The sequence below is a fragment of the Lipophrys pholis genome (assembly GCF_963383615.2).
Source record: "Lipophrys pholis genome assembly, chromosome: 11".
Classification (NCBI taxonomy): domain Eukaryota; kingdom Metazoa; phylum Chordata; class Actinopteri; order Blenniiformes; family Blenniidae; genus Lipophrys; species Lipophrys pholis.
Window position 1 is genome coordinate 9,801,077 of NC_137631.1, and position 142,232 is coordinate 9,943,308.

The 142,232-nt window shown below is 42.0% G+C and overlaps 8 protein-coding genes across 20 annotated transcripts; 6 read left to right on the forward strand and 2 right to left on the reverse strand.

Moving 5' to 3' along the window:
- The first annotated feature begins 2,787 nt into the window (after positions 1–2,787).
- Positions 2,788–5,414, forward strand: LOC308116739 (troponin I, slow skeletal muscle-like). The gene is made up of 5 exons (XM_080475096.1): positions 2,788–2,823; positions 3,073–3,204; positions 3,293–3,382; positions 4,642–4,815; positions 4,897–5,414. The coding sequence occupies exons 2-5, from the start codon at positions 3,100–3,102 to the stop codon at positions 4,984–4,986; spliced, it is 459 nt and encodes a 152-aa protein (XP_080331222.1). The 5' UTR covers positions 2,788–2,823; positions 3,073–3,099; the 3' UTR covers positions 4,987–5,414.
- Positions 5,415–5,515: 101 nt separating this feature from the next.
- Positions 5,516–9,191, forward strand: LOC308116738 (troponin I, slow skeletal muscle-like). 2 transcript variants are annotated; one of them, XM_080475094.1, is made up of 7 exons: positions 5,516–5,813; positions 6,352–6,396; positions 6,819–6,863; positions 7,011–7,142; positions 7,479–7,568; positions 7,680–7,853; positions 8,058–9,191. In XM_080475094.1, the coding sequence occupies exons 4-7, from the start codon at positions 7,032–7,034 to the stop codon at positions 8,142–8,144; spliced, it is 462 nt and encodes a 153-aa protein (XP_080331220.1). In that variant the 5' UTR covers positions 5,516–5,813; positions 6,352–6,396; positions 6,819–6,863; positions 7,011–7,031; the 3' UTR covers positions 8,145–9,191. The 2 variants fall into 2 exon arrangements, with proteins under 2 accessions (XP_080331220.1, XP_080331221.1); XM_080475095.1 differs by having other exon boundaries at positions 5,768–5,813; positions 6,496–6,863; positions 8,058–8,687.
- Positions 9,192–10,456: 1,265 nt separating this feature from the next.
- On the forward strand, positions 10,457–14,220 carry bpgm (2,3-bisphosphoglycerate mutase). 2 transcript variants are annotated; one of them, XM_080474443.1, is made up of 3 exons: positions 10,457–10,561; positions 11,018–11,641; positions 12,137–14,220. In XM_080474443.1, the coding sequence occupies exons 2-3, from the start codon at positions 11,041–11,043 to the stop codon at positions 12,310–12,312; spliced, it is 777 nt and encodes a 258-aa protein (XP_080330569.1). In that variant the 5' UTR covers positions 10,457–10,561; positions 11,018–11,040; the 3' UTR covers positions 12,313–14,220. The 2 variants fall into 2 exon arrangements, with proteins under 2 accessions (XP_080330569.1, XP_080330568.1); XM_080474442.1 differs by having other exon boundaries at positions 10,471–10,931.
- Positions 14,221–14,875: 655 nt separating this feature from the next.
- cald1b (caldesmon 1b) lies at positions 14,876–43,497 on the forward strand. Of its 5 annotated transcripts, none has more exons than XR_013935796.1 (17): positions 26,504–26,698; positions 26,862–26,965; positions 30,440–30,565; positions 31,367–31,682; positions 31,757–32,539; positions 32,877–32,912; positions 33,275–33,342; positions 34,019–34,265; positions 34,392–34,517; positions 35,699–35,742; positions 35,829–35,907; positions 36,403–36,534; positions 36,632–36,772; positions 38,601–38,672; positions 38,765–38,789; positions 39,653–39,689; positions 41,702–41,757. XR_013935796.1 is itself a non-coding variant. In XM_080475350.1 (16 exons), exons 2-16 carry the CDS (start codon positions 26,892–26,894, stop codon positions 41,713–41,715), a joined length of 2,298 nt encoding a protein of 765 aa, XP_080331476.1. In that variant the 5' UTR covers positions 14,876–14,918; positions 26,862–26,891; the 3' UTR covers positions 41,716–43,497. The 5 variants fall into 5 exon arrangements, 3 of the variants coding, with proteins under 3 accessions (XP_080331476.1, XP_080331475.1, XP_080331477.1); XR_013935797.1 differs by having other exon boundaries at positions 41,699–41,755; XM_080475350.1 differs by lacking the exons at positions 26,504–26,698; positions 38,765–38,789 and adding an exon at positions 14,876–14,918 and having other exon boundaries at positions 41,699–43,497.
- A 161-nt stretch (positions 43,498–43,658) lies between these two features.
- On the forward strand, positions 43,659–50,002 carry tnnt2d (troponin T2d, cardiac). 2 transcript variants are annotated; one of them, XM_080475356.1, is made up of 13 exons: positions 43,950–43,990; positions 45,030–45,084; positions 45,251–45,261; positions 45,339–45,356; positions 45,464–45,485; positions 46,416–46,473; positions 46,572–46,688; positions 46,767–46,844; positions 46,937–47,047; positions 47,427–47,539; positions 47,627–47,717; positions 47,909–47,946; positions 49,820–50,001. In XM_080475356.1, the coding sequence occupies exons 2-13, from the start codon at positions 45,047–45,049 to the stop codon at positions 49,863–49,865; spliced, it is 741 nt and encodes a 246-aa protein (XP_080331482.1). In that variant the 5' UTR covers positions 43,950–43,990; positions 45,030–45,046; the 3' UTR covers positions 49,866–50,001. The 2 variants fall into 2 exon arrangements, with proteins under 2 accessions (XP_080331483.1, XP_080331482.1); XM_080475357.1 differs by lacking the exon at positions 45,251–45,261 and having other exon boundaries at positions 43,659–43,990; positions 45,030–45,088; positions 49,820–50,002.
- On the reverse strand, positions 49,359–60,475 carry dnm1l (dynamin 1-like). Of its 4 annotated transcripts, XM_080475352.1 has the most exons (20): positions 60,260–60,475; positions 58,870–59,014; positions 57,859–57,888; positions 56,474–56,520; positions 55,900–55,971; positions 55,721–55,807; positions 55,307–55,469; positions 55,103–55,223; positions 54,595–54,726; positions 54,247–54,453; positions 54,031–54,151; positions 53,783–53,938; positions 53,610–53,699; positions 53,342–53,434; positions 53,138–53,191; positions 52,937–53,011; positions 52,055–52,207; positions 51,792–51,901; positions 51,544–51,703; positions 49,507–50,702 (listed from the first exon to the last, which is right to left on the reverse strand). In XM_080475352.1, exons 1-20 carry the CDS (start codon positions 60,359–60,361, stop codon positions 50,646–50,648), a joined length of 2,175 nt encoding a protein of 724 aa, XP_080331478.1. In that variant the 5' UTR covers positions 60,362–60,475; the 3' UTR covers positions 49,507–50,645. The 4 variants fall into 4 exon arrangements, with proteins under 4 accessions (XP_080331479.1, XP_080331481.1, XP_080331478.1 ...); XM_080475353.1 differs by lacking the exon at positions 57,859–57,888 and having other exon boundaries at positions 49,359–50,702; XM_080475354.1 differs by lacking the exon at positions 52,937–53,011.
- A 682-nt stretch (positions 60,476–61,157) lies between these two features.
- On the reverse strand, positions 61,158–64,064 carry dnajb9a (DnaJ heat shock protein family (Hsp40) member B9a). The gene is made up of 3 exons (XM_080475358.1): positions 63,931–64,064; positions 63,317–63,544; positions 61,158–63,092 (listed from the first exon to the last, which is right to left on the reverse strand). The coding sequence occupies exons 2-3, from the start codon at positions 63,528–63,530 to the stop codon at positions 62,653–62,655; spliced, it is 654 nt and encodes a 217-aa protein (XP_080331484.1). The 5' UTR covers positions 63,531–63,544; positions 63,931–64,064; the 3' UTR covers positions 61,158–62,652.
- A 1,724-nt stretch (positions 64,065–65,788) lies between these two features.
- Positions 65,789–91,871, forward strand: LOC308116863 (calcium-independent phospholipase A2-gamma-like). 3 transcript variants are annotated; one of them, XM_080475313.1, is made up of 11 exons: positions 65,802–65,949; positions 66,247–66,347; positions 66,428–67,550; positions 70,055–70,204; positions 72,079–72,230; positions 72,486–72,580; positions 73,648–73,819; positions 74,682–74,739; positions 75,095–75,289; positions 86,853–87,048; positions 90,717–91,641. In XM_080475313.1, exons 3-11 carry the CDS (start codon positions 66,525–66,527, stop codon positions 90,992–90,994), a joined length of 2,322 nt encoding a protein of 773 aa, XP_080331439.1. In that variant the 5' UTR covers positions 65,802–65,949; positions 66,247–66,347; positions 66,428–66,524; the 3' UTR covers positions 90,995–91,641. The 3 variants fall into 3 exon arrangements, with proteins under 3 accessions (XP_080331440.1, XP_080331439.1, XP_080331441.1); XM_080475314.1 differs by having other exon boundaries at positions 65,789–65,949; positions 66,247–67,550; positions 90,717–91,871; XM_080475315.1 differs by lacking the exon at positions 66,247–66,347.
- Positions 91,872–142,232: the final 50,361 nt, after the last annotated feature.

Genomic DNA, 142,232 nt, shown 5'->3' on the forward strand with positions numbered 1-142,232 from the left:
TACTGCATGCAATTTGACAACCATGCTATTCTTAACCATGTCTTGCTTTCAGATTTATACAAACATGCAAAGAATGGCTCAGATTTAAATGCTACCTTCCTATCAGTGAGGTATATTGAGATATCCTGAATGATCTCATGCTCACGTCTCTTACTTTATTTATTTTAGTTCAAGTTTATAAGGCCCGATTATGTAGATTACAGAAACTAGAAAACATTTATGGTGTATATATATGTATATATAAAAAATAATAATAATAAAAAAAATAATTTTATATATATATATATATATATATTTATATATGCTGTCTTTTTTTCCAAGGAGACAAACATCTGATGGCTTACAACTGTGCAAATCGAATACAGACATTAAAAAGTATAAATAACAAAAGCCAATGAAAAAACATAAGTCAAGCAGAGCAGAAAAATCAGAGAACTACAATAAGTAAAAGAATGGGGATTATTCCACCTCAGCCTGTGGTAGAGATGAGGAGGGGGTTCATAAAGAGGGGCATAAGGGAAGGAAATGCCAAATGTAATGTACTTGTTAGTAAGTACAGGTTGATCTGATCCTGATTGTGGTTTTGTGGGACACAGAGGATCCATCTGACCTTATAGCTTAATTTTAATTTCACAGATTTTACAGTTTACATTATTTTAGGATCTACTGGAGATGATCGGTTTAGATTCTGACAGCTCTCTACATAATCATGTCATATATACTGGCTGAAACCACAACGCTACTGCTTCAAAACGTTTGACCCACAATGGACACTTGACTATTCTTGTTTAATTGTTTCTGGCTCTGATACCTACAAGGGCACGAGTCACAGCCTTTTGAGTGAACATTTGACTCCCTGCTACAACACTGCCGCAGACTGAACTCTGTGCTGGCTCAGTTTACAAAGGGCCGTGTCCCGACAGGCACCTGTCCTTTTCCCTCTGCTCCCCTAAATAAAGTCTTTGTTCTTACCTCCAAGGTGGTCCTGTAATGTGTTTGGGCTCCAGTAATCCTTTATCTTTCATATAATACAATTGAAGTGCACATACAGGAATGTGTCAAAAAATAAATAAAAAATTCCAACTGTTGAAAATTATTTGTATTGTGTATTTGCAAAAACAAAGCAATGAAAATGTTGCTCACTTTAAATATTCACAGTTCTGAGCTCGAGCAACCACAGACATAAAAACCTATATGAGAAAATCAGTCTCAGGTGGTGACATGAGCAGATGTCTATAGATGGACCTCTTGGGCATCTCCTTGTGCCGCGTGTCCTATAAATAAATGTACATAACTTGTGGATGCTGAGACTAAGGGCTGATTTCTCCCTACTCTCCCACTCCTTAGCAAGTTGATGCAAACATGAAGAGGCAGGACCTGGTCAAATGTGTGACACTGACCCAGCCGTGAGGTTAGTGACCTCTTTGAGAGCTGACTGACACTTCTACTAACAGGTGGAGCAGAAACCTCGTAAGATGCGTAAATGCCTAAGCCCATAAATGAACTTTTATTGCCTCCTTTCCTGTTTGAATATTGTGCTGATGCTATTTGCAACGGTAAATGCCACTGCTGTTGGACGTGGCGTGGCGGGAGCACAGACAGGACTCTATTTTAGTGAGCCATTCACATTTAGCACAGACACTATAAATCTGATTGATATTTCTCCATCGCCTTTCACAAAGTCCCCGGTGGCTCGCTCACACACTTTTCTTCAGTTCTGAGGTGCGTTTGAAGGAGCTGCCGGTCCTCCACTCGGTACGGAATTGTAAGATCTTTGGTATGGTGATAATGATGCTGTTGAATTCTGTGAATGCTTGTTGGTATGCGCTAACATCCACTAAGACAATGTCTGATTAAGAATATTGTTTTGTCCTTTGCTGTTTTACGGCGATATTGTTATTGTTAACATTAACAACCGGCTGAACATCGCCGTGTTACATGCCTGTGGATTATCTGGTCAGTCACCTTTTTGTCACCTCTGCAGAAACTCCCATCAGTTACATTAACACATGCACGTTCTCAGCACACTCAAACTTTTGCTGTATTCAAACTCTCTATCATCGTCGCTATTCTTTCATTAGATGTGTTTTTTTTTAAGTTTTGCTATAATAACCTGCATTTAAATCTATAAAAGCATTTGTCTGCTCATACTCCTTGAATTCCCTGTATGTGAGATTAAACAAAAATCCTTCTCTGTGATGTGCAGAGATGTGATTGAAGAGCTAATGAACCTCCTCTGATTCACGCCGAGGACAGAAGTGAATAACAAATAACATTGCGCACCCAGCTTGTCTGTACATGTTTGGAGTGGTTAAAATACTTTGTGCAGCGTGCAGCTCGACTGAACAGCTCCTGAAGGAGCTGAGAATTTATTTCATGCATATACATGGCGCAGGAAGTGCACAGTGATTAACTTTTTTTTTTTTTTTTATTATCTTGTGTTACTTTTCTAACTTCAGTGCAGGAATTAAGGACCATCATGGGAGATGCGTAAGTACCGGTATTTTCATTTTTGTATTAACTCCACTGGTCCATTTAGAAATAATACAAAATATATTCTGAAACTGTGACTTTGTATTTATTGGAAATCTTTCTATGTATTTTCTCTCTTTTTGAACGTCTCAACAGACCTGTGAGTATCTCCCAAACAAAATATTTAATAGCATAGCTTTTTTGTTTTTTTCCACAATCATGCTTGTTAAGGTTATTAACATAGAAATGTACCACACACTGTATATCACGACTGGAGAATATATAAAGTGTCTTGTGTTTGAATTTCAGAAAAAATCAAAGATCTCCTCCTCTCGAAGGCTGGGGCTAAAAGTAAGTCCAATTTCATTTAGTTTATAATAATGACATTGTGAGCAATTTGTGTTGATAACAACTCTGATGCAAAAAAACAAACAAAAACAGCTTTCAAATACATTTTGAAATTGAAGTGACAGTTATTTCTTCGGTTACAGCAATGTGATATTCCTTTAGATTTTTTTTTTCTTGATTTAAAAAGAAAAAGTACTATAATTAGAACAAGTACAGGTTTTTCTCCTCCTGATCTTGAGGTTTCTTGTTTAGATTCGACTGCTGGCAGTCGCTGCTCAGATGCTGCATGAGGAGGAGGAGCAGAAGATTAAGGAGAGAGAAGCGGCTCTGGTGGAAAGAGTTCCTCCTCTCGATCTGTCTGGATTATCTCTACAAGATATGATGGTATTTCACTCTCATCATTTGTCTCTCATCAGTGGCACCTTCTTTGAAAACTGTTCCGAGATTTGTCTTTTTTTTTTTTTATCTTCAGGACATATGCAAAGACTTGTACCACAAGATTGATGTTGTGGATGAGGAACGGTATGATATTGGCCTTAAAGTTTCCAAAAATGATCAGGAGGTGAGCAGCTCAAGAATGAAAAGAGAAAAAAAAAAAACGTTTCAGCGATGCCTGTGCTTCAGGGTGAACATATGTATGAAGAAATGCTGCCCCCCAGTGGCAATACAGTTAAAACACATGCATGAAGACACAAAACGATCCTGTGTGTGACGCTGATGTTATTTTTTAACCAAAGTATCTTTTGTGGGTAGAAAGGTATATAAGATAGCGTAGTGTAGTATTGACAGTACTGTATAGTTTTGTCTCCACTCTGCAACTAACAGAATATATCTGACACTTTTTTATCTCACAGTATTTTTTTCACTGACAGAAAGCAAAAAAGCAATGACCAGAAAGATAAGATAGATAAGAAAGAGATCAGACTGACCAATAACGGTGCAGTTATGATCTGCAACTTATTAAGCAGCTTTGTGAAGCTGAGGGCCGGTGCAACTCGTCTAACACTGCTGCAACGTTTTCTATTTATATTTGATGCATCACTATAAAATATTGGTGACAGCCAGATCCTGCAAGTAACAAAGTGTTTGTATTTATTATTTGTACATTTGTAGATGTTTGACCTAAGTTTACTTTTTCGTCAGATGACTTTACTTCCCACATTTCAACACAAAATATACAAGCCTAGTTTTACAATAGCAACAGTGATAATATTCATGTGTACACATGCATGTGCATTTCAGCCTCTACCACTGAAGAAGGTTTAGAATACTTTTGAAACAGCATAATATATCACAGAGTTAAAACTTAATCTTGACTTTTGTGATGGAGAAACTTTACTGATGCATTTAATTGGTGCTTTTTGTTATTTACACAAGTATTGGTGCTTCTGTATAGAAAAAGAGAGCACTTCTGCCAATTATGGATTTATCTGTTTTGTAGAATGACCCACTTAATCTGACATAAGACCAAATGTTGCCTCTCACTTGCATCTGATCACACTTCACAGTTTTAGTTTCATTCTTGTGTAACATGAGTTGTGTAACATCAATACACAAGTGAGAGGCCGTCATCAGTCCCTTTGTAGACCTTCACTTACTTTCATAATTTTAAAGTTAAATTAGAATTCCAACGATAAATCTAGAGGGAAATCCTGTTTATTAAAAGTACACACTGGCTATTTGAAGACCAGAAAGTGTTACACATAAGAGAGAAATAACCCCCCCCCCCCAAAAAAAAACAGTGACTTTATTGTGTTGTTACATGTCTACTTGCCTTATAAAGACAATAGAAACAGTAATACTTTCTAATCTAACGGCCAGATTGACAACATGAACCTGAAGATCATTGAGATTCAGAGTAAGTTCAAGAAGCCGAACCTGAAGAGAGTGAAGATCTCCGCTGAGGCCATGCTGAACGTCCTGCTGGGCTCCAAACACAAGGAGTCCGTCGACTTCAAGGCTAACCTCAAAACAGTCAAGAAGGAGGAAGAAAAGGTGAGCTTGGTTTCATTTCAAGGTCTCCTGAAACTACCGTTGGTTGATATTTCTGATGTGTGTTATGACTTTCTCCAACAGAAAGAGGAGGTCACTGACTGGCGTAAAAATGTGGAGGCCATGTCTGGTATGGAGGGCAGGAAGAAGCTTTTTGACGCCTCTGGAAATTAAAGAAACTTTGATCTTCACCTGAAATATATATTTGTCAATACTGTCAATAATGCATAAATACAAGGGAAGACAATCATGTTTAAAAGTAGATTCCTCTTGAACAAGAAGCAGCTCATTGACTTATTAAAGGTGGAAATGATTCACATGCAACAGATTCTACAGGATGAGCTGACAGATAAAGGATTTATGACCACTTTAAGAACTGTGTGTATAATAAAACATGGTCATTGTTGTAAGCAGTTCATCAGCCACCAGAGGGCAGCAGAGTTCTGTCTAATGTCTCAGTTTGTGTGTTGATGGTGGAGACATACTGTTTGTCCCTCACTGATCAACAACTGCTACTTTGTCATCTGGTCAGCTCCCTTATGTTTTTATTTTGCATATTTATGACGTATAAAATGAAATACACATTAAAAATATTACTGAACAAGCCTGTGGTTGCTGTTTGTGCTGAAGTAAATATGCCCTAAACTAGTTGATGAAATCTACAACGATGCTGTCGTGTTTGTTTTTTTGAATAATCAGCTTTGACTGTACAAAGCATTGAGTTTAACACATGCGACCTGAAGCTCCTTCAGATCTTCACCTTCACCTCCTTCACAAGGGGAAGGAGGCGCCAAGGAGACACCACAGGTGGACAGTCCAGTAAGAACTTTGACGCCGCATGCATGTGGGTTATAGGAGACGCCGTGCGAAGAATGGCGAGGACAGAGGGTCTATTTTAGTGAACCACTCACATGAGCACCGGAATCTATATATCCACCCTCTTTCTTCTCTTTGCGTCTCAGAAAAAGACGACTGTGAGTAATTGTCACCTACTGTATAAGGTAAGAACTTCTTCTTTTGAGAACAGCGAAGCAAGAACTGATGAGAGATTTTTACTGAAATATGCATGATGGATGTTTCTTTGTTAGTTTACATCCATTAGTATTTTAAAAACTACACACTTTTTTTGTGTGTAAAATACAGTTTTCATTTAATAAAAAAAAAGTAAATTTTGTAGTAAAAATTAAGCATGTCACTTCACTACAAGTGAAAATACACTGGCGTTAAGTTAAAGTTCTAAGTGCTGCACAAGAGTGTGTATTTGATTTATTTGTGTCACAAATGTTGACTTCTTTGGTCTATATGAATTTTATTTGGACTAATAATTTCTTATATTATTATAGTGACTTTTAAAAACAGGTTTGACCTTTGCACAATGTCAAACATTTGTATGTAATTTGCTAAGTAATCTATAAAGCAGTGAAAGTCAAATAAAGCCTAAATCAGGGACAAAGTAAAGATCAGTGAGTAACAGCAAAGAAACTCAAATAAAAAGATATTTAAAAAAAAAATCTGTTCTTTAATTCTTTCGATGTATAGATTTGATAAGCAGCAGGGACACAGAACTGCAGCCATGTCTGAAGCGTAAGTTTACACAAACATTTATTACATTATAATTCAGATTCAGTGTGTCAGATTCCACTCCTCTAACTCTTTTTCTGTCTTGTCTCTATTTTCTTATAGACCTTCGGTAAGTTACCTTGCTTTTATCCCTTTTTATAATTTTTTTATATCTAAAATGTAGATGCTACAAAATACAAATTTACAGGAATGATGTGGTTAAACTACTTACATCGCTGTAAAAAATAACGATACGGGAAAAAGCAACAACGAAAGCATCTGATTCTGTTTCTATCAAACATCATCTAACTCGATGTGTTTATTTGTGTTTACACTGTCTCTTGTTCAACACTAACCAGAGTTTTTAACACGTTGCTCACATTGGACAATGTGTTGCTTCACTGCAAAGGTTTTAAATGACGTCTCTGTTGTCTATTTCTTTCTAGAAACCAAAGCCCAAAATCTCTGCATCTCGCAGACTGTTCTTGAAGGTAGTCTATATGAAATGATATGTTCATTTATGAATGCAGCAAAAAAAAAAAAAAATTATAAAAAACTTGCTCAGGAATGGACTGTCTGAGTGACGTAAATCAAACACTGACAGCTTGACTGAGAGATAATTCTGTGTGTGTTGCCAGACCAAACTGCTAAAGAAGGCCATGGTCATGCTGGAGAATGCAAAGCAAACGATAAAAGACGAACGAGAGAGAATCCTTGCTGAGAAGGTGCCTTCCCTTCAGCTGTCCGGCCTGTCTGTGCAGGATCTACAGGTACACGTACCTCTAAAGAATTTCAATTGTCATGCTACTGAAGGAAAGTCAACACAAGTCTTATACATACATATGGATACGGAAGAACGTGCAGAGATTTTACTGTGACTGTAAATACTATTTCAAACTTTAATCATTCAGAAGTTGTTTTTGTTGTAGCGTGTTGCAATGTGTTGTATATATTAACTAGCGCTCAGTTTAAAATTTGCTGATGACCTCTGGTTTAGACTGATTAATCACATTATTCATAAAGAAATCCTGGAGATTAATCTCTATAGGCGACTGGAATAAGTGGCACCTGAGGGAAGCTGACACACGAAAGGTTTCGGTCCACAGAGTCTTTGCAAAGAGCTCCACCAGAAAATTGATGTGGTTGATGAAGAGCGGTATGACATCGCCTCTAAAGTGTCGAAAAATGGCACAGAGGTAAGTCGTTGTTCAAGTTATACCAAGCACAGATCGATGCGCGTGTATCCCACAATGCGATGTGCAAATGCAAAGTTCATATTTGGATTTATTGCTTCGCCCTGGGAAAAGATACAAGACCTGAGCCAGAAGGTCTTTGAGCTGAAGGGCAAGATGAAGAGACCAAACCTGAAGAGGGTGCGTGTGTCCGCTGACGCCATGCTGGGCGCTCTGCTGGGTGCAAAGGTCAAAGAGTCCGTGGACTTCAAGGCCAACCTCAAGACTGTGAAGAAAGAGGAGGAGAAGGTAAGACCTTCACGTTATGTGTGGCCACTTCTTCTAATCCTTCGCTCCTTTGCAGTCTCAGGTACGTGCATGCATTGACCTCGCGTCCAAATCTGACAAACATAGACACTTAAATGTTCATTTAAAAACTGGATAATTATTCTCAAGTACCTGCGTTGGAATTGGAGTGAACTGATTCAGGTCTTTTCTTCTTTCACCCCACAGAAAGAAGAAGTGACTGACTGGCGTAAGAACGTGGACGCCATGTCTGGAATGGAGGGAAGGAAGAAATTGTTTGATGCCGGCCAGTAGATGTATCGTAAATGTGGACGCTCTGAAACACCAATTCATGACAGAATAAATGACGACCATTTTAAGTGTTGACTTTGGCGCAAGTTCATGTTACAAGTGTTTGTGTAGCTGGTTACAGTGAACATGCAGTACCGACTTTAGGCGCATAATACATCATGAAAGCATATCTATGCTTTGCTTTTGTAATTATTACAATCTAATGCGTGCGACAGCACTTCACATTGCATTGATCCATAATATTCATGGGAAATTCAGATGGATTTATGATTTTTTTAATCATATTTGTCCATTTTGCATTTTGCCAATATGCTCCTTTGTTACATAAAAGAATGAATAGACATTCCAGGGGCAGCTAAAGATAAAAATTAACAGTTCGATATCAGACATCTGCATTGAGGCGTAGTGGTTGGTGCCCTCATGTCACGGTGAGCATACCACGGTTCAGGTGTGGGCTTGGGGAACATTCTGTCTGGAAGTTGTATCTCCTGTATGTGCACGGCTTTTCTCCGGGAACCAATTAAACTCAAACATGTGTTGAAGTTGACTGGTGACTCGACCAGTGTGCATCCACTGTCAACACCACATTGTCCAAGTCAATGTCAAGGGGAGCTGGAGCCGATCCCAGCTGACTGTGGGTGAAGGCAGGACGCATCCAGAGAAGACAGACAGTCACACACTCACAGTCACACCGCAGGGAAATTTTAAAGTCACATTTTTTTGAATATTGGAAGGATAAAACCGATGCACACACCGGAAGAACAGGCAAACTCTGCAAAGAAGGGACACCAGCTCTGAACCTGGGACATCCTCCTCCAAGAAGCAAGAGTGCTATCGAGTGCTCAATGGAAGCAAAACATCTTAAACAAGAGCTAATTTATTGGTAAATTCTCCAGAGGTTTTCCATAAAATACGATTTATGTCATCACATTGTGATTTAAAATTTTATTATAGTAGAAACTGGTTAAGAAAACTTACAAATCTGTCATTTGGAGTTAAAGTTAAGTCAATGTTTTCTTCTGTGACATTAAATATGAAAAAGTCAGGTTATAACATGGCTGCACTGATTTGTTAAGTAAACTTTCCGTACAACCAGGACCATGAAGGCTCACAACAGTTTCTTGTGGTCACACAGGCCAACACGAGTTTTTGTGCAGCTGAGAATGGTGGATGTGAAAAGTGCAGCGATGATTAATGGTCAACATCTGAACAATCAGCACAGAGGGGGCTGATACGATAACCAAGTCAAACACAATTTTTCAGTAATTAAAAATGTAATTAAACAATAACAATAATAATAATAATAGTAAAAGTAATGATAATAATAATAACACCAATAATAATAACACCAATAATAATAACACCAATAATAACAATAATAATAATAATAATAATAATAATAATAATAATAATAATAATAATAATAAAAGTATTTTTTTAAAGCAGGGGAAACAGAAATGGGTAAAATTACTAAAAAAAAAAGAAGAAGAAAAAGCGAAAACCAGCACAAACAAATATAAGGGAAACAAAAATCGAATTAAACATTTTAATGGGAAAAACAAGTAACATAGTTAAATCGGTGAAAATCCACAAAACTGGCAATACAACGAAATAGTTAAACCTGCTATACAAGCAATAAAGTCAAGCGAGTAGGCCTATTAACATGTCTACCATTCTGAATTGTAGTTCTGACGTTTCATAAATGCAACCTAAGCTGTAAGATTTTGGATAACTCCTACTGCCAAACGTGAACTGAACATAACTGACCCGTGCTATCCTCGTTTTAAAGATTCAGCATGTTGTGTGGCTCCAGAAAAAAAATTAAATGGTGGTTAAAACAATCATCTATCATGCAGACCTGATTTAGGTCCTCCATTTGGCCTGTGCACTCTTACAACATTTTAATACATTATAAACGTCAACTGGTTGAACTAAGCGTTTTTATTATTTAGAAAGTTTAGTTATTAAAATCACTTGAGCTGAACTGACGTTTCTCTCTATTTATCCACAAAACAGTAAATCGCACATAAACTCTATATCCTCAGTCAGCATGTAAATACAGTTGTTTGTGGCACTGGCAGCTATAATTTGTCCAACAAACAACATAAAAATAAAGTATTACTAAAACTACTGTGACTGACTGTACCGCTCCTCCACATGTAAAGCAGCCTTCCTCTTCCTCCTCTTCCTCCTCTTCCTCCTTTAACCAGGGGGACGTGCCCCAACGTTAACGTTACTCCTAATATGGGTATAACATCACAGAGGTTACCGCCCACATTTGATCTGAAGCTTTCCGGTTGGACGAGCCGCCTTTCAATCACAAACGTGACGGGGGAAGCTGCTCTGCTCGATGTGAGCGGTACTGTCAACATTAAATAGTGCACCAGCTTCATTTAGGCCGGATTTTATACCTACGCGGGGTAAGACGACATTTTAACGACATCTTGTTTATTTTGGGATGAGTCACCACATGCTGCAAATGCTGTTTTGTTGTTTTATTTTGTTATTTCACAAATCGCTCGTGTCTGCCTGCATCATCCAGTGACATTTCTCCATCACGTTAGCTAAAAAGCTTTCCAGCAACCTCCCTCAACATCCCATAAAACATGTCCGTGCCCTGCCGGTCTGCTGTTTCGTGTCTAGCCTCTTAATAGTGAAGTGAACCGCCGTCAGTCAGGCACTTTTTTTTTTTTTTTTAAGACAACCTTTAACCTTTAGCTGGCTCTGCCTCCCACAAGTCCTGATCCTCAAGTCACATCAGAGCTGACACCAAGCCAGGAGACACACACTGTAAGTCTGTTCACATCTAATGTCTAAAGGATCCCTTCTGCTGTCACTAACTACATCAACGTGCTTTGTCTTCTGAATGTGCACAGGTTTCTGCTGCCAAGTGCTGCTGATGTCCAAGTATAAACTGTTTCTGCTGAGGCATGGGGAGGGAGCCTGGAACAAGGAGAACCGCTTCTGCAGCTGGGTCGACCAGAAACTGAGCGAGGATGGGGTGAAGGAGGCGCAGGAGTGTGGCCGCCTCCTGAAGGAGCAGGGCTACGAGTTTGACTTGGTGTTCACCTCCATCCTCAGCCGATCCATCCAGACGGCGTGGCTGGTGCTCGAGGCTATGGGCCTGGAGTGGATCCCTGTGGTCAAGTCCTGGAGGCTTAATGAGCGTCACTATGGAGCCCTGATCGGACTGAACCGGGCGGAGATGGCTCTACAGCACGGGGAGGAGAAGGTGAAGTTGTGGAGAAGGAGCTATGACGTCACGCCTCCAACTATCGACGAAGCCCACCCATATTTCACGGAGATTTACAATGACCGCAGATACTCCACTTGTGACGTGCCGATAGAGAGCCTTCCTCGAGCTGAAAGCCTGAAGGAGGTGTTGGACAGGTTGCTGCCATACTGGGACAGTACTGTGGTCCCAGAGATAAGGAAAGGCAGGACTGTGCTCATTTCTGCTCATGGAAACAGCTGCAGGGCCCTACTGAAATACCTGGAAGGTATGTCGCTGGACGCACTGGCGCCCCCATGAACAACACAGTCTGAGCTTTTGTCTCTGTAGTGTGAATACATTCAGTTGTAATCAGCAGTCGTGCCTAAACTCTACAGGCTGCTCTCTCTACACATTGCAGCCACTGAATTAGGAAGGACATGTTTCAGTTCCAGAAATGGAAGGTTGAACTTGTGTAAAAAGGCCAGTGAGTTTATGTTACATTTGGCTGCAGCCATGAAACCAATGCTGACCTTTCATCGTAATCATAAGACTGAGAGCGTCCATGTGAAACACCCCACTCAGCAACCGTGCACACAGTGCAGAAAGTAATTCATATCACAGATTGTAGACTCTGCAACAGGCTTCAATGAAAGAATTCCTGAATACGATGGCACTTTGCTGTATTGCCCCAGTGCTGAATGAAAGACTGCAAATTGTCTAATTGATGCGGTTGTAAATAGATTCAAATGAATGATTGTTATTATTCGCTCTTTTTCTACAGGTATATCAGACCAGGAAATTGCCGCCGTGACGTTACCTACAGGCGTACCCGTGCTGCTCGAGCTCGATGAAAACCTCCGGCCAGTGAAACCTCGACAGCTGCTGGGAGACCAGGCAAAGATTCAGGCAGCCATTAAAAAGGTGGAGGATCAGGGAAAAGCCAAACCTTCAACCTGAATAGAGATAAATGACCTTAAAAGCTAACATGTGGGGTGTGATCAAAAAGTTTCAAGCAAAAATCAAAGATTTACACTTTGAATGCAATCCCCTGAAAGCCGTCACGATTCTGCAACAATCCTTAGCCACCTGCTGTGCTTGCAATGCCGCCTCCAAGTGTCATTCCTCGACCCTGTGGGGGTCATGCACCACTCCTACTTCCACTCGGGAAAGAGGATGAACTCAAAGTGAGACAAATGCAGCAAGTCTAGGCGATGAGGAGAGAAAAACACCTGAGCTGAACCTATGTAGTTGTTAGATAATTGAGATATTGGATTACCATAATGAATGTTAACCTGACTGATGACTATGTGTTTACGGTCCGATCCTCGTGGACAGATTCACAATATGCAGCGGTTTATATCGCATAGAGAAAGATGAGCTTCCTCTGGGTCCCACTCCTTACCTGCCTCCCTTTGCTGGAATTGATCGACGCTGGTTGATCCTGTAGACTCCGGACTCGTCTTTAATTACTCACATGAATGACCAGTCAGTTCTGTAAGAGCATGAAGGCCCAGACACCCAATGCTGCAGAGTCAACGCACTAAGTCCCAAATCTTCTGCACATGTTGGCCAGAAGCCATAAAATGTATCCCGGTGACGGCACACCACTCTGTGTCAATTCCTACCAGGGGCAGCCAAGAAACTTATTGATCGCACCTTGCAGCTCTGTTCTTGTTCTGTGTGCCCTTTTTTTAAGCAAGCAGGTCACAAGCCCAATATTCTGCAAACATGAATAACTCCTAAATCATTAGACTGTAACAACAACATGCTGGTGTTGGTGAGGATTAAACAACGGGTGTACGCCTCACAGTGAATTTTCTGTATGTTTGATAATGAGGTGACGAGGGCAAAGGATGTGTGTATTTCAGGTCAGACCGGTCCTACCACTAAAGCTGGAGAAAAGTGTACTGTATATGTTTTAGCACTGGGCTGAGTTTTGTTTTGTGTAAGCTCTGAGGAAGTGTCTGGTGTTTTACTTCTGCCTGTACGGTCACTACGGTGGCTAATAACTTGTCGACTCACTGATTTATTTATTTATGTTTTTCAAAATGTAACTTTTTTTAACCTCTAAGATGGTTTTCTGGTATTTGAAGCTTTAGAAATAGTCCCATTACAGATGTGCCTTCAGTACCTCATATCTCCTGTGTTTCAGAACAAAAGTCCTCCGATAACAAAAGTTACTCCGTGAAAACTTCCTGCCGGGCTCGCCATTCCAAAAATGGTTGATTGTGAGCTCTCGAAAAGCTGTGAATATTCAAAGCCACTGGATCATGCGTATGTTAGACATGCTCTTAAGCAGCATAGTCGGCGAGTAAAACAGCTGCTTCTGTTTCTCTGTGTGGGTTATACAGCACATGAACAGTGACACAGAATAGGTCAAGTGAGTGGAAATCGCTGTAGCTTGCAGCTACGGGCATGTTGGTATGATAACTGCTTTATGCTTTGCACTTTTTTTTTTTCTTTTTTTTTTTTTTCAAACATCCCCTTTGTTAAATAAAATGCAAGCACTATTTTGGATTTCTTATTTTAATTATTAGTGTACAAGCCCTATTTGATGTTCCTTATAAGATGTCAATAATGCAGGATGGAAATGTTCCAAAGTGTCTGATTTTAATTATTTAACTTGTCTTTTACTGTTTGTTTCAAGTGTCTTCGTCTCTTGTGGTTAGATGTGAATTACTGCATCGCATCGTCTCTCTGTTGTGTTCCTGCACCACTGTCATCTTCTACACTGGTTCATTAGGTCAGTCAAGGGAAGGAGAGTGTTTATGACATGCATTTAGACTTTTCTGTGAATTTTACCAGGTGTTCTGACATTTCATTTTTAAGAGTGTGCGTTAGGAAATAAAAGTGATTGTGAATTTGGTTTTGTTTTTATTTGTGAGAATGTTTTGAGAGTAGTAATGCTTCTCACACTCATACAGTGATAAATGGTAAATTTTATAATGAAGCAACACAAAAGAAATCAGCAAACTGTGTTGTTTGTTTGGGAAGTAAGAGGCATTCCTGCAGTGTGGATTCCGGTCGCCTTGAGCTTACTGGAAACAATAAACAACTGGAGTTTGGCTACCACACATGAATGCAGAGGAGTGGCTTCTCGTTTCTCAACCATTTCTGTAATTTGGCCAAACCAGTGGGGTTCAGCCAGGGAGAAGCCCTCTAATTGGATGGAAATGCTTTTAAATGGACAACAGAGGAAAAACATGATCATTATCATTCCTATCTGTGGGCATCAAGTGATCCCACATTTCAAGGATGATACAGTGTTTACATGTGGACTTTGTCATAGAAGTTCACCATTTCAGAGTTAATTCACTGTGTTAAGACGTGTGAGACTAACTGATGCACCATTATCAAGGTTTCACTTTGGAAATAACAAGCATATATACCTCTAAAGTTAAAGTGAACAATCACGCACACATGAGTTCTTTGTGAACATCACTAGTTCAGAGGCTGAGCAGGCGGGGCCGTGCACACTGCGGGTTGCACTTATAAGCCACTGGGTGGGTGCTCTGTGCATGCTGATTTCCAGCAGGAACAGTCAATCCAGTCTGCAGATCCTGGTAAGTGTGATGATCATGGTGTGTGATGCAACTTTATAACTTGATGCAGATGGGATGATGTTTTGTCATGACAGGTGTGACTTTGATCGAAACATTTAACATTTCTTTTCAGAGCTCCAGTAGACAATTTGAACTGTCAATAATACCTGTGTATATGCTGATTCTCCAGCCTCCATTTGTGAAGTAACTATATATATAATTATTTCATTATAAAAAAATTGTTTTGCTTCTACAGATAATTTGTTTCTAACTCTTCCAAATCTCTATTTAATTCTCCCTTTCCTGGCGGCTCGGTGTTTGCCCCAGCTCCGTCCAGCCCAGGAGAAAGAACTGTAATTTGCCTTCAGTCTCTGTTACTCATACATTGAGCAGGCGTCTGGCTGTGGACGCACTGTTTGTCGTGGTGGACATGCCAAGTCCGACTCCTATTCCTTAGATGGTATTGAAGATAACCTACAACCACATAGGGGTGCAGTGTGTTGAGTTTTATGACCACAAGCTCATCTCCTTCGGGACTGGAGATGTGTTTGGATTTCCAGAACATCATCACTCATAGAGTGATGATTTCATTACTGAAATCAGGATAACTTTGCGTCGTGAAGGTGGAAACGGCTGTGTGTGCGTGAGGTGTAAATGTTGTTTCAAACAGTTTGGACTTCTGTAAACTACCACTGTGCAGCTTGCTTCATTGGTAGCCTGTAATCTGCATTGGATTAGTATGATGCATACTCTATTGCCTGTATTGTTCCTTTGACAGCAGTAAGTGGGTGATAAATGTGTTTTCAACATAGAAAAAAAAAGAAAGCTAAAAACTTGGCTTCAAAAAGAAAAAGAAATAATAAAATGTTATCAAAAAAGAAAGTGATACAGGAAGAAATGAGCTGCTGGTGTTTTTTTTTTTGTTTTGTTTGAGCATGAACGAGGCATTGTACCTGAGAAATGACGTGACTTGGCTGTCAGCTCTCTGGTTGTACAGGTGGGAAACTCCAAATGGGAGAGGAAATGGTTTTCTGCACGAGCAATTTGCAGGAGCGGCAGAGGTGAGCGTTAGTGACTCCGACATTAATGGAGTCATTCATCAGCACTCTGCCATGCCTGAGATGTAAGGAGAAATGCAATTCTTATGTCACTGCACCAGTGTGGTGCAACTGATGAAAACTTTTCCAGTTACTGAAAAGTCATTGAGGCTCCTATCAGTTATCAAAATTTCAATAAAGAAAAGCAAAATCACTTGAAAGAACAACTCACTTGGTGTATTATTGGTTGATGAACTAAAAAAGAAGCAATATAAGAAAGCTGTGATAAAGTTCCAGCATACAGGCATCAGCAGGAAGCTCTTATAAAGGGAAGCCAACTTTCATTCAGGGTTTTTATCACATATTAGTACAGTGACGTGAGCTAATATTTATGGTACTGTTGCAGATCGTTCATGATACTGTCAGTAAGACCGAGTTCGATCAAGATTGAGAAGGAACTAATTCGCTGGTAAACAGGAGTTGAGTTTCATAGTAACCATTAAGACAAGATCTTTGGCTTACACTGAGACGAACTTCGAGCACGGGGAGCAGGTCAGAGAGATAGCAGCTCTGCAGCTCTTTGGTTGTTTTTTTTTATGCGTGACAAAAAGTATGTAACACCCCAAAATTTTGCGTGTCAGCAGAAGTAGCGGTTCAACACTGGTCAATGAAAGAAGGATATCAAGGTTTCAGTCCCACTATCCAGCGCCGCCAAGTTTAAAACTTTTTATCAGCTTCAAAATACATTTTTCTTTTATCCTGAGTAACAATGACAATCAGCCTCCCATCAGCAGCATTATGGAAAGGCGCTTGACTGACTTCAGAATGGAAACAAGTTATTCTTGGTTTGCCACTTTGTAAAACAGCAGGTATTTCCTAGAGTAAACCATGCTCTCTGTCCACGGCTTTCCACCTCGCCAAGCTGGGACACTACAACTAACATTGCCTGTGTACTTCCTTAAAAGGCGGCCGAGCTGATGGGATGTGGAACAGGGAGTGCACATAGCTGCGTCTGTTTCCATTGAGTCCCCAGTTGAGGAGAAATCTGTGACATAGCTTTAAAATTGGAGTTGCTTAAAATTCGGTGTGATCCCGTTTTTCTTGCGATCATCAAGGGTGAAAGATTCTCATAATGGACTTGTGTCTTTTTACCTGAAGCTGAAGTACAAGAGCACTGAGCAGAGAGATTAAAAGGCAGAGAAACAAATCTTTGCTGCTCGATTGTTATCAGCCTCAGAACTCACTCCTTCTCAGCCAAACTGTACACAAACACTTTAATGAGCCACAGAGAAGGTCAGCACTACAGCATGTCAAGGGCTTCTAAACTGCATGGAATTTGTATCCCGGTCATGGACTTTTTTCTATGTGACCATGTTTGGTCATGCAGAGTAAGCAGCTGTGGCTTCTTGATTGATTGCAAACGCCTCTCTGGCAACTGTTTATCTATAAGTGTGTGAAGCACCTTCTTTATGCCTTCAGGAAAACTTTGTCTGGCGGAGGTATGTGGTGTGAGCGGAGGTCATTCTTTAGGTTTACGGGACTGAGTTGATCATGCTATCAGTGCAAATTACACTAAAAGCCCCTCAATATGAAATAACGTCCTGTATCACTGGATAAAACGCATATTCGTATTCAGTACTCTTGTTATCTATTTGCACGCGCACCAAAAAGCTCAAAGCCTGGCGCTGGCAGCCGGCTCCCAAATGTCTCTAAAATAATCCCGATGGGAAAATTTACACCATGCAGAACAGTTTATACTCTGTTTTCAGTCTGTTGTTGTATTCACAAGTGGTACTGGGCTGATTACACGTGAGGGAGTTGTTAATATTCAGCTGTCTGCATGACTTTCCTGAACATTTTCTGAGCGAGGATGTGAGGTCTGCTGTAATGGGCCAAATGTCGATCATGGTTTGAGAACCGTCTTATACAGAACAGAGCCCTTTTCTCTGCCTCCTTTTGATGTCTGATTAAGACGTTTGCAGGCATCTGTACAGGCACCATCATCAAGCCGGTAATTACAAAACCAGACAATACACACATACCACATGGCGCGTACACAAAGCTGGGACGAATAGAGACAACGAAGGAGGGCTGTGCAGTGTCTGCAATAACAAGGCTTTCAGCTTTTCTATTGATTATTAAGCATAAAGGTCTTATGGGACTTAGGATCTTTCATTGGACCATTTTTGATGAATTAGATGAACTCCTGGATGGGTTTAGAAACAAAGGACTCAAATACGAGCCTCCTGTGATTTAATTCCTTTTTGATGTGGTAGTGGACATTCCAGAAAGCCATTTATCAAATGGGATAAATCGCATCAATCAGTTGAATTAATATGATTATTACTCATAAATCAATCCATGTCTCTATTATTGGTCACAGTCTTAAGTCATTCTTTTTTTTTTTCTAAATATAAAGAAACCATAAAGCTGAGTGCATTTAGTACGTTCGTCTCAACCTGCTTGAGCTGAATACGGTCTTTCACTTCATTTCTAATCTTGAACATTCTCCCAGAGCAACTTTTAATCAAAACCATTTGAAATATATTTTACATTCACCAAAAAGGATGTAGATTTAAATTTTTTTATTTTTGAATAGCTGCAGCTGGTTTCATTTGGCTTTGCGTTTGACTGTAACACTCTATTCATCCTTACTGGCCTTGAATCCTTTCAGGGGCTTTGTGCATATACAGCACAGTGGCGCAATGATAACAGATGCTCCCTTCAAAACCAGCCTGCAGTGCAGAGTCAATTAAGAGAAATGCTTGTTCAGACACAATCATTTTCAGGGCTGTGAAAATAATAGAGCTGCTCTGCTAGTTACTTCTCTTTTGTTTATTAATTTTAATTACATGCATGAGGCCTTTGATACATTACTGTAGTGCTGCTCTGACACTTTAGCTGAGCTTTCATTCAATATATTCAACTGAAATCCCATCAAACATAAAGGACGATGCTCTATGGTTTGGATGTGAGTTACTTTAAAAAAGAACAAAAGAGTTTTATGTAGAAATATTGAAGAGAATAAGCAGCAACAAAACAACTGAGATGAACTACAAAGCAGAAACATAATCTAAAGGTGACGTCGGACTCCCTTCATGTTTAGCGATATAGATTCTTGATGAGCAGTAAAGACAGATTTAAGAGCAGCGGTGGCCCAGAGTTCAGAGATGTGCATTTGGGATCAGGAGTTTGCAGGTTCAAATCCCACAGCTGGGTCAACACTGTGGGACCCTGAGCAACACCTTTGACCCCCATCAGCACCCCAATGTGTCTACACCTCCATGTCCGAGAAATAGGATCCCAAGGGGACTAGTAAAGTATGAACAGTTAGTTTATGAGAGTGATGGCAGCTTTCTAATTGATGAGGTCAGGGGAACTTCAGCATTACTCATTTCAGAATAGTATGATCAGGTACTTGTGTACAAATTAGATAAAAAACACAGTAGACAGGTAATTAAGATAGCAAATCTTTAAAGTTCCACATGCTTGATTTACTGGTTGAAAATTGCCAAATTGCATGCCCACCCAAACCCCTCCCAGTATTTTACATAACCTGGAACCCAACATCCCATATTCATGAAGGCAAATGTTTTATGATAAAACCAGATGAGCTGCTTCTCACTGATTGAACACGTTATGCTAAGCTTCACTAACTGTCTGCAAAGTTTTCTGAGCTCCTCCTAGATCTCCAGTTGTACCTGTATAAATGTAAACTAATCTTGTTTTATTTAGACGTTCAACAGACGACTTATTTTGCCGGGCAACATTTCACATGCACACCTGACAATTAAATGAAGCCGTTAACAACTCTGTTGTTTGGACTTTTCAGACAAACAGCGATCCAGAGCTGCACGCTTGTCAGTGCCTCTTTCCACATGTGACAGTTGATTTGTTGCACAAACACACAGACATGAATATTCATGAGCGTCAACTGTTGAGTGTTTAGTTGCATGAGAGCAGACTCATGCAGGGGTAGGTGGGTACAGGAATAAGTCGTGCAGACCACTGAGAGGAGAGCCAAGTTGAGACAAATCAGTTACAGATGTACGAATTACAATCCGTCCAGGGGAACATTTCATGTGCAAGTGATTTGCTTACTTGATTCCACCTTTTGACAGAAGTCTAGCTTGCACAGAGGGGGCCTGTATTCAGCAATGATGTTTAAGGAACTATTTCCATGTCACAACTTGGTCCCAACAGACAATTCTGTCTGAAATTAAAGTGCCAGTATGATGGATGTATTCATCTGAGGAGACTTTTTTTTTTCTTCTTTCATTTGGATCATTTCAGCATTAGAGCTGGAATTATTCATGCCAACAGCATTCCTCTAATCTATACAAATCATCTGTGCAGTGACGGATGTGACAGCTGTTGTGCAGAGCTCTCAGGAAAGTGTCTGGGCTTAGTGTGCATGTCTCAGACCTACATTTTTGCACGAATTAAAAGCATTTAGAGTATCAAGTTTTAAACTGTGGAAAGGCAGAGCTTTGCCAGTCTTGCTGGATTCAGGCCAGTTCAAACAGGGCCAGATCACCTCTGACAAATCAGTGAGCTTTCAGGTCATTCAGTCTAGTCGGTCCACTTTGAACCAGCTCGAGGTCCAACTTCAGAAATACAGTACTGATCGGCTTTTGTCACCCCTGTTGAGAGAAGAAGAGCCGTGCGGGGAGTGATGGACGGCAGTTTGTCTTATCTACTGCTGGAAGATTTAGATCAACAAAAACTGTGACAACCTCACCTTCACAGAACTGGAAAACAGATTTTTCACTGTTATATATTCAGAAACTTTCAAATGATGCTGGTTGAGCTCATAATAACGAAACAAGTGATAACATAGTGAATGCTGGAAGTGTTCAAGATATAACTTATACTGTCATGCTATTATCCCAAATCATTTTATTTTGTATTGTTTGTAGCTTGTCATTATCAATAAAACTGTATAATATTTTTGATTACAATATCTTAAAATGACAAAATGTGTGATTGACTAAAACAAATCAGTAGCTTTGTCCTTCACTAATTTTTTTGTATGTTGCTGGTGAAAGCCCAGAGTGTCCTGCATCTGCTCCTCTCCTGAGGCTCTCTGGCACCCCCCAGGGGGGGGGAGACCCACCCCTCGTTCTTAAAACCACTGTTTTAAATCATCACATGCGTAGTTCTCCAGATCTCTTCATTCAATATGAATCCTAACAAGGATGTGTCCGCAAAACTAATAGTTCCATTTGTCTGTAGGTGCTCTTCAATAAACTTCTCAGAAGTAAATAAAAACCAATCTTTTTTCTGGACTCTGCAGATAATATTATATCTTATATATATATTATATAGATATCTCTTAGAAAATCTCACCACGTTAAGTTAAAAAAGCACAGCGGATGTAATAAATCACTTTCCTGTTTACTGGGAAGGTGAAGTATTCAATAACGTGCACCTTCTCCTGGAAACCTCTAGAATAGCGTAGTCTCTTTCAGCCCATTGTGTTTGTAAGCCTGGATGACTGTATATGGCGTTGGCCATAGTGAAAACTAAACAGCTCCCTGCTTGTATCCCATTATGATCTGCTGTTGGTGGGCTGCTCTCGAGATGAAAAGCTATAGAAACTAAACTAAAGAGATGAAGTATGATGGTAGGAAGAGATAACCTATCAGCTATAACTGCATCACATAAGAGAAAGGACAAATAAATCACACACATTTGTGAATAAAAACACAATTGAGTGTGATACTGTGTTTACTTTCAGTGCTGGTTGTTATGTTGTCACAGGAGGAGAAAGACAATGAGCCCAAACTTCTCCACTGGGATCACTTTTCTTTCAGCATGTCCTCAAATGTCAAAGCAATGTGTGGTCAGGAGTTCAGGAGTCTCTTCAGTCCACGTCAAGGTTGAAATGAAGATCTTTTCCTTTACCAGTTTCTTTATAACCATTTCCAGCATGAAAATCTGAATTTAAGATGAGCTCTTGCTTCCTGTTTGACACAGAGTTTTGTGATCGATGGATCACACAGAAACTGAGCTCAGATTTTCCCGATAACTATTTCATACTGTGACCCAGCTTCTGAAATGGAGACGTGACATGGTGTGAGGGTTGCACAATTGCCTCGAGTCTCTGTCCCGCATGCATGTTGTTTTTTTGTCGTTGTTGTTTTGCCATTTCGCTTTTTCTTTCTTTTTCTTTTTTTATTATTTTGTTTTGAGATGCTTGTTTTAGGACCCTTTAACAAATTAGATGTTCCATCTTAAGGGGTTGTTAGTACAAGCAGGCTAATTGTATACCACACAGAGTAAATGTGTCTGTGTACTCTGGCTGCGCTGCTTCACTCTTACAATACACTCTTTCCTCTCTTAAAATACTAAACACTGTTTTACTGTTTTTCTCAGTCATCTTGAAATAGGTCTGCTTTTCCAAAGAGAACTTCTGAACCTTTACAGTTGGCTTTTCCTTTTTGTGATTATTTACCACCGACTCCACCATATCATGCCACGTGACAAGCTTCATTTGGTGTCTTTGATAAGGACAAAATCAGAAACCTAGCACTGTAAATAAAACAGTACAATAGATGTAGTCTGGGTTTCTGATTTCATTTGAAAAATAATAATAATTTAAGCCACATATTGACTCATTCATTTCCTCTCACTGTGCTCTCACTACTCACAAAAGGCAGCTTGGAATCGATGCGCTAAACATATATTTGGAGGTTGGCCCTCGCAGAAATAGCATTATAGAGAAACACGCTGCTGTACTGTACAAGGAACTAATTTTGAATTTAATAATGCTGTTTCACCTATAATTGAAGTTTCAGTGAGCTCATTGTTCTTTATTTTTGTCATTCATGAAAACAGTTACAGAGCTGCTGTCCCTGTGGTCCCATTAACTTCAGCACTGAGAGTCAATATACTTACTGAAGAAGAGTCTCATTAATGTTGAACTCTGTTCTCCTGACAAGAAAGATGTTTCACTCATGGTAACATCAACACAAATCTGCGTCAAAGCCTGTGACGTGTTCCCGCTTTTAAATAAACATGTATAGACGTGTCTGCTTATGCCTGTATTTTAGTTAATATCAGTTGTTTTGCTGCTGCTTCTGATCCTTGTTATTTGATCATCAAACTGTTTATTGAGGCAAAGGTTCAGATTACTGTCTTCTTCCAGCTCACTGAACTCCTAAATTAAATGGAAAGTTACTGTGTCATACGGCTGTAAAACCACACATATGTCTCAGCTAAATAAAAGGTTTTTTTTTTTTACCATCATTTTAATGCTTTTTATATCAAAATATTTAGTCATTGGCAAAAAATTTTGATATGTGAGATTTGAGATGTGTTTGACAGTTCTTATATTTTATGTACTTTGCAACCGTCACACCTGTTGCACATTCAATTTATCACCATTATGTTTATATCATATTTAGTTCTTCCTTTAAAACCAACTAAATTGCTAAGTGAATAGTTTTATAGTCTATAGGCATTCAGGGAAAAGACAAATCACACTCTGAATACAGCTCTGTGCTCTTTTATTGAGACTTCCTAATTCAGATTGACGATCATAAGTATAGTACTTACTTGTTCAAGTAATTAGTAACTAGTAGGTTTTTATTTTGAATAACGTCTAGAGCTGCACAGTATATCCCAAATTCATTGATAGCATTTTATCAGCATACAAACAATTGTGTACATTGCAAACAACTGAATGAACAGTGATCAGTTATGTTTACATTCACTCTGCATACATGGCCTGGAAAATCAAAATTAATTTTAATTAAGGCAGGAATGCAACGTTATTGGCAAATAATGCCCAAATTTAGTTGGATTAACAGATTAAAACATCTAAAATTCTTGTCAGTCATAGTTTCTCCATACCAGGTGGTTAATGTGCAGAAGTCAGATGCACACAAATGAACAAATAAAGACCAAAAGCACCACAAGCAACAAACTGCAGATACACATGTTTATAGTGAATCATATTGTTATACCAATACTTCACGTCATCCATATAGCATCAATATCACACTGCCATATAACTGAGTAAATACTAACAATACTTAGCTGAATTAATGATGGACTAATTATTGTAATCAATTGTGAACTTTCAGTAACGACACAGAAAACAGGATCGAAACATCAACACATTCTGCATTACTTCATGTTATAAAGGATTGCTTTATCAATTACTTCTTTCTTCTGTAAATGTAATCATGCTGCAATAGACTCTGCAGCATAAATTACACACATGTTTTGTTAATCACAATTAATACATCGCGTTTTCCCCCGAGAGGCAAACAGTTGGGATGTTTATACATTCACGGGGCATGTGGATTGTAAAAAAAGTCACAAAAGAAACTCTTTGCATGTATTTGTGTCTGGTTTATTGAACCAAAATGCCACATGAATGGAATGCCACAGTCCTCCAGTCCAATTTCACAGTCCCTCTGTACGCAGGCTTTAATTCACTGTATGTGTTGGCTGGCGTTACTGACAGACTTTCAGACATAGGTGAGGTGGTGAAAAAAGAGGGTGATGGCTGCTGCTTATCGTGCAGCTGGTACTGGAAGTGTTTCCTGTCGTTGAAAGCTTCAATCGGCTGCAGTTTGAAGTTTCGGCTCAAAGCTGAAGGTGTGAACATAAAGTGACCAACAACTCGTAGGGCCCCGGAATGAAGGATCTGTCTCAAGCCAAAGACATCAATTTGATGTCCCAACTCGGGAGATCTAGGTTATGAGCTCTCAACTTTGTGCATCTGATTTCTTGCTCTGTGTCAGCCAGAGGGAATTGGGAAGCAAGGGAATTGACACATGCTGTTTTGATAAGAGAAACTGCATCGGTAAACAACCCAATACCTCTCCAGTCAAGAATACAGATTCTCTGTTGGAGGTTCTAGACTTTGAATCTATTACCTTAGATGCACCCTGGATTCTATGTCATTTATTTTGGCAATGCCATAAAGCCTCATGAATTTAAATGTTTTCTTCATACTGTTTAATGTCATTAGTTCCACTCAACCTGAACACTGAACAAGATTAAAGAGAGTCGAGGGTTCACCTGTTTTTATGATGAATGAGGGATGGTTCAGGGGGGTTATGTCAGTCCAAAATCTACAATTCCAAGAAAGCTTGGATTGCTCAGTGATTTAATAAATATCAAGTTGTAATGACTTACAGCAGTGAGCCCTGTAAAAAAAAAAAAAAAAAGGTCATGCCATGCCACTCTTTATTGTTGCTCTTTTTATTTAAATATATTTTGATTGTAAACGGAAACGTTGCAGGTTGAAAAGAAACAGGAGGAAGTGGGCAGCCACATTAAGGTACTTTGTGGAGCTGATGGGGGACAAGAGTTTTGCTCACGGAGCTACAGTGGTAACCTGTTTCCCTGTGGGATTCCAACTTGCAATTTTCCAATCACAAGTACTTCTTTAGCTTTTGGGGGAGCAATGCCCACCAAAGGTCCTCCCATACTGGGAGTTGAACCCAGGCCACCTGGGTGAAAACCAGGAATCCTAACCACTAGACCATATGGGACTTCAGTCAAATACAATGTTTGTAATTTTTTTTTAAGTAGTAGAGTTGCATTAAAAAAACATTTTATGTGGAAATGTGACTCTTGCTTTACTCAAACTGGCTCCGAAATGATGTGTTAATAATGTGCACTGAGTGACACTGATACTGTGGTGCCTGTGTTTGTGTGTGTTAAAATGATGGTCTGTTTAAGTCAATCAGTCATCAATAAAGTTTGGAATCCTTTAACCTCTTGTGCTCAATTGCCACCAGTGATGCAGAACGTGGCATAGCGTCTGTTATGAGAAAAGGATTGTTAAAACAATAATGAGATGAAGCCGCAGCAAAAGGACTGTGGCTCGTTTGGTAGAGCAGGTCATCTGTCAATGGGAATGTTGCTGGTTGGATTCGCGAGCTGTCGATCCATCTTTGAGCAAGGCACTGACCTTCAATCTGCTCTATATCCCAAAACTACCAACATTAAGGAGCACATATTCCTTTAGAGGTGAGCTTTGGGGTTTGATGTTGGCTAATGCTCACCACCTGTTTACTAAAAACAAATGGTTTGAGGTAATGAATAACAAGCTCTTGCAAACTACTGGAATACAGTAACTGCACTAGATGCTTCTTTGTCATTGTGATGGTGCTTCAACTGGTTGATTTGTGTTCCCAAATGGTTGATATTTGAATAGTGGTGTTGTGGTTGTGGAAGCCTTTCTGTGTGGAGTTGCATCTTGTCCTTGTGAGTGTTTGGTTTTTCTGCGTGCACTCGAATGGTAAATGGTACATGGGTTTCACTTGTATATCCCCCAAAGCACTTTACAACGTCTATTACATTCACCCGTTCACACACTAATGGAGGCAGCTACCATGCAAGGTGGTCAAAATCTTTATCAAATGAAAATGGTCACATCTGACAAAAGCTGTTACTCAGAGTAAAGGGAGACATCAGGGAGGGAGAAGTGAGACAGGGCAGAGAGCAGGAGTCATGAGGAGGAGGAGGAGGAGGAGGAGGAGGAGGAGGAGGAGGAGGAGGAGGAGAAGGAGAAGGAGGAGGAGGAGGAGGTGGAGGAGGAGGAGGGGGGAGTCCAAGAAAGAAAAAGAGGGGAGCATAAGAGGCAGGCTTTGCCTTTTCTGGTAGTTAAAGTCGCTGAAAGTACAGGCAGGAATTCTTTGAGCTGCAGAAGGGCCGAGATATAAACCAGACTGTCGAAGCTGATATATGACCAGAGAGGAGACGTTGTTGCCCATGGACTAAACTGTAGTTACTGCTAAGGTACTGTAAACAAGCAAAAACCATAGCCTTTTATTTCCCTTGTGTAAGTCATTGAGCTGTTCTGTGTGGCCCCCTGTACTTTAACATGTCTGTCAGGATGAGGGTGTGTGAAACTCACAAAGCTGTGAATTAACCACAATGATTACGTGACTCTGTCTTTCAGCGAGACGTTGAGGAGAATCTTTCGGACGCCATGGATGATGAATTTGACCACCGCATGGAGCTGAGGAGGCAGAGGAGAGAGCAGATGCGTCTCGAGGCTGAAAAGTAAGTAATCTCTGCAGTGATGCATGTAAACTCTCATACAAAGGAGCACAGGCAAAGGAGTTGATTTAATCATTCAAACAGCCCAGGGTGTGCTGAACCACATCATCTTCAAGCGTGGAGTCGTGGTTAACACTTTAGCCTCACAGTGAGAAGAACCCCAGTTTGAGTCAGAGCTTGGGAGTGTGTGTGGAGTTTGCATGTTGTCCTTGAGCCTGTGCAGGTTTTCTTCAGGAAGGTTGGCTTCCTATTACAATCTAAAAACATGTTTATGTTTGTTTGTTTATTTGTCTGTCTGTGTTTGCCCTGTGAGGGAGATGAAACCTGTTCAGGGACCAGTTACATCAGCTGAGAATCAGCTCCGGCTCCTAGTGACCATGAGATGGAAAAAGCAAATAGGAGATGGATGATAATCATGCATCTGTTTTGTGAGCATTGTGGGCTTCAGCAATGAGAAGGATAGTCAGAAAGTCTGAGGAGGAGTTCAGGTTGGCAGTGGAGATTATTTCTTTAAAAAAAACAAAACTGATGTCAGCAGGGAGTCACATTCTTCCACTTAAACTGCAGCGTCTTCAACAGCCTCGTCCCACATTTAGTCCGGCAGACTTCATCAAAGCAACAGGAACTTGGACAGCCGTCCGGTGACGACAGCTTCATGATGTTCGCTCATTAGGGAATCAGTCGACTGCGCTGCAGTGTGGATTTATCTCCCTGTCGTCTCCCTCCTTCTTTCTTATGTGCTCTGGAAAAGAAGTGTTGAAGTTGACCCTTGTATAGTGTAAAAAAGCTTAAATCCATGAGACTATTAGGTAGAATCAAATGATTTACAGTGAAAGAATAGAAACTGCACACTGGGATGTTTCTTACAGTCCTGGTGTGACTCCCAGAGATCATTTTAACATTGTTGATAGTCATGAACTCCGCGCAGTGCTACTTTCAGGTCTTAAAGTGTGAATCTATATTTTACACTAAACATGTTAATCATAGTAACAACATCAATAGGCACTTAATAATAATCTAATTATAATATGATCACATCACAATGTTATGAACAGTCTTGGGAATAGCGCACTAAGACTTCTGATAATTAATAACACAATTACAATGTTTGAAGTTCAGTGAGTTCCTCATATTGTTAAAAGCAGATGTTGAGCTTCTGTCTCTTGTTTTCCTTTTTCCTGCGCTCATTATAGCATCGGAATTAGCCAGAACATTTTGACGTAAGGTTAGTGTTTTTCAAAGCTCCAGATTAATAGAGGAGCCGTCTCTCATCATGAATGATGTCCTACTATAAGTCACATTAACATTAACCCGTGTCCACAGTAGCTGTGTGGCATTTGAAGGCCTAAATGACAGATTCTACTGCTGTCAGCATGTTTGTAGTTTATCTCATCTCTTCTGTGCTTCTTCTTGTTGCTTTATGTGTATGAGCCGGGTTTCTTTTAAGAACAGGATTATACCGAGTTCTGCATGACTGCTAACATGTACAGCGGCAGAGTCACGTGCAGAGAACCACTCGCTGTTGAAACCAAAGACGTTAAATAATAATTTTCTACTTCCAACTAACTGATCTGAAGTCAATCTCTTCAGTCTGACCCACTCACTGACGTTAACTAAGCCAGATTCCATATTATTATTAACAGACTACAATAACACTACAACAGTTTTCTTCAAAGTAACTAGTGGCTTCTTATTTTTTGTTATTCAGTAAGCACTAACTCTGATCACTAATTTTCAGCAGTGATAGTGAATTGAAACGATCTGTGTTAGAGGAAAGCTGCACTTACTGGCCACTAGGGATTTTTTCCTCATTCATGTTATCAAAATAATCTGTCACTCAATGTCAATCTGTTGACGTCTGTAATAAGAAATCAAGACACAGCAAAGAACATGCTTTATGAAGAGGAGCGGAAATCTTAAGAGAAGAGGAATGGACTCAATCACAAATTGTTAATGTTGAAATTTAAACACCTGAGCTTTTATAGTCTCCGCTGAAAATAAGATTTACTCCAAACTAAGAAGAATGTGGAAATGGAGTCGAACTAAAGGTAGAGTCAAGATAAACCAAGTCATTTGCACAGCTGTGGACACTTGTATTTTCCCTGTACAGTTTCCTCAGTTCTTCCTATCAGATGTGCTATCAGAGCCACAGAGGAATAAGTGTCCCTGGCTTTTTTCTCACAGTCCTGCTGCCAGCCCGGCCCATCTGTCCCAGGCCTCCCAGCCTGCTTTGCCTTTTCTGTCTCGGCCTCTCTGCCCTCCAGCCTCTTGTCCTCTCTCTAAATGCTGCAGAGTCACTGGAATGTTTTCTCTGTCATATTTATTTCAGCACATGATGGCCGGCTCTTTAAGCTTTGGACTGACAGTTTGAGTGGAGTTTTTACTCTCTATTTCTACATCTCCCTTCTCTTGGCCCACCAGCTCTCATACCCCCCCCCCCCCCCCCCCCCCCCCCCTTCATTTGATCCCCGCCATTTGGCAAAGGCTTTGGCTGTGGATTTAATGGATTTCCACCTCATTCAGGTCTTTGCTTGTGTTTTAAAGACAGAAGGGACTCTCGTGTTTGCCAGCCACCTCTTCCTCTCACAACATCTGTGAATCATTGTTTTTTGGACTCAGGAAGAGCAGAGTGGAATAATAACCATGAGCTATCAATGGACCGTTTCAAACTCTCTCCCTGCCTCATAAAGCCTGGTAATGCTTGGAAAGATACCGGCAGGCACTCTCTAAAGCCTCTGACTGTGGAGGTGCTTTGCAGCTGGATGAAGGTCAATGACAGGATGTAAGCGAGAGACAGATTATTGAGAATGTGATTCCATAAACTCCGTTTCAATCATAGCAAGGTGTAGTGAGTCACACCTTACAGTAAAGAACAGCTTTGAGACAAAACCAGGGGACTGATTCACAGGTGAAGAAATGGCACAGAATTTAATCACCCTGTATTGGCAGTTTTTATAGAAATATGTATGTGTGTGTATATTTGTAGTAATATCAAACTGAATATTGAAAACCTTTTATGTCCTTCCTGTGACTGACTTCTGATCTGCAATACCACCGCAGACCAACAGGGGCCTCTTCCTCCAATGTAGTTTTCCACTACAAAAATACAGGAAGAGACTCTTCACTTTAAGACAATTTACTATAAATTGTGAATTTCTTATAATCTTTCATCAGTGGTACATTACCCGATACATTCGATAACATACTGAAAAATACATACAAAGAGTTTATAAGGTGCTTGTGAAATGCATGTTTTACTAACACAGCACAATTCTCTGGAGAGATTTAAATGTATAATGGGAAAGAGTTGAATTTGCTCCCTGAAGAAGGACCCTCGATCAGCAACAAACATGTACACTAACATCCATTTTCAAGAGATGATTGAGTTTTAGTAATGTTCTGTGTAATGTCGGCGTGATTTGGAACACACGTTTTTATTTTCATTTTAACAATCACTGCGCTTGAACGCTGTTTCAGGGTTGGCTGTACCAATGATGATGAGGAGGAGGAAGCTCGAGAGCAAAGGAGGCGTGCAAGGGAGGAAAGGAAGAAGATGAGAGACACAGAGGAGTCTGGGACTGCTGATGTCATCAGTACCAACAGGTGAAATGTGCACAGATTTCCGAGTGGAACAGAATCTTTAGAAGAGTAAGAAAATATTCTGATATGAATGAAGCAAAGACAAAAAGAATTTTAGTTTTTCTTTAAACACCTGAAGCAGAAAATTCAACTCTCAATGGGTTTATGGAGCAGGAAGGAGACGTTGCCCAGTGAGAGGCATAAAGTTACTGTATATACCTGGTTCAGCTGTTTACTGTAATTTACTAAGAACTGAAAGTGAGCCATGTTTGCGGCTGCTGTTATATTAGGAACAGTATTTCTGGGGATTCAATCCAGTTGAGACAATAAAAACAACAAGAACAAAAAAAAACAGTACACATAAGGAGATATGATTAATCAAAAACAATACCCTGCACACTTCTGTTTCCCCATTATGCAGTATTGTTCCCACAACGCATTATGAAATTGATCTTCGCTGCATAGTAATTGAAGTTACTACATCAGACGACCAGCAAAAATACATCAAATAAATATATATAGGGTTAAAGTCAAAGTCGGTCTGTCACTGTTCACGCATTGAGAATGAAAGTCATGAGTTACCTTTTCACTGTAAAGTAACTTAAATACTATTTTTAGTATATTCAATATTTTATTATCTTTAATCATATTTGAACCCCTTAAATATTTTATACTTGCTATTTGCAGTTTTAAGTGTTTTTATCACATTTCAAAAGAAATGTTTCAATGAGTCAAAAAATGATCTAAATGAAGTCGGGATGTGATTATGTGGCCTTGATTTGATTTGAGATGTTAGGCCTCTCCGCTCCTCTCATGTTTTTCCAGTGTGACGGAGGCTGAATCCTCCCCGGCCAGTGCCGGGGGAGCAGAGGATGACCTGGTGCTGCTGGATCGCCTGGCGAAGAGGGAGGAGCGCCGGCAGCAGAGAATGAAGGAGGCCGTGGAGAGGCAGAAGGAGTTTGACCCCACGATCGGCACCACCAACGGCATGGACAGCCCACCGGAGGAAGCGTCTGCTGACAGCAGCATGCAGGAACACACTGAAGACGAGGAGGAGAAGAAGGAGGAGAAACCTGAGCAGGAGGAGGCGGCAGACACTAACTCCTGGAGCAAAGACGAAGAAGACAAGGAGGATCAGAAGGTTACGTTTCCATGACTGGAGCTCAATGTGTTCGACTTGAGAAGGCAGGAAATAAATATTCTTCATCTCTGCAGGAGGAGATCGAGGAGAACGCTGCAGCCACAGAGGAGGAGGAGGCTGAGCCGCCCAGTGTAGGAGATGAAGGAGCTGAAGAGGAAAAGGAGGAAGACGTTGCACCTGATGTTGACAATGAGGAAGAAGAAAGAAAGAGGAAAGAAGAAGAAGAGAGGCAACAAAAAGAAGCAGAGGAAAAGCAGAGGATAGAGGAGGAAGAGCAGAGGCAGAAAAGAGAAAAGGAGGAGAATCTCAGAAAGGAGGAGGAAGAAAGGCAGCTCAGAGAGGAGAAGGAAAGAGAAAAGAGTGAGGAAGAAGAGAAACACCAAAAGGAGACTGAGGAGCATCTCAAAAAGGAGGAAGAGGAACAGCTACAAAGGGAACAGGAGGAGAACCAGAGGAAAGAAGAGGAGGAGAGGCAGACGAAAGAGGAGGAGGAGAGGCGGAAGAGAGAGGAAGAGGAGAGGCAAAAGAAAGAGGAGGAGGAGAGGCAGAAAAAAGAGGAGGAGAGGCAGAAGAAAGTGGAAGAGGAGAGGCAAAAGAAAGAGGAGGAGGAGAGGCAGAAAAAGCAGATGGAGTTGAGGAAGAAAGAGGAGGAAGATAAGCGGAGGAAAGAGTTGGAGGAGAAGAAGAAAAAGGAGGAGGAGGAGAAGCAAAAGAAGAAGGAGATGGAGAGGAAGAAAGAGGAGGAGAAGAAGAAAGAGGAGGAAAAGCGAAAAATGGAGGCAGAGGAGAAGAAGAAGAAAGAGGAAGAGGAGAAACGCAAGAAAAGAGAGATGGAGGAGAAGAAGAAGAAAGAAGAGGTACTGATGTGTTTAGTGGAAGTCTCAGTAATGACGTCCTCATTTGTAAAGTGACAGAATTCAGTCTCAGCGATTTATCTCGTCTGTGTTCTTCAGGCTCGTATTTGAGGTTCTGTGATGTTTTGCGTCGTGGCGGCAGGTCACAGTGTTTTCACGGTGTTTTCCCTCCACATGTATAACAGAGGGGCTGGTTTCAGGGGCGTGTTTTACATTTTACTGCCAGGCGTTTCACTCCATCATTGCGCCTCATCTTTTCCATCATCGCTCTGTTTCTACCAAACACAGTTTTTCTTTCATTCATCTTTTTCATCTCTCCACTTCCTCTTTCTGTGTCAAGGAGGAGAAGTTGAAGAGATCTGGGTTTAAAGAGAAGGTAAAGTAAAACTTGTCGCCATCCAAGGAGCCATAACATTATGACCACTGAAGGGGCGACATGAATAACTCTCTTGCTCTATCATGGCTGGATCCTGTACCTGGTTGGAGATTATCAAGCAGAAAATAAACATTTTCTCCCAAATTTGATGTGTTAGAAGCTGAAAAATCTGATGACTAAATGATTTGGTGAGTTTTTACTTAAAGGTTCAGCTGCCAGGATCTTATTGACAGATAACGCAGCGCATCTTCATAGGTCCCTTGGGTCAAGTGGTCGTAATGTTCTGGATGAGCATTGCATCTTGAGTTCTTTTCTGACATGGATGATAGAAGTGAAACTTGCTTTTCTTCCCTTTTTGAAAGAATGAACCACCCAAGCAGCCTGGGGGTCTTGCTGAAAATAGATTTAAGAAAGCAGAAAAGACATCAAGGTAAATCAGTCTTATATAACTGTGACTTCAAATGTACAGTATTTGCATTCATTTTGCATTTCAGTGCGACAGTTCAAATCAACTCAGTTCAGATGCTTTGATTTACTTCATTTCAATAATTTCTAATGACATTAACGCATTTTCTCAAACCGACATTGTCACAAGGAGTACAAATTTAAACAAAGTGAATGTCCATTCATTCCTGTTTAACATTTTAAGTTGAGGTTACAGGTTACAGGTTACAGGTTACAGGTAGCTGCACTGTGGTTGTCCTTCACCAGTCACAGGCTAAGAGGGACAGATTATCGACAGGCCATCTCAGTCACTGATTAGCCTAAACTAACGCGCGTCTTTGAATTGAAGGACGAAGCCAGAGTACTGAGGGGATACCTTCAAGACTCTATGATTATTTTGATTAATCCGCATAATGGCATGAAATCCTGAAAACTACGATTGGCCTTCCACACCCGAAAATAAATTGGGGAGGCCGAATAATGTCTTAACGCTTTTTTGGTGGAGTGGGGGCGTCACACCTTCCTGTCATACTGAGGTCCTGTTTGTTTTATTTTAGCCACTTTAACTCAAACTTATATTGTACGAGGTCAATTCCAGAAAGATCCCTGTGTAGTCAGTCTAATTCGACCTGATAATTGATGAAGTGTGTGTTTGTGATCAGAGACAACGCTCCGTCGAGCAAGGCGGACGACGTGGAGCGGCAGGAGGCCGAGAGAAAGCTGAAGGAGCTGAAGAAACGACGGAACGACGCGGAGAGCGAGGAGTTCGAGAAGATGAAGCAGAAGCAGCAGGACGCAGAGGCTGAGCTGGAGGAGCTGAAGAAGAAGAGGGAGGAGAGGAGGAAGATCCTGGAGGAAGAGGAGAGGCAGAAGAAACAGGAGCTGGAGGACAAGAAAGCCAAGGAGCAGGTGGGAATGGATTTCACATGAACAATGAAGTCTCTGTGTTACCTCTTAAAAAACAGATTGCTTTGGTTTTATTCCGTTCTGCACCATTTACCACCCTTTAAACAACAAAATGTTTTCTTACAACAGGAGGAGCGAAAGAGGATGAAGGAGGAGATAGAAAAGAGGAGGGCGGAGGCAGCAGAGAAGAAGAAACAGATGGGGGAAGAGTCTCCAAAACCTGCATTTGCAATTGGTGCCAAAGGCTCATCTAAGGTGAGTCTTCATCAGATCAGACAGCACAGATAACGGCTCTGCAGAGGGGCCATCAAACTTCGACATCCTGAAAACTATTCCAGGAGTATTAATTGATTCAGAATCAGAATTGTTTTTTTTTTTTTTTGTTTTAGTTATGTTCAGCATACGAGGAATTTGTTTTGGGGTTATTGGGTAGCAATAGCAACAGTGTGCTGGGCAGATAAACTACAACTTTCATTTGTGAAAGTTGTAGTTTATGTAACTTTTTAAAGCTTATGCATATGAACCAAATTACATTACATTGCGTCTTTTCTTCACGAGAGTCAGCTGTGAAGAATAACACTGCGCTGAAGCAACTTAGCACTGTCAAATATAAAGCTGCAAACAGCTGCTGTTAAAGCATATCTTAGCAGCGAGCCTCTGAAAATGCGTCAAAATCCACCTGCTAATACCCACAGATGTCTTATAAAGCCGGTCAGTTCATCCTCTCTAGTCTCATCACCTCGATGTGATAAGACCAGCAGCTGAGAAGCCATCATAATACTATATAGATATAAAGAGGTCATCCTCCACATCACCACACTACTGCACTGACATTATATACAAAGTTGACACCTTGTGGTAATTCGTGAGTTTGTAGGGGAACTTTTGTACTTTTCAATCTCTATGCAAAGCTGAGCTCACAATTTGCTGGCTGTAGCGTCACACTGACACTACAGTGGTATCAGACTTTCTATGTAACTCTCAGTAGAAAGTGAAGCAACACTTGTTATTGGCACCTTGATAAGTTTATATTTATTAACTCCCTCTATAGTTAGGTGGTCATCACTTGTTGCCTCAATTTTAATTAAATGGAAACAATGTATGCTTCTGCTGGTGTATTTTTGGAGGAATGTTCAAAGTTGTATATCTTTTCATTGATTTGGAAGAGCCGTGTGTGTGTGTGTGTGTGTGTGTGTGTGTGTGTGTGTGTGTGTGTGTGTGTGTGTGTGTGTGTGTGTGTGTGTGTGTGTGTGTGTGTGTGTGTGTGTGTGTGTGTGTGTGTGTGTGTGTGTGTGTGTGAGATCTTGCCAGGAGTGGTGTGGTTCGTCTCTGCTGGGTTTTCCCACTGTGCTGGTCGAGCTGTGCTGGCCCACAATGGAAAGTGTTTATGCTTTTCTATAACAGACTGGTTTCTAACTCTAAACTGATTTTTACAGATCGGGGAAAAGGCAGAATTCCTGAACAAATCAGCCCAGAAAAAGTGAGTCAAACAACATTTCACCCATGTCATATTAAAATACTGGGGGTGCTCGTGGGTCTTACTAACTCCTGTGTTGATCCAAACAGCACCGGAGCGAGAGTGTCACACACCCCGATAGTCTCCAGGATTGGCAACAGAATGGAACAGTACAATTCTGCCATCCAGGTGATAAACAATGCTCTCCTTTCAGGAGATAGAAGAAACAGTGTGCAGGAAAATTACATCTGCAACAGTTGGGAAAGGAACTATTTAAATAACTATTTCTAAACTATTCTATTGTATTGCATTATTTGTCTACATGTTGATGTTTTCTCTGCTGCAACAAGTCTAGTTAGGAAGCTTCATCCTAAAGCAAATATCAGGGGCGGAGGGATGATTTATGTGGACAGGAAAGAAGAAAAGCCACAGTTCTTAACACAACCCTCAGTGGACCAAGTGAATCATCTGTACATTATCAGCATGATCTGTTTTCCCTTTGAAAATCAGCATTATATTCCTACAATCTATGCAAATTATTTCAATTGATGTTAAACATGACAATAAATGTAAACTTTTCAGCTTTGCCTATTTGCTTAAATCTGCCTAATAACTCTCCATCTTCGATCAGATTATTGTCCAAGTATAAGCGGTTGAATCCATCCTTTTTTTTTTTCTCAAAAGGTAAACAAAGATTTAAAATCCCCCAAGTCTTCAGTGTCAGATATCCCCACTGGAGGCACGAAGAGCATCAAGAGCATGTGGGAGAAAGGCAACGTCAGCAACACCTCTGACAGTCCGGCTCCTGCTACCAAGGTGAAGGAGGAGCAGAGAGAACAAGCAAGTCTGAGGAGAAGTAATTGAGTCGTGAGGTGGATTGATTTTTGGGGGTTTTTCTGGTTGTTGTCTCCAGGATGTGGCTGGTATTAAAGGAGGCGTGGCCGGGCGTTGGGCAGCAAAGCCTGCAGAGCCAGAGAAGGCCCCTGCCCCTGCCCCTGCCCCTGCAGCAGCAGCAGCCTCGCCAGCAACTAAACCAGCAGCAGCAAAGCCAACAGTAAGGCCCGATAAACCCCTGTCTTCATCACCTTCCACACCCTATTGTAAACGAGACACCAGAGTTACCTGCGAGGTAATCCCTTGATATTCTGTGAATGCTAATGGACTCATTAGCACATGAGCATGTCAGTCTTCTGTTGGCTGCAGCCTTCAGACCTGAGCTCCAACACTGGACACTGCTGCTGTCTGGAGTCCAGTGACACCACGTGGACACGTCACTTCACAGCTTCTGCTAAAGCTTCCTTCATGTGATAGATTTTATTATGTAAAAGATCCATACCAAATCCTATTTCCAACGATTGCAAACAAACAATCTCACTGCAAAGCACAGAGCAGCTTTTATATGTGAGCTGGTTGAAGGCCAACATGACCCCCCCCACCCCTTTACATCCATCACTGTGGTATTTCACCATAGTATTATTCATGGACATTCACAGAATTCACTGTGTTATTGTTTTATTATACTTCAAACTACTGTATATCTTGTTGATTGGATTTTTGTCAAATGTAAAAGGTCAAATGACATCATATCAGTTTCATATAGAAGTAATTCTATTTTAAGTAACAACACAACAGTCATTGAGTCAGAATCTCATTAAAGGTCAGTTTTTTAGGGGGGGGGGGGGGGGGGTTGGGGTTTCCACTCCATACAGCACTAACATTTAATTTTGTATATTGTTGAACACTGTGTCCTTCCTGTGCAGCTGCTGATCCTTCAGCTCGTCTGGAGACGTTACAACTTGTCCTCACGCCAGAGCTTTTCCTGATGACGTGTGACACTGTTCTCAAGCAAAATTTATGAGAGAGATATCTTTAGTGTCAAAGCACCGTGGCCCAAGAAACGGCTGTAAACATGCCGTTACTTCTGCGGTAACACTTCCCCCTGATGGGACGAAGCTGAGCTGCAGCTCAGCTCAGGACTGACTTGAGTGTAACTTCGGGATTTCCTTTTACGTGTTGTTTAATCAGTTCTGCCTCTCTGTCCTCTCATTTCACTGTTGTCCTCAGTTATCTGCACTTAAACCTTTCCCGCTGCTCACTTCCTTCTCTTCAACCTGGTAAAGGTACAACTTGCATATATTTCACTTTGAATGGCACCAATAATGGAAGAAATCATAAATGAGGGCAATAAGATTTCTCCCCCAAAAATGTTTTATGTAGGTTCACCTGCTCCGGGTGGGGCAGTTGCAGGCAAGACCATGATGCTGGTGTCAAATTACCTGCCCCTGGTGCTGCATGTCAGCTGGCTCTGTGCTCTTTTATAGAGAGGCTCAATAGAAAATATCCAGTCAAAAAAAAAAGGAATTCACGGAGAAGATGAAAATCTTGTTTATCTTGAAAATGACATTAGTATTAGTTAGTATTTTTTAGCTCACAGCAACAAGCTCTGGGTTCAGTTCTTACAACTTAGTTTGCCTTCTTTTCACTTACAAAAGAGACGCTGTAATACCTTTAATAGGAATTAATTAGGTGATTCAGTGTCTCTCTGTGGTTGATATGTCCAGGCTGTATCTCGCCCTTCGCCCGATGCCATCAGCAATGATGCTATTTAAAATAGGAATTTCAGAGCATGACAAATAAAGCTCAAAACAGGAGTTCAACATTTGACAGAAAAGAAGAAAAGCTACCTCATACTTTACACAATAATTTGCCTTTTAATTTTTAGTTTAGTTTGAAACTGGAATAATTTGAGAGGAATCAAGTGATTGTTTTATATATTTCATGCTCTTCTTCCACTGATGTACACCTTTGTATTCCTCTGAATTGCACGACGAACCCTTCTGGTGCCGCTGCCTTGACTTACACATTACTTTTATCTTTCACAGGAGGTGAAACCAGCTGAAGTCGGTAACAAGCGCAGCCTGTGGGAAACCAAGAAGACTTCTACGCCTGGAAAGGTAACAGACACACTCTCTGTTTGTCAAGGAACAATGGTGGTAATGTTTTAAAGGCTTATGGTGACATGACACTACTTATTGTCTCCATTCAGTTTACCAAGTAGACCAGTGAAAGAGGTAATCTGTGGATGTGCTGCAGAAACACAGTGCATGTTCGTCCTGCCATGATGTGACCGATTTGTGGTGTTTAACACTTATTTTATGCTAAGGAGTGGTTTCTCTCTCAGTTCAGTCAATTTATTCAGCTAGTTTTTATAATGAATATTTTTTTTATATATATATTTTCTTAATTACAAATACCATGTGTGTGTGTGTGTTGTGAAAAGCTGAACTACACTTTTCATTTGTGGTGACTTCTTCATTAGCATCCCTGAACTGAGACAGAACTGTTTGATATTGAAGTAATGGAGATCTTCCTCCCACCCCCAGTTTACATCATCATTAGTGTTTCAACTTCCTTTCAGATATCCATTGGGTCATCTATTGGATCATTTTATCCCTAGTTACGTTATTATCAAACAGAAAATTATATGGCTGCACCACGCTGTGCTCAATTTTCACTGTACAAAGGTTTTAATGGTTGGGTGCATGCGCTTATGCTTGAATGCTGTGTTTGATATTTATTTTAAGATAAGAGTGCTTTGAAATAGTTCCATCATGTTTGATTGCACGTGATTATTTTACTTCACAGACACCTTATCAGATCACATTTTTGACATCTGTACATGGATGTTTGAATTTATAAGCACATCATTCTGTTGTACTGTATTTTCATCTGTATAATGATAATTCATGAAATCACCCCATCAGTTTAACTTCTGCCCTGTTAATGAATCTATAGTTTTATTTCTGCTCTTTTGATGAGAAATTTTATTAATCTAAATGAAGAAATTACTCCAACTCAAATAAGGAATATGTTTTAAGACAGCACAGCTAATTCTCATTGTTTTGTCCTTTGATTCTTTCTTTCTGGTTTTCAGTTGTCAGTTGGAGCCAGGAGCAAGTTTTTTACAAACGGTGAGTCTCTGAAATGACTCTGACGTGTGTAAAAAGATATTAAAAGCCTGAGGGACTTCACTTGGTTTATGTATTTTATGTATAACATTGTGGCCTAATTAATGTATCAAGCAACACTGATTCTGTTAACTGCAGTTTAACGAATGAATATTAAAATGGGCTGAAATGAGTCCTTATTAAAATACAATACCAGAAAATATAATGATGTAACAATAAATACAAGCATTCAAGTGCATGTTGAGAAGTTAAAGCTATGAGTTATATGAGTTATATAACAATTTATATGGTCAGGTTGGTTTATATTGGTATAAAAATATGAAATGAGGGAGCAGCTACTCAGAAACCAATTTCAAACCATCAATTTAATCAAACATGATGTTTCTGCCAGCAAGAAACCTCACAGACACTCAAAGTAATGAGATGGTGAACACACATACATAATCCACAGTACATAAGGGCTGACTGTGCACTTTGATTAAAACAGTTGGTGTGCACATTATCCCCCGGCGAGCTCAGTTGGTAGAGCATGAGACTTGCAATCTCAAGGTAGTGGGTTCATGTCCCACGCCACCTTCCCATGAGCTCACCACCCACATTCATTGTCTCCCACTTATTCATTTCTGGGTCGCGGGGGTGGCAGTCTGAGCACCGTCACCCAGATCACATTGCACCGATTAAGAACCTTTCCTGCAGGTGGTGAGCCCACGGGAAGGTGGCACCCGGCGTGGGACATGAACCCACTACCTTGAGATTGTGAGTCTCAGGCTCTACCAACTGAGCGAGCCAGAGACATTGAGTAAAATTAGAAGACAAAAATATATAGAAGCACAAGTTTTATTACATAATTCCAGTTGTCCTTTGCAGACATTTCTGCTGCTGGATATGCACGGACAAGCGTTTTTAACGAGGTAGTACGAATGTAGCAGTGTGTACCTTTCAGTAAGAGGAAGGCTTCTTCTCAAATGTTTGCATTCTGAATGACAAATCAGGGTTTATCCTGATCAGTCCTGGGGGAAGCACAGTTTAGTTGAAGTGTGTCTGCCCTTCAAACCATCTTGTGTGCGGGCGGGCCAGCGGGCCTTGACTGATTTATTGCCCACTGAGAGCTCATAACTACCACAACCCACCAGTCTTCCTTTGTACCAGCGGAGCTGCTCACTGTAAATCAAATGTGCTGCAGGAGATTTTTGGGCACGGACTCAGCACTGTGGCAATGAGGTCTATATTTAAAAACCCCTCACCATGACCTTGTTTCCCAGTATAAAGAAAGTTCCAGACTCCTGGCGTGGCTGTCGTGTTTGCGGCAGCGCTCTGTTCACCCACCGCCACCTGGATCCGCCAATGCCAGGCAGGGTTGCTGCGAGCTGTCAGGCATACCAGAGTGCAGCTGCTTGATTTTCACATTAAAAAGCCACTGCAGGGGAGGATTACTACCGGTTTAAGCTGTAAATCGGGCTCGATCGCTGGGCTTACTCACTCAGTGCTAATGATAAAGATCCAAAGACCAATGTCTGCACTGCTGTTCAGAAGTGCAACATTTCTTGTGATTCAAAACGAATAATTTGACATAGTTTTTATTTTTCCTCTTCTTTCTTCAAGCCTCGGTGCTTGAGTCAAAGTGTGAACAATAGCAATGGAAAAGCGTTTGTCAAGTGTCAGCTTCAGCCCCTAAATAGCGGTCCTTGTTTGTAGCCTCTCAGCTCCTTCATCAAAAATAGCCACCTGAGGAATGAAGTAAAGGGCAAATGACAAAGCTGCAGCTTTCAGTCACAAAGACAAACGTCCTGACTTTGACCGCAGGGTGTGTGTCAGTGGCAGCAACCCTGGGTCCGATCCACCAAGACACCAACACATATGTACGAATACTACGGCCGCAACAACTTTGATTAACAGTCCTGACGTTAATGTCGTTTCCCACCTAATAAACTTTGACGAGATCTGCAGTTTTCACGGTGACATTAGCATCTGAACTGGCTAATGGGCCTACAATGTCTTTCTCTGTCTATCAGCAGGCGTGAGACCCTGAACAGTGACATCCCCAATAAATCAAGGCTTTACATGAACCAACACAGCTTCTGTAAGTGCATCCACCACCACCACCACCACCACCAGCAGCAGCAGCGGCAGCAGCAGCGGCAGCAGCATACCACTAACTTCCATGAGATTCGAGGAGCGGCAATAAGAATAAGAAACCTCCAGCTCCAGTTCTTCTTTGCGTATCATTTCCTTGAAAAAGAAGGGATTGCAGCATGTTTTCATCACGATTGGATAATCTATTGGTGTGCAAGGATTAAGAAGAACGCACCACGCGTTGATGGCTCAAACCTTTGTTTTCCATTGATTAAAAAAAAAGGAGGATGTCGCTGAGATATTCGGACGACTTATTGGAAACTAACTTGTTCAGTTAATGCATTCACTTGTTATCAAGTTCATTCCTCCTATTTGTGAAGATGGTACAGATCACTTCATTTTACACGGTAAACATCAGAATTAGGTTGGGCATTTCCCCTCTGCCACGTTGTTCTGCATAAGCAGTTATAATATGGTGCAACATTTGATTAAAATTTGAACGCAAAAAAACATGCAGAAATTTTACCCAAAGTGAAATCAAGGACATAAAAGCTGTAGGCACTTCCTGTTCCAATTACTTTCAGGTTTGATTCGGATTTAGATTTAACTGTGGACTTGACACACGTCAAATCAATGACACTTGGGGGCGTTACACATCATAGATAATCACATGGGGGGGGGTTGTTCTTCCTTGCCCAATCTTGACACCGTCATCTGAGCTCCGCCCCTCCGCCCTGCGCTTCAATAACACATCTTGTGTTTTTATTATGTGTTTTTAGCTTTGTTATTATCGTTCTGTATCAAGCATTATTGCTGTATCGTGATAGAAACTCACTGCTTGCCACTTGCTGACGACAGCCAAAGTTTTGATGCCATTCAGCAGAACATTTACTGTATATAACATTATTTTTTATATGATTCCAGCTTCTGCCAAAATACCTTCCATTGAGGGCTTAGTTATAGTAAGCATGACTTTTGTAGCAGGTAATAAATACATTCTTTACAATCACTTTATGAATGAGGCTTGGAAGAAACCAACTTTTCTGGTGTTTTAAGTGAGTTGCTCACCTACTGTTGGATTAAATTTGAACGTCTTCGTTGTCATTGTATGTTCCCACACTGCTGCATGTTGTACCGTGTTTTACTACACGATTTTAAATCAGATTCAGGCCACCACTGTAAAGACTTGAAGGATAAGTTGGTTGTTTTTGGTTTTTTATCTTCCTGACTGAATCAAATCAACTTTATTGGACAGACGAGAATAAATTTATGTACAGAAATTCATGTTTGTCACATACCGAAGTAATGCTTTCACTATTGGGTGTCAAGAGAATACATGTAGTTAAATTGTCCTCAAAGGTTCGCCACCTTAATCTGCACATTCTGCACAGCCAACAAACTACAAAGTGAAATACCTGAGGTGGTCTCAACATTGGTCAGACTATCTTGTGATATAAAAACCAACCAAACCTATTGCAACAACTATTCCGTGACAAAATCCAGATCTGTATCACAAGCAGGTGACTTCTTTCATCAGTTTACATGACGCTGACTTTTCTTCTTCATTGCAACGACACTAAACGACACTAAGGGCCTTTTATCTCCAAAGCCTGTAATTTACATCGGTCTGGTGCTTCTGTCAGCGGTGCACATGAGCTGAATGCTGCAGACATACATTATCTCTCAGTATCGCTTGGATGACCGCATTGTTTGATATGATTGTTTATTTTGCTTCAGCAATAAAAAAAAATTCTTAAAAAAAAAAAATGTGTGGCTCTGTTTTTATTAACTGAGAGGAAAGGCTGCTTCTCCTAACCACCTGTAGAATTATGGGCTGCTGAAACCTGAACGGCTGCTGAAAGCTTCAACGGATATTTGACATTTTACATAGACAGGATCATACCTGCCCTCTGTGTGTGTGTGTGTGTGTGTGTGTGTGTGTGTGTGTGTGTGTGTGTGTGTGTGTGTGTGTGTGTGTGTGTGTGTGTGTGTGTGTGTGTGTGTGTGTGTGTGTGTGTGTGTGCGTGTGTGCGTGTGTGTGTGTGTGTGTGTATGTGTGCGTGCATGCTGAGACAGAGCTCTAATGTCCAGCTGTCTAACAATAGCCTGGTCAGCCATAGGGTGCTGCAGTCACATGAGAAGGAAGGGTCGGACTATGTATCCTTGATGCTCAACCTGTGTATCAGGCTCAAGGAGCTGGAGTCTGTCGATCGCCTCTGTCTGGGTCGAAGGTAAGCACTCGCTCACCAATGCAGGTTTTGAACATGAATCAGCTGCTTTGCGAATATCCTGTCATGAGTCTTCATGACTGTTTGCATGTGAAGATAAATGAATGGAGATCCTGAGCTGTGTCCACTACAAGCTGAGATATGAAAAAGCCACTGCTTCAGTTTTTCAGATGCAGCTATTATTATTATTAATATTATTATTATTATTATTATTATTAGAACAGTATGAATAGGGCTTCAATGTATTTAGGGTTTTTTCCTCATAAAGCCTCATAAATTTCACCCATGAATCCTCCCTTGAGTTTATTTTGAATACATTCTTAATCAATAATAAATCAAACCTGCAGCTCCCTCACATGGAACTACGACATTGAAACAACTCAAACTACTACACTGGCCATCATTAATTTAACATCCTGACAGACTTTTTTCTCATTGCACAAAACAATTTTTTTTGAATATTAATCACACCGAGCTCTTAAAACTCACAAATTGATCTTATTTGTGTATATCTATGTTGTTTTATTAGATATTAGACATTCAATCTGACTTCTTCTTCTTTTGGGTTTAAATAATTCATTTTTAATGTATTTCTTAAATCAGATCAGTTTGCCTTGCATTTGCCATTGTCATTATATTATCTTGTTTATATAACTTACTAAAGGTTTTTTTCTTATCCAGTTTCTTTTTGTCTCAATCTGAGTGATCACTCTCAGTAAAACCTAATAAATTGTGTGGTTTTTTTATGCTTTCTTTATATTTATTGTTTATTTGTCCTTTTATCAATGTGTCAGACTCTTATTAGCCTCAACCTGAATGACAAATACTCTGTAAATAAAATTATGAATGCTATTTCTTAGTATTGAGTTTCATTCCAATGTAATACTGCACTGTGGATCAGCACACTTCTTTGTGACCAGGCTGAGATATTTGCTCCACCGCTGAATCCCGGGGGGACTCGTGTGCCTCGTCATGCTCTGCTGTTTCATGATCAGAAATATTTTCTGGTGTAAATATAGTCTAATAGGAGTCCATTTTGCAGAGCTCATCCTTGACAAAATGTCTGACACAGAAGAAGTCATGGAGGAGGACGTTCAGTAAGTCCTTTTCATATTTCAAGTACATCCATCCATTAGTGTCATGTTGTCGCTATTTAATCATAAATGTGATAATGCTATTGTTCTCATTAACATTGTTTTTATCTAATTACTGCACAATATTTAAATTTTCTTCTTTTTTTTGTTTGCTGCTGCTCATCTGAAGGGAGGAAGAGGGTAAGAAAATGGCATATCTAATATATCTACTTCAATTTCTAAAAATATGACTAATCATATTTATTTCTGTTCATCAGCACAAGAGGAGGCAACAGGTGAGAAGAAGGCACTTCCATATTTTTTTAAAACTGTTTGACGAAAATATAACTTTGTTCATTCTTTTGTAATTAATTGTATTTATTCTAATCTTTTTTTGTGTCAGATGAATCGAAGCCCAAACCCAAGTAAGTGTCATAAGCATTGAAAACAGCACGTAAAATTGATCATTTCAGTAAAATCAAACAAGATGCACCATATGGAACATAATATTATTGCTGTGTGCAGCCTGATAGTTGGGAATTGACACAAGTTGAAGGATTGGAATAAAACAAAAGCTGAATTGAATGAAAGGGAATCCAAAGATTAAACAGAACAAAACTATTCCACAGGTCAAACCAAAGTCCAGGGAGGTTTAAACAATGTTGTCTGACACAGAGTTGGGAGACAATGAGGCACAGCTGCCAACAATCCCGGGTAAACAGGGAAGGCGATGGAGCACAGAGGAGGACACACGGGCAACGAGACACTGAAGACGACAGGAGAGAGGAATCACACGAATACAGCAGGAAACTTCAAACACACATGAAAGACAAGGACTTTAGGAACAATGAGGGAAAACTAAAGAAAAATAAACATGAGAATAGGTGAAAGCTAAGAAATTAAAACAGTAAGACGATGTAAAAGATTGTTGCAAAACAACACTAAAATGTTCTTTGTTACTGTATTTCTGCCTGATCATAGATTTTGCACCTTTGCGTCGGTTTCCATCAACTTCAAGTTCAGGTTTAAGTTTATTGTCATATGCAGCCAGAAAACATGTTTCCTCTGTACAATGAAATTCTCCCTCTGCAGAGAACATCAGTAGTAAAATAGTGTGCAAAAGAAAACAGTACAAGACAGGTACAAATTATATACAATATGTAAACAAAAAGTTGTACAAAAAGGAAATAATTTATTTATAAATACAATCCATTCTATCTGTGCATTTGTACAATACCATCCCATATGCAACCATGTGTTTAGTGACACGCTACCAAGCTGCTGGCCGTCGTCTAATATCGCCGCTTTTAAAATGCCTCTTCTAACGGTTGTACGAATGTTGTTCACATCTGCAGGTTTATGTCAAATATCACGGCCCCAAAGATTCCCGATGGAGATAAGGTGGACTTTGATGTAAGTCTGTGGCCTATGTCTTGAGAAACGGCACCTCTAGAGGCGTTTGCTCAAACCCGAGGGCGACTTGTCACCGCGCTTTGCTCCTGTGACTCCAGGACATCCACAGGAAGCGTCAGGAGAAGGATCTGTCTGAGCTGCAGTCTCTGATCGAGGCTCACTTCATCCAGAGGAAGAAAGAGGAGGAGGAGCTCATCGCCCTCGTTAACAGGATTGTGAGTGTCGCGTCAGGTGGGAGTTCGCCGCATCAACGTTGACCTTTGACCTCTCGTGCTTCCCGTCTGTGTGCTCAGGACAAGCGTCGCACAGAGAGAGCCGAGCAGCAGAGGGTCCGAGCGGAGAGGGAGAAGGAGAGGCAGGCCAGACTCGCGGTGCGGTTTGCCTGGAGTTATCACGTATCCTCGCAGCGCGGGGAGCAGACGGTGACGAGACTGTTCTTCTTTGTCTGATCGTCTTCACGCAGGAGGAGAAGGAGCGAAAGGAGATGGAGGAGCAGCGTAAGAAATACGATGACGACGCCAAGAAGAAGAAGGCCCTGACAAACATGTCTCAGCAGTTCAGCGCCGGACAGAAGGTCATTCTGATGTGACGAAACATGTTTAAATAAGAGACGTATTACTTTGAAAGGGCTCGAAATCTTCTCATAATTCCATGAGTACACATGGAACAGATACAAACTGGCAATTACTCAATATAAGAACTATTTATACCCATTAATCAATCATCTGGATGATCATTTGTTTTGCGAGTGATCAAGCTTCAGATGCAAGACTAGATACTTTTTTTATATTAGTGTGTCACAACTTTATATAAGTAAACAGAATCTTAACCCTTCATCTGTTTATCTGCCACTATTACTAGTTTCTGATTTTTATTCCATAAGTTTCTTGGAGGAAAACAGTCGATCATGAGACCACATTCATCTGGAACTCGTGTTCGTTCCTTTTTCTCAGAATGAGAACCGACGAGGAGCCAAGAAACAAACCGAGAGGGAGAAGAAGAAGAAGATCCTGGCCGAGCGCAGAAAGGCCCTCAACATCGACCATCTGAACGAGGACAAGCTCAAGTACGCGCAGCATTTTCGCCTCACGTCCAAGCGCCAGGGCGTTCCTGGCTTCACACCGGCGCTCATGAGGCTTGTGCTTGTGTTCAGGGAGAAGGCCGGCGAGCTGTGGCAGTGGCTCATGTCGCTGGAGGCCGAGAAGTTTGACCTCGGCGAGAAACTCAAACGACAGAAATACGATGTGAGTGATGCCACCGGAAGCAGGTTGTCGTTCTTTGTGTGTTTTTTAAATTACAATCAGTGACATCGTCTCAACTGTCAATGTAAATCCTTCTTGTTCCTTTAATTTAATAGTAGAACTTAAAAATGTTCACAAGATATTTAATTGCAATATTCACGATGTAAGCCTCACCTGTTTGTGTGTCCCTGCAGATCAACCAGCTCCTTGCTCGAGTCCAGGATCACCAGAGGTAAGGCTCCACAGCTCCACAGCTCCACAGCCCTACACTTTATTACTGCGATGGATTTAGTCCGTTCGTCTTTAATACATTACAAAGTAACATATTACTTCTTTTGGCAACAAAATCCTCTTAACTAGTTATTCTCATAAAGTCTTTGTTATTAAAGCTGCTGTCTATCTTTCTACTGCTCACTGAGGACATTTTCACATCCTGGTCCTGAGTGGGGTTTAAGAAATCATGTCCACTTTATGCAGAATATGGTACTTTGACTCCCTGAGAGGCTGTCCTGTGAGCGGCAGACATCACATAACAGCAAAATGCCTCAAAATGTAAACGCAGAGGAAGTGAAGAGAATTTTCAAAAAAATGTATCTGCAAAAGAAGAAGTCACACGGATACAGACGTGACAAAAAGAGTTCTGCAAAGTTGACCGAGGATACTGTAAATGCAGCAGAGTGTGACTTCATATTGATTCGGTGAAACTTCATAGCAGCTATAGAGCCACGGATAGCATCAGTACAAAAAGCATTTCCATAATCGGACCCCTCCAAAACTTTCAGCGGCGCACAAGACCGAACACATTGTCAGTGCCATTATAAACACATTCTTTTCAGGCATAATCAAGCCAGTTGAGTAAACTCGTATCTAATCACATAGTGTATCCCTCTGGTTGTAAACCATACGAGTTCATTCTCTATCCATCCAGAGGACGCATGTAAACAAATATAGCATTATTGGGCAGTTCCTGCCAGTAATGTAATAATTTTTGGCCTTTTTAAATGTAATTAAGCCAATATTGACGATAGTGTAACAGGGTATTCGAGCTATTGCTGTAATAAAATCTTTCCAATAGTTTAATAAGTTATTACTCAAAGGAGTAACTTTTTCTTTTTTAAATCCTTTCACAATGTAATACGTGCATCCAATATTGTAATAATATATACTATAGTGACTGCACAGCTTGCATTTCCTTCAGGGGTTTTTTTTTTTTTTTTGCCATTTGCTCATCAAACATGAGCATAGTGGCCAATACTCATTGTCTCCACCAGACTCTCAGTCATACTTTTTTAGATGTAGATTATATTTACAGGATGTTTGATGTACTTACTACCTTAAATTAACATCAGCTTGCTCTTAATTAGCTTTATCTCAGCTATTTTCTGGCTGCTTCTTTCTCATGAGTTTATAAACTCTGGAGCATCTTCTTCCAATCAAATCCAAAGTTATGACGCACTTGCTTTACTACATGCCAAGTTGTACTGACTGGTTGAACGTAATTCCTATCAAACTGCCAGTTTCATGATTATGCATTTAAACCGTAAGTTGTTTTTAGCTTCTAATTTATACTTATTCTAAAACAGCTGTGAGAACTTTATCCCATCTATAATATAAATGTCCCAATTCTGACTATTGGAATGAATGCAAGTCTACCACCTTTTATTTTCATTTCCTTCTCAGCAATTGACAATACTGATGATTCTAAACATCGACTTTAGAGCCTTACTGAACTCGTTTCGCCACAAACCATTTGATACTTCCTATTATTAAAGAGTCATGCAAGGATCAGAGACCAGATTCAGGAGCATCATTTATTCAATTACATTCTTTGAATCCTTATTAAAAAGACACTCGCCACATCCCTCTTTGAGATTAACTTCCACCTCGTCTTCAATGACTGTTCAGTGTCTCCACTTTAACAACTGTGCAGTGATTTCGTACGTTTAAGAAAAAAAAAAAAAAAAAGCTGCAAAGGATTTGAGTATCATTAATGGCAAATGTGATTTAAACTGTCGGCAGAGGTAAACAGGATTCATTCAACATCTTTTTGTGTTACGATTACAGGGTCTTTAACTCGCTGTGCTTATTTTTGTTCATCGTCTCAGCGCCAAAGGCCGCGGGAAGGGCAAAATGGGCGGGCGGCTCAGGTAAAGCCACGTGGAGAGGGCGTGAAAGCAGACCGGGACGCCGGCGACAGACCCGCGTGTCGACTCGTCTTCATTGTTCTGTTGTGTTGGGTTACGTGTCAATCATCATGATATCAAAACAATAAATAAGTCATTACACCAACTCTCTGGGCTTTCTGCAAACTATACAAACGGTTTTTGTTCGTTCGTCCAAATAACACTGAAGGACTAATAATAATAATAATAAAAAAAAAAACAACCTCAAGCTGAACAGCAGCAAATGTGTCTGATTTAGCATTTTTCCAAGTCTATATAAAAATAACACTATTATTAACAAACCGTTGTGTGTAAAAATGAGTGTTTTCAAAAGAAAAAGCTCTAAACTACTGAGGTTTCTTTGGAAAAGGTCGGTGACGGACACATTGGGCTGCCAGCCTCTAAACAAAAGAGTCTGCATGATGTAAAATACCATTTCTTTAATCTATAATAAGAGCAGATGTTCCACAGCGAGGCTCCACACAGTGGTGATGCATCACGTTGTCTATACGTTTATTGGTTTTATACTTTAGGAAAATATTAAATTCTAAGACGGGAGCATGAATGATGTTGAGGGACTGAAAGGTAGAGTCGTCTTTACATCCACTTAGTCCGTACTGTACATTAAAACTATGTTTCCATATCCACATATCCACACCAGTGCATCTTCAAGTCGTCTGGACAGTCTGAGGTCCTGTGACGGGCGGGGGGCGGTGTAGGGGAGTTTCCACAGGGATGAGGGTCCGAGGAGGGTGAAGGGAGGCGGCACTCACCACATGTGGGTTTCCCTGATCTCCGCTATCACCTGGCTGGCTTTTTGCAACGCCTGCACACAGAAATGATGGAGACGATAACGCAGGTTATTCCAACAGAGCCAACTCGCCAAGTCTACGGCTTAATCCGCATCGCAAACTTCTGTTCAAATGGAGCAGCCGAAGAGACACGTCATCTTCAGGTTATATTAGCAACCGTCTCACCGTTGAGCCTTTAACACAGGTAATGATATCAGACGGGAATAGTCGCATGAATACTAATTATTCCTCTTAGAGCTGTAATCAAAGTCAAGCCACTTTCATACATTGAACTGAATATTTACCATTTCAAACATTCTATTGTCTTGTAAGTGTAGTTTTAAAACTGAAAGGTGAACAGTTTCATTCTGAAACGTCTATTCTTGGTCATTAAACTAGTGTTTTTCCTCTGGCACGTTTCTCTTATTTAAGCTTCACATTTCCATTTAACCAAGGATAGTTAAAAGCAGAATTGGAAAACATTCACTTTGTGATGGACCTTGAAAAAATGGATCTTTATGAGCTGCAGTTGGAAACAAAAAAGCTGCAGAGGATTTTTATTTTATTTTTTTTAACTCCCCCTGTATGAAGACAAGGAGCCTTTACCCATTAAAATGTGTTTCTACTTTAATTGTCACCTAAAAGTTTGCAGAAATGGCTAAGTCTCCATCAACCTAAATGTCAATAAATTGAAGTTTAATGAATAATAAGAACACCTAATATTGCTGCAATATGCAACTTAGAGCGGCGATTTAAAAGTCAACACCCTCTGTGTTGGTTTCAAACAGCATGTACGATATCCAATCTAAATGTAATCTGATCGCCACTGGCCCTTGTTTTCAGTTGTGCTTAATGACAGCGGAGGAGTCCCGTCACCTGGAGCATGTCGGCGGCCTCGTTGCGTCTCTGAGCCATGTCCTCGGACTCCGTCAGCAGGTCGTTGAGCAGCGCCGTCTTGTATAACTGCCCCACCAGCTCGCTCTGCAGGCAGTCCTTCACATGGTTCACCAGGAAGTGCATCACCGCCTTCGGTACACTGAGGCCACACATTAAAGCAGAGTGTGAATATGTGACTAAACACACACAAAGAAAGAGCAATACTCGGGATTTTTTTTGCTGTATACCTATCTTGGATATTTTTCCGAACAATAAGGAAATATGACTTGATGAGTCTTTCGATGACCTCACAGTCCCGCTGCTCTCGAGCCGACAACTTTCTGGATACAGGAACAGGCTGAAGATGAGCAAGCATGAAACATGTTATTGAAGGCAGAAGGAAACGACACAACAAATAGGTGTTGATCATTTCCAGATCATGACACCAGTGATTTGGACCATTAAGACCGAGAAACACCTCTAAACAAATGTACAGACGCAGAGCACCCACCACATCCAGCAGGTTGACAGCGTGGCCTTTGTGGGGGCTTGCGGGGTACGGCATGGCTCCCTCCTCCCCCCTCCTCAACATGCCCCTCCAGTTGCCCGTCCCACCCTCCGCTGGATCGGCGGCAGCAGCGCTCTGAGGGCCGCCGGCTCCAGCCTACAAGTTGAGGAGTGAAAGAGAAGTCGAGGTCAGGAGAAGTCGGGGATGAATGCGTCTCAATTACATCAGTGGGAAGAGACGATTTGAACATTTCTGTCCAAAAATATGCAGATTTAGGAGAATTTTCTAAATATTCTCAAAAACATGCGGCATGCCTTCTTTGAGTGAACCGCAAAGAAGTTCAAAGAATCAGGTGTTCATTCTCCTCGGTTAGAAAAGGGCAAGCAAGGGCTCAGAGAGGTAGTGTACATCAATTACAAAACTTATCGTAGGACTGGGTGAACATGACGACATTTTTTTCCCAAATGAAAATTGTTCTGCTACTGCAATGTGACAGGAACCATGAGAATGATTGATAATATGATTTCTAATGAGGAGAATGTTTCTCTGTCATTATAGAGACTGGCATTACAAAAGGAGATGTACAATCAGTTATTTTCAAATATCAGCCACCTTATTATACCAATTGATTGTCTTTATTTCTGCTTTCCAAAATTCATCTGTTCATGCCAGCAGTCAAGAGTTTAACCGGCATGCAGGAAAAGAAGAGTTAGAAGGGTTTGTTAAAGAGTGGAAATCAAAAGTCAGATCAAATGGCGTAAAAACTGTCCCACCAAACGACCACAGCTGCAATGAAAGGTCGGTTTTGGCTTATGGAAAAAAAAAAAGGGTGGGTGGGGGGGTGGGGGTTGCAGTCAGACGTCGGCAGCCGGTGAATTGACACACCTTGTAGAACTCGCCCTCGAGGGCAGGAGGAGGCTCAGTGGGGGAAAGAGACTGCCCACCGGGGCTTTTAAGGGACTGAAGAAAGACAGGAGAAAGAGAAGTGGCTACAAGGCTACAAAGAGTGTGTGTGAGGTGGACATACAGCAACGGGTCTGAATGAGTCTGACTGCACGTCTGTAAAAAACAAACGGTGGACTGTACCTTGTCTCTGGGGACAGCAGAGGGCAGGTCTCTCATTCTGTTGCGTCTCTGCTCCTATAAACAAATACGACAAAAGTACTGATAAAGATTTAAACTCCCTACAGAGAAACTCTTTCATTCCTTTTATTACACCGTGGGTAATTTCTACAGCGCCGTCATTGAAAACTTTGGAATATTCTAAAAAGAAGGTGGTTCTTCTCTTACTTCTATGTTATTGTTCATGAGGCCGCAGGCGTCAGCAAAGTCGGGGTGTTTGGTGTTGATGTACGCCAGCTCAATAGCAACCAGGTTGTGGACCTGAAAGGACAACCAGAAAATGGATCAAGCCAATATGGAGGTCACTGCAAATTCTGTTTAGTGCTGGGCTTACAGGAGGCTTGTTCTACGGAGAAAATGAATGAGGCACCAATGCAAACAGGGGGAACAAATGGACTAAAGCCCTTTAAAGTCCTGTGTGTGAGCAGGTTCGGACCATTTCATTTGTGACTGGGAGTCTCTTCCTGAGAAGGGACGTGACCACCTCGACAATGGCATCATGGAGCTTTGGAAACCTCAACAGCTCCTGCAAGGGACAAATATTCATCCTCAGTCATGGCAACGCTGTGTATTTACTATGTTACCTTCACACTAGAAGGACTTTCGGACCTGTGTGCTGTAGTTGCTGCAGTGTTGAATGATCCTCTGCATCTCTTCATGAACCAGCTCCACACAGCGCAGACTGGGCTCCTCCAGACGTTTGACTTGCCGCTTCACCAGCAGCTCAAATGAAACCTCAGGCACAAATAAAGCCGGCCTCGGGCCCTGTCAGAGGCAGGTCAACTGTAAGTGCTTCAGAAAAATAACGATTGAACACAATTAAAAAATAAAAAAATAAAATAGTCAAAGAAACCCACTGTTGCATTCCTGATGGCCGTGAGCACGTCGATGGTGGACAGACCGCCCAGAGGATCCACAGACTCTAACGTGCGTCCAAACGTCTCGTGGAAAATATAACAGATTCTTGCACCACCACATCTAAAACACAGAGGAGGCCACAGAGAGCAGAGTGACACTACTGCCCCTTAGTGGTGGACAGGAGTACGTGCAGGTCAGAGAGGCGAGACACTCACAGCTCTGCAGTCTCGATGTACTTGGCCGTGCCCTCGATGGTGTGGCAGTACTCTGCAGCAAACTTGGTGATGAGCTGCAGCAAGGTGGCGCTCTTGTCATCCACAGGCTCGCCATAGCCGTTGAGTAGAGACTGATACTGCGCGGCGAGCACGTTGATCCTCGTCTTCAGCTCGGGGAGGCAGTCTCTGATGTGGTGCATCAATAACCTGACAACACATCAACATGGAGGCTCAGCGGAAGCTTTCACTTCTGCACTTTAAAGGCTCAAAGACTATAAACAGCACAAGTGACTTCTACATCATGCAAAGCAGGAACTAGAACCCAATATAGAAATGCCCGTATCAAACCTGTTCAGAGTCCTTGCCAGGTATTTTGTTCCATTTCTGTTTGCGAGGGAGGGGTACTTCTTTTGTAGGAAGCCATATTCATCACGGATAGAGTCAGCCACTGACTTCCTCTGATTGATGTCCAGCTGACTCCTAAGAAATACACACAAAAAGTCCTGTGTGACCACTGCACAAATTATAGTAACTCCATTTTCAAAACCTCTATTGATACACAAAATGTTCTTCAGGAGCTTCACAAGAAAAAAAGCTATTAAAGTCATGATGAAAACCTTCACACATAATAAAAATAGTAAAACGGCTAAAACAGTGAAAACAATGTATGAGTCTTAAACAGTTTCTAAAACATTTTTTTAAACTCTCAATGAGACAAGGAGTCAAAAGTAAAGAAGATCACATGAGATCTATCTGCTCTCTTTGATTTTCAGTTCATATTTTCGTGGCTGAATGTATCGACAAGCTGTAATAGATCAAAAGTTAATCCAGGTAATCTCGTCACTCGTAAAGGTACCTGTTAACTACTCCAATAATGCCCAGTTTGACAGGAATGACTCTGCCCATCAACACATCCATGGCATCTGTACCAGCATCCATCAGATCCAGCTTGGTCACCACTGCCAGCGTCCTCCTGCCTGAAGACACAAACACACAGAGATGCTTACAAACACACCGCTGAGCACATGACGCAGAAGAAGCCCCAACAACAAACGCTTACCGTCGGGGTCGACCTCACGAGCCACCTTGAGAGCCTCAGAAGTGGCCATGTCCGTGTTGGCCGCGGTGACGGCCAGGATGATGGAATTCGGGTTGGAGATGTACTTCAGGATCAGTTCTCTGATCTGCATCTCGATGTCTTTGGGCTGATCACCTACCGGCACCTGATTACACAAAGACAATGTTATGTTACGATTCTGTTCATAGATGTAAACATGTTAATCTACTCCAGATAAGCTACGCTAATGAAGTTCAAACGAATCATAAAAATACAGAAAACCTAAATAAACTGAAGCCTCGGTCAAATAGTCTTATTTGACGAAACAGATTTTAAACCTTTTCCAGACTCACAGATCATTCAGGGTTATTTCGTCTTTATAAGTCGTGTGTGTGGACACGGAGAAGGAGATCTTACCTTTGTAATGCCGGGAAGGTCCACTAATGTGAGGTTCACTACATGCGGTGAGAAGATCTTTAGGTGAATCGGTTCATCGCTGATACCCTGCAAGAGAAATGTTGATGATGACATTGAAAGATAAGAAAGTCATTCTGGTTTGGAAGCTTTCCAGGTTCTCTGTTTTGAGTTTCAAATACCTTGTTATTGCCAGAAATTCTTTCAGTTTCTGCCTCAATTTCATGTCTGATCTCCTCAAAATCTGTGTAGACCTGAAGAAGGCAGTTAAAGGATGAAAAATATTCAACGGTAATAACCAGAGACACTATTTCAAGAAGCAGGATTTAAGGAATAAACAACAGAGGATAAAAATTAATAGACGAGGAGACCAAAGGGAAGGTTTATGAAGAAATCCTGAGAAAACCTGCTGGATGTCATGAGGCTCTCAGCACATTAGAAGGGCTTCATTGTTCACACGTGGAGTCGAAGACTAGCAGTTCAACCTTTGAGGACATTTGCCCTACAGCCATATAAATATTTTTTTTGCTGCTAATAGGGCGTGTACCTGATCTCAGTACTGAGGATTCATTTTCCTGTTGCAAGCAAACCACAAAACTAGAAAATGTCTTACAGCCAACCAATAAACAAGGGGGGGAACAATAATACAGGTATCATTCACTCCAGTTTATTAAATATTCAGAGGTTCAGAGCAGTGCAGGAGGCTTCAATGAAACTATTGTTTTCGGGTAAACAAGGCTGTGAAGAGAACGTTACCTTGTTTTTGGTGTGCAGGAATTTGCCCCATTCTTCTCCATCGATGCCTGCAGAGGTGTAAAGTTGAGAACAGATGTTTCATTTAGTGAATACACAACAGATGTGGTGTTCAGAATAACACTTACTGTGACTACCATGACTATGTTAAATGCCTCAGGGGAGATTGTTTTTTTTTTTTTTTTTTGCAGAAATGGGATGGAAAAAAAAATCTTCAGTACAAGGATTCACAACTGAAGACTTTTTTCCCCCACACAAAAAAGCAACTGTGGAACCACTGCTGTTTTCACACCACAGTAATGAAAGGAAACCACAGTGAAGCAAAATAAACAGTTCAGCTGCAGTAATCAACACGGTCAAAGAAATTAAAATAAATAAATAAATCACATTTGGGGGATCTGTTAGCCATCTAGGAGTGTTTCCCAACCTCTTTCTTGATCCACTTCAAAATCTTACTTCTTGTCTATGAATCTTTGAATGATCTCAGACCTGAACACATCTCAGCTTTACTGGTAGAATATGAAACGTCCAGATCCCTGATGTCCTTAAGAAGAGGTTTACCAAGTGTTTCATAGTCAAAAGCAAACAAGGTGAAGCAGCTTTTAGTTGCTCCGCTTCTCATTAAATTTCCTGAACACCTGAAGCCTACTGACACACCTCAGACTTTGCATTATACAACCAGTTGTACTTACTTTCATTACATTTGTCCTAAAGCTTTTACTTCATTTATTGTATTTTTTAATGACTTTCTTAATCTCCTTGTTATAATGTATTTCCTTTAGTTCTTTGTAAAGCATTGTGAACTGCCTTATGTCTAAATGGTGTGATTGAAATAAGTTTGCCTTGCATTGCCTTTTTGAGTTGCAGTTCCTCCAACATTGCGGTTCCACTCTCTGATTTTCTGAGGCGCCACAGTGAAGCCAAACACTGGCAGACCCACCTACACTCACCAACAGACAAATTAAATTAAATGAAAAAGGACTGGATTTTTTCAGGACTGCTGCAGATTCTATCAGGATAATTTGACATGTGTAAATCAATGACTGAGCAAAGCCCCCACCCCCCTTTTCCCCGTGATTTCTAGTCACCCTCCCATGGTGTCACGGATCACAGGTTGGGAACCACTAATCTACAGGAAGCTGACATTTAAAATAGCGTAGACAAAAAACAAGTTTTTAAAGGAATAAACTTCTTCTCTTTTGTCTATCAACCAGCAGAGACCAGCCAACATGGAGGGAGGAGGGGTATGCGCTGAATAAATGAAGCCACATGGTTTGGCAGCTTTGAAAAATGCAGCTCAAGACTGGGGCAAAATAAGCAAAGGAGGTGAATGGAGAGGGTTATGTAATATACAAATGCAATAAGACAAAAAACAAGGTAAAGGAGACCTCTGTAAAGGCGTCCATTTTTCTTGGATTCTGCGGTTAAAGAGAGATGACAGGAGATAAAAGGGTTAGCCTGGCTATCGGCAGCCTCTGCAGGAGACTGCAGCAATGCAGAGTCACTCCGAGGCCATTCCCACAGGACGGCATTAAGCACATGCGGGATCTTGGCACGTTTCAGCCCTCCTGTTCTTTTCAGAGAACTGCGTGACAGCACTGCAGATTACAGGTTGAAACATCATCCATCCATCAATACAAATCCACTTCACAGCGCTGGAATGAGAAATGTTACAGCACTGTAGAAGCAGAGAAGTCTCCATGATCATTTTTCTACTGCAGCACTAATTAAAACCATGGACTTGCTTGCCGACGTCATTATCAACCCAGGCTCTTATTTTTACTTGATTTTTCCCGCTGCCTGGGTGAATCATTCCACTACTGAAACATCCACATACATTCAGCTCAGCAGTACATGTTATTACAGAAGAAATACCCAACTGTGCAAACTATATAGTGAACACGCCATCAGTATCAGCAATAACAGTTGTTAAGTATTTTGCGAACATTGTTGTTTTTATTTATGATAAACTAGGTTTTTATGCTTTGCAAATAGTGTAAAAGTATAAATATGCTTCATCTGTGTCTGTCAACAAACTGCTTGGTGTACAATAACTAGTACGTACCTCATTATGACCCACTCTCACCTTTTAGTACTGTCAAGGATCTATCACTGTGCAAAACTGATGAAAACTTTACATTTGCCCTGGTTGCACGTCACCCAGAAGAAAGGGTGATCAATATCATTGAACTAGGAGTGGATTGACACAGCAGCAAGTTATAAATAACAAGAAAACCTCGGCGGTGCTGTGAACTTGCAGCATGAAGTTTTTGCCACATAGAACAAAAATATTGTCTTGTGAAGATCAAGAAAGGGAATGAAACTGCGAGAGTCACACATTACAGACCTCTAAAAGGAATATGAACTGACCCACGCTAAAGATAGAGATGAAATATTACCGTTCTCTTCATTGGTTTTCCTGCGGTCATCCGCATCGATGTGCACCAGCTGTAGGATGAGGGGTCTGCGTGTGACGATGCCAGTGCCACGTGGCAGGAGGTCTCTGCCAACCAGGCTTTCTAAAACAGAGCTCTTCCCACTGCTCTGTAAACAGATGCAACACAAACAAAAGCGTCAACTGAGGACACTGAAGCAGGGATAACTTATTTGACAGGAAAAACCAGTCCTCTCAACATACAGACAAAGTAAAACATCTCACTGAGCCTGACACTTCATTATGTTTTAACTGGGTGTAGATCAAAGGATTTTTCTACGGGACATACGATTTCAGGGACGCTGAGACCTTGGTTGCATTGGAACACAGGGACAAAAGTCTATATTTAGTTCCTCAGCTATAGACGGTCGTGCGGTACTTTAGGACAGCACAGTCAACAGTGCTTCAGTTTTGAACACAAACCTTTTATATGCACAACATTCAGTAACACACCAGTAAACACTCGCTACGAACTTGTTGACACAGATAATCGATAACCATACACCTCGTCTCAGTTTTCGGCTGTCCTTGACTTGAGGTGTCCTCACATCTCAACCTTTGCAGAGCACTAACAGGGGCAAAAATAACAAATGGGGCATTTAAATCACTAGATTACCTTGTCTCACTCTAATACCAGACGATGCTTGCCAAATGGTCTGAGACAGTCACATCCTCTTAGATTGCCAGTGAAAGTAAATGTGTTGCACAAAACCTGCCACTTAAAGCCAATTAAGCTCCTGTGTGTACACAAGATACTTAAGTGATCGTGGCGAAAGTGTAGGGAGGAGGAAGAAAGGTGTTGTTGACTCGACGTGATGGTCATTAATAGTTTGATCTGCAGTGTGAGATTACAATGAGGTGGGTTCAACAACACGATCAACAATATCAAATAGACGGGGATAAACTCAATATCAACATTTTACACATAAAGGTGTTCCTGGAGCAATAATTACTGATCGTTATATAGTTTGCAGGAAGTGTCCATTATTAAGCTGTTAAATCACATTATCTGGCAGTAATCTTTATAAAGATGCAGTATTTCAACGGGCACAGATGAAAGTTATATTAGTTTTCTATAAAGGTTAGAAGAGAAACATAAAAACAGCATTTGATGATGAACATGTATACATGTTCCTGTCAAGTGTCAGGCAACACGCAGATAAAGCTAATGCTAATTTTACTGTCATGGTTACACATTTATAAATCACTGCGTTTGTTAAGGCACTTGAGGTGATTGTGCGTATTTCAGAAATCACAGAATGAAAGGGAAACCGTATTGACCGTGAGAGAAACGGCCAAACAATAAGTTTGCGCAGGCTAAGTAAGCTTGCTAGTCCAGAAGTGTCGTTCCTCACCTGCGTTCCCACCACAACTATCTGCGGCAGCTGAATTATATCGGCTCCGACTGTGTTAAAAACATCCTGCAGTTTGTTTATGACAGGTATGAGGGCCTCCATCAGCTCCGAAACACGTTCCGACCTGTCAAATGAGCAACTTTCTCGATACAACCTCACACAGGCGCAAAGTCATTGAGTGTCCCTCAGCTAGCGCGGCTGTCGGCGTCCCTCCACGAACTGCGTAAATAGCTTTGCCGCGGTGCTTCATGGGATTTGTAGTTCAGTAGAGTGCCCCATTCTGGTTCCGCGTGCAGCGCTCCAGTTTTGACAAACTACGTTTCTTGTTAATGACGTCACGATCGGTGCCGCACCAATGAAAAGAAAGAAATCCATTTTTCCTCTACGCAACGGTAACCAAGGCGACAATGACAATATTTACGACAATACAAAGACAGTTGAGCCCATAGTAGTTTTATAGGTGTTTTTTTCTCCTATTTTAAAAAAAATGTCTTTTGTGCGTCTTACACCAAGCATCCAAGTTGAGTTTTAATTTGACCAAATTTCTTTTTACAATTTTGAATTGAATTGAATAGCTTCGTTGTCATTATGTCACATAGAATGAAATTACATATGCTGCTCCCTTTGTGCATCAATATAAATTGTAAAAAACAACAACAGACAAATTGTACAAATTATAAGGTAACATGAAATGGGATTACATGTGATGGAGATGTTAAAGCTCTAACGTCCTGGTCAACAGTTATCTAAAGAGCTGATAGCCCAGGGATAAAAACTGCTTGATAATCTGGACGAGTGGGCCTTCATCACCCTGCAGCGCCTGCCAGAAGGCCTCACTGCAAACAGGTGATGAGTTCACGTCAATACCACATTTGCACTTTTCAAGAACACACAAACACACAATTCTGTCTCCGGTTTATTTACAAAATTAAAAGTGCTATTGTTATTTGTCACCACAACAATATCGATATAGAAAATAAATATTGCACAGTGTCAGTTGGAACTCATGGATGGGTCTGAGGTAACATGTTTCTTGGAAAACAGCAGTTGCAAGTTGGGTCAATCATTTCTCAAAATTGTTCTGCTTTCATGTATACAAACACATTTTTTTCATCATATACAATATCTTTACTTGAATACAAACCCTTACAAACCAGTAAATGTAGTCCTGAACTTTCAAGCACATACAGTAGTCATCTTATTGGAACTGTTACACATTCCAAAGACACAAGATATACCTTCTTAATTTTTCTTAAGTGTCATTTAAACTATAAAAATGTATCATTAAAAGGTGCAATTTAAACAGCAGAACTTAGGTCTTAGTTGGTATTTTTCACTGTAAAGAACAGAACATCACAGAAATAGCTGATGAAATGGTAAGAAATCTCGTGAAAATGGAGTTATTTGATAACACGAGCCGCTTTAAAATGTAATACTAGTTTTGTGACACTCTGATCTCTAAAATATGCTTACCAATTGCCATTGAAGCTTTACTAAAGAAGTGCTTGTTATTTTTAGAGCTCCAACGTTGGATTTTGTTGTGTCGTGCTGCAGAATGTGACAGAAGTGACATATAGTTGAAACAAACCACATCAAACTCTAAGACAACTCAACAGCTTCAACAACCACCGTAACTTCATCACTGTGCCCTGTATATGTAGGCGCCGCAAACCAAAAAGACGCACATTGTTCCTCGGCCCTACCTCCACTGACTTAAAATATTTACAGTAACCATAAATGCTACTTTACATAGTGATAAATAATTATTTACACTATATGGTCAGAATCCTTTACAATTCAGATCTAAGGAGAAAGCAAGCCAAACTAATTGTCCTCTGAAGGTCACAGGTTGGTGCCCATTTGACAACCATAAGCAAAAACACAGACGGTCAGCAATTGTTTCAGCCTTTACAAGAGATTTACAATGGCAAAGCCTACACAATGAAAACTCACAAACTGTGGGAGGAAAAAAAAAAAAAAAGCACGAGGGGGAAAGGTGTGACTTGACACATGTATGTTTGTGCCACAACTATTTTAATGTTCACAACAGGAGCAATAGTAATGATTTCAACATCATTAATAATATAATAAGGTGCTTCAAATAAATACTGACAGATTATCAGCACACATCAATACTAGTAGAAACAACAGACTACAATAAAGTCCAATAAAAGTTCAGGAGCATACACGAAAGACAACCTGAAAACGATAGCTCATTTAAATTCAAAACTAAGCCAAGTAAACTGTGTTTCAGTGCCTGAATGTCAGCTTTCAATATCACTCACAAACTTTCACAGCATGTGAACCAGTTGGGTTTCTGTTATGTAATCAATACAACAGTATTGTACTCTCTTAAGGCAAATTTCAGTCCAAAGTGGTTTTAGTTCTGCATCTTAAGATGCAGTGCAGTCAGTGTATGTCGTTACCATGTTCCCTCTGCGCTGCGTTACTGTTCTACAGTGCTGCTTTGATGAACCATGATATCGGTTCTCGGGCTGTTTGGAATTCATGTCAAAAGTGAACATTCTCTCTTGGTCATCAAACATATCATCAAAGGCCCCACCACCAAAACCACCACCTTGAAAGTGTTTCTTGTGTCTGCTGTGGAATTCCTTGTGGGACCTGGAGTGTTCTTCAAAGTGTCTTCGGTGACGGGCGTGCCGGTTCTGGCTATAAATGTCAAAATCCTTAAATATGTCATCAACGTTGAAGCTGAATGGTTGGTGGGCTCCCTGTCTGTGTCTGCCTTGCGTCTCCCCGGTAAAGTAGGTAGCGGTGTCACGAAACTGGTTGTAATCTCTCCTTCGGGTTTCATCTGATAATGTTTCATAGGCTGCAGATAATGAAAGAAAAAGACATAAAGCAGTCAGCTCAGTATCTTATACACATTAATAGAGGTTTTGGCTGATATATTCAACACACACACACACACACACACACACACACACACACACACACACACACACACACACACACACACACACACACACACACACACACACACACACACACACACACACACACACACACACACACACACACACACACACACTCTACCTTCAGCAATTTCTCTAAATCTCCCTTCAGCATCTGGGCTCTTGTTCTTATCTGGGTGATACTTCATTGCGAGCTTGTGGAAGGCCTTTTTTATCTGACGCTCAGTGGCAGTTTTGGGAACTCCCAGTATATCATAGTAGTCCTTGGCAAGTATGAGCTCCGTTATCACGAGGATGCACACTGCAAACGTTACAAGAGCCTGTGGAGTAGTCATGGCTCCGGTGTCCGCTGGAACAAAAACAGAAAACATCACACAAAATGCAAACAGAAATTACAAATGATAGTCACCTCTGGAAGGTAGCTCTGGTGGATTGGGTAAATTAAGTACAAAAACTTTCTTATCGTCTTGCCAAATGCAGCTGTAAAATTCAGTTTTAAATAACTTGTGGCATCTCAGTTCTTCATTTAAATTAGCTTGAATTGAGAGGGCGAATACCACCGTATTTTGATTAGCGTTGAGTTTGATCCTAACAAGAATGGACTTGTTATTTAGCACCACTGACTGTCAAAGTATAGCAATGAATAAAGACACTCGGCTTCATCCTCTGTAGAGGTTAGCATCTGATGGCTAACACGGGATCGGTCTGCTCTGATTTACGCTCTTATAATCCTACCTTTCGGATGAGACGAGTGTCGCTGGTCCCTGGATGCACACAGTCTTTGTTAAACTTCTCATCCGACGCCAAACATAGTGTTTTCAGTGATAAATGTGAGATTTATCGGTTAGCTGCGATCATACACAGGACCGTCTCCATGTCTTCTTCGCTTGTGTTTCTGTTACCTGGGAACCAGACGCGTCAGGTTTCTGTTTGCTGCCCCCTTCCGGCCGATTAAGGGTGGTGCCTGTTCTCCTCCAGGGTCCGCGCTTAAAACAAATGTAAATAAAGAAACCACAAAAGATTGAAATGAATGAAGACAAAAGACAAGATAAAATAATCAGTGGCAGCCTTAAATACTCCCTTAGTAATAATATATCCCCCCCCAGGCTACCACTCCTTTTAATTTTGTATAAAAATAATATATACTACTTTCATTGTGTTGGTTGGTCTTTAAAATGCCTGTCTATTTAAAAAAGAATTGATGATATTAAAAAATATATGGATAACGCAACAAAATATCAACAGTGGCTGAGTGACTGTTTCCTTGCACTATACCTTGTGTGAATTGTTGAAATTATTTTCCAATAAATAACATTTAAGGATATAATCAAATAAGTTATATGTTTAAAGAAAATGTATGACTGCCAGGTGGAGCAGTGATTAGCAATCTCACCTCATGAGATGGTCGTGGGTTGGTGGCCTTTTTGTGTAGTCAAGTCAAGTTCTTGATTTGTTACAAACAATTATAGTCAGTATAATGTGCCATGGAAATGTTTTTAGTACTTGTTCCACGCTGAAATGACAATTGAGAGTTTGTATATTCTTCACATGTGCACGTGGGTTTCCTCTGACCGTCTAAAAACATGCACATGAGGTTGACTGATGACCTTAGTTGTGAATGTGTATGTGTGGTTATCTGTCTCTGTGTTTGCCTCCGGGTGGACTGGCACCCTGTCCAGAGTGTCTCCTGCCGTCACCCATAGTTAGTTTGGATTGACTCCAGGGCCCAGCAACATTGAACAGGATAAAGCAGTGTAAAAGATGGATGGATGGATACATTTTATTGTATGATCAGTGAGTGTAAGCAAATGGTTCAGTTTTGATCGCAGTATACCATCTGAATACACACAATTAAAAATCCCTTTATTTAAAACACAAAACAAGGGTTGGAGCTTAACCAGTGTGTGCAAATGAGTGGTTCAAGGTTGGTGGCGAGACAAAAAAAAAATAAAAATAGTTCGTGTCCATGAATGAGAGGTCTCGGTTTGGTATAACTTTCATGGAACAGAGGATTTAATCATTTTATCAAACGAATATGTCTCAACAATATAAAAGTACTTGTTGCAAAAACAAAGGTTGAAGAATAACCAGTGTCTACCACGTAACTGGTCAATATTGCTAAGAAAGGGCAAATTTGACACAAAATTAAGAAAAACGTGCATGGAAGAGCATCAGAAGATGATTTCTAAAATTAACAATTAAGCACAGTGTAAAAAAAAAATCTTCGAACGTAAATACTTGTTTTGAGCCTTTGTAGTCTCCGTACTTACACTAAAACAAATTGCGCTTGATTTTTGATAAGAAGGTACAGGGTTTAATTGTAGAAGGCTGGACATCTTCTGTTCTTTTAGATTTTTTTTAACACCACCCATCTCTGGTGAAATACGGGCCATACCGTGTATTAATAAAACTGACCCTCTGCTGCAGCGGTCAACGGTGGCGATCAGCGCTGGTGGTGAGCATAGACTTATACATGTATATGTCCATGGTGGTGAGAACGCTCTCAGCCAATCACCGTCTTCCATTTAAGGGGCCCAGTGGCGAGCAGCCAATGGCAGTCCAGATGTATGATCACGTGACAATTGTTTTTCTTGAATCCTGCCGTCATTGTGGAAACGAGAAGTGTCAGGTCAAATGAACCAACATGCTTCTCTGCAGTGTTCCACTTTTCTGTTAACTCGTAGCAAAACCGTCTGTTTAACGGAGGGATTAAGGGATTCCCGACTATCTTGAAACGACAACATAAACCCGCTGGTATGGCTCGTTCTGTGTTCGTATGGTCTTTAGACGTGTTAGCATGTAGCCGGCGGCTCTTAGAAAGCTGCTGTGGCGAAATAACTATTTTAGCTTCAGTGGAATTCTTTACATCAAACGAGCGCTCATTTACATCATTAACTTCATTGATAACTGTGATCTTAAACGAGTATTACACACGGATCCCTATATGCTATCTTTTTTTTTCTCCAGTTTTTAAATCATCGTTCTTGTCATTCATGTGTCCTGTTATGTTATTCTTACTTTAATGTGTGTACGTCTGTTTTTCATCACCAGATGAGGTTAATGTCAAGTGAAAAGGGAACACATTTCGTTGGACGGTTTAAACCCACGTGGCCAATGGAATAATGAATCATAGATGTACTTCAAATACCTGGGCAAGCGCAAGGAGAACATTTATTTTATGGCAAATTCATGCTTGTAAGTCAGCAGCATCACTTCCCCTGTCTCACTGCAGGATTCACGCACAGCATCAGCAGCCTGTTTGCTGCAAGGCGGGCTCTCTCCCCTGGAAGCGCTTCCACCATCTGAGGATCAAGGGGCGAAAAGGATGGATGTCTAGAGCCAGTCAGGTTAGACAGCGCCGTGGACTCCACACCACCACCGCTCAACTGAACACTTCAGCCTCTCGGTGGACAGCCGGTCTCAGCCAACACATGTCCCGGGTCAGGAGCACTTTGGACACAGTTTCTAAAGCTGTGAGCGGTACACACACAGAACTTCTGTCGAAAATCGCCCGACTCAGACCCAATGCATTAAAGGGTGGGGAAAAAGCTGAGGCCAGTGTTGAAATCGCGCCTAAAGCGGAGGAGAATGCAGTCACTCCTGCTCCCATCAATTCTTCCTCACCGTCCACAACAACTACACCAAAAGTTGTTGTCAACTCATCCTCCAGCAGTCCGTCTCCTTTCACTCCAGCTGTTCCAGCTAATGCCACTACCTCCACTCATCCGCACACTCCTGCCCAAGCTAATCTTACTGCCACAGCCTCAGCTGGCCGTGAAATTAGGGAGAAAAGACTGAGACGTGTTGTTCCTGCTTTCAAAGCCGGTGTCAGGAAGCATGAAGAACCTCAGCCTTCGCTGAGTGACACAGAGAACAAAAGCACAACTTCTAAACAAACCACAGCACTTTTTCATCCGAGCACATTTTCAGTCAGCCTGGATGACACATACACCTACCTTGCCCAACACATCAACTCATACTTTGGCAGCAGTACAAAGACTCAGGACAAGAAAGGGGACAATTCCGACAAATCCCCTGCCTCCTCTCAGGATCATCAGACCTCAAAATCTGTGTCAGTGACTGTTAAAACCGACACAGCCGCTCCCGTTACACCACTTTCCTCCAAGAGGAGTTTAGGGCAGTACCTGTCCTATTCAGCGCCTACAGTGCAAGCATTTGTTGGCAACTACATCGCTCCCCTTGTTCCCAAGTTCCGGACAGGGGAGACCAAAGTTGCCGCGGTGGAGGAGAAGAAGTCCCAGGATGAGTTAGTGAAACAAGCCGAGATCACAGTCAGTAAGGAGCAGCGAGCCGCTGAGGAGAAGGCAAAGAAGCTTCTACTCCAAAGAGAAAAGGTAGGTGTAAAATAAAGCAATGTGTCGTTTTTAAAATGTGCATTTTCAGGTCAAATTAAGAGACAGTTCAGAAAATAAGGCTTCTTTATGTACCACAGAACATGTTCATTTCAAACTGCCTTAAACAGTTTATGTTTATGGTATGGAGCCACATGCCGTCTGTTTGGGATATACTGTTTCTGTTTGAGCAACACAGAGAGGTCTGAGTATCTGGTGTAATGGAACAGGGTGCCTGCTGTCCACATGGCGATCAGCACCCTCGATACTCTATATGTTTATCGACAGCGTGCCGACATGCTGCCCGAGTTCTAGGAATCTGTTTTCAAAAATAACCTCCTTATGGGGGCTGCTGAAGGTGTCTACTGAATACGTTGACCCAGGTCTTAATATTGTGAAACATATTTCACATTTACAGAGACAGGAAGAGTGCTGACAATGTAATTACGTACAATATAAACTGCCTGAATTGTTCTCAGTTCCAGTTGAAAGTATTAAAACTTAAACCTACTGAAATTAGTAGTTACTTTCTAGCCACTTGTAATTGGATCGATCATAGCAGCCATTTGATCACGGTTACCGTAGAGGTTTTACATGCGGAGCACATTTCAGACAAACAATAGAGCAACTAAAAAATACACTACGTTAACTTAATTTTGCAAAAATATGTAGATATAAATTAAATAAAATTCAAATTGAAATCTTGTCATGGCACTATTTTACTGGTCCGACCCACTTAAGGTGAGATTGGGCCTGTTCGTGGCCCCCTGAACTAAAATGTTTCATATACCTGATCTACAAATAATACGATTCTGTGCTGCTGCATCCTTTATTTACATATTATCTCAGCCTGTTTTTAATTTGGTGACACGCCTTTAACCCTTCACACATCACTCCTCAAAATACGAGCTCAAATAGGACTTCTTGGAGTATGTTTGCAGAGACGAGTTAAAAGCAAACAATCACGTATAAACTGGAAGGACGTCACCGATCTCAAAGTTTAACATGCTGAGTCACGTTTCTACGACTTCCATGAATTTACAAAGAATAATTAGGAATAAAACAAAAGAAAGGCAGGCGTTACCACAAATGGTAACTCGCTCACTTAAAGGGTGACGGATCCAAGCATGAAAATGACTTTACATCAGCCAAGTAATGGTGTTTTGTGTCTTAATATACTTTGTTAGGAGTCTTTTAATGTTTGTTTAATAGACATGTTGGACGCGTAGTGGATTTGATTTGATTAAAAAAAAAAAACAACAAGTTGTCGGTATTATAAGGACGTCCAAAGCGTGTCTTTATTTGTCTCATAACAATCTTTGATTGACCTCAGAGCACAACTAAAGGCATAATGGACTAGGGTTTGTAACTGCCATCAAGTTTTGCTTGCTGCAGTTTGACTCCATTAAATATTTTCCGACTGGTTGTACACCCACAAAAATGGCACAGGTGTGTATTTGTTACCCGGCATGCAGTATTTTGGAAGTTTTGCAAGTCCTGTCACATAACGTAGTGAAATCATTCAGTCAGCTACTTGTTTACATCTCTTCATGTGATGGTATACATCTCAGTGTAAACGCAACAACTAAACTTACTTAACCATAATGTTTGAATGTCGTCTTGTAGCAGTTGTACAGTGACACGCTTTGAAACAGAGGAAAGTAAATAAGAGATTACAAATATTACACTTACCTATCCCGACATACGTACACATAGAAATACGCATATAACACGTATTTAGTGTAACATGTATGAAAAGGAGCAGAAAGAAGTTTCAAGCCTGTAGTTTCACTCGGGGTGTGTAAAATTTCACACCATGTAACCTGCTTCCCTGCTATGAAAATCACAAGTGAATTTGTTCACAGTTTGAATAATTATTCAAGCACCGTGCTTTGCATTTTTCTAACGTCTCAGTTTATTTGTTTAATGGCCACATTTGGCCTTTTCTGTTTGTCATCGTGTAATATTTCTAAACTGAAGTGTGAAATGTGGCTTTGACTGGAGATCATTTTTACAGCCACATATAAGCCTTCTCGTGACGACGAGGTTAAAGAGTAATTTCTAGGATTTGTAGGTTTTAAAAGAGAGTTGTTTGCACTTTTAAGCAATGCAATAGGAATTGTACTTGAGTATAAATTTTCGGCACTTTTCCCGCCTGTGTGAAGCCTGTGTATTAGGTAAGCGGAGTTGGAGTTGTCTGAGACCTCAGAGGGAGCCTGTGGCTGAGCCTGCTTTGTGCTTGTCAAAATTAGATTTTCACATGTCAAGGAAACAATAATTAAAATTCTTCACTATTGTTAAAGCAAACCAGAGATTGGAGACCTTCTTTGTGCCCATCTGGAGGAAACGCTGCTTCAGGCAGGAAATAGTAATTACGTTAACATTCATTGGTTACTATGTCTACTAATGATTACTAATACTAATGATTCTTTTTTTTTTTTTTTGATGCATTTTTGACTTAATATTCTCCCGACGGAATTTCTAAATGTCTGATCCTTTTGTCCCAGATTATTGCCCGGGTGAGTGTGGACAATCGGACCCGGGCTCTGGTCCAAGCCCTCTACAGGGCGACAGATGTAAGGGTCTACATCAACAGGGTGGAGGACTTAAGCTACCACCTCTTGGAGTTTCCAGAGACTCGCGTTGTTGCGGTGACGGTAAGGATTCTGCGCTGGAGTAACCTGGAACTGACTGGAGCCATCTCGCGGTGTGAAGGTCATGTTTACAGCAGCCTGTTTTTATATCCAAGTTATTTGTAGCGTCTGTTGTTTATCCGTCACAGCAGTGGTGTTTAGATTACATCGATAGCGGCCTCGTGCGTGTGTGTTTAGGAACTTTCCGTGCCGTGTTAAATGTCACTTTGTCATTTGGGGCAACAGGTTGCGCGCTGCTCTTTGTTTAATGCCCGTGTATGCATGGCGGCATGCTGTACCATTTATTTATGTCCCGGCCTTATCTATGACAGCTTCAGGAACTCGGTCAAACTGACCGTAGAGTAAAAATGTAGGACAGTTTTTAACCTCCGAGTATTAGGGGAATCATTTTGATGGAATCGTAAGTGGCTAAAGAAATAAAAAGAAAGAGTTGGCAGCGTCTCTTTGATTATAAATTATCCACCTGCACTGTTCTAAAGGAGCTCATCACACATTTATTTGAGCCACATTATTCAGTCTCTTTATAGTTTCTTTAGCTTTAATGTTTTATTTACTAGCTTTCTAAAGCTGTGCCACATTCGCACCTATAAAAAGAAATATTCATGCCTCCTCTCTCTTTAGTGCTTTAAGGTGTGATGTGCATTCGTTTCCAATTCCAGACCGGGTACTTTGCTAAATCCAGTGTTGATTACACCTGTGAAACAGAAATGTGAAAGTGCACCGCCAGTCTTGGGGAGACAATGCATACGGATGAGCTGCCATTCAGGAAGCATTGATTGTTTGTGTAGCCGCATGCTGACAGATGCTGAGCTCGGAGGACGGAGGCAGTGAGACAGACAATGAGTACAGGGGAGGAGAGTAACAACGGCAGGGGAAATCTATCGCTCTTACCTGGATGAATCCTCAGTACCTTTTATTATGCTAAATCCCTACAATTCACAAAATTCTATTAATTCATTTATTTGACAGGGACAGTGTTCACCGGTCAACAGGACAAAATCGTATAAATGAGCCCAAACCAGTTAATTAAAGTGGAGATATTACAGCGCAAATGCGCAATGTAAACCAACCAAACATCCATCACAGTTATAATAAAATTGGAATAATACAATATATACATCAGTCAAAAACCATATTAAATAGATCAAAACAAATCAACTTAGTTCAGCTCAAAAGTAGTATAAGAAACTTACACATTTTCATCTCTTCATTTATCAGACTGTCAGGAAGCCTCCACTCCACCTGACGATTGAAACTATTGAGTTTACAGGAATGGAATCCATTCTTCAGATGCTTTAAGAACACGCAAACTAAACTCACTTATTTGAATAGTAATAACACGTTTTCTTCTTGAATTGACTTTAGTACACGTATAGCTTATTCTTTGCGCAATAAGAGCTACGACAAGGTGGGGGAGTATTGTACCAAATCATATAAGCAAGGTAAGTCTCACCAAGAGGTGAGCGTACTAACCACTTCACTGTTGAAATACTGTCTCTTTGTACATCAAGTGTGAACTTTAGGGGAGTCTTCATATCAAGTTTTACCAGGCTGGATTGTAGATTTATGCCCAGCTTGTCGGACAGTATATAAAGTAAATAATCATTGTATTCATATGAATAATGGCATTGACTTTCCAACTAATCTAATTTGTTTGAATTACCACTTTTTCGGTGGAATATATTTTTGCATGAGTTTCCAAAAGGTCGATTCAGAGGCCCTCATGTTTGAACTCTGCCTCTTCTTTGTAACTTCTGTCCGCATGCCATCACATCTGGTTACAACTTAATGCTCTACAGTGAAGATTAGCCAATGTAATGTATTCTCAGCGTTTCTCCTTTCCCACCGCTGACCTCCACGTTTGATGTGTTCCTCAGGAGAAGGTCATCCCCTGCCTGCTCCGTCTGAAGCAGGCGAGTGACCCTGGCCTGAGGGCTGCCGTAGGAGAGGCTCTGTCACTGGTGGGCTATCATAAACCTGTTAAAGGCCGAGGCATACGGATCCTGTCCATAGACGGTGGAGGTTTAAGGTAGCTCTTTTTATTCCATTCCTTACCCATGTGATTTCAGTCACAGTTGTCAAGCCTTTTTGAAGTTGAAAGAGCTTTTAAAGCAGCCAAGGCCATGTCAGAAAGTCTTTAAAAGCAGTTCACAATGGTAGATGGACAGGGATTCAAAAATACACTGCACGAAAGATGGTTTAACCCCCTGTGGGACTGCACTCTTGAAAAGGATTCGGCGCTTTATGCGTCTATCAATGTTTATGTTTGACTCTCTGCTTTCAGGGGACTTGTTGCCCTGCAGACGCTGCACAAACTGGAGGCTCTGACCGGCAAACCCATTTACAAACTGTTCGATTATATATGTGGCGTCAGCACAGGTACGCTACCCTCCTGTCCTGCTTCTGTGTACAGGCACGCATGCCTGTGTTTGTGTGTGGATTATGAGAGCAGAGTGCAACAGTCAGCAGACTACAGGAGGGACTGGCAGCGCAGATCGCTCACTGACCCATTTGTTGCTCCACTCTTATTTTGACCTCAATTCCGGCAGCAGAATCGACAGACGTGCTCGTGGCGATTCTGCTGCTGGAAACTCGAGTCATGTCAGGGAACATATGATGCAGCGGGTATTTTTAATGTTAAATATATTTATGTTTAGGAATTGATACATATTTATTAAACCTAAGTGGGATTGGACCCTTTCCTAGTGTGTGAAAGAAAAAGAAAAAAAGCACCACAAGGGGGCGCTGTGAACCAGCTGTCTCCATCCTGTCCTTGTTTGTCTCTCACAACTGAACTTAAAACTGCATTTTATTCGCAGAACACATTGATATTTAATCTCTCCCAGAAGTTTCTGTTTGCCCCAGGTTCTCCCAGTCCTCTCCGTCTTAATCTTCACCAGTTGGATCGACTTTATTTTCAGATTTAATGAATGTTGGTGAATGCTAATGTAGTCTGCTTCCTAAATCAAACTGTGATGGTGCATTTAAAACCTGTCGGAGACAATCTGGTCACACACGTTCTCCACACAGGCCTGATCTCGGCCCGTCATAGTGTTGTTTCGCTTAGTTAATCCTGCAAATCTGAATTATGTGAAGAACAATACAGTTAAAATGTTAATTCATCTTTTACTTGTTAAAAACTATTTCTATTTATTCACCTTGCAACAGGCCGTCAAAGGGTCATTTTACACAAAGTGAACAATCTTGAAGGTGACCATTCTTTGAACTGTATCCCCTCGCTGTTGCATCTTGCCAGCTGTGCTTTACCTGTAGCTGCTTTGTTCCCGTCTCAGATGACCTCGATGCCTGTCAGACGGAACAACCAAATCATTCTTCTCTCCCGTTTGCGGCAGTATGTTCTTGAATGGTTACCTTCCAGCATAGCTAAGTCATTTTCCTCTTTCAATGTTGTTTTCTGTTTTGTTCTGTTTTGTGTTTCTCTTCAGGTGCTATCCTTGGATTCATGCTCGGGGTTTTCCAAATCCCCCTTGACGAGTGCGACGACCTTTACAGGAAGCTCGGTTCAGACATTTTCAAGCAGAATGTCATCGTGGGTACGGTGAAGATGGGCTGGAAGCATGCCTTCTATGACAGCGAAGCCTGGGAGAAGATCCTCAAGTCAGTTCTCATGGTTTTTATCCTCACCCTGTGCATTTGTGGCACAATTTACTGAAGACAGGCTAACTCATATATTCCTACCCTATCGCCACCAATAGAATTTGTCATGCCGACTTCTCAAAACAAAAACTTTGGGACTGTTTATGATGTCTACAAGATTCAAAACTACTGGAAAGCAGAGAAACAGGGCTTTGTGCTGATGTAGTAGTCTTTAAAATCGCTTTGAGAACTTCTGCGGTACGACAGGATTCACCCGTGTGGCACACGTCGTTAGAATCATCCTCTCGGTACTGTCAAAAACCAAATCTTGAAGAATTTCCAGAAGGCACGAGTTGACAAACTGGCAGAGGCCCTCACTTATTGCACATTTGTTGACAGTTCTTCTGCCATAAAATCAAAATAAATCCAGCTGCCAAAATCACAAGATCGTCAAAATACCTTTTGGAGTCCCATTTCATGATGGCATAGAAGCTATAATACAGTAATTATACACAACTTGATAGAAAAAAATAATCCTCATTTCTGTTGAAAACAAAGTTTAAACAAAATTGACATGAATGCAAAAAATATATCTTGAATTCAAAATTGAATTCCTTGAAATTGAAGTTGAACAAGTGGCTGACAGTATAATCTCTCTCAGAATGAAGGCTGGTGTATCTTTGGTCATGATTAACATTTCAGTTGAAAATCCACACTTAGAAAGGAGCATTGTGCTGTTTTTAAAGCATTTCCAACAAAGTGTGATCGCGAGTAATAAGCTGATTACTTCAGCCGATCAAGACTAAACAAGTCGGTAAACAATCATGGTTGTGCACAGGTTCAGTAAAGCAACAAATAACATAACCTGTCTGCTCTTCCACAGAGAGAAAATGGGTTCTCACCTGCTGGTGGAGACTTCCAGAAACCCTGAATGCCCCAAGGTGAGTTTAAAAGGATGATGTCCTTCAGTCTCTCCTTCTGTTCTGTGGCTCTGACCAGCAGAGTTCCACCTCATATTGCTTTCTGAAAGCACATTTCTTTCTCCATCTCACCTGCATACTTTGATAAGATAGGTGAAAAGAAAAGGCTCTGAAGCCAGCGTGCCCTGAATAAGCTCACAGGATTTGAAGGTGTGAGAAGAGATTCCTTTGAGGCTCAGAGACCATATTAAATTCATCTTTCACGGTGTTACTCTGGATATTATAACTTGTTTTCGCTTGTTTTATTGTGCAAAGTGTTGTTCCATCTAGAAAAGTGACTGCATCCACGCGTGTGCGTTATCTCCCTCACCTGTAGGTGGCAGCTGTGAGCACCATTGTGAACCGTGGCACTTCGCTGAAGCCCTACGTGTTCAGAAACTACAACTTGCTGCCTGGTTTGTCCCCTCACTACCTGGGGGGCTGCCATCATCAGCTCTGGCAGGCCATCAGAGCCTCTTCAGCCGCCCCGGGGTATTTCCAGGAGTTCACCTTGGGGAATGATCTCCACCAGGTCAGTCCCATCCTGAGCAGGGCAGGGCCGGCAGAGGTCATGATGGACTTGATGATAAAGAGATATCATCGTCCAATTGAGCTTCGAAATGGCTCCCGTCACTTTCCATTGTGGAGATTACACGATATGACCTCTCTCTCGCTACTTTAAGCTTTTAGCTGAAGCTTTTTATTGAGGATGATTCACATGAGCACTTTTACTTACACTTAAATAAATCCCAGAATCACAGAACATCATAGATGTTGAATGTTGCTTGGCAGGTTTTTTTTTTTCTTTCTTTCTTTGCAGCCTTTCAAAGTGACAAGCATTTTTATTCACAAACCCGGCACTTTAGTTAATGTCAGTTGGAAAAAATACCTTCAAACAGCACAAGGGCACGAACATTCAGAGGGGTATGATAGGTTTTTTTCTTTTAAAAAAGAAACTCTCTTTTTGATGTTTTATTTAGTGTCCACATTTTTCTAAAATTCAGATTTTCAGATTTTTCCGCTGCCAGATTAATTTTCCTTTTTCTTCTTTCTACCTACTAAATTCTGTTTCATATTCAGAGGATGAGTCGGGGGATGCCTTTACTCTGAATATTCAACAGGCTTTTGGTGTTTCACACACAAACACAGAAGTGGATTTGATGTCTGACATACAGAATCAAGTCAAGTTTATTCAAATAGCCCATTCAGGAACTAAGTCAAGTCAAGTTAATTTTAGTTATATGGCACATTTAAAAACAACCAAGGTTAACCAAAGTTCTTTACTAATGTAAACTCAGACATAATCTGTGAGGAAATATACAGAATAAAGAGTCACCTCTATTTCAAAGTCTGGTTCTAGGGACTTTAAGGACCATCTGATTTGCCGACCTCAGTGATAAAACTGGAGCATGCACATGTAAAAGCTCAAATAGATAAGTCCCATTTAACACCTTAAAAACAAGCAATAAAATCTTAAAAAAAAACGATTCTGAAATGGACAGGAGGTCAGTGGAGTGAGGCTAAAACTGGAGTGACGTGCTCTTGTGTCTTTGTCCCCGTTAGAAGTCGAGCAGCAGCATTTTGTATCGGCTGGAGCCGACGAGGAGACATCTGATAAAGACCAATATACAGGGAGCTGCAGTAGTCTAGATGTGATAAAGGCTTGTATGACTCTCTCAAAGTTGTTGTGGGGGAGATCGGGCTTCACTTTGGCCAACAGCTTCGACTGAATTTGAATTGTTTGTCAAATTCAAAAGCACTCAAAAATCACCCCCAGAGTTTATAAGGAGGTTCACGAAAGGGTTAACCAAAGTGTTGCGCTTAACTGTGGGTGAAAGGCATGACGCACCCCAATCGCAAACACTCGCATACAAACCGATGGGTAATTTACAGTCACCGATTAATCTCATATGCATGTGGAGGGAAACTGGACCACCTGGACTAACTAAATTCAAAATCTACAATTTGGGGTTGTGCAGGCGTTTTGAACCTGCGATTGAAATTACTCTCAGGACAAAGCATACGACGAAGGAGTTCAGACAATTCCACCATTTCCCCGAGGGTATGATTGAGCTGTGACTTTCAGAGCCCGCCCCACTGTAGAACATGGGACCTCTGTTTAAAATGTTGGGACACATTGTTACACCTGATGTTCCTCCTCACACATCTGTAGACCAGAGGTGATCTGTCTTCTGTGGGATTAGAACCTATGGACTACTATTTACAAGCTCAGTCAGTAAATTCTAGGCCACCACTGCCTCATTTAGATGCGATGACATTGTTTAATCAATCCCTTCTTTAATAGTGCACAGAGACAACTGCATGTCTTGTACTAACATGTTATCAGACTCGTATTAATTGATCGCAGTCATAATTACCCAACTAACAGTCCCTGAATCAGCTGTGTGTCTTTTAATGGCTACCATCAACTCAAATGTGGTTCCCTCTAACTGACTTGTCGCTCTTCAATTGTCACACATTTTGTGAGTTCATTAGTTCAGTGCAGAGCTCACTATTATACTCTGAATGGATTCACAGAGCTGATTATGACTTTGCCCCCAGCAGATCTGTTATAGCTCTTCTCCTGTTCCGTAACAATTCAAGGATAATAGTTGTGAAAACACTTTAAGGCACAAGTCGCTTTTGTGACTCTGTGTTTGAGGATCTTTGCTTGGCCGCCAGAATAGCTCCGAATGTCAAATGTTTTTTTCACTTCAGCAAAGGCTTTTTCCTCCCCTCCATCCTTCCTTTTACACTCTGCTTCATATTAACGCAATACATTTACACACTGACAATTTAACTGCAGCCCTCGGCCACAGGACTGCACGGTTTATTGTGGCTCTGCTGGATTAAAATGCTCTGTAAGGTTTGGCGTGGATGTGGTGGAGAGTCTGAAGGATTTTGAGGAGCCTAATGAGAAAAATCCTCTCCGCAGCAAGTGAGAGGGAGGAACTCCATTCCCTTCTTGTCTGTGTTTATTTCCAGGCAGCCGCATTTTGACAGGAGAATGAAGGGTAGAGTTGCCGAGAGATGCGCAACAATCCATCTCCACTAATCGACATTAGGATACAGAAACATAACAAGCCGCCACAGTCCACTCCAACATTTTACTAATCAATATCTTCTGTACTCCGAATGCTCACTTTAAGTAAGGCCTTAGGCGGAACGCACAGAAACATGGCAGAGTGCGAGCAAACAAGCAGGGATTCATTTATGAATTTTCAAGAACGTAAGAAAGACGCATCTCAGCGGGCTGTTCTGTTTCCCTGACGTTTGAGTATTCAGCCGACGTCGTCACTGTGTGACCCGCCACATCCAAAGATCACTGTCTCCTTGAATTGACATTCAAACCGCAGACGAAGAGTACCAACTCTGAGGAATTTAACGCCGTCTCAAAACACGTGAATGAGCATATGTTTACATCAAAGGCAATCTCCCGTGCCGGCGAGCTTGACACTCCTAATTGGAAGCTGTGTAGGTGAGCGGGGAAGTGCAGAGGGACCGAATGAAAGAGACTGGCTGATGAAAACCCACCTGTGGTGGGAGATTTCCCCAGCATGCCGTCGAGCAGGTCCTCCCTTCACTCCAAGGCACATAAATTAGCCCAATAATTCCCCCCCCACCGCCACCGCCACCGCCTCCACCACCACCACCACCAATCGCACGCAGCCGTGCGACGGCTACATCTGCTTCGTTAGAATACAACACAGACAATCTAATTACGGAGCTGCATCTCCAAACTCTGTTAGTCGGCCGCCAGCAGGAAAGCTCACACTGTGAGGAGATGAGACACCATCAGTGGTTTAATATGTTTAACGCAGCTGACGGGAAATCGCTTACAAGCCTCTTGGTTTCCCTTTCATTTTTGTCAAAAGCAAGTTGCCGAGGCAGAGCGGAATGGGACTGGAAAGAGAGATTCACTTTTTGACTCGGTAACGAGCGCTCTTTTGCACTTTTTAGGCTCTTTTCACTCTAATAACCCTATAGAGAATATTTGAGGTTGCGTCTCGGCTTCGGCTGGCATTTCCCGTGTGATATGAGTTCTTTGTTCACTTGTTACATTTTTCTTTTTAATTCGTTTTAGTTGTCAAACTGTTCATCCTTGAATCCACTCCTTGACATTTTTCTCTGTGCATCTGTTTTGTTGCATTCTGAATCAAGCTGCAGCCAGAAATGTTAAAGGGGTCAGGAAATAGCTCCATACTGTATTTGTCATTCCTCACACAAGAAACGAATATTATACTTGTCAATAGTTTTTTTTTTTTTTTTTTTTGTACATCCTAGGGAAGCTTTTCATGAACGGGTCAAAAATGATTTTGTATGTTGGTCTTTTTTTTTATTTTTATTGCAGCCTTTCAATTCAACAAGTCTTCTGTCACTTCAAGACAGCCTTCACTGAAAAACATTTTATTTTTCTGATTGACAATTTTCCAGGAACCTCTCTTCCAACAAAGCAATGCCAGCATGCAGCGGTGGGCTTGTAAGTTGACATCAGCCTCAATGTCTTTCGTGCCTGCCGCCGACCACGTGAAGAAATCTTTGATGTGCTGAGCTCGATTCACACCAACCCGCTTTAAACTGACCGTTCACAGCAGCGTGGCTCCCGAGCTCAAAGGAAAATACTGAAATATGCGGTTCACCTTCTTTTTGATTCTTGGGCCATGTTTGACGATGGAAATTCTTTTTCATGTGACAGAAAATACTGCTATTTTTTTGAAAAAATTTTTAATTGGGGGAATTTCCTCAATAGTTGTAGTTTTTATTGCTGTAGTTAAGGCATTATCTTTGAATATGATATAAGATATAAAAGGAACAGAATCGTTACAGAAGCATTTATTATGTGTTTATATATTCACCAGTTGAATTCGCTCAAACAGAAAAAGATATGGCAGTTATCAGTTAAGCAAATTCTACGTTAACCAATTTTTAAAATATTTTAGACCGGGAGTTTACTGAGCGTGTGAAGACGAGACCACCCGGCCACTGACTCCCAAGCTGCACACGCTTTACTTCATTCCGGTTATTTGCTCGGTCCATCATGATCCGATCCGTTGGCATAACTCTTCTGGTGCTGGTTAGATGATTTTGTTTTCTGATATCTTTTTCAGACTTCATAAATAGTAATTACTGCTACACCTTTGGCTTTCAACTTCAAATATTTCAGTTCTGAAGCTGTATATTTTGATAAAATAATTGATAATTTTAGCCCACATTCAGTTCTTTTCATCATGATTTCACCTTAAGAAACTAAAAGAAAAAAAAAAAAAAAATCCATGCATTTTTTTCTGAAAGCTCTTCGCAGCCCCACGAAATACCTGTCTTCCTTTTTGTAAAGACTACTTTAGATACAATTCCAATTGCAATCCAGCAGGAAATCAATTTACAGCATTCGTAATGAGTTCCTTTTAATTTTTCATTCAGCTTTAAACCACTTTAATGTCCACGCAAGCATCAAAATCCCACCCAGTCTGCTGACTTTCTTCACCAACTACTTGAAACCAGAACATGCTGTTTGGATGATGTCAGGATTCTCCCGTGAGCGAGTCATCTCACCCTCTTCTATTAACGCCCACAGACTATTCCACTTAATTCAAGCTCCAAACAATCCCCTTTTTGTACGCCGAGAGCAAAAGTCACCCCGCCATGTGCTGAATGGAGGCCGAGATTCCCGAGCAGCGCTTGAAGCAGCTCGATTGTCGGGTGATGTTGGTGTGGTTCTGCAGCCTGGGATGGAGATCTGATCGAACCGTAGGAGTAGTTTCAGACTCTTAACTTTGGGGTAAATTGTGTCTTGGTGCAAGACCTTTGAAGCAGAGCAGCCGTGGCATTATCAAAGTCTCACACTCGCTACCATGGCTTTGGAGAGGGCGTCTCAGTGAGAGGAAACAAGGGAAAACAAGTGGAAAACCGAGGAGATGAAGGAGGGTGGAGGCGCATGTTCCACATTAAAGCTCTCTCTGTTATCTCGGCTCTAAAGAACACAGAAAAAGCCGACGACTTCAGACATTTCACGCTGGATGCCAGGGCATGTGTGGAATGACGAGGAGGGCTTGATGTTTTCCACCTAGTTGCCATGGTGTCTCTCGTGGCGATGCGGAGGAATGGGGGGGGGGGGGGGGGGGGGGGGGGGGGGGCTCTTGTTTTTTGCCCACCCCTGCCAGTATGTGATGGGAAGCATGGGATGAGTGGGCCACCACCTCCCAGAGCGACCTCCTCGGAGCTGCGACGCGACACCGTGCTCTGCTGGAGGAGCCAGAAATGGAGCAGGTCAAATCAACACTCCCACACTTTTTTTTTGTTCTCCATTGAATGAGGCATAAATTGAGAAGTTTGAGAAGACATAAAATGTAGCAGTTTGAGCTGACAAAAAAAAAAAAAAAAAAAACCTGAACATGGCAGAGGGTCCTATATAATTAAGTGGCCTTCTGAAAGCACAGCTCCGGAAATCATAACCTTTTGGATCTTCCTCTTTTTTTTTTTTCTCCCGTCCTTTTTAAAGGGCTCCGGGTGAAAAGTTTCTGGTCATAAATTACACACTCAGCACCATAGTGTTAACTGAGATGAAGCAGCGGGGATGTAGTAGATCCAGGGAGGTGACACAAAGGATCACTCTGAGCTTTAACCACTCTCTCCTCCTGTGCGAAGTCCTGAGAAGCCGGCCTCGGGGCTGTTTGGAGGACTGAATTCTGGCTTTACGTCCCGCTGCAGACGGCTTCCTCTTCCTCAACGGACCCAGGATCTTTATCCCTTGAGTGTGAACTCACACAGGGATTCTCCCACCGTCACATTACTTCTATTCTTTCAATTGACTACTGTTTTTGTTCTGTTGTATAATTTCACACATGCACAAACCCTTGATGACACTGGCACACTTGTTTGGGGATTAGCCTGGTTCACTGATTATGTTGACTGAGTGCAGTGTGAAAGCTTTGCTGTATCTTCTGCCTCCAACCTCCCTGCACACAGTGAGTCAGATTTAGACGCCTTGCTGCATTGCTTTCACATGATTTCTTGGGGGGGGGGGGGGGGTGAACAAAACTGTGTCTCTATAATATAAAAAGTCAAGTATCTTCTCTGGACTTTCATTCCACCAAAAGTGAACCAGAGCCTAAATCAACGCCCTGTTTTTAAGTAATGCCAATGTCTCTTTGCCAACTACTTCTGGTGGTCAGAATTCTGCTTGAACTCAAATATTGTGGCTATCTAGATGCCTCAGCATTGGGATACATTTCATTGCATGTGTTGCTATACACGTGTGCGTCCACCCGCCTTTGTGTAGCAACACAGCTGCAAACTTTGGTTGAAATTGTCCCGCCAATGAGGTAAAATTTTGCTTTTAAATACATTGTTGTCAAATATGGTTTGCAGCCATTTATTTATTTTTTTTTAACCTTCCACAAATGGTCACAGTCTTTGCAGCTGGTAGGAGTGATTCATTGTTTTAATATGGCGTGTTCATGTGTGGTCCTGTGTTCGCAGAAGATGTGGGAAAAGGTAAGTGCCTGCAGTATATCTTAATTGTTGTGGCTGCCCGGGGCAAAGCCACTACTCCCACAGATGCGTTCCTTTTCTGCTAATAACTAAAGAAGACAATTTGAACCATGATATGACCTCTGGAGCTTATAAAGCATAAAAGGCAAAGTGGAAAGCTTCTCGACGTAATCACATAAACTGCCATGAAGACCTCTGACTTGACCTGGCCGCCACTTGAGAGTGACACTCATACCAATCGCATTCTCATCCTCACTGGGAACAATGGTGCCTTTTATGTAGACTGGATGCCATTAAGGCCAATTATTTTGCTCAATAAGCAGATTTATTTTGGCTATTACTTATTGAATGGCGGAGATGGCGCGACCAGCTTGCATCAATTTTAAAGATTTATCCAGTTTTGAGTATTGAGTGCACACTTCTGTATAGTAGCGTAATTACTGGCTTATCAACTGAATGGCCATCTCTGGAAAACAGTCTGGTTATTGTGAGGCACATAATCAGATGTCCGCCGCTTATGTAATCCTTCCCTAATTAATCATTTGAGAGAGGGTGGCTTCAGTGGCAGAGCCTCATAATAAATCATGACAGAGCTGAGTGCCCCTCAGTCCTGCTCTGTCAAAGAAGCCAAAGAAGAAAGCGTAATGACTACAGCTGCTCATTGGAGCTGAGATGTGAATGCTGCACCAGATGTAGGTCGACCGCTCACCTCATTTAGATTTAAGCAAACGCTCTTTTCTCCTCTGTGTTGCTGGCCGCTCATAATGACCCAAGCACAAGCGAGCGTTGAGGTTTACCCGCGGGTTGGAGAGGAGTGACGGAGACACACAGGCTGAATGAAGAGGATGAAGTTCGTTGTCCCGGCTAATGGGAGCTGACATACATTGGGGCGTGAAATGACTTTTGCTGATCCTGACGATAGCGCCTCTTTCCTATTCAAATCAGTGCTTCCCCTTTAAGACGGCTTTAAGTGGCACAATAAAGATTAGCTCCAGAAAGGTAATGACAGTGGACAAAAACTCAAATGGCAATCTATATAAACTCGGTATGTTTTCATTTTTAATAACAACGGTTCTCTCTATGAATTTCTTTATTGAGTATGCTGTGAGAACAATGTGTTTTTGAAGCCATGTTTCAGTTTAATTGACTATCTAAAGAAGTGAAGCGATTTCTCCGTGGTGCTGGAGCCTTAATTAGTTAAAAACTTGCTTTGTTTGCTTATGGTGAAAAAGAAAAACAAGGAGCAGATTAGTGAATCAGCCAATAAACCCTGAAGGGCAAAGGCGAGGCCAGACAGGCTGGCACCCTCTGGAGTATTCACTAACGGGTTCCACCGGAATCGAGAGTTGCTGTCACAGGAAATCATTAAGACTCTCGGGAAGCCAGAATTCAAAGTTGGCATTCATCTGCATCTGATAAAAGTTTAACCTTAGAGGGGGTTAAACCTCGGTCAGATATGACAGGGGTGTGTTCTCTCTCTCTCTCTCTCTCTCTCTCTCTCTCTCTCTCTCTCTCAGGACATTCGTCCGTTGGCACATGGCATGTCATCTCACAGTGAGATTGAGTCATTTCAACTCTCTGTAGCATTACAGCTCTAAATCCCGATAAATGGACATGACCTTTGCCTTTCGTGCGACCGCACGTTTGACAGGCAGCTCCAGTCGGGCTGTTGTGTATGCACAACTCATTAACGGTTCGCCCCAAGTAGATGTGATTGAACTCCCCATCAACATTTACCCCGGCCCTCCAGAAAACTTTGTGTTAGAATGTGGAAAACAGCCAAGTTTTGGATATCCCCGAAAAGAAGCTTTCAAAAGCCGAAATACTGCCAGTGCCTCCTGAGCATGCCAAACTATTCACTGCAGCTCTCGTCTTTCTGTTCTGTCAGGCAGACCTGAGTGTCTGTGACACCTGTAGAGAAAGATGGCGAATGCAAAGAATCTTCTAAATGATTGAGTCTTGTAACAATTGAGTGCCACACAATGAAAAATCCTTCCAGTGAACTGCTTCACTGTCAAAATCGACTTTTCTGAAAGGCAATGCCGGTGCTCACCATCTCCGAATCGCCCCAGCAGGTGCCCCGAAACCAAGACAAGCTGTAGCATTCAGCTCCTCGCTCGCAAGACCGCTGCCCACTTAGCTTCTACTGTTACACACCCTGTGTGTGTGTGTGTGTGTGTGTGTGTGTGTGTGTGTGTGTGTGTGTGTGTGTGTGTGTGTGTGTGTGTGTGTGTGTGTGTGTGTGTGTGTGTGTGTGTGTGTGTGTGTGTGTGTGTGTGTGTGTGTGTGTGTGTGTGTGTGTGTGTGTGACTTGCCCCTGGCTATAAGCACAAAGAACACATAACTGGGGCCGGACTGTTGCCATAATTGCCTCTGAGTTCTGAAAATGGAGCCTCTCTCAGTGGTGGGAGTGATAAGAAAAGTGCTTAGTTGTTTTGTTTCCAGCTGGGTTCGCCTGGTGTCCACTGCAGAGAGTCCCAGCAAGTCTCTATTGGACCGCAACATCCAACCCAGACACATTTTATTTCTTCTTTTTTTTTTCCTTCTTCTTCTGTGATTCATTTCATGGTCCTGCCAGACATCTTACTGGTGCATATTGATGTGCTTTGGACAAACAGCCACCTCAGCACTTCTCTGTGCTTTATGATCGAGTTAGGCTCCTCTTTGTGCGACTCCCATCTCCACCAGTTAGATGGGTGCTTTCGAAGGCTCTCCAGGAAATGATTGCTATAGCTAACCCTAAGGTTGATTCATAAATGATTCATGCAGCACATTGTCATAACAGATTGCTTCTTTCAGCTCGGCCCCCTTCAGAGGGAACCGTGACTCAGATGCATTGGGGACTTTCATCGTGACCATTTTTCACATTCCTTCATTTTTACACATGCTACCAGCTCAATAGAGAGCAGTGTCTTTGTATCAGGCTGTTTATGAGGCCATTGCTTTGGTTCGTAGAGAAATATGTCAACTATGGATTGACTGGATTGGATTGACTGCCACATTTTTGGTATTCAGACTTTGGACTACTCTTTGACCTTTTTTTTTCAATTAACAATGAGGCTGAACTTTCTGTTTTGAGATTAAATGTCTTCAACAACTATCTGATTGAGGATAATTGGCAACCCTAAATTACCTGTCTGTATGAACATGTTTGACCGTCTCACAGGCTGTCTAAAAAATAATTGCAAATGTGAGTAATTAAGAGAACATGTACAACCTTTCAAAACATGTTTGACATTTACACTAACAAACCACTCATCCATCTTCTATACCACTTCATCTTTGGAGGGTGCTGGCCACCCCAGCTTACTAGAAATACACCTGGACACGTCGGCAGTCCGTCACAGATGATCACACACACACACCAGTATTTTTGCCTATGGGCAGTGTGGGGACATTGATTCATCGAGCTCACATGGAATCGAACTTGGAATATTCTCATTATTTGAGCGTAAGAACCACTACGCTATCGGCTATACTATTGGCTGTTAGCATCACAGATGTGAACTTGGACAGATTGTATTGCACTACTGTGCCTGGCTTCAGAGCTTTAGACCGTTAAAATAGGAACGTCTGTGTTATTTAACTCTAAATGGCAATTTTTTTTGTTTGTTTTAGTTTGTCTCAGTGTCGCTTTTAGTTTTCCACGGAGAACTACCATGTTTGTCACACAGCATCTGCTATCATGGGAGCTATTAGGTTATATGTTGCCCCCCCGCCCGTCTAACTACAGTAGCCACTGCCCTTTGCAGTTTTATTTTCCTGGTCTTTGGATTGATGATACAATTTCTCAGTCCAGTTCCCCAGATGATGAGCACACCCTTGCCTTTGGAGGTCGCCCTCATATTTCCCACCGTTGGTATAGAAATGCTGTTAGGCTGCAGCAGTGCTCGAGTGCACTGGGAAGATGAGATGTCCCATCCCCTTCCCGAACCCCACCGTGTGTGAATCCATGTGACATGCAGCGACGGAAACACCCACAATGTTATACTGCATGCACCGGGTCTTAACAAGCATGAGCTCGATCAAACACACAGATACACTCAGTCACGTAACCAAGCAGTCTTCTCTCTGGTGTGTCCCTTGACGCTTGGGGCCCCCCGGCTTCCACCTCCCGGCCTGGCCTCTTTAATGAGGAGTGGCCCCTGTGTGTTTGATCCCGCTGCCAGGCCGTCGCCCCGCGGCCCCTCTGCCTCATGCCTATTCAACAATCCCCACAGCCTCTCCAGCTACTCCCCCACTGCCTTGGGTACAATATGGATCCAAAGCAATAGCACTCCTAGGCGGCTGTTCAATATCAAAGCCAGTCTGTCTGAAACAGAAAGAAGGGGAAATGGGGGGGGGGGGCAAACACACAACAGTTTTTTTGTTTTTCTCTTTGCAGAAATGCAAGCAGCTCTGGAAATAACTTCACATTCTTTTTTTCTTCTTCTTTTCATATTGTGATACGTTTGTCCACAAATTACATTTATTGACTATTAAAACACATGAAAGGTTTTGGGTTTCAAATACCACTTAATTGGTTTCACTGACTGGTCTCAGCATAAAACACCACTCACAGGGATCTGTTCTAACACAGCACTTCTTCGGCTCTGTGTGCACAGGATGGAGGTCTGCTCATCAACAACCCCACCGCACTCGCGATCCACGAGTGTAAGAGTTTGTGGCCCCACACGCCCTTGGAGTGTGTGGTCTCGCTCGGTACGGGCCGCTTCGAAACCCTTGGGAATAACAGCGCCACATACACGAGCCTCAAAACCAAACTCACCAACGTCATCAGCAGTGCGACCGACACCGAGGGTAAGTGACGCTGAGGCGCAATGTGAAAGAATGAAAGAATGTCACTTATACGTTTTATCAGTTTAGCGTAACAAGCTGCAGTTGGTATTGATTTCTAAAAAGTTATTTTTTTGTAAGAGTTACAGAAAATGTGTAACTGACTTAGTTGGGAATGTAACTTCCGTGTTGCTTTTAATTCTCACTCTTAATTAAGCTGCCTCTGCCGTGTACAGAGCTGCAGTATTGTAAAATTGATAATACACATTAGTTGATCTGCTAGCATTGTGTTAGTCAGTCTTTTTCAATTATTTTAAGTTGAGCTTATGAAGAGACTCTATCATCTAAAGTTTGCAGTTATTGGAAGAATTCTAGACTAATTACAATGAGAAAATGCAGTGACAAAACAGCTGGGATCAAATACAACCATACACACGGCAGCAGACAGATCTTTTATAGGTATGATCTTGTTTATTTCAGGCTACTCGTGCATCACAGATACAGTGAATACAGGCTTATATTGCTAACAAGTCACACGCCATGGTCAGTTTTAGAAGTTCAGGGTTAATGCTGCCCTCAATAGTAACACAGCTGTGAATGATACAAATGTTAATGCTCAATGAACAGGATGCAGGAAGAGGCAGCAGCTCTCCAAACTATTTTCACAATTGACAAATATAATGAGTAAAATGGCTCATTTCAAAGTGAGGAATTATTGCTGTGTTCGTAATGTATTTGTAATAAGCTACTCAATATGTTGATGTTAAAACATTTCACTACTTCTCAATGTATCATTCACAACACTAATGTCAGGTACTCCACAACACCGCTAAGCTTGTCCAAAGAAACACCATATTAATGGTGAATCTGTCAAACGTGACAGTATTCTTTGATTTGGCAGCTGCAGATGAGCTGTATCAATAAAGACGAAGCGGACGCATGACGGCACATTGATGAAAATCTTTCCTTTTGTTTGTATTGCAAAGACTGAAGATTCCCTTAAAGATTGAACTTGTACACACCATCATGACGATGTGCCAATATTCCCTGTGTCTGTATTATTTCTGAGATGTAGACTTTGGTTCAAATGTGGCCAGTTCAGGAAATACTACAAGCGTGAGCTGACTTTGCTCTCGATGCGTCCCACTGCGGCCTTTTGTCGCGGCTACTTCGCCGTCTCCTTTCCACCTCCAGACATGGACACGTCCGCTGTGCCGAAATGTGGCTCGGTCCCCTCCCGGTTGCCGCTGTGTTGCAGTGTCTGACCTAGATGCTTCTCTCCACTTGTTCCTCCTGTTTGGGATTAAGCTCTCCCCAACGGGTTTGTTCTTTGGAAACAGCAGATTAGTCGGCGTGTTCATCACAGATTTTCTCCATTTCAAAAGCTTCGAAAGCCTCCCACTTCGTCTTGGGTCTATCAGTGGAGCTTGGCTTGTTGTTGAGGACAGATGAGATTGAGCCAATAGTTGTTTGAGATACAAACACCGCTCTGTGTGGACCGGGCCTGAAGCGTCTCCATAAACAAGCAGTGAGTCAACTTTTAAGAAACCCGTGTGGAAGATTGAGTGAGGTGTCCGACTGAAACTCATTCCCTCATTCTTCTAATTGTGTAAGCGAGCCTACGGTCGCCGCGGATGTCATAAAAACAGTGAACTATCTCAGTGCAGTTTGTGATTCCAGAGAGAAGGAAGAAGAGTTTAGACACTGAGGCTGACTTGAAACTTGGAGTATGACGGTCACAACTTGGAAAATGGTCGTTCGGCCATGAGGCTTCACAAGGGTTTTTCTCTCGGCTGTGAATTCAGTAGGATTAGGCTTATTCTTTTACTTATAGTAATTTTGACACTTCGCTCCATCTGAAGGGAGTTGATTAATCATTTTATCTGTTGTATTTCTGCAGTTTTTCACTTTCACTTAATAATAAATCAACCCTTAAACATTTATCATAACAGTGATGAATTATAATTAACTTTGCTAAATACAATGATTTTTTTTTTTTTCATTAACAAAACAGAAGTCACACATTGTTTAATTGGCAATCTATTTGAATTAATCACAGTTCAAATAGAGTGCCAATTAACAAATATATTAAGTTTTAAATTGCTATCATTGTTAAGCGAGCTAATACTAGTTAACTGACAGCAGAAATGCACGCTTTGTGCATGCGAGGAAGCAACTGCTTTTCAGGGGATAGACCTGATTCACCTGACAGTGATAAAAGATTCTCCTGTCGATAAATCCACTGACTTGGTGAAACGCCGTTGAATTTTACGTGACGATCGACCAGTGGATTCTTGTCATGAGCCAAATACTGAAAGCGTTGCGACACAGTGGGACCTGCTCCCTGTTCACAACCTCGGAGGTTACACACCAATGAAAAAAAACATCACAAAGAATATTTATTGCCACTGTATCCCAAAGGATCCGGCTCCCCGGGTCTTTAAAAATGTATTTTGTATAAATGAGCCAAGGTCAGTTGTGCCATGAAACCGCTGTGCCCTCACAGGCTCTCGCAAACTCTTGGTGACAGTAATGAAATGTTGTGCATGTAACCTGTTTGCTTACACTCTGGGATGCGGACGGTGTCCTGCAGCCTGCATAATAAATGTTGGCTGCTGCCCAGTACAATCTGTTTGGCTGGACGTTTTTTGTGAGGCACAACAAAGACTTCTGTAACGGAAATGCAATCATCCCGCACTCTGTGTGTGATTATTTGGGTTTCCATTCCTGGCATTGCTGATGGAAGATAAAAGAGGCTGGCGCTGGGTGGATGGCTTGACCAGTCACTGTGCAAACTCTCTGTTACGCCCCTCTGCTTAAAAAGACGAGACCAAAACCTGTGGCGTCACTACGTTGTATAGATGCAGACATAAAAAGCCTGTTTGATGATTACTTCAACATTTTAATTACTTCCCAGAGTCTTAACTGTTAATCCTTCTTTAAAGGTCAAGTTTCAAATTATGTACGACTGGTTGCCTTAAGAATTAGAAACTGAGAGATTAAACTAGGGAAGAGAAAGATCCCTAATCCCTGATGCCATCCTCCTGAGTTATTGGAAGTGAACTTGTCTCGCCTCAGGATTTTTGAAGTTGCTATTGTCTCACTTCAACTCTTCGGTGTGTAACTTTTCAGAATTCAATAATGCAGCACGCTGACTATACAAATACAGGGAATGAAAGTCAATAAACGTCTCCAAATAACCTCCAGATAAATCACCTCTTGCAGAGTTTTGTAGAGCCTCAGAAGCAGCAGAGTTTCTCCAACATCCATGTTTCGACTCCACAGTGGCTGTGGGAACACAGACGGAAAAAGGAATGATAAAATAAATCGCTGTCACCTTTTTGGATCCTGCAGGCGCAGTTATTCAGTTTTGTTAACCGCTGCCTGTTTGTTTGCATTTGTATGTTGTCGATGTTAAACCGCTCATGCAAAGCAGATAAAAACAGGCGTGACGGACAAGCCAGACATTTTCACCCCGCCTTACCTCACTCTCTCAGCCCGAAGCGCTTACTCACTGACACATGTAATGCTGTCACGGCGCTGACAGGCAGGGGTTCAACTTCACACGCCCCTCTCGCCCCCCGACACAGTCTTCTGGTGTTTGTACATGCCGGGACTATTAGGAAGTTAATCGTCTGTTTCTGATTTTGTTTCCTGCGCGGCCTGACTTTCACCCCTTTCCCTCCTTCCAGAAGTTCACGCCATGCTCGATGCCTTCCTCCCTCCAGACACTTACTTCCGCTTCAACCCCTTCATGAGCGAGGACATCGCCATGGACGAGAGCCGCCAGGACAAGCTCAACCTGCTGCAGGCCGAGGGCGTCCGCTACCTGGAGAGGAACGAGCAGAAGCTGAGCAAGGTCGCCCGCATCCTCACCCGGGAGAAAAGCTCCATGCAGAGGGCGGCCGAGTGGGCCCGGCTCAGGGCCCACATGTACAACGGTCTTTCCTTTCACTCCTCCCGCTTTTAAATCCAACTCCAGCCGCTGTTCCTCCGCACATATATGTATTCTAAACTCAGCTGAATATCACGGGTCATGGTGTCCAAGTTCAGGGTCTAACTGGGAGAAACACTGTCACACACAACCAACATGACAAACTCTACCTTTTTCCTCTCTCACACTTTCCACTTTGATGTTGATTTCAGTGGGAACGTGCCAACAGTTTTGGCAGATAAGAAGCTGGCAACATTTCTGGCATTAAAAACATGTTCGGCCGCCGACGCCCGACTCGCCGTAGTTTTCACTGAAGTAAAATGTCTCGCATGACTTGCTGATGCCTGAACCCTTTGAATATGCGTTTTGTGTCGTCTTTGCCAGAGAAAGCGGAAACGCTTCCACTCTGTCCATCCTGTCCGCGGTAAATATGAAGACGCCAGCAGAAAGGTCACCGAATAACTCGGGGAGAAACATCGAGGAAGCAGCTCACCTGAATCTTTCTGAGCTTAACAAATTACAGTCTCCGCCCACACAGCTCTTTCCCTGTTTTGAGTCTTTATGCTAAATTGAGCTGACTGACTGCTGGCACCAGCTGTATATTTACATTGCAGATAAGCGAGAAAGTGTTCTTGACCTTATGATCTCATGAAGTCTCATGAATATCTCCTGGAATAGTTTCTAAAAAAAAAAAAAGAAAAGAAAGAAAAGCACAGCTTGAACACTGTAAAGTAAGTATGGATGGTAGTAATGCATCTCTTCCAGTTCAGCACTTTTTAATCATTTGCTTCATTTTTGCTGTAGCACTTACCAGTACATCCTCAAACCTGTGGTTGTTCTCCAATTTGTAAATGGGTTTTTTGTGCAACTTAACCATATTAGTTAAGCTGAGGTACCGACATTCAACATTGTGAAAAATAATGTTTAGAGAAGAAAGAGAAAAAAGTTAAATATTTTTGTAAATGGTGTTAAAAAAAGGGTCTAATCAAGGTCAATCCGTGCACTTAATACATTTGGCATTTCTCTATTGTGATGACAAAAATTTGCACCTTTATGCAGCTACTGGCAAATTATAATGTATACTGTAATATGTATAATGTACAAGAGGGCCTATTTTAGGCATACAGTATTAAAAATGTTTAATTCTAATATACATATAAATGATTCATATGAGAAACAGATATATAATTGTTAATAGGCGTCCAAATGGAGCCTCGCTGTCATTACGATGTATCTTTTATGTATCATTTTAGCCTCGGAGTGCTTTAAGTTCACTTGTTTCAAACGCTTTTATCATAGTGTGCCTGATTGTGTGGTTTTATAGATCCCCCACAGGCTATTCACATTGTCCTCTATGTCTATACTGTGCCCTCTTTCCCTTTGATGCCGCTCCTGAAAAGCCTCTTTCACCCTTTCTACCTTTAAGTGGTGTGTTTCAGCCAGCCCCCCACCCCCAAAAAGCTGCTGCACTGTTTGCTGAAACCTCGAAGGTTTCATCTGACGCACGGGATCGAAACAGATGGCTGCTTTTTCTGATTCGCTGTGGTGGGAAATGATGTTCTCATGCTGCTACGTATACTGCTGAAAAACGCACTGCAAGACCCCCCCCCCCCCCCCCCCCCACACACACACACACACACACACACACACACACACCTGGGTCAAGTACTGTATAAACAATATGACAAGGTGTGGGGTCTCGGTGGGACCGGTATAAAATGCACACAGATGTTATTCCCATCGGTCTAGTTCCTCTGTTCTCCTGTTGGTACTGTGTGAAGCCTGTCTGAGAGTGTAATTAAAACCTGTCTCTGAAGCACACCGCATCCTGCCTCCTAATTATGTGAAGATTAGCTGATTGCGATGTGAGAAGTTGCTGTGTCTTTTTGCATCTCGTGGATCATCTCCAGTTACGGCTACGTGCAGACACCGAAGTGTTCTCACAACCGCTTCATTATTCCAACATAGATCTGGAGAGATAGGCGCCTTCGTCTGCTCGGCACAATTCTGGGCCCCGTTGGCAAACTCTGCAGCTTCAACAGAATAGTAACTTTTCTTAACATGCTATTGGAGTGTGTGTGGGTATTTTTTTTTTCTCTCTAGCTTGGGATATACTCTGTATTTTTCATGGGAGTTTGGTTTGAAAGCCCTTCCTGTGGCCGCCTGTCATAAAAGAGAGGAAGGAGATGAGATGACTGTGCAAGGCTGTGCTCAGGCACCTGGGTAACAGCTCCGGCCGGTGATGGATCACATTTCCCTCCAGCATAAACACCATGCTCTGACACAGCTCTCCACCAACTGCTTACACGCATGAAAACACAGCAATGGGAGAAGGAAGGCTGAGGAAACAACGAATGGCATTGAAGGTGGTCTGAGGAGAAAACACGACTGGGAGTGGGCCTTTCACATATTATCTTTTATGTGGGAGGTAACAGCATTACAGAGGAGATATAAAAGCACCGAAATGTAGAGTCTTCTGTATCTTTTAGTGGTACTTGACCTCTCTGCCTCTGCAGACTGTTGGGTGCTGTGCTGCAGTGACTGAGTTTGGAAAAGGGCATTGCTCGTAGTGATAAGGACGTCCCTGTTTACAGAATGTCTCTGCTCTGCTTAATCACCTGCTAATGTTTTGATTGCCTTGGTCTTATGGATCCTCCACAATAAGCAAAGACGCTGTGTTTACAGCAAATGTGTGTTTTCGAGAGAGAAAGTACAGATTTCATTTTGTGGGACGATTAACTCTGAATCACGCAGCAGCTCTTCTGGCTTCCTTTGTGGTTTACAGTCAGCACACAATCCCTACTGTTAAAGGCACAGTATGTTCTATGTTTCAGTGTGAAGCTTTCAAACTAAGTCGACAGACTGTGAGGGAAGACTAGTCATTATTCCATCTCGACGACATCTGCGGATTGTGTTGCTAGGGGAAGTTCGTAACCAAAGTAACTCAAAGCTGGCCATCCACTCTCGTAACACAACTTTACACAACATGACAGTGACATGAGTCATTTCACACCACAACTAGAGGAGAACAAACAAGTTTTGACAATATTATGCACTGAAAAACTGATGTCTATCTATCTATCTATCTATCTATCTGTCTGTCTGTCTGTCTGTCTGTCTGTCTGTCTGTCTGTCTGTCTGTCTGTCTGTCTGTCGCATATTAAGTAATGGCGTGTTCCACATTTCAGTGGAATTATTGAACTGGCAGCCATCATCCATATATATCATGAGGAAACCTTCAAGTCCACACTGAGTATACATTTGGTTATAACACGAATCATGAGAAAAACTTAGAGGTACTTTTGCGTTGAGTAGCTAGGGATGCCGGTTCTGATTTGCAAGCGGAGTTAGAGCCCACACCAAGCAAGACCTGGACTTATTCCACTTTTGAATTGGACCGTATTGGCCTTGTACACCTCCACGAGTTCAAACTGAAACACAAAGCCAGCTCTGGCTTTGGAGCAGGGGAGGCATCAGCAAAGCACTACGGTTGTGGGAGTTGCATAGAAAATGTCTATTGGATGCAGAATAAGGAAACTCATGCAAACAGTGCATGGTAAGTGAGAGGACACTGCCAAAAGGCAAGAAGTAAGAAACAATATATCTCAACCATAAATATGTATGTGAACTCAAATTGGGCCTGCATGTCGTGTTAATCACCTGCAGAGGAAACCATGATAAAGTATGCAGCCAATGGACAGACAGTATTAATAATACTTCAGTTCTCAGCTTTTCTCCAATTATTTGGCACAGAGCAAGAGATAAACCAACTCATGGCTCTTTGACACAAAATAAGATCTCAGAAAATGTACTCGTGTCTTTTAACAGTAAATACCACGTTGGATGAAGCTCATTATAACGAGCTGAAAACAAACTGCCAGACCACTGCAACATCATAACATTATTTAGTCTGTCTACATTGTTTTTACATCATTTTTATTCCACTTAAAGCGCTGAGCTTGATTACTCGCTCTCTCACCCTTGTATGATTTCTCTTTCAGGTGGAGGGTGTTGTGGTGTAATGCAGTTGTTAAAAAGCACATTGTGGAAGTATTCATGAAATAGCCATGGTTTTTCATGGTACCCGGCGCCGCCACACTTGAACTCATCAACAGAAAAGACCGTTTTCATTTCGCCCTCTTTTAGCAATCAGGACTCATAACTCTGGGACTGATTACCACTGAGGAAAAATAAGAAAAATAGTCTTTGCATGTGTTTCACATGAATAAGCCAGCCTGCTCCAATACTTGTCACTGTGTTGTATTTGGTAAATTCATGTCAGGTTTTGGCCCCCCGTGTGCTAACGTGGTTAAGCAGCCTGTAAAGGCTTCTCCCACTCAATAGAAAGGAGTCTTAATGTAATTACACAGCAGAGCGAGAGAAAGAGAGAGAGAGGAAATGCATCCTCTGATGTAAACAGACCTGACTCATGAACTTGTCCCGCATCAGTAATCCCATCAGTAATTTGATTTCTTTCGCACCTTTGGCCAAGCATCCTGACTGCAAGCACATTTTCCTCCAAACCACAAACACGTCTCCAGGAGATTATAACATGCGTTGCATTCTCTCATCTTTTTTTTTTTTTTCTTTTCTGTTCATCCTCAGGGTGGCTGCAGCTCAATTACCTCACTGTGGAAAAAAAAATAAGCCCAGCTCATTAGCACCTAATTAGTTTTGGAGCAGGCGGATGATATTGAGACAAGATATGAAGAGTTTAATTTCTAGAATATGATTGTGGTGTTTGAAAAAGTGACTGACAAGTGATGGATGGAGAGAAGCTGACAGATTGAGGAACCGATATAAAAGATGACTCCTTGTCTAGGATGAAATCTTAAACTTACTACAAAAAGTTGCTGCTGTTTTTCACTCGTGTGTTTTGATGTGTTTTTTTCTCCACAAGCCTGCTGATTTTTCGTCTGAATCTGTGTGAGGTAATCGTGACTTCGGATGGGGGGGGTGGGGTGGTGTCAGGTCATGTCACGGTGGGCTTCCGGCAGTATACAGTTTGTTGTGAACGGAAATAAAAAGTAATTGTGAGTCAGTTGGGAAAACACACTCCGAGATGACCCCGTCTCTCCTCCACGGTTGCCTCCTATGAAGTTTTGTGTCTCAGTGAGCGCAGGACTTCAAAAAATCCTCCCCAGTAATAGGCACCATAATTGGCGTTACCAGCGAGGCAGAGACAAGGTCTTCACTAATGGGTTTCTGCATCTCAACACAAAGCCCTGACGACGCTCACTTTGCAGCTCACAAAGTGCTGTAGATGGTTTTCATAGCACTGTATCCTTGAACCCCCGACTATCCCTGAGAGTATTTTATGGATAATATGCATCGGGGAAATTAGGAGAATACTTTAATGAGATTCAAGACATATGCAGACATATCTGGAGGCAGTCTGAAAAGAGATGCGAAGACAAATTACAATGCTTCCCAGGGTGGCACTTGGAAGGCAGATGTGGGTGAGAATCCCCCCTGGTCCCCTCAAGCTGATGATGATTGGGGATACTGGTACTCTTCCTCTGTGGGGAATCATTTCCAGTAAGTGACTCTGGCTTCATGTAAACTTCGTCTTCCTCCCAAATCTCGGTCACTTTCAGTGGTGTTCAAAAAGGAGGAAATATTTAACATATAAATAAGGCGAAGTAGAAAGTGGGAGCGATTTTAGAGTGAAGTGGCATGGAGGGATCATGGATTTTACCCTTTTAAAAGGTAATTTAATGCAGTTCTTTGAGCTTCTTACGATGATCTGCACTTTGGCTTATTCCCAAATCATTTCACATCAACACCACCAGCCCATATTCATCTTGCTTCACATATTTCTGCCACTGCCTAATTTTAGCTAATCTCAGTCAACCAGCTTCTGGATGGCAACTCAAACCACAAATCCTGTCGCCGTGCCAAACAAGGCTTATCCTAGTAATAACGGCGTCACTTGCTCCCTGTGTTTGACTCCGTGGCTGCAGATGGCTACCATGGCTAAGCCTGAGATAAGGCAGGGGTGTAACATGCAGAGAGAGACAGGAGCACGGCTTGCTGGCAGTATTCTGACCTCAGAGGAAACATGCTTTTAAACTCACGTGACGTCGCCCAACAGAGTCCTGCCTGATCCCGCAGGCTCCCGTATGATTATTAGTGCAACTCTTCTCTCAGGGGAAAATGGCATCAGGACATGCAAATGGCTCAAAGCAATTAATGTCCTCAACAGCTGGAGTGCAGTCCACTGTTTAAAATGTAAAAAAGCTGACACTCTCTTTGGATGGACGTGCATATTGTAAATCTCACAGAGAAATTCCACTTCATTACTTAGTCACAAATGTCATCAAGTTCAAGTTTATTGTCATATGACAATAGAGAGTACAGTTTTATATAATCTCCACTCTGCTTGTCTCATGGCATCACACTAAAATGCTAAACACACAAAAATAGGCAGCATGCCCTCAATATTAAAGTTCTAGATGAAGCTGTGACTTTTCTAGGTTTGTGCAGAAATGAATTGATTCAATGTCATGACATAAAGAGAAAGCAATGAAAAAAAATGAACTTGTCTGACTTGAACTCAGATTACATTCCAGGTAAAAGACATAATCATCCTCAAGTTTTCAGCATCGTTTCTTCATTAAATCACCGTCAATTAATGCCAACTTGGTGACTTCTGTCTATGATCATAGCTCACTTAACCAGGTGAATGGGGCAGTTGTGGCTGAGAGGTTAGAGATGCCCGATTCTGTGTGGAGGGTCACTGGTTCAAATCCCTTTGCCGACAGGTTGCGTATGTTTGCTCTTGAGCAAGGCACTTGGCCCCTGAGTCCTGCAGCAGCTCCCTGCTTCTTGCATGGAGTGTGTTGAATGCAGAGGAAGGATTTGACCAAAGATGCTTTTTCTTCTATCCTTCTCACCTTTTTGAGAAGACGAGAGGGTCAGACGCACCTTCACTACTTGATTTTCTAAGGAAGCTGAGTGTATCGATTAATATCGTCCTTAATGTAGAAACACGTCCCACAGAGGATTTGCTGAGTAATACTGATGTTTAAACTTTCCGTCACAAAATATCAACATTTCAAAGGAAAGACAGAAATATTTGGCATTATCTCTGACATGTGAAACAAACAAAAACACTAGTTCCTCTTGGTTATGTTTTTTTGTTGATTAGGAGTTCTGCGAGCTTTTCTTTAAGCAACGCCAACTCTAATTCTGGAATGTGATTCTCATAAAACAAAGCCCTCAAAAGTCAGCAACACTTTGTCACCAATCTGCCATCAGTGATGGAGCGGCGTGAGTCAGACGAGATAAGTATGAGTGAGTACAATCATGAATCAGTTATTTGTGGTGGGGTGTATATCAGTGTGATTAATATTGCTTGATTATGTGCATGTTGTGCAGTTATTATATAATATTACTTTCCTTAGTTATGTCTCTTCTAATTGATTAGGTTATAATTAATGTGTGAGCTCTTCGAGAATGCATACATTTTAATTCTCCAACCCGTGTCCATGCACAGCTCACCCATACATTGCAGGGAAATGGAGGCAGAATTCACCTTTGGAAGAGTAATCACCTTCAAACTATGACATAAAACATATTTGAATACCGGATGTCACAACAATAAGTGGAATGTTGAGTAAATAATTTTGAATCCAATGAATTGGGCTGCCAAAATACTGAAACACCAACCACATATTTGAATCCACAACCTCATCAATGGTTTTCTGAGAGACTCAACTGAACCCTGCACCTCGTATCCTCACTGAAATACTTGGAAATATGAAGATCTTGAAAAAAATCGCTTATCCAAATTTGAGCAATATTGATGCGGTTAAAAAAAATGTGTTATCTGCAAAAATGTTGCTGGACTTTGAGTTTTTGAGTGCATTAATGAGATGTTTGGAAACAGTCACTTTCTCTTGCTCTTGTTTTTACTAAATGACTCAAATCGTGCTGGGAAAATGTCTTCCTCTGACCTGAAGTTGTTTCTGTGTCTCCTTCCCTGAAGCTCTCTGGTGACCTTGTTGGAGGCCCACCCCACACTATGAAAGACAATGACTCAAATTAATGCTCCCCTGATAATCTCAGGTGAAATCAAACAGTCCTAGGAGCCTTTGTAAAGGTAGAATGTGAGAGACGTTGCACATGGATCACCTTGGAACACCTTCCTTTCAGTCCGGTCTGCCTGCTCTCTGTGCTTCAAGTCTCCCTGCACCGACACATCTGATTCAGATGAATGAGTTGTCATGAGCTCTGCAGCAGCCTGATAAGGACTGATTCATCTGAATCAGGTGTGCTGAGGCCCAGAGACATCCACAACATGCAGAGCAGAGTCTCTCCGGCACAGATTGTACCCAGGCGCCTATTGAAACAGTGTGTGAGTCTGTTGACATGTGGATTACATATTTCATTTGGATATTATTGTAGTTTAATCTTCCTCCCCTCTCATTGCAGAGCCTTAATAACGAAGCGGGATTACTAAGCACTTAAGGATCAGAATTATTTTAGACATGAACATTATTTTATACTTGTTGCGTGTTCACTATGCTTAAATGTAACCATTAGAAGTAATATAGCTGTTGTAATAATAAAAAATAAATCCGCCCCCCTGCTGTTAAATAACAGAAAACGAGCTTTTAAAAAAACAGGCAACTTTCTGTGCGTTTTATCCCAAAAAACTCATCCAGCTTCTCTCCATCTGCTTGTTTTTTGAGAGTTTACCGGGCTAAAGTGCTCTTATCGTGTATGTTTGTTTGCATGAACGTACCGGGATGGTTCAATGCCTCGAGGCCACCATACATCGGCAGCGGCGCTGCAGTGCGCGCAACGTGCGTGCGCACGCGCCTGGGTGCCGCTTCTGCGCGCCCCCGCCCCCGTGTGTTTGTGTGTGTGTGTGTGTGTGTGTGTGTGTGTGCGCGTGTGTGAACTGGCGCGAGCGGAGAGAAGAGGAGAGAGGAGGAGAGGACCAGTGACTGAGGAGGAGGTGGAGGCGAGAGGCTGCGAGCTGAGCGGGACTCCACGTAAACAAACGCGGTATCGCTTGTCGGACCGGAGACGCGGAGCTGCACGGGAGGAGATAAGGTGAGCCGAGCGGTGCCATTCATAATAAACACGTGTCGGGGAGCGCACAGTTCATTCACTGTCAGGAGGAGTTTGTAAAGGAGACAGGGAGCCCGGACACACTCAGCTGGGTGCCGAGAGGCTGCCAGTAGAATTACAGTCACCCTTATTGCTCCTCTGTGGCGCAAACGATGCGGGGGTCCGGAGAAAATGCGCCACACTTCTCAGGGTTTGTTCCAGCCGGAGCATCGGAGCAGGTGTAGAGGATATTCCGGAGCGCTGCTGTCAGTCTCAGGGATGACGATACCTACCGTGATGCTTCAAAAGACAAGGAGATCTTCTACAATCTGAGCCTTTGACGGATCGGTCTCCCACAGTAAGGACAGTGGATAGTGTCACGCTGATGGATCTGCTGTAGTTGACAGCTTCTTTTTTCTCTCCGTGTGTGTGTGTGTGTGTGCCTTGTTGGTGACATTTCTGTTTTAATGCAACCAAATCCCTCATGTTCTATAAGCTGATTTGCTCTCCACATGTCGTATTCATGTCACAAGTATGGGGTTGTTTTCCCTGATCACTCAGTTTGTTTAGTCTCATTTCCTGACATGACAGACTAAGATTCTCCCTCCTTCAGAATTATCCGGTTCCATCTCAAACCATTTATTTCACTCTTCAAACAATTGCTTTACTGGGGGAAAAAAACACATTCTCATCCAATCCTCTGTTCCCCCCGTCTCTTTATCCTCCCCCTCCCTCTGTCTGCCCCTTGGTCAGAGCTTCAGTTAAGGGGAACTCGCGATCATGCAACAACACCTCCTCCTCCTCTTCTCACCCCCAGACACTCTCTCTCCCTGTCACACACACACACACACACACACACACACACACACACACACACACACACACACACACACACACACACACACACACACACACACACACACACACACACACACACACACACACACACACACACACACACACTTTCGCTGCTGAATGCTCACTTGGCCAAATTAATACAATGCTAATGACCCCTGCTTTTATTGTCTTGTTCTTACTGCTCCATGAAAGGGCTGACACACTTTCTAGCCATGTTTGTCCTCTCCAACCAGACTATAGTTAATCTGTTTAAGAAGATAACAATATCCCCTTCTATCCCTGCCTCATGTCTCATTTTGCATTAATTCAGAAACGGGCGGCAAAACGCTAACTTTACGGTTGCTTGTCCCGGGACTTTCTGCCATGAGCTGTGATGCTCTCTTGACCGTTCCGTAGCTCCAGTCCGGAGGTCGCTCTGCTGCCACAGCCACTATCGTCCTGCTGACGGGGACGTTTCAGGCTCATTTGACAAATGTGGAGAAATCAGGGACAAGATAGTGACCTACATTGTGCTGCCATCTATACTTTCCCCCTCTGCACAAACGGCACTAGGCTGGGAGATTTGCATAACTAAGGGATTATCATGACACAAGTTGGCTGGAGTTATTGTGAGAGCACCAGTCAGTCACACTGCTGACCCAAAACCAGTGACGGGCAGCCCTCTGGTCCGGGGGCTATGGGAAAAGCTTGGGTGTTGGAGGGAAAATGCCACAGATTTCATCCCGTGGGCTGCAGAAACACGCAGACCATTCTGCCAGAAGTGATCAACGCTCCTTCTGTAAGCAGCCGTCTGTGGCATTGTGAACGACGCCAACCGCAGGACGGGAACAAAGATCCTCACAAAACGAGTGTCTCTGTGTCACTTATGGTGATCATGACATCATTTCTTTGAGGAACTGGTCTGAACCTGAGAGGATTTTGCTCTGTGATTCATTCCATCAAGGACACATCTCATCTGGTAATGTAGGCTGTTTAACACATGGAAATGAAGAGTTGACCCCAGCAAACGGTCGCTGGAACTCAAAGAGATAAGACTTTTAATGTCAGCAAACTTTCACACTGACCTCGTCGCCAGTAGAAGGGCCCTCAAGGATTCACTGTTTTCAAGGTTGTTTGGGGTTGATTACAAGTATTCCTTCTTGAGTGAAACAGATTGCATTTATTCACTAAAGCAAATGCCGCGGTTTTGGAAACAAGACCTCTCAGGCCAACATGTCATTAGATGAGGGAATGGGCAGGAGCGAAACTTGGTCTTTGTTTAGATGAATGACAGAAACAACCTTTTTTATGAGACTGACGATAAACTAGTAAATTGGCAAGTGTGACATGCAAAACGACAAAAGTTTCTCACTTTCTCAAGGCTTTCTCTTTGGAATTTGCATGTTCCCCTTTTCCCAGTACAGTGTAGGGTTTCATGGTTCTCCACATGCTGTAGCATCCTGCGTGTGCCCGGTCTTTGACCCAACGTTGACTTGGATAGTCTCCGGCTCTGGGTGGATAAAGCTGGTATAGGAGAGGGACAAGCTGTATATATCCAGGTTTAATGATACAATTAGTCACGACCGGATTCCACATTTTTTGGGGGGAATTTATTTATGAACCGTTACATGGGACCGCTCATTTTGCCAACTCACTTTCAACCACAAGGCTGGTGGTTCAATCCCCCATCTCACCCTGTCCATGTATCGACGTCTTCAGTCACACTGAAGCCAGCACTTCTCCCAATCATGTTTGAGCTCTTTACATGTATGGCAGCCTTCACTAGTTGTGTGTGAGTGTGCATGTGAATGGGTGAAGGCGACTAACAGTCTAAAATGCTGGGAGACTGCTGAAGTCCATTATCAAGATAGCTTTATTTAATGCACTGGAGCCCAAATACTTGTTGCAGCTTCAACATATAACAATTTAATTTCCAGGAAATAATAACAGGTTGTCCAAAAAATTGTTGATTGATTAGAAAATACTCAACACATGAATTGTTAAAAAAAATAAATAAAAAAAAATCAGTTCCATTCTCATGTGAAATGCAGGAAGACATATAAGTAAGACTATAATACGCTTTGCAGATCAAAGTTGAGCCATCAAATCTACACAGTGAGACAAAAGTTTTCACCTCACACTCTTTGTCATAACTTTGCAGTTAAGATTTTGCAGGTAAAGTTTGACTTGAGCAGTTGTGACACCTGTATGGCCGGCTCTATTTTTGTTTCTTGCCCCTTATTCTGAGATATTGTCACCAGGCTGCTGCAGATTGCACTCAGACCAGAGCAGTCAGTCACTGCACTGTTTTGCCGCTTCAGCTGGAAGTCATAACCAAGAGTACAATATGGACAACCAAACTGAAGAACGCTTTAATTATCCCTGAACCTTGTGCTGCAGTAATTTCTTTTTTTTTTCATAAAAAAGTGCACAGGCACAATTCAATAATTCACTTTCATAAGTCCCTGCAGTTGATTGACTGAATGCTTGAGTGTGTTCTGAAGACACGTGTGTTCGTGAATTGAAGCGCCGCGCTGCTCAGCTGTGATGAGGCTGAATCCCTGGGGACTCATGGAGGCCCATGCCTATCCATTAGTGTCATTTCGGTCGGGGTGTTTCTTCCCAGTGGGCCAGTCAAAGACAGCAGAGCAGCACACTGACATGGCCTGGACCTCCTTGTCACATGTATGTTCGCCTCATTTTGGGACTGATGAGCACCTCATTAGAGGACCACACCACAGAGAGAGCAGGGCTCCCCCTCCCATACACACACACACACACACATACATACACAGTTCACGGCTGCTTGAACACTTTTCGTGGTTGTAATTTGGACAAATGTATGCAGAGGGGCAGATGAGTACATTAGAAGTGAGTGCAATACATGTTCGTTATGAACACACACACACACACACACACACACACACACACACACACACACACACACACACACACACACACACACACACACACACACCTCACTTTTCTTTCTCCCTCTCGGTGAGTGGGGGTCTGTATGGTTGCAAGCTGGTGGGCGCAATTAGACTTTCACAGTCGGTTAGGCAGCAGGACTAATGGGGATTGACACGTTCCTGTGAATCCAGTGCTCACAGCTGCGAATGTTGATGTTTACATCCTAGATTTTGTATTAGATTTTCAAGAGTAAATGGTGACTGATGAGTAAGAAAAATGGATATTAGCTGATTTATGTGTTGCTCCTGGCAAGTCTCACACTGCTGTCCTGGGTAATTACCATACCCACCAAGATATGCAGGGGCTTTGCAGGTTTTGTTTTTCATCTCCTGCAACAACACCGATGTATTGATTTACAGTGACTACGTGCTGAGGGAGCTGGATGATAAATGGATGCAAAAGGGATAAACTGTTATTCTGATGTGATTCATTGTGCAAATCGTGTTTTGTTTTCACGTTGCTGCAAACATACATTTAGAAAGTTCTGATAGGCACCTTACTTTGTTTTAATTCTCTTTATTGATCAGTTGACTGATCACTGAAACTGCAATTATTCTGCAGAAGCGGTTTTACAATGAATGCAACTTCAGGGATAAATGAACTTGTTTACAAAACAAAAAGCTAAATGTCTTTGCTGATTTTCTGTTGTAAATCAGCAAAGACTGGGCCCATTTTGGGTTGTTTGCACAAAAGATGTTTCAAGCTGCATCTTGGGATTTTGAGCGGGAAAAAAAGGGGCTTTTTCGTTTTTTCTGACCGGGTACATTAATGATGAAAATAATTGCGAGTTACAGGCGTCCTTTGAGCTGCGTTCAGAGCAGAGCTGAAACAACTTGTCTAATAATCACTTAGAGCCACCAGAAACCAATTAACAAGACTTTCTATGACTTGAGAAAACTTTTTCCATATAGAGAAATGTACAAACAACCAAAACAACCTTGTACTGTTAGCTTCTAAGATGTGCTTATTTTCTATTCTATTATTTGTCACCAGTCTTGCTCAAACCAGACCAAACAAGCAGCATCCCACACTCTGGGGCATTGTCATTACTATTTTTGGACACTGTATAAAGCAGAAAAATCATTAAGCAAGTGATCAGCATATTGGTCTGTCATGAAACTGGTTGGTAGTTGATGTACTCTCAAGCTTTGCCAATCACAGATTCAGCATCCAGTGTGATGAGTTGTATTACTGCTATGTCTTATAGATATCTGGACAGATGGGAAATGCAAAACACCCTTGGATGACCCATTGTGACCAAATCATTACACCAGAGCTTAACTCCATTACAGTCATCCAGCCCAGGCCCTCAAGGTCATCGAGGCAGCAGTATTTTCAGGTTATTACACCTTTTAGTGGACACAAAGCATTTCCATGTTGTATTTGGCAGAAGCTCACTGGGACTGAAGGTCATAGATGCTCTTTGAGGTGGGACGTTCGGAGAGTATATTGCAATGTTGTTGGTTTTATGTTCCCATCCTGCCTCAGTAGCCTTCCTAGTTAACTAGCTGTAGATATACGGCTCGATCTGACTCACTCACCCTTGACTTTAGGAAGTCGAACGGAGATGTGAGCTGAGTTTTGAGTATATTTTTGTATTCTCAGAAGATATACTGCTGTCTTGGCACTCGCCAAAAAGGAGGCGGAAGGAGGAAAGGGAGAAAGTGGGAGTGTTTAGAAGCTTTTGGGGTTCCAAGAGGGAGGCGGGGGGGGGGGGGGGGATCATGTACCTCCGCCGATGCTGAGAAGGGGCATGGGGGAACAAAGGCAGTCTGTTTTCTGTGTCTGTACTGGCGGGTTGGCCTTTCTTGCCTTTCCGCACTGTGTGTGTGTGTGTGTGTGTGTGTGTGTGTGTGTGTGTGTGTGTGCGTGTGTGTGCGTGTCTAGAGTTTAGGGGGGTGATGCTGGGGTTATGCTGGAGGAGCTCGACAATAGAGGCTCGGGTGTTGGTGCCTCTCTTTGAACACAGAGTTGCTCTTGCTGAAGAGGGATGGAGAGAGCCGACCCTTTGCTGCAGACGGCCTCAGGCCTGTTGATCCTCCGGCCAGCTTTGGATGGGCAGCAGATGTTGTGGAGAGGTAGTTGGAGGTCCAGTGGGTAGTGCACAAAAGCAACCACTGCTTCCCTTTCCTGCCCTGAAAACAACAGGGGGGCGGGCATCGCTCCACAAACAGGGTGTAAGCTCGCCAAAGTGACTGAGAACTCAGAAAGAGTGTGCTTTTGAATTCATTCCGGTCTGTTCGCAAGCTTTAATTTTCCTAATTTTCCTCCCGTTTGCATAAAGCTTAAGAAAAACTGTGCCACACATCCCACTCCCTGTTGGCACAGTGATGTGGCCCACTTGTGTTGTCTAATGGCTCGGCAAATATATCACCACAGCTCTTATTTTGCTTATAAAATTGGAGATTTTGACAGAGGTCCCCGCCAAGAAATCCATCACAAGCCTCCACAGTCTTACCAGCCTGTTGTTTGAACACTACATCCTATAAACTCACACAAGTGGGGGTCTGCAGAGATACGCAAAGCAAAGGCGTAGATTATCTATGCCACCCCAGCACATGATGCAACAGTGAATCAACAGGAAAGAAGGGGACACTTAGCTGTCAGCTCATGAATAAAGTTGACATGGAAACACAAAGTGGCTTTGCCATGGTTCACAACTCTCGCTGACCTCGAGGTCTTATTTAGGCCAGGCCTTCTAATGCCCTTACTCCCTGCCCCACCCTCTGCCCCCTCCCACACCCCGGCCGAGGGTAAGACACCATGTTAGCGGCTCAGCAGCCACCACTGAAGGGCCCTTAATCCAAGTGGGATGACAGCTTGGCTCTGGATGCTGTTTCTGTGGCGCTGAGACCAATGGGCTTTTCTTTCCCTCTTTTTCATCCCTTAAACCCCCCAAACACAACCACAGGAATCCTGGGAAAAAAAAGTCCCGGGTGGAGACAAAGGAATGGGATGGTAAACAAATCCAAGAGTGGATCCGAGATTCCTCTATTCATCTGAAGACAAATGGGCATATCCTTTGAGATATTAAAAGCACAATGTTGACGACTTGGGATGCCTTTATGTTTTTAGTCCTGGTGCCACGTGTAGTTTGGTGGGGGGGAATTATAATCTATACCCAGATAATCTTTGTCCGGGCTTCAGAATGATTAGGGAAGATTGAGGTCAGAAAACCATTAGAATCATAAAATTTGGTGCCGCCGTCAAACCAAATCCTGCCTTTTACACCCACCAGCTGAGCCACCCACTGCCAATATGTTCACAGAGGTTCGACGGCACCAGCAGTTAATGTCAGACAGCCATGCGCATCGGGCATGTTTGCCAGTAGAGTGACTCACTTTGCCAGGCAGCTACAGCAAACTAGTGATCTCCAGTGATCCTGTTGCTATACATGCTGTCCATGCTGTGGCAGTGTGCTGCTTTTTGCTGTTTTAAGTCAGTGGACAGTCAATGTCACGGTCTATGTTGATCTCTGGATAGTTGTGTTGAGCATTATTGTCAACAATTTTACATACAACATATTAAATGTGACCAATGAAACCTGTACATTACTTGTCAATAAAAATACTCCATATTTGCACCATTGCTGCTCATGTTATACGAGTTCAAAAGTATTGAATAGTGTCCAACCTCGGGTGGAAACGTGATGAAAGCATAAGGACATATCCCTCCTCAACGCAGATGACTGAGAAAGTTTGAGCAATTTCTTCTTGACATCAAAAATGTAATTTACAAGAAAATGATTTGTGAATATAATTTGTTATCAACAGACTCTAGGACATCCACCACAAACAAGCCAGTGATCAGGCTTTGCACCAGAGCAATTTAGCAACAAATGTGACCAATGAAACAGCAATCAGTGTAATCTCCTCACGGCCACTCTTTGCTGGTAGGGCATCTTTAGGGGCTGGAGGAATGTAATTGTCATGAAGATAATTCCTTGCTGTGGGCTCGCTGCACCCGGCTGTGAGGAAGGGAGAATGGACAAATGGCAACTTCATTTATCAAGATCTCCTCCGAGGCTGGCTGGCCTGATAACCCAATCAAATGTCTAGTGTGGCTGAGAGCTGTCTGGGCCAACACTGAGCTTTTTCAGCTCGGTCTTCGTCTCTGGGCCCATGTGGAAATATCAATGAGTCTTTGTCAGTACACCATTGTTGATGGCCAAAGCCCTGCGGTGTTAAGAACCTATTACAAAGTCTCTCAAAGAAAAAAAATGCCACTAATAATCTTTGTTTGTTTGCCATTTTCTTTACATTTTGACACTATCGCAGCATTGTATATTTGGATCTGGGCAATGAATAGCATCCCTTATGTTGGTTTTGCCTGGTATTGTGCTGGCAGAAGTTGAAAAGACTCTGGTATGAAGCAGACCTAATGCCGGGGTCTTCAAGGTTGGCTGGTTCTTGGGCCTCTCAGGACTCAAGGCACAATGACCACATCTCTCCATGAGTGCAGCCATGGTGGACATGTTACTCAAAGGGCTTACTGCGTGACAGGGAGCCCGCCTCTGCAGATCCTGTGAGAGAAAAATAGGACACTTTGACTCTTGGTCATTTGCGATGTGTCACTGAGGTTGAATTCATACATCTCCCGGTTTTGATGTCAGTATTGTGGTTGTAGTTGTTGTCTTGGTGTGTGCAGGAGGCAGAAGGCCTTCAGATGGTCTCCCCCGCTTTCATGAAACGTGTTTGGTTTGCAACAAGGGATTACATTGTTAATGTACTCAGGAACTGCATTGTGTTGCAGCCATACCCAGCTTTCTAAACACAATTTTTTTTTTTTCAGCTGTTCAAGCTGTGCACATCAGAGGCTTTTACATAATTGTGGAAACTGCTGTCGGAATAAAAATCTCAATTGTCACTGATTGAAGTATAATGATTATTATTCAGGTTGTTTTTTTTTCTAAAGCCAGGCTTCCAGTTCACGGTATGCACTCTGCTTAGGGAATTATTTAAACCTGTTTAATAATCTCTGCTTGTAGGTATGTGATTTCACAGTAAAATCAGCTGTTGCCTTGAGAGCAGATTACACACTGACCTCCCACAGTTTGTCCATCTTACTGATTATTTCATTTCCCTTTGGACTCTCTTGCTTCTTTATGAGTTTCTGTATATTCAATTTCTACATTTGCTAGCTTTGTTGGCTGGCTGTTTTGTCACTATCACATCAGATAAATAAGGCAAAATAAGTCTTGTTATCTCTGAAAAAGTTCCTGTTGCATTCTGTCTTCTGAGTCCAGGTCTGGTTGTTGTACATGTCTGCACTATGATATGCAGTGGTACAGCCTGAGGCAATTCAGTATTCATAATAACCTTGCATATTTTATGAATTTAAAGATTTACGTGCTCCAACACTGCCTTTAAACGTAGGCGTTCTTCACTGATAGGATGCCTAATCAGACTAGAATAGGGCAGCTACAAGGAGGTCGGGCTGATTGGATTCTCCACAGTCGTCTGTGGAGAAAAAAAAAATCTAATTAAGCCTCGGGCGTCCCAAGTCGAACTCCCTAGGATTACTCTGGCCCTGCACCCAAAAACCCAACCCTGGGAGAGAGTGATAACTACACTCCCATAATCAGAAGGTGGGGGAGAATCGCGGGGGTGCCAGTGATGAAATCCAAGGCTCAAAGTGCAGGGATGGGCAAGACCCACAGGTTTGCTCGTATGTCGGTCACGTTGTTCATGGAGCTGTTCAACCTATCAGGTAAATGGACTTTAAATCAAACATTGTAGTTTGAGGCTTAACAATGTCAAGTTTGCGTTGACGCTCGGCACCACTGCAGGAAACAGTGCATACGGTTACAGTGTGTTTTGGGAAGATAATGATTAGGGGAAAAAATTTGATTTCATGCAGAGTTTCATCCGTATCGCTCACAATCCCCCGAGCTTTGAAGTCAAATTAAAAGTGTGTCAGTATGGGTGGAAACGACAGACAGATTAGAGAACAGAAAACATGCTTTGAAAGAGCTTTTCGCCCTCCTCCGCCTCCTCCTCAATTCTGCCTTTTGAGTCAAAATAAAACCCCACTAAAACTATCTCCGCCTTTGTTTAAACTTTAGGATGCAGCTTAGATGTGGCTCAACTTTGTAGTTTGCTTCTCTCTCACTCTTTTGTGTCCATTGAGTGAAAGTACACGTTTACTGCGGTCATTACCTTTTACAGTTGTTAAAAGACTCCGTTTGTGAGCAGAGTAACCCTCAACAGGAGACCTCCATTGATCAGGTGTTTGCTTAGAGGAAGTACGGACGAGGTGAGGGAGGGTGAGCGGGGTCAGGATGGGGTGAGAGCCGGGGATGAGCCGGTGGCCAGGACATGCACCGCATCTCACCAGGATCCCGCTGAAATGTGGCTCTCTTCTTTTGAGCCTGGAAACAAATCACCTGCTGGAGGCCTGAGCATATGACCTCCCCCATTGTCTCCGAGGTTTCACTGTACTTCTGGGACTCAAGCCTCTGCTGTATTTACATGTGAGGTGTGTCTTTTCTGGTGCACTCCAAATGTTGAGAAGTTACGATAGCTTGTCTCTCTCTCTTGCCTTCTCACCGGCTTTTGATTGTGAGTTGTTTTTCCCCCCGTCTCGCATCAAAATGAGGCCTTGCTGAGCTGAAAGTACTATTTCGGCCTCAAAACAAAACCCCATGAATGCTTTTCACCCAGCGTGTTTGTCTAAGCTGTGATTCATCTGAAACGGGACTTTGCTTATGAATTTCGAGTGGAATCAGAGCGTTGGCAGCAGTGGCGGAGCCACGTCCTTCACAGCCCTGTTGAATTAATTCTTTCCAAATGGCTGGTTTAAAGAATGAATGGAGGAATCCTGAATAAAACCTACTACTGATCTAATGCACGGAGGTGGCGAAGGTCCATTTTTAACCATAACATCCTTTGAGACCATCCGTTTTTCTCTCCTGTGACTCATATTGTGTGGAAGTGAAGCATAATGGAGTAGGTGACCACAGAGAAACCTCCCAGGACAGCATGTCATGGCACTTCAGTTTGATTGACATACCACTTCTTTTTTCACATCAGACATGGTAAAAATGGTATAAAAGTGGCTCTTTTACATAACATTGGACAATTGCATGCGTAACCTCCTTCATTCACCACTGGGCCTCTGTTAATTCAATCTGGAGCAACCTCAACATATCTGTGTTTTGTAATGCTAAAATGAGCAGAATCTGAAGCATGTGCTTGATATGATAATAAGATAGGGAAATTGTGGTCACTGCAGTTGTGCCACAGTTATTTGACTTTTTAAATAAGGCGAGCAGCAACATGTGAAATGTGAGTGAGTGATACGGATGTCCTGCGTGTGCATTTTCACATAAATACTGAAGGTTTAATCTTGACCTGTCAAATAGTACCATGGCAAAAGTATTCATCCCAAGGATGTGTTATTTATGTTCAAGGCATTTTAACAATCGAAGCTTATTGTGTTATTGAGTATTGCTTGCTCATCTTGGCGGTTCCATGAAAACTGTTTTAAATGAATTACCCAGATGATATGAACTTCATTTTGTTGATCTGTAAACAAAAAAAACCCAAAAACAAAACTCGATTATGATAATGGAAAAATGCCATTGAAAAACAGAACTCTAACATTTCGAACGGTTGACTAATACGGTGGTTCCCATCCTCGGGTTCTGGGGGGTTTCTAAAACCTTTAAAGCTTACATTACACCAGTGGGGTCAAATATAAGGCCTGCAGGCCAAAACCGCCCCATGAGATGCTTCTATTCGACCCGCCAAACCACCAAGCAAATTGTAAATGTTTTTTTTGAAGAAAACAGATTAAAAGAAAAACAACAACCAAATTTATCAACAGTAGAAGACATAACACAACACTGAGACCATGAGGCTATTGCGAGCAAACGAGCATTAGACTCAAAAGCCATGCTGTCAGGGTGAGTTTGTAAAAACATGTCTATTTTTTGGACATATCACTGTCGATATACTTCTATTTCAGTGACACACCTGGCTTAGACAGAATAAATATTTCTCAAATTGCAGTTGTTAATGGAGAAGTTAGAAATGTCACTGGTTTTTGAGGATTTGTAACATTTGTTCTGAAACTCATTGAAAAAAACCAACAAGTTTGCCAGGCACATGCAGCACTTTTGTCTGTGTCATTGACAATTTTATATTTCTCAACATTAACAGTGATGAAAGAGAAATAAACAGATTTTTTAAATAGATGGATTTTCTTGATACCAAACATATAGGCATACGATAACATATATGTGAGCATCAAAAGTGTGAGGTGTGTTTTACCATGTGGTTTATTGAATACCAAATGAAAAATTGATGAACGATGAAAACAATCTCTGGGTTTACCTGCAGTAAGTGGAAGTCATTAGATACTGCATATACAGTATCGCATTGTTCAGCTCTGATGGTATTAGTGTGTACTCTATGTGTAGCTTCATCGTGGCTCTTGTTTTATCACTTCAGGCAAGGATACACATTTGTTCATTTTTAAACACAGATTACTTTCTTCTGTTCACTATGGTGGTATGCAGAATAAATAACAAACACGATACCATCTCACAAGTCCCCAAGCTCTAATTTCACTTCTGTTGTTATCATCCTGCTTCTCCCTCTGCCTGCTTCACCTCATCTCCCACTCAGAACTACGCTTTCTTAAAATACGTGAAAATTGACCTGAACATCCTTCAGAACAGTGCTGGATGATTTCTCTCTGTGTGGAGATGCAGCATAAACGAACACTTCTGTGACAAAGGGAAGTTTTTCCCACATTTCAGACAGTAGCAGCTCTCAGCTGTGCGGGGTGCAGCAGTGCTGCTCTAAATGTTTAATGGAGAGTTAAGGGATAAGGGGCATCTTCTGTCTCTTTCTGCATAGTGTCTCATTCCCGCCTGGCCGGGCTCCAGTGCTCACTGCAGCATTCTGACCCACTACGCTGCTGCACTGAGGCCGGATGCAAAGCTTCATTGGAGAAGTTATGCAGTATATTGAGTTGTTTTTGCAGTTCACGTTTCTCATCTCAAACTTGGTCTGACTACAAAGAGCCATTTTGGCTATTGTACATTTATGTTTCATTTTCGTGCACGTGGCTTTGCTTCGCCACCTCAATGACAGTCTAGTATGCAGGTCGCTTGACCACCACCCGCCAGCCTTGGTTACGGTCAAAGCCTCGTCGTTTCGTTGAAGCCCTGGCCGTCCTTCAATGGCTCTTTCACTGACACTGGGTGACAATGCATTTTTCCATGCCATAAAGCAGATGCTGCATTATAGCAGCACAATACTGGGCCATCTGAAACTGTTTACCATGTGAAAAGCACACCGGGATCAGGATGCCTACCACTGTGTGGGGCTTTTTGACTCGCTACTCTATAATGAGTACACACTGGAAGGGAAAAGGAGCGGGCAGCTTTAACTGGCATTGTGACCACTGCATGGAGAGAGGAAATGCAGAATAAAGTGCTGATCCAGGCTATTCTTCCAAGGCTGAAGCTTTTTTATTCTTATTTGAATACAGAGATTACTGTGACACAGAATGAGCTTGTCAGCAGTTGCCCCCATAACAGATACATCTGTAGAAAACTTCGAGTATAAGTACTTGTCCAGCTGAAAAACAGATTATATTCTGAATGAATTAATGCTCGCCATCATCAAGCTCAGATGCAGCTGAAGCAGTTGTTGATGTGAAATGAAGATACTGATCGTTTTAGACCACTTGAACTCACTGGAAGTCAAACATCAAGGACTTAGAAGTGGAGAAAAAAAGCTCAACAGAGGCTTAAGGGAAGTCCTGCCGTTAAGTGATTAGTCCCTCTTTTGTGTGAGTGGTACCTTGCTTCTCTTGCAATGCTGTTTGTTGTCTTTGGGGTTGAAGAGGTTCCTCTTGTTCTGAGTCGTCTGGCCTCGGGGCAAGTTGTGTGATGCGGCTTCAACTCCCCGCCCCGTATGAAAAGCAACTGACACAGTACTAAACTAGCCCCGCTGCTGGGCTTACGGGTAGTCTGTCAGCAGGGCTCTTAGTCACTAATGAAGCACTCAAGCAGGGTGGGACCTTGGAAAATCAACGCTGCCCAGCCAGACAAGCTCATTGGCCAGTCACTCTTCACCGTCTGACTCCTGAAGGACATGCTGGAGACAGTGAGCACTCAGACCCGCTCCTGAAGCTGCGGCCTCCTTGGCCTCTCAGCACCACTCAGAAGGCTTATCCCTCCTGGCAAGAGCTCCTCGAGACTTCCCGACTGGTCATCAGTCATGTCAAGGACATACACCGTTGGTGTCAAGAGCAGTGACGCGCACATAGAGGGCCCTGAGGGGGACATTCTTAAGTCCATTTAAGTCCCACCTCAGTGGATGGATGCCTCCATGGTGAAATATAAATAATACTGTGGGACTATAAACCAGTTCATAGAAACCAGCTTGATCTCTGCAGTGGTTTGAGATGAGTGAAGCTGGGGTCACTCATCCACTGCTGCTATTTGTAATTTAAATACTCAAACAAAGCAATGCAAACATAATTCTTCATAATAAACAATGGCTAAATAACAAATGTAGAAGTGGTAGTTTGTCTTTCACTGCTTTGCAAACATGTCAGAGGAAGTTCCAAAACGTTTGCACAGAGTCTTTGTCTTTGGGTCTGGTCCTCTCATGTCAACAAAATGTTTAAAAAAACCACAGTGATCCATTGTGTCACAGTGATAAATTGCGTGGAACGGTCACACTGCGATCGATTCCAGATTATTGTGTGGCGATTTCATGTGCATGTACGAAATCTGTATTCCAATTCAAAAAGTAGAGTTGACCGTTTGGTCAAACGGTGATCCTAAAAGTGTGTTTTTATGATTGTCTCATTGTGTCAGCCCGGGCAACATATCCATGGTCTGCCCTGCTGAAATAAGCCACCCCCACAATCCTGGATACATTTTAATTTCTGACCGAATAACAGCGAAAGTGAAACATTTTAATCAGCTTCAGTGAGTTGTGTTGAGCCTTATTGAACAGATGTTGGCATGCCAGCCAAAGAATTTATGATCTGAACGCTGTAAGCCTTAAACTTATTCAACCTCAGCATGCTGGCATTTGCATTGTAGGCATATTACCATTGCTTTCTGGCAGTCGGCTCGGAGCACAGTTTTAAACAGTTGCCAGCATGATAATGGAATAGGTTCACCTAATTGGCATTTTAAACAACACGTTTTTAGACAATATTCATTTTGTAATACTTTTTTAATTGCTGTCAAGTGGTGCCACAAATGTATGCAGCACCAAATCAGTGGACTTCATGAGGAAATGCACACTTTCACGCTTTTGCTGTTTTACACGTAAACACAAGGTTAGTGGTGGAATCCCAACCTATTTTAAATTCCGTGAAGTTGCAAACTGCTGTGTAACTTTAACAAATAGATCTGGGTGGATATGTGAGAAAACACATTTTAGCAAGCTGTGAACACACTCGGCTCCCAACAAATCCCCTGGGGAGGGTTTTTGAATTAACAAAATGGTTATCTAGTCACACACAAAAAAAAAAAATCCATTCCGACACTTTTCTCATTACCCTGTTGTCCATGTTGTCATCTAAGACATTTTAACTGTGACCATATGTCCCATTGTGTCATATCATTTCTCAGAAGAGTACAAGGCGTCTTGTTACAACTATAGAAATGTTGGTTTTGCTTATCAAGAACGAAGCAGAGGGGAAAGAGACCACAGAGACTAACACAAGCTGTGTCAAATCCCCCAAGGTTGTGAATAATTGAGGATGTTGCAAAGATACCAGAGAATTCATATCACCGAAAAAAGTCAGGCCTGAATTCTTGTAAATGACAAATCCGTTGTCTCCACCAAATCAAGGGACAGCTTTTTCTCGCAGCTTCTCCTTATCCTCAGAGCCAGTGTGTCTGACATTGTGCATTCAGGCAATGCTTGTCTGTTAGCTTCGTTTTGTCACTAATTTATTCATTTAAGCAGTAGCAGCCATATTCAAAGACAATAGCGCACAAGCTCTGGGTTGAATTAACCTCAATAATTATGCAGTTTTGTGGAAAGAAAAGCCCAATTGTTAGGCGCGCCTTAAAATTCCTGCCCCCTTCTGTGCTTGAGATCCAAGTGAATAAATTACCAGGGCCAGGAGAACTTGAAGACTCCCTCTATAAACATCCACTTGAAGCAACAGTGAGCCTCACTACCTTTGTTGGAATATCTAGATCGTCGCCTCCAAGGTCAGGTGTCCTTGTTTATGTTTGCAGCACCGATGTGTTCAGAGCCTAATGGCAGCATGTATCCACTGTGGATGCATTATCGTATCCTAGTAGTGCAGAGGATCCATTTTCTCAAAACATTTTAAAGGAATCCACTTTAAGCGTTTCCAATAAAAGCTTGGTTCAAAGTGCTAATGGGTGGTATGATCAATACAGGAGGTTTTGCTCGGTGTATTCCAGAGGTAGTTGAACACGTTCATAGGAATCCATTAGGCGGTCACTTGAATTCAGGGACCAGGATGTTTGGGGATGTTGTACGTTAAGTTTATGTTTCTTTTTCTTTTAATTGTCACCTAAAGGTGAGCTTCAGTTATAGCATCCCTGAGTTAAACACGTACAGCTGTATTTTCATTGGTGTTTAAAGAGTTGTGTTTTCATGTCTTTACGACGAGCTCTTGAAAGGGAGCAGGGATTTCCCTCGAGGCTCGAAGCAGCTGTGAACAAACAATGATTTTATTTGAGTTTTGTGGCCACCGTAGGGTCTCTTTCACACGTCGAATTGATCATTACTGAAGTGCAAATATTTGACAGTTTCACATTACTTTATTTAAAAAAAACACAATTTCTTGTCACGTTATGGGTTTTTCTGTTTCTCTTTGACATTTGACCCGTACATCAACAACTGCAGGTATTCTTCTGTCAGAATACATACATTTTTACCCATCTTAAACGTACACATGCTTTTCTCCACATGTAACAAGAATGGCCCACTGCTTGAAGATAAACTTCTCTTATATGGCGTCCTACTTCTGCTACTTGTTTTTCCCAAATCTGCAAAAAATACCCTGATGTGAGTAATTTTATTGATTAGACAGTAGAAAGCTTAATATCTTGCATACATTTGTTGCATTGCCATAAATAAGGAGCTTTCGTCTGTGTTTATATTAAAGATAAAAACTATTTATATTGAAAAATATATATCAAAAATTGTTTAGAAAGCAGACAGTATAATTGACACGATAATCGTTTATGTCCATACAACCAACATACCCAAAAAAGGTGTAGGTTCTGGTATAGGGCTGTGGTATATTCATGGATCATCGGCTGCTTCTGCAAAACAACAGAGACCAAAACAACAATAACTGCAGCCCATTCGCATCCTGTACTCAGCTGCTAAAACAAGGGCAAATGAAATCTGGTTAATACGTAACACTGGTGGGGATGAAAGCGTCTCTCCGACAGCGCGCCTGGTGCTCAGCCAGCTTTGGATAAAGTGTTGTGATAAATGGTGAGAATAAGAAGCCCAGGGATGCTGTTTTTAGTCAGGTGTTACTAAGAATAGGACAGGTTGATTGCCAAAATGCCCTGTTATAGTTTGTGGTTACGGAGCCCATCCCTGGTTTAATAATTAATGCGATTTGTGCTGTAATGACACAAGATCAGCTGTGTGAGATGTGTTAGCCCAGAGCCACGGTTATTTTCTGCCTCTCTCCGTTTTGCAGTGTGTTTCCGCGGCTTTCGTCCACTGCCTCTTCTAAATGAGATAAAGACGACCTGTATTGAGTGTCTGCATGCGTGTGTGTGTATTTGTGTGTTTTGGGGATATATATGAGTTTGAATTATTGATGCAGTGTAAATCCAATCCGCCTCATGGCAGGTGTGCTGCGCGAGTGTGTGTTTTTTTGTACATGCGTGAGACATTGTCAGAGAAGGAGGAAGGAGCGGTGCTGTAATTAAAAGGCAGCACAGTCTGCAGTCCTGCCCACACAGACTCAGCTATATGCATTCGCCCTATAAGCTCAGTGTACCTCGCTTTCATCAGTGTCCACATACACAGAAAACGGAGTATTCCGCCTCAGCATTTCTAAATAAAATTGCTTTCTCAATTTGTTGAGCAGTCCAGTCTGGGTGACGGTTTCCCTCACTGGCCCCGACTCTCCCTGCGCTCTCTCCTCTCTCGCAAACTTTACAATGTGCCACACTCGAGTTGCAGCAGCCTGTTAGTGTGAGGCATGCGGACAAGCTGCTCGGAGTGGACCGCTGATATCATCCCATTGTCCCTGTGCTGTCACCTGCACCACAGAGCAGGGAGGCTGGGAAAAACAGCAGCCTGGTGAAGGAGAGCGAGACAGTGGGAGGTAGAGAGGAGTCTTAAGTGGGATTTAGGATTTTGAGGCCCTTCTCTAATAATGGGCGATTTAGAAAACAGAAAAACAGCGGAGACACATCACACTGTCTGTAATGCATTGAGTGGATTGTTTAATGCATCACACTTACTGTGAATGCTTTAAAACAATGCTTCAAGCCTGAATCGACCTCGGACCATAACAGGAAATGCGCAGGCAGACAACCTGATATTTAAATTTTCTCTGTTTTTATAAACTAAATTGCACTTTAATAGGAAGCGTCCCATCCTTTTAGGATCTGCTCTCATTGTAATTTGCTCGCAGAGATTCTTGGATTAGATGTGAACTCACACAATCTAAGTTTAGCTCCATATCTGCAGATCATAAATGAATCCGTGCTGACATGATGACCCACCTCAGAATAATTGATTGATGTGAAGGTTTAGGCCATTAAAATAATGATCGAATATTTCTATACAGCGTTTTACGAGCCTCTCTGCCCTCATACAGAGTATTGTAATGACAACAATTACTGGAGACTGACTACAGGCCGGTTAAATTTGGTCTGATAGCATCTGATTGGATTCAGGAGGATGTGAAGGCTTTTGGAAAGTGCCTGTTTGGACTGCTGCCTTTTGTCTCCGCCCCACCTCGCCGCCTTGCTCGATTGTCTGTTTTATATGGGATCGAACCGGCGAGCTACTGAGCCACCATCCACATCAACCACTATTGCCAGTGAGTTTTTAAGAAGTCCAAGACTGGACTTTTAATCTATGGTGGTTCGATGAAAATGTTTGGAAAATCTTCCCATCCTTTCTAAAATGTTTTTTTTTCCCCCAAGTGTGAGGTGGGCCTCCCACAGAGGTCTCTGGAGCAGATGGATCTATTATGTATCAGGTGTGCCAATAAAAAACAACAGAGACAGTATTCTTCTTCTTGGTTTTGTTATTTATATTTGATCAAAACACACAGGTTTATTTGCGAATTTAATGGACACATGTAAGATGATAAAATATATGTATATAAATGTTGTGAGACAAAGCATGTGTGGAGAGAGAGTCGGGGGGCCTGGGGGCTCTGCAGTGTGGTCCAAACTCTTTGAGGGGGGGCTACTGATCCACCCACACTTTGAAAACCCAATTGAGGGAACCTGCTCGGTGAGATCAGATCAATAACACACACACACACACACACACACACACACACACACACACACACACACACACACACACACACACACACACACACACACACACACACACACACACAATCACAATCAGTTTCTGCCATTAAACAAACTTTAATTGTGATTGACGTTATTATTACACAAAGTAAATCAGCCACTGTAGAGCCATGACACCTTATTTGTTTCTTTGGCCGGTTCTTACCTTCCTGTTATTTGTTTGCTGTGGAGACGAACCCAACTGTTAATTGAGCCTTTACAGTACACTCACACCGTAACATGAACACAACAGAGGATTCATGTTTCTGTAATGTCTCCGTACGCCAGCCCGGCACAGCTGCACACATACATAAACACATTTGTGGATTGATATTGCAGGAATGTACATAGTCCACCCCCCCCCCCCCCCCCCCCCCCCCCCCCCCACACACACACACACACACACTCATACAGACAGCAGCCAACAAGCCAACACCTCCACACCTTCAGTCCTTTTTGCTTCTACTCCTCTTTTTCTTCTCCTCACTTTAATTCTCTGTTGCCTTTGGCATGTACCTTCTTTCTTCTTTATTTCACATCTCTCTGTCTACACTCCCCCTGCATTTTTATCTCAACACCTGCAGCAACATAGTGTGTTTGTGTGCATGGGCGTGTGTTTGGGTGTGTTTTTCCAACATTAAGGGCAACTAAACTTGTTTACGTACTCGCGTTATGAGGACTTGTCTGAAATTTGGGGACAAAATAAAATAAACATAATACAAAATATTTTGATCACAAGAATTTTTCGGGTTAAACTGAGGTTAGTTTTAAGTTAAGGTTGGGGTGGGGCGTCAACGAATGCATTATGTAAGTAGGCAGTGTCCACAAGTCCATTAAACTACCTTATAATAAATTTATCAATACTCCTACCCCAACATCTATATTTACAGCTGGTCTCACCTTCACCAGATATGTGTATTATTTTAACCTAATGTGTACATGCATTTATTTTGCACCTTTATGCTGTTGAGTCATTTAGTTGTGATATGGATTTAATATTGGCACAGGAGTCATAAGGCAAAGCTCAGATTGTCTGTTTTTGGACTTTCTGAAAAGCATTTAATATCCCTCTCTATGCTTATTAAAAAAAAAAAGAGAGAAAGAGAAGCACTAAACATGGAGCTTTTGCTGAAATGCAGGTGGTCCAAGGTGGTAGGTTTGCCATCTGTTTATTCCCAGAACAGGTGGGTAGTTGTTTTTAAGGCTTTTATGTTGCATGCAGAAGGCAAAGTCTTTGATACCTTTCTTTGCCCATTCACTGCAGGTTACCATGAAGCATTGCGAAGCAAGAAAGGCCGCTTTTTTGAAAAGACGGATACACATTCCCACTGGTCTACATGTTATAACGTGTTGTTAGAGTATTTTTTATAATTCCTGCATAGACATGCACAACCTTGACAAAGTTAATACTCTTCATACTGTAAAAATTTTTTTAATTAAGCCAGCAGATTAATTATTTTTGTCATTTTTAAATCTAATTTGATTTGAATGTTGTTGATTTGAGATGGACCTAAGGGGGACTAAAAAGGTGTCTGGTGATCCAATTGTTTTTTCTGAAAAGGGACCGTCCAGCTAGTTATTGGCTTACAGTTAGTCTTCATTCTTGATGGCATGACAGTGGCTAAGTGCACGTGGTACAAGTGACCTGACCCTCAAGCAACATAGATTTTTATTCACTTTTCCCATTTCCCTTGCAGCCTGTACATGTTTATTCATATCAAGCACTCTGAATTGGGTTGTTGACTTGAAACTTCTTTTTTTTTTTGATAGAAGACCTTTTACATTTCAACTACTCAATGCCACACCACCTTTTTAACCTGTTGAAATCTCGTGACTCTGTCGCAAAATTCTGAATTATAAACTGGCATTTCTGCATTTCAGAAAAATATAGAAATGTAATTAAAAACTGTTGAAATGAGACCCTAAACTGTTCAATAGAAAATATGTAGGAATGGGAAAACGATTTAGCCTTCAAACTGTTGCATTAGTTTTCCTCAGAGTCTGTTTAACATTTTTCACCCTAAACTTTAAACGAATCATGTTGTGATTTAATGTGGATTAATTAACTCCTCTTATTTAGCTTTTTCCCTCCACAGCCCGAGCGAGCATTCATTCATTCTATTATTTGTTTGCAATTTGTACATCAAAAATGCAACATAAAGCCACTGTCTGCTTAATGCAAAATGTTGAGTTTTCATTTATTTACATCTCCGAAGTTGTATGTTGGTGTTGGCTCGTGGAGACAGGTGGTATCGGAGCTGTGGACACAGCGTGGGTGAGGATGAAGAAGAGGAGACGGAGGGACGAAGGAAAATCTCATTCCCCTCCTGCTGCCACAAACATGGACTTCAAAAATGTCTTCTGGAGACATCGAGCTCCCTCAGCTGTTGTTGTGGTTGGCTAACAAACTAATGAAAACTAATGAAATGTGGGTCAGCATCGACAGCTGAGCTATAAAGTCCAGTCCATGGCTGCTTGTAAAGTAACGGTTGATGCTTAAGCACATTGTTACCTGCCCGTCGTCCGTCTATTCCGCATCAGGCTGGTGTGCAGCGCGTCAGCGGGTATAGGGTGTTTGTGCTTATGGCTGCAGTGTTGCCAACAGTAATGAACAGGCTGGATGCCGCCCCATGCAGCATCGATCGCGCGCTCTCACACAGACGGTGGATGGAAATTGGTCCTGGTGGGGTAGCAGAGGAGGCGCACACATGCCTGCGCCTTCTGTGGACGCATATGGACGCAGGGATCAGCACACATGCACAAACTGTGAGGGAGAAGAGCTGTGTGTGTGTGTGTGTGTGTGTGTGTGTGTGTGTGTGTGTGTGTGTGGTGGGGTTGGGGGGGGGGGGGGGGGGGGGGTGTATTGACACCCGCGGATGCTCACTGCTCACTGGGCCGAGGATGATCTTCTTATGGGTGACAGTATGGAGCATATAGAGGAGAAGACCTGCTCAGTGGGCCTCTCTCTCTCCAACTCTTGGATGTCTTCCATCTCCCCTCATGTCCTCAGCCGGTGCTCTCTGCAGTTGGACGAAAGCCCCACACACACACACATACGCACACCGTGTCTAAACCAGGCGGCAGTGCTTCCTGTCCCGCCTCATTACCACATGAATACTTGCCATATTGCGATATACTGTATGGCTATTGTTGGCGAGCCGCTCAAAGTCATTGGCTTGTACGTGGTGGGCTAACAATAGCCAAAGGGAGAGGGATTCCTATTTAACTTACTCTCATGGCAGTGATGGCGGTGTTTTTCCTGAAAGAGAAATATGTGCTGGTTTTTGCAGAACCTGTGTTGTAGTTTTAACGTAAGCACTAAAAGCTGTGAGATCAACAGCATTGCTACTGCACACGGCTTTGGCAGGAATAGTAGACTGATTGTAAACAAATATTTGTAATTTATTTTGCCTGTTTTATTGTCAGAATTGAAAATGAACCCACTGGAAATATTAGCATAACTTTTTATTGCAAGGGGAAGATGAAGAACTAAACGAAAACAACACATTTAATACACATTACATTTTTAAAAAAACCCATAAAAAGGCCTCTGGGAATCATACAGTTAAACCAAAATACTGTGGATGACAAGTGCATAATTCCAATGTATGTTTTGTTGTGGCGAGAGTGGAACAGCTAAGTCTCAATGGAAAATTATATTTTACTGTATGTGGAGCTTTATTTCAGCTCAGACCATCTGTCCTTTCAGCAGTGTTGTGAACGATGTCAAGTTACTTTAATGCCACACTTCCTGGTAGTATTGAAGTAGTAACAGATTAAAGTTAAACCAGTACATTAGTTAAGTGAGTATTTCCTTGTACTACACACCAAACTTTAAAATCTTGTCTCGTGAAGAGAAGAGCAATCCTCAGGAGCAGGACTGAACATCACTGCTTCATAAGACTTGCACCCTGCTATTCTCATGTTGGTAGTTTATCTCAGCATCATCATCAATGAATGAATCAGTGATTAAACTGATAATTCTGACAGCTCAGCACCGCTACATTTACACAGCCATTGTATGGTCACATTCTTAGACCTAATTGGTGGAGATAAAGTAATGGCAGAGTTATTTCCAGAAAGTATTATTTCCCTGCACTCACTTGTAAACTACTAGTATTTTCAAGTACATCAGAAACACCACCTGTCGGTTACATTCCCATCATATCCAACAGTCAGACTGATTTTAATCCAAAATATCTATTTGAAATATGAACCGGACAAATGGCAAAAAAACACAAAGCCTGTTTATGGAATTCTATTTCGTCTATTTGCTGTTTTATTTTTGGTCCACATGATTCAAGATTTGAGGGACCTCAGTGGCATTATTGGTGTGATGATTATAGAATTTATCTTTTCAATAGAGAAGTCTATATGACAGGGCTGTGGTGTAGCTCTGTGGTCTCACAGAGAGCATATCAGGCTTATTAGAGCCCGTGCTTGGAGGACCGCTTCTCTGGGTTTTTCTCCCAAAGTCCCAAAACATGCTGTTGAGATCATCAGGTGACTCTTTTAAGTGTGAATTTTGGTGTTTCTCTGTCTTTTCCTGTAATGGACTGGTCGCCTGTCCCAGGGTGTGTCTTCACCTGGTGCTCAGATTGCCTCCAGTCCTCTGTGACAGTAAGTTGGGTAAAGTCCGATAGAAGACAGACAGATTTTATTTTTTTATTTTTTTATGTAGAGTGCATGTTCACATCCCGTGTTAATGTCTAATTTGAGCGATTTGTTGCATCATTGGATCTGGTTTCAGGAATGTCGCCGCTTTCCAAGATTGCAGCAGCAGCCTTGGCGAGTTAAGTGTTATGATTGATATAGTTGTTAGCGTTGCAATTTGCGTGCAGAATCGTAGCGAGAAAGTGATGAAAAACGTGGGCGAGTCTGTCTGAGCTTCACAATTTGTTGTACTTCAACATTTAGAAATAACTTCATGTTTCTAATTTTGCTCTTGCACAGATGGATGCTCCCTGAATAAGACACTTGAGGGGAATGTCGTAGTTCAGTCAATAAGATAGATGATTTGCTCGTGGGTGTTGTGGGTAAGAGATTGTGTCACGTATGCGTGTCAAGAGATTTTTATAACCGTTGTGGTTTTCTTTGACAAAAACCTGACATGTATTTTATGCCTGTGTCTTGTGACATTTAATTCCTGCATTTGAATGGTCTGCTAGTGGAATACAATGTTATTAATGACATAAACAATGGTCAAAACTGCAAACGTAAGGCCTAAATTAACAAAAAACTGAATAATCACATAACACTTTAGGCAGCAGCACTAAAAACGATGGTGTAAACAGTGCAAATGAAGGAAAAAAGGGGACTGGTGCTGCTCTGGCTTCTGTTAACTTGAAGTATTGTGTATTCTGAATTGTGTCACGAAGGTCCTTTGAGTTAAAAAGAAATACGATACGCCACACTACAGGTCCTTAACCTCTGGGATGGTCTGCTGCCTGTGTGTGGTAAATCTTTCCTTTTCTACGCTTGCTTTGTTTTTTTGTTTTTTTTTACTGCGCTCCCTCTGCCTCTCTCACTCTCCCTCTGTCCCTTTCTTTTTCCCTCCATCATTCGCTCTGTTGTCTGCGAGCATGTTAACACTCCAGCCCTGTCACTGAGCCTCATGGCACCATGGAAACCAGTCACACCATTCTCCTCTGCTGGTGTGTCTTTGTGCATGTGTGTGTGTGTCTGTGTGTAGTTGTGTGTTGATGGGCGGGATCAAGGGTCTTGTTTGGTTTCAAAAAACTGAGGAGAGGTCGTGGCCGTCCCGATGGGCGTCTTGCTGTAATTCATGTAAATTCCCTTAAGACCCCGGCTGCTTTGTCTTTCTCATTGTCCCCCGAGCTCGACGCCGACGCTGGTGTCATCAATGCCGCTCGATGCAAGAGCCGTCTTTGCGGGTGAAATTCCTTCAGCGTCTTTGATAGTTAACCAGATACCTGTTATCATGCTGCCCTCGCCACATGACACCTGAGACACCAAATCTCGCTGTTACAGAGGCACAATAAGTTCAGCCAGACTTAACAAGACTAAAATTGATAGAGACACGGCTGAGGAGGAAGCACAATGATAGCCAGAGGACAGCACTGTCCTGTCTAATCAAGCCTTTTTCATGCTTTATCACTTTATAAAGAACCACTGTCACGGTTTATTTACTCAACATGACCTGATAATTAGAAACTAAACAATCTTGTATTCAATGCTCAAACAAGCATTGGAAATTTCTTGGAGCAATGTATTTGGAGCAAACTTTTAAAGACTAAATCATTCTTACTTGTCCTTTCAATGTCTCTGGCAATACTGAAGTGCTTCACAAGTGCTCCCTACCCCTGCCTTGATAGCCTTGTGAACCCAGCCCCTCATTATCTCTCAGAGCCAATCATATTTCACTCCCATTCACTTTTCTGAATAGGAAACCTCAAAAGGTATCCTCGCCTCGAACACCCACAGATCTACAAAGACACACACACACACACACACACACACACACACACACACACACACACACACACACACACACACACACACACACACACACACACACACACACACACACACACACACACACACACACACACACACACACACACACACACACACACACACCCGCAGTTTGCAGATCTTGTTCGAAGGGGCCAGTCTAGACTGCAGCATGAACTTTGTCCTGTTAAAAGTTTCCATTGAAATATGCAGTTGCCATTGAAATATTGTTCTTCTATTGGTGTCGTGACAAAGAGCAGGGAGGGCGCCGCTCCTATCTCAGTGTGTGTCTCAGTGAGCAATGGGCTGGCAGGGATCGCCCAGTGTCTCCACTCTACAGAGTCAGTGTGCAGAAATAATGCCCATTAGACTTGGTCAATCACGCCCTTCGCTCAGTGAAATATGGCCCTTTCACTCATTTCATACAATAATCCATACATCTCACCACTATCCATCATTTCCCTGAAAGGCGTCTGCTGCAGTGAATGCTCTTATTTATGATACATTTTTTGCAATAATGGCTGCTCATGCATGACGTCGGACACTGAGGAGGCTTTAACACGCTGAGTTATGTTTACATATTTAACTGCAGAGGCCGTTCATTAGTGAATTAAGTTAAATTTGCAACATGGACACTTGGGGTCTTTTGACCACCAGTGGAGCTCTGAGAGTCTGTCGGCTGATGGTTTCATCACTGTGAGTGGGTGAAAATGATATACTCAACAGTGACCACGTTGTGAAGCCACTAATCACGTCCCAATGGATCAGGCAGGGTTCATATGTCTTTGCGGAATTATTAAGTGGCTATTTGTAAAGCCAGTGCTAACAAATGAGTGTTGAAGGTAGAAGCGCGCATATATTTTATTATAGCACTAATTCATCAGTACAGAAGTGTTTAAATGAGCAGTCTGAAGGCAGAATATTCATAGATATGTAGTTTTGTGTAGAATCGCCTGAAAAAAGGAGTTGTGTTTTATACAGTGGAGGCCTTTGCTGTGTTTTTGTGGCCGTCACAGGTTCTGTCTCATCAAGAGGAAAGTGTACAGTGTTGTCTCTGTAGCATTTTATTATCCTATAATGACTCAATGATTTTCTTTCTAGTGAAGTTCAAAAGTTGTGATCGTCTGTGGCGAAAACATGAGGCTGATCGGAATTCTCAAACCAAATGTTTATTTTGTTTTCATTCGCCCGTAGTCAAGCATTTTTTTTTTAACCAATAGCAGTAGACAATGGGCTCTTGTGGTTTAAAAGAATTCTTACATTTCAGTATTTTTCCACCACACCCAAGTAAAATGTTAATAATTGTTTGAAAATAACAGTGAAATCCTATGAATCCAAACAAACAAACAAAAAAAAGGCGTTGATTCGTTGGGTTGAAAGGAAAACAATCAACTGTCCAACAAAACCCTGGAATCTTTTGCCTTTTTCTAAGTTATTGACCAGCCACTCAATGGAAATGGAAAGTAAGAGACAACATTTGAGCAGTGTTTTATGTTTTATGATGCAACTCTCTTGTTTAAATTGCAATCTTGCACAGGCAGTTGTGAATAAACATTTTAACTGCTCATAGCTGTTGTTTTCTACAAAATGATGGAGTACAAGACTAAGAATAAACCACACGGTTGAGAAGTAAATGAACTTTACATCACTGGAATAAGAGCGTGAGGAGTGTGAAAGTGTGCTTGTGGAATAATTGAGTCCAGGTCATTGTTCAGTTTGATGGACAATAGGCTTTGATGCAGATAATGTTCCATTTTCTCTGCTTTTGTAGCGAGGGGAGTGTTATTTAAGGCTGGGCCCACAGAAAAATGACTCTTTCAAACCATTGTTGCCCTTTGCAACCATAGCTAACGGACGTCAAAAGACTTTCCGCGTCTATTCTTTTAAAGCGGGTCCCAGTAATACAGCCAAGGAGTCGGCAATAACTACGCTTCCCTTCACCGAGTCAACTAGATTAGATTGCAGGGGGACATCTGTGGAGTGGAGGTGAGCACTTTCTCTGGCATCTCACCGGATGGGAAAGGAAGTCCTTAGGATGTGCCTTAAGGCTTTTCTCTTTAATTCCCATAGATGTTGTGTTTCTCCTCCACCCTCTATTGAACGTGTTGCCGGCTGCATTGACTCTGACACAATCGGTGCAGCTGACAGTCATTTCAGTGTACATTGGCTGCCTTTTGATTTAACTTGCAATTATACTGTCAGTTTTGCTTTTATGCTCTGCCAAATTTCTTACAGCAGGATGTTATGCTCTGTCATCTCCTCATGTCGCTGACAGTTGATTCCGATGCCAAACAAATAACTTTGTGAATAATTAATACTGTTGCACAAATGTGTGTAAAAAAAAAAAGAAGAAGAAAAAAAAAAGAAAGCCACACACACCTGGTAACTTTGTGGATTCTGGTAGCAGTTCATGTGATACCAGGAAATGTTTAACCCCTATTGTGGGGAGACAAAAGGTTGTTTTAATCCCACTGTGAGAGGGGAGAGCAGGGAGGGAGGGTCAGGGGAGGGACGTGGTAGGAGGGGAGGAGGGGATATGGGTGTGTGTGTGTTTGTGTTTAGTGGGGAGGGGGGGGGGTGAGGGACTTCGCTCGTCTCTCTTTACTGTCATTCAGTCGCAACGGTCACGTCGAGGAATACGCAACCACTGGGAATATGACAGCTGAACTGTGCTCTCATGCAGCGGGCGCACAAACAGAGATTTATCCTCACTGACGTGTGCAGAGAGAAAGGTGATGTACCTTCTTTTTATCTTGTACATAGAAAGCGGAGCTTTTCACTGCTCTTCAAGGTCCGTAGGCGACGTTAAGTCAGCTTCGTGTTTAGTTTTGTCCTGAATGAATGAAACTACCTGAAGGTTACAGTGCTTCATAATAATATGATTAAAGAGTGAATGATGAATGGAAAAATGGCACGTATTTGATCTGTCAATCCTGTTTTCTGGTCATTTCATGTCTCTTTGAATGGAATATTTGGAGGTTTTGGATTATTGGTGAAAGAAGAAAAGATGATGGTTTGATGATGGTGTGTTGAGTCATCAAAGCTCTTGATGGTTGTTTTTCTCTGTCAATAAAAAGAAGTTTGTCTTAAGTTGCATCAGAGATTTTCAATAAATAGATACAATGATTGATCTACTTGCTGTGTGTCTGGGAGAGTAGTTTGAACATCCTCTTGTTGGAAGCTGTGGAATGAAAGACATTATGAACATTTTTCATTTCATTTGGTTTTAACACCAAACCAAATATTCACTATTTGCACACCCAGATCCGTCCCAGTGTGATCACTGAAATAGCAAAACCAATGTTTTTTTTAGTTTTTTTTAATATTTCCATCACTGTTGCTTGTGACACTTAAACTGTTGAAGCTGTTAAGATAGTCCTTGTGGTAAACTTTCTTTTACATAGATGTTTAGAGAGTGCCATAAGAGCTGACTTTCCTCTGGTTTGACAGTCAAAGTTATTATGAATATTTTCACGGTTAGCTTTTACTTTTCCAGCACTTGCACATCAGCACATTGCCTTTATGCACCTGTTTACGCTGCACAACCCACAGCTTGTCTTCAGTGTAATGGCAAAATGAGCAGAGAATATCTTTGTCTCTACCAGCCATGTCCTCCTAATGCAAATTCATCACAGGGGGAGAAGGAGTACGTTCCGACTCTAATTATTTCTCCCCTCTTTGGCCGTAATGATGCTTCATCGGGAGAGCGGTATCATCTACAGCCACACTCGTCCTCTCATTAAGGCGAGAGTCTAAAATTAAACCCACGGGCTGCTACACTGGTGCTGAGCCCCCTTCCCTTGTCCGAGGACACGTGCACACACGAACAACACACACACACACACACACACACACACACACACACACACACACACACACACACACACACACACACACACACACACACACACACACACACACACACACACACACACACACACACACACACACACACACACACACACACAGACGTACCAACATAACACAGGCCTGTAGGAGAATCCAACCAGACTCTCATTAAGAGCACTCCTTGCCATCATCGGCAGTGAGCCACGCTGGCCAACCTGTTGACATTTCTTTTTTCTCTGCACCTTTGTCATATTTTGCTAATCTTGACAAATGTTAAACAAACATTATCCTCATACAGTTGGTGTGTTTTTAACCAGTGTGCAACACAAATGTCTAAATTACAGAACCCTTCAGGCATGTAGCTGAATTGAATTCCAAAGTGTTGAGTTTGCAATTGTTTTTGCATCTTTTTTCTTGCACGCAACAATATCTCACCCTCACCATATGGAGCTGCGGTGGAAGTGTTGCGAGTAGTCTGTTGCTCAGTATGAAGACATACTACAACAATATACGTTGAGATTGAGATCAGTGCTCGCTCTCTGTCAGGTCAGTATAAAATGTTCCCTTGTGGTCACCAGCTTATCTCTCACGGTGCCTGTGGTTCAGTGATTGGCAGGGTGTGTACAGTTTGTCACATCAACGTTCAATACAAATAGTACAAAGTGTGAAACCACAAGACAATAAACCAGACACAATGAGCTGAAAAAAAAAAAATGCAGCACAGGAGCTGTGGTGACTTTCTCACCAAGTTTCAGAATGATTGTAATCTACATTTGCTTTATTTTTCCTTCTTGCCACTTCTATAATTGACACATGGTTTGTGGTGTTCATTCATTTAGGCCGACAGCTGTCTATTTAGTGTGACAGGACACATGACACGAGAGTGCTCCCTGTGGTATTGAGGGTGCTTTGCGTCTCTTGCTTTGAGGGGTTTTGTAGATTGTTTGTTTTTCTGTTTTTTTTGCCCCGTTGTTGGCGTCCCGTCTCAGGCTATTTTCAGTGTCGTCTCTCCGTCCTCTTTATTATCACCATGGTAGCCAAGCTGCGTGGAGCTCTGCCCCGCTCTGTAGTGTCTAAAAGTGAGCTGGTGGGATAGCTGGCTCAATGTCATGGTGGGAGGCCGCTTTTGATGGAATCAGACTTCGGCTCATTCAAACAGGATGTGAAAAGGTCATTTGGTTCCACTGTTTTATTGGTGGATCTGAGCTACAACCAGCTGATTGACTACAGTCAAATAGAGAGGAGCAGATACTGTGAGTTGTTCCTTATAAGCTCAGAAAGCAGCTTAGCTGTGTTCTTGTACTCTGGTATGGAGTCAGCAGAAGTGTCAGCAACAATAAAATGTGACGCTTTGAAACAGTTTTTCTTTAGAGACTTTCCTATAGATTCATTTAGAACAAAATGGCTGCAGACCCCCTCACCCATTTTTGATGTTTCAAAACATTCCAGTGAGGCCAAGTGCTGGTGGACACCTCCAACACACAAAAAATATTCTGAAGTCTGAACATTCAAAGTCTTCCGGCACCCACTGTGATTTCTAGAGATTCCAAAGAGAGACCCAGACTCCACGTTAGGAACCGCTGCTGTAAAAGAGTGTAAAGTATGCCAATGTTTTTCTTAAATCTGTCAGAAACATCTTCTACATTCACGGCTGTGGAAAGATCAGATTTTTCTGTTGTAATGTTCCTTATGAAGCCGTGTTTTGACCACAGTAGGCAGCAAGGCTTTTGAAATCTGTGAGCATTACAAAAGCCAGACGTAAATAATGTAGGATTTCAGCGAGTCGAAGGAGAAATAACCTCATATTTTCAAACAACCGTTGAGAACACGGCAGCAGCAAGATCTGATGTTTGGTATGAAAGGTAAAAACAACTGAAGAAACCACAATTGTTATTAGAGTGGAACAAGAGTTAATGTATACGTATAGCTGACAATTGTATCTGCAAGGTGGTGTGGAAAGCAGTGTTGGTGTTTAACCGAGTGGAAACGGTGCTTCTCTCAATGGGGCATCCAGACTCTTATTTAGAGCAGCAGACTGGAGTCGATAGGCCTTCGCTAGAAGTAAATTGGATTGGCTTCTTCAATCATTTTGCCCATCGATCCCTTTAGGTGTGTCCGCGCTCACTGTGACACTGTTTAAAGGGGGGGGGGGGGGGGGGGGGAGAGTAGAGGATGAGGCATAAAACGGAGGATGACAGGGCAGACCGGAGATAGAAGAGGAAATAAATACCATGTGTAAAGGTTATTTGTGAAAGGGGGGTGAAACAGAAGGGGCGGCATTGAAAACGACAGAAGTTTTCTGACCTGTGACCCCGCGTGAAGTTCATGCTTCTTGGAACATAAATCATGACACGTCATTTCATGTGCAACAATATTTCTATCGACTTCATGCTAAAAACCATGAAATGAACCGAGACAGAGACAAAGGGTGAGGAATGGATACAGATGAAGATAAAGGCATGGCGGTATTGGAAATGATGTGAATGGAGGGAGGGGAACATGTTGGTTTGGTATTTTCCAACTCTCGGCTCCTATTTTTATTTCACAAAGTTTAAAAACAGAGGTTAAATCTAAAAAAATGCCATTTGTTTCTGATTGTTTTGAATGTGATCTATTGAGCTATTCTAACTTTTTATGTCCCTTTGCTAAGTAACGATACAATGTTTTGGTATTATAGTTCAGGCTTCAAATTACTCTCAGATCAGACTCTGGATGAGCAGATGTGCAACTCATCTACATCCATGTGAGGCTGGCGTCAAATTACGCAGACCCCATGCTGTATAAGAACTGAATCAGCTGCATGTTCCTGAGGGTTGGTTGATCAGAAGAAGGTTCACTCTCAGAGAAGAGTGCTGCTTAGGAGACAGACACTGCAAGTACTTGTTTCTGATAGGGATGAGCTGTACTTATTGTACTTGTTTTATTTTAAATGGAAATGTGATCAAATGCACTTTCATGTAAAATCCTCCTGCACAATGTATGTCTCTTCTCTGGGACTCTTGACCTTGAGGCTGATGCACTAGGATAAGAGTTGTGGAGGAACTGACATGAAAAAGGACAAGGTGATGAAAGAATTAGGCAGGTTGAGTGTAAAGAGAAAAGGGGATGTGAGGGAAAGTCATCCTGGTTTTCAAATATGAGAAATGACAGCAGACGGTGTTCATGTAGAAGAGCAGGGGTCATTGAGACATTATGACTTTCTAAAATGTGTTTTAATTTAAATGTGTCAAAACATCTTCATGTCAGTCTTTGAAGTGCGCAATCATTTCCTGCGCGTTATGTGGCTCCATGTGAAGTCTCGGCCTTCAGGGTAAGAGTCTTTCGACACAGGAGAAGGTGGGCGAGGACATGAAAGAGAAGACATGGAGGAAGAAAAGGGGATTGGTTATGGCGTGTTAGAAAGAAGAGACTTGAGAGGTGGGAGCAGAGGACGGGGGATGAGCGACACTGTGATGAAGGACGATGGAGAAGGAACAGAAGAAATGTAGAGGATGAAGGTGCAGAAGTTAGGAGGGAGATGAGACAAGACAAGAGGAGAGACGAGGGGAGATGCGTCTCTCCTCCAGCTCTCAGCCACAGGCTTTTCTGTCTTTCAGCTTGGATTACACACCGTCGCCTCTGAAAATGTTCACACTCTGGTTTACACAGCTTGGTTGTTTGCTTACCCTCCACCTTCAAAACTTGTCACAGCTGGGAGTGTTTTAAGTGCATTTCCAAAGAGTCAACACTCTCACAGATGATTATACATGTAAAAAAAAAAAAAAAAGCAGGCTTTCATATAAGGGAGTCATTTTCTGCTGAACATCCTGGTGTGATTGTGACAAGGCGCGGAGACTTCCAATATGAGGAGGGTTTTTAAGAAGGCTGTAATAAAACCAAACACAGAGCAGTGAGCCTATTGTGAAGTCAAACTGATGTACTGAATGTCAGAAAATGTGCAGAGCTGTGCAAAATGTCTCCCCAGAAACCTTATTAGGAGAGGCTGGCTTTTCCTTTCTGTGGTCGGTTTTAAAGATATGTTTGCTTCGACATGAGGGAGCTGAGAAATCTGAACAATTTATACTAATAGTTGTTATTCTCTTCCATTTTTGTTTCACCAGATTGGAGGAAACTGTAGAGGAAAAAGCCATTGGCGAGCCACCACAGTAGAAGAGAGAGGGGATCTGGGTTTCTCTGGTAAGTTGGAAACATTCCTGAGCGATTTTCAGTCCATTTGTCTTGTTTCTTTTTTTCCTTCCTTGTAACATCATATTTCCCCAAGTGATCACTTTCCAAAACACAGAGAACTTCCGGCCTCACACAATCAAACGCTCTTGTTCCTCTCAAAGACATTTCCCCTCCCGTAGGATGTGAATGCACACAGATGTGGGTCTGTTGCCATGCCTGGCAAGCATCCCTGGCCTGAATATCTTCATCTATGATACTGCCAGTGTGTGAGTTTATTAATAACAGCTCTCGCTGACGCTCTATCTCAGCTCACGAGATCCAACCGGAGTACTCAGGCTTTCCACCTCGCTTTCTTCCTTCGGTCTCTTTCGATCTCTTTCTCCGATGCCTGCTCTTTTGTGCAATAAGCAAAGGTCAGCGCTTGCTTGATTCCCATTTGTTAACCGGTGAAGTGTGTTTTTGTGTCGGCATCCATTTTGGCACAGAGCTTTGGCGACCAACAGAAACAAAACACCGCTCCCAGTGTCCAACTGTCTGATGCATATGGTTGCCACGGTAACACGCCCTCTCATCCTCGCCCACTGCTGTGATGGTGGGCGTTGATACTTAGAAGTCGCAAAATAGCACTTAGAGCGTAAATTGTGCTGAGTGCCTCACTCTTATTGACACATATTGTGTCATAAAGGATCTCGCAGGGGTAGAAAAGTTCCCTAATGGGAGTTGTAGTATTAAGAGGTAAAGTAGCCCCCTTTAGCAGAAGGTGTCATGAAGCATTAGAGCCCAGAGAATTGACTCCCGTCTCACACAGGGATTTTAAAGTGACCCCCGGTAACCTTTGGCTCATACCCTCATTCTGGCTTTCTGAAAGTGTGTCTGTGATTCAGCGGGGAGCTGATCTAATGCTCTGTGAGTGGAGGTGACACGGTGTGATGTGTCCACCGCCCAGCCGAGTGTGAAGGAAGGATCCCACTTCGGCCTTTGCGGCGCGCCAAAGCCAGGCGGGGAGGCTGAATGCACAGCCCAGTGCAGAGTTAAGAGACTCTGACGGCTTAGAGCTCATCTGCCTCTGTTCCCAGAGCTGCGGTTGTTATATTCTAACAGTCAGGGGGCCTCGTTCTCGCTCTCCTTCCGTTTATCCATTTAGATGCCGGTTTCAATCTTTCACTTCACCTCTGCCTCTCTGTCCGTCTGTTTGTCTCGGAGTCCCTCATTCTTTCCATCGCTCCCCTGTCATCGCGCTGTGGCAGCCGGTTGTTGTTGTGAATGTGCGCGGTGGACTAAAGAGGCTGAGTCCGCAGTTTTCATTGGCCGAGTCATACAGGGCCACACGGAGGAGGTGCGCACTGAATTTGCAGTTTGAAACACAGTGAGGCGTGAAGTGTCCATTGTGAGCAGCAGCATTCACAACCCCGGCGCTTCAATAGAAGGCCGCAGAGCTTTCTGTTTACCTCCGTCTTTCACTGCTGTCCCTCACGTGGCCGTCAGGGATCGCGGTATTATTGTTGGTGTATTGATGCCAAGTCAGGGTGGGTGGGAAAACGATGGAGGATCTCCCAGAGCTACTGAGGAAATAGCTTACAACTCTGCCTTTAAACATTTGAGACTCGGTTATATAATCGTCGTCTTTGACGGTGGAGTCAGAAAGTATTTGTAAATTGCTGTATTTTCCATTTTTGACTTTACTGCAACAAACTGGATTTGACCGCGAGCTGAAATTGCTGCTTTGACTGTATTTGATTGCACTTGAACCCATTTTGAATAGATTACATTTGTTACTTGCTGTAGATTTTATTCCTGTATCAATTTTGCTGAGTGCTGTGGATAGCCCTCATCACTGCAGCCAAGATGTTTTTTTGCCATATTTTCGATTTTTCACATGAGACACTTGACCTTGCTACAACCGATCATGTGTTTCACTTAATAAAAAGATCAGAGCGACGGCAAATCGGCTCCGAAAACAGGCAACAAGTGCATATGGCTGCTGTGCAGACATGCCAGAACAGCCGACTGATGTCTCAAGGTCAAAGAAATGGACGTTGCAGAATGTGCTCATCTCAGATTAGATCAGTTCTTCTATTTGTTTCAGGTCTGGTTTCTTTCCCCAGAACGAAACCATATAAATGTGAAGTGTTTACAGTAAACTAACATTCAATTCTTTTTCCAGATTGACGAAAACTGCAGAGGAAGAAGCAGAAAACTTGCTGCTGCAAAGGGGACTCGGCTTTATCTGGTAACTTGGAAATCTTTCTTCATGTCTGGCTTTGTTTAGTTTTTTTTCTCTCACTTCACATCTTCTGCAAAATCACTTCCTAAAACATTGTGAATCTCCTGCCATTCACTATCTGACTTTGTCTCCAAGACATTTCCTTTCACACAGGCGTCTGTTTGTTTCCATGTCTGGCAAACATCCCTATTCTAAATATCTGCATCCATGACATTGCCGACGTTTGAATTTGAACCTTTGTTTTGTGACATTTGCGTCTCTGTCATTTGCTGTTCCACATTAAGTCCAATGTTGCGGACGTGATAATGTAACCCATTACTGTATTGCCACTACTTTTGGCAGTAACACATTGGACACTGATTGCCATCATGAAATTGGTGATGCAGTTACAATTACTGAGGGTTCATTGAGCTTGTTGCACGTACAGTAAGCAGCTGTGGCGTTGCTCTCTCTCTGTGCCGTGCAGCTTGTTGGCTTTAGCATCGGCTTTGTTTTCCCTCTGTACCTGTGACGTGTTCACGGCCCTAAATAAACATTAGCTTTCCTATTGAGAGCTGTCTGCATGTTGTCAGTCCAGCTCAGCTGTTTTGTTCTTGTTGTCGTCATTGAATACATTTTCTTTTTCCAAGGGAGCAAAGTTATGTACAAGTGCCAAAAATTGTACTCCATCTCATGAAAGTGTTTCCAGTTGGAAATATGGAACCGATCATCTCCAGCAGATCAATGAGTGTGCAGTGACATTTGATTTCTGTCTAACTTGAAACTTGAACTAATGTAAGTCAGGCGTAAGTTGCTTTTACAAGTTACTAGTTACTTTTGTGTTGAGTAGTAAGTAATTGCGGTACTTTTTTTTGTTACAAGTAACTCTAATTACACAATAGTTTTAAGCAATTCTAGCCATGTCTGTACTCGATGACAGAAGTGGAACAAAGAGCAAAAATCTAAAAACAACCATAATACATTACATAATACATGTAACTTAAATAGCATTGTACCCAGTTTGTTAAATTGCATTCTGAAATGAAATGAATATGTGCCTCTGTGTTATATGATCTACTCGGTTTATAGAATGTGGATGCACTCTAACATCATAGGCATTGATTTATTTCAATTCACTGTTGGAGCACCGGGAAACTGGCATTCCTGCATTGTGTAGGCTGAACCACTCACACTTTTTTTGTAAGAGTGTCAGTGAATGCCAGTGTGGTTGCTCACCATGCTGCAGCTTTCTGCATGTGTTTAGAAAGCAGTGATCTTGCTCTGCGATCAGATGAGCATTGGGATTCCTATGCTCACACAGCGCTCCTGGGCTGCTCCCAGCACACGCCGATTCAGATGAACAAATCCAGATATTTTCCTAGGTGTTTCTTTGATATGAGCCTGACAATTCTCCCACGATTCTCAGTGTCAACACTGTTGTCTGCACACGTTACGTCTGCTGAATGTGAGACCGAGGCGGCAAGAGCAGAGACAGACGCAGAGAGACACAGCCAGTGTCAGCTAGAAGGGCGTGGATAAACAAACAGATGAATAGATGGATACGAAGACAGCGATGAGACAGAGGGAGGCTGATGAGGCCCCTCCGTAGGGGCTCCAGTGCACCCTCCCATCTTCCCTGTCTGTGGAGAAAGTTGACTTTGTGCAGAACTGACTCACAAACAGTTCAGCAGACAGCCGGGAGAGTCCGTTCTATATCTGGAGCTGCATCTCCATCTTTATATCCCCTTCCCTCCATCCTCCTCTCACCTGTACAACCTTCCTCCAGGCTTCGTTCTGCCTTCATTGCCCATCCTCTGGAGCAATCATTTGGTCCGGCCTTGTAAAATGGGGAGAGAGTTGTGTGGAGGAAGCAATTTTGGACACAACAAGGGATTCAGTTGTCTTCCTGTTTTATATTTAACAGCAAACAAATTGACTTGATTTCAATGATAAAAAAGACAAACATCTTTCTCTTCCCTCAATGAACTACGACTTGTTTTAACACACCACGCCTTCTCAATATTCCAGTCACATCTGCCACCTGAGTGAACCACAGCATAGAACCTAACATAGAATATCTTTATTGTCATTGTATAAAGAATATACAGTGAAATTGAAATGCAGTCTCAGGTGTATTGGTGACAAATAGGTTTGAAGTCTTAGATTGTAAAAGTTTGGAGAAAACAAATAAACCACACAAACATCTACATCACCTATTGCACAAGGCGTTATTGCCCCAAAATGTTGGCAACATCACCTATATCTCCAGCTCCACTGCACATTGGCAGCAATTGATGATGTGTTGAGATATTTATAGAAGGTTGATATTTTGTGACAACAAATATGAGTGTGACTACTTGATTTTAGTATATTATGCATCTGTAATTAGACAGAAAAGACCGGTAGAAGAAAGGCTAGGCCAGATTTTGTCGTTTCCCGTACTTCATGTGCATTATGTTCATCTTCTTTTTCTTTTCTTTTTTTAAATTTTGAATCCCTTTTTATATGGCGGATTATGTGCAAAGGTCTATTTGGCTTCCGAGTATTGATGTGGCTTCAGGATACAGAAGATTGTCCGCACGGTGCTCAATACTGGTGGTGGGATCTATCTGTCTGGAATGGCCTCTAAGAAACCAAATGATTTATGGGGCTGTTAGGCGTGGGTCCTGGTTCAAGGCCAAGTCTATCTGCTCATCACTATAAACAGCCTGCTCCCTGGGTGTTGTGCTGGAATACAAATGTTGGAATTTAGATGTAACCCTTCGCTCACCTGCATCTCAGCCAATTCTAATGAGAAATCTCTCTCGGCACCGGCTGAAAAAGAGAGTGAAGGAATGAGTCGGTATGAAATGTGACAGCACAGTGAAATGGAAAGCATTGCACAGACTTTCATCTGTGGATTTCAACTGCCTGGTAAATTACATCAAGTCTCCATCAACACATGCTTTTTTGTTGTTGTTTTTTTGTGATTCATTTAACAGTGTCATTGAACATTAATCAACATTGCTGTAGACACAGAGCCAAGGGGCTATTTTTCATCTGTAGTAGTACTTCAACAAGTATTGCAGAATCATGCTAAAAAAGAAAAATAGTATGATTAAGATGCTGTAATAGATTGAAGCCATGTTATTATTAGTCACACTGATACAGGAGAGAGCCTCACACGAAGATGTAACAGGAAACTAGCATTGAAAAGTAAAATTTCTTTGATTTTAATCAAACAGTACTCTCATCAGGAGTAATTCATTTGATCTAGAGCCAAATAAAATGTAATAACACCTCAAATACAAGCATTGATGTCTCATCCCGAATGAAAGCTTATTTTCTTAATGGCTAACCCTCAAGAGCCGATTGTGCAACTTTGCGAGCTTGTATTGTTCTATTTGTCACAAAAGGCAATTATAACCTTCGAAATCAGCAAAGAGGCGCGGTTATTATTGGTATTTGTTTATCCAGAATAAGCAGCATTATGCAGCAGCTTTGCATTGCTTTGAATAATATGATCACCATTAAGGCTGTCCAGACAAACTTACACAAATCTTCTTTTTATTGTTTTCCCATACTTGGAATTACTTTTCAAGACGAACCACAATGTTTTCCTTTGTTTCCATGTAGTTGTAATTCAGGCATCACAGGAGTAAATTACAAGTTGAGAGATGGACAGCAATCCTTCCACTTGGCCATGTGTTAACTGGTTTTACCCTCGGGGTCATAGCCCGCTAGAGCCATTCAGAGCTACTGTGGGCAAAGGTACGGTACACCCTGGACCGGTCTCACAGTATCACAGGCCACTCCTGCAGGACATTTAGAGACATTAACATCAAACCTGAGTCCCCAGAAAAAAACCCACACAAACACAGGTTGAACATGCAAACACCACAGGAAGAGTGCTAACCGACGGTACAACCTGGGACATGTGCAATACATATATGGGGTGTTGTTTCTTCAAGTATGATAAGAAATAGATGAGTTTAAAAACAAATTGGTCTTCATTCGTGCAATCCATGGCCGCAAGAGGTTAGGTAACCATGCATAACCATATACATATATATAATGCTGTTGAGTATTGTAATAACAATGTGTTTGCCAATCAATACAAACACAGAAGTAAATGATGAGTTTTTGCTTTGAGATGTTTTTCGTTAGGTTTTTTTTCTATTACATTTCCATTTGCAATTCCCACCAGCCCTTTCTCTGTAACTTTTCTCTGATTTTTGTGCTTCCCACTGTTGCCCTGTGGCAACAGGCATGAAATAATTGTTGCTGTCAAGTGATTGAATTTTTAAAAAAATTCTCAATCACACAATTTTGTGAATTAATCGCACATAATCACATCTTTCTTCTTTCAAAAACTATCATTTTGAATTTGCTGAGCATGAATGCACAGTGCATGGAAGCCATTTTTTTTTTACTGGCCAGTCAAATTTGCAATATTAGAGCAGCCATAAAGGAATGAAGTATTTTTTTGGGAATACCACAATGAGGTTGTATCAAGGTATATTAAGAGCTACTCATTGAAACAAAACTGTACATCCATTTGTGCTACACATCACTAATGTTTCTGCTCTGCACAGGTCACTACGATATGTATTAAATTACTTTTGTGTGCAGACAGAGGCAGGTGGTGTAGCTGCTGCAGACCTCCTATCTGCTTTATCTGTTAAAGCAGTAATTCAGTCTTCTGTCATGTCCAAGCCCAGCGGCATAAACAAGCTAAAACACCTCTGGTTTCCCTTGTGCGGAAACAAGTCACACGCACGGCGTCCAGCACTGCTGTGTAACCTCTCAGTCACAGCCTTTTCCTGTACCTGCACTGAACACAGAGAGAAAATGATAATTGAGGCCTCACCCACCCAGCTATTATCCAACACTCAGCAGATACTTCTCCTGCATTAGCCACCAGTCTCATCCCGTCAAAGGCAGACACAGGACAGGGGCTGTTAGCGGAAGCAGGGCGGACTGTTAGTGTTAAATGGGTGCAATGTTTCCTCCGGAATCACCGGTTAACAAATAAGAGCTGATGGAGCAGTTTTTAGCTGGAGCCATTATTTCTGATGGGGCCAGACGATCTTTGAGGATGGAGCTCTGTTTGTCTGAGCTCTGACGCCCTCTGGGCAAAACACCAAACCCACTCGAAACGCACTCAAACTCTCCAAATGATGGATGTAATAGGGGAAATTCTCTCAGCTATAACACTAGGAACACTTCTTTTTCCTCTGGTGTCTTTCTATTTTTCATTGTCAACTAAACATCCAAAGTGAGTTCTGCAGAACATAAAGGGGACTTCTTTCAAGAGACAGCTGAATCCTTCATTAGTATAATTAATACTCATTGACTAAAATTTCAGTCATCCAGATCCATGAGACAGAAACATGTTCATGTTAAGCCTCAGCAAGGAGCCAGCAGTCACCATTAGTCACTTACCACCAGGGGCTTTCAGTTGTATTCTTTTATCTTCAAAACTCATTTTTTTCCCCAACACTTAAAAAAAAAAAAAAAATGGGGTCACCCAATTACTTGCTGACAAAAAACCGCTCCCACTCACTTAAGGAAGATGTTATCTCGCTCCTTGGTACTTCATTTTGGTGAAACAAGTTTCTCCGCCTCTGAACTTAATTAGATCTAATTCCATCTAAAGTCTTGGATGAGGAATTTTAGATCAAAATTCACAGAAACGCTCTTTCATTGAAATCTAATCGGCCCCTTTGATGAATTGTTTGCTTTCTCTCTGAGATGTTTGTTGAATTTAGCATATGAAAACCTGACCGCTCAGACAGAGCGGCCAGAGCTCAAGTTAGTGAAATCAAAGCTCATTCAGAGTTGGCTTTATGTGAAGTTTTTGGGTTCTGTGCAAAAGGCGAGCACATTATTGTCTCATTAAGCTACAGTTTGGTGCCTGCTATGATGTTGAATCGTGTACGGTAAATGAAGTACATTGTGTATCAGTGATACACATCCATTTTCTATATCTATATAGATACACACACATATAAAACCAATGCCATTGTTGAAAAGTTAATGAATTTCAATAAGTTCATTCACTAAAGCGTTTCTTTTTTCAGTTGTAACTGGTTGAAAATGTTTGTCTGAATCTAAACAAACAATAACCTTTAAAATGAAGAAACATCCATTAAGGGGTGTTTAAAGGAAACTTTGTTGTAAAAACTCCCTGTAACAATGTAAAA

Bases quoted from the DNA above. Each gene is read 5' to 3' on its own strand.
- cald1b (XM_080475350.1), top strand. From the start codon at position 26,892: ATGGATGATGAATTTGACCACCGCATGGAGCTGAGGAGGCAGAGGAGA. The intron at 30,566-31,366 runs GTGAAATGTGCA...ATGTTTTTCCAG, and splicing joins GATGTCATCAGTACCAACAG to TGTGACGGAGGCTGAATCCT. The intron at 32,913-33,274 runs GTAAAGTAAAAC...CCTTTTTGAAAG, and splicing joins GATCTGGGTTTAAAGAGAAG to AATGAACCACCCAAGCAGCC.
- LOC308116863 (XM_080475314.1), top strand. From the start codon at position 66,318: ATGAATCATAGATGTACTTCAAATACCTGGGCAAGCGCAAGGAGAACA. The intron at 70,205-72,078 runs GTAAGGATTCTG...TGTGTTCCTCAG, and splicing joins CTCGCGTTGTTGCGGTGACG to GAGAAGGTCATCCCCTGCCT. The intron at 75,290-86,852 runs GTCAGTCCCATC...CTGTGTGCACAG, and splicing joins TGGGGAATGATCTCCACCAG to GATGGAGGTCTGCTCATCAA.
- bpgm (XM_080474443.1), top strand. From the start codon at position 11,041: ATGTCCAAGTATAAACTGTTTCTGCTGAGGCATGGGGAGGGAGCCTGG. The intron at 11,642-12,136 runs GTATGTCGCTGG...CTTTTTCTACAG, and splicing joins CCTACTGAAATACCTGGAAG to GTATATCAGACCAGGAAATT.
- dnm1l (XM_080475352.1), bottom strand. From the start codon at position 60,361: ATGGAGGCCCTCATACCTGTCATAAACAAACTGCAGGATGTTTTTAAC. The intron at 51,704-51,791 runs GTATACAGCAAA...GTGTGGCCTCAG, and splicing joins CGGAAAAATATCCAAGATAG to TGTACCGAAGGCGGTGATGC. The intron at 50,703-51,543 runs GTGACGGGACTC...TTCTGTGTGCAG, and splicing joins AGGCCGCCGACATGCTCCAG to GCGTTGCAAAAAGCCAGCCA.
- LOC308116739 (XM_080475096.1), top strand. From the start codon at position 3,100: ATGCTGCATGAGGAGGAGGAGCAGAAGATTAAGGAGAGAGAAGCGGCT. The intron at 3,383-4,641 runs GTGAGCAGCTCA...TCTAACGGCCAG, and splicing joins TTTCCAAAAATGATCAGGAG to ATTGACAACATGAACCTGAA. The intron at 4,816-4,896 runs GTGAGCTTGGTT...TTTCTCCAACAG, and splicing joins TCAAGAAGGAGGAAGAAAAG to AAAGAGGAGGTCACTGACTG.
- tnnt2d (XM_080475356.1), top strand. From the start codon at position 45,047: ATGTCTGACACAGAAGAAGTCATGGAGGAGGACGTTCA. The intron at 45,486-46,415 runs GTAAGTGTCATA...TCACATCTGCAG, and splicing joins GAATCGAAGCCCAAACCCAA to GTTTATGTCAAATATCACGG. The intron at 47,718-47,908 runs GTGAGTGATGCC...GTGTCCCTGCAG, and splicing joins TCAAACGACAGAAATACGAT to ATCAACCAGCTCCTTGCTCG.
- LOC308116738 (XM_080475094.1), top strand. From the start codon at position 7,032: ATGGTCATGCTGGAGAATGCAAAGCAAACGATAAAAGACGAACGAGAG. The intron at 7,143-7,478 runs GTACACGTACCT...TTCGGTCCACAG, and splicing joins TGTCTGTGCAGGATCTACAG to AGTCTTTGCAAAGAGCTCCA. The intron at 7,854-8,057 runs GTAAGACCTTCA...TTCACCCCACAG, and splicing joins TGAAGAAAGAGGAGGAGAAG to AAAGAAGAAGTGACTGACTG.
- dnajb9a (XM_080475358.1), bottom strand. From the start codon at position 63,530: ATGACTACTCCACAGGCTCTTGTAACGTTTGCAGTGTGCATCCTCGTG. The intron at 63,093-63,316 runs GTAGAGTGTGTG...CATTATCTGCAG, and splicing joins ATTTAGAGAAATTGCTGAAG to CCTATGAAACATTATCAGAT.